The following is a 144,179-nucleotide window of genomic DNA, read 5'->3' as shown; positions in this document are numbered from 1 at the left end:
TTAGCAGTCTACTTGTTTTCTTCTTGCTCATCTTTTCGTCATTTATAAAAAAAACTGAATATTGTGCGCCGCCATTGGAGTGCGCAAACTCTTGGCGCAAAGATGCTACACACAACGCGTGACATTAAAACAATAACTTTGAAAACAGTGGCGAGCACTGATTGGTCAATCAATAGCAGTAACAAATCAATAATTCCTCTTTTTTTATTTTAAGCAATCAAAAGTCTTCCAGTTTGTGCGCTTGAGTGTGTGCACGCATGCCTGCATGCGTGTTTGGCACTTGGCCGGAACGAATTCCCTCCCGTATCCGCAGATTGATCGTCTGCGCGACGTTACATGAAGACAAACAAACCCGATATTATCAGATACCGCGATGACGTTATAGTCGATTATCGATATTTATTTTTAAAGACATCGCCCAGCCCTAGTGTGATGGCCTTGAAATCATGTATTGAATATGGTTAGGATTTTACTTACTGATGTTAAAATACGTTTTTATATAATAATATTTTTATTGGAGTGCATAGTTTTGTATAACAAAATGAGAATGACCCAGTTGCTTTCCAATAACTTGTAATCATCCTTTTTGTCATTTCGTCTCCTTTTAATAGTCAAATTGTAGAAAAATGAGGTACAAAATATCCACTCAGCAGCAACTATCCCCACTGCACTCCTACATTCAGCTCTTACACTTTCATTCCCAATGGCATCACTTGTCATAATGAATTATCCATTAGATGCAGTAATATTTGCCCAATAGTCGTACAACTAGAAGACATCACAGTGATCAAAAGCGACAAATCTGATTTAAAGAGCAGCTGTAATAAGAGTCGTGCACCCTTCCCAATATGCTTGATGAATTATGGATGGCTGTTTTGTAATCATTTTCCAATATCGCTCCTCTTTTCTGAGGCCTGTGTGGGGAGAATGAATTTTTGTAACCTTTCCTCATTCTTTGCAGACATGCGTAGCAAAAGTCTTCTAGTTCTAGTCTCAACCAATCCCTGTCCGGGAGACCTCCCCTTAAAGTCCCCGTGAACCGGTAGTGGTGATGGTTTTAACTTCCGTATTCTGACGTATTTCCGAGTGAAATGGAATTTCGAATGAGAAAAATAGTGTCCGTGGCTTTTTTCACTGCGATTTTGAAATGGAACTGGCAGCAGACTAACAGTTGAAGGGGAGGAGTTAACGGATGCTCCGCCCGAGCCGCCAAACTTACGTCATTTGAGATGGATAGTCACTAGAGGGCGGAATGTAACTGAAGATTATGAGGGCACATTCATTTTACTGTAGAAACTAAAGGACACACATTGCTAAGCTGTTTACATTTGTTTTGAAAATTGTAATTTTTTGGACATCGACAAATGGATGGATGGATGGATGGATGAATGAAAAGGTGGGTAGATAGACAAGTCATGAGCGTTAACATTCTACAATTTATCCCATGAGTTGTCTCGAATTTTGTGGAAGTATGCTACAGTATTCCAAATATGACCAAAATTGCAGGTGCCATGACACCGCAGCCAAAAATGTTGACATAAATCTCACAATAAAACATCTCACTCTCCTATAAAAACAGATCATGAGTCACCAGCCCATGCAACCGGCCGCTCACTCTGAATGAGAGAAAGAATCAAATCTAGAGGCACATCTTCTCAAAAGCAGTGCACCTCTGAGCCCGCTCAAAAGAAGCTTGAGCGCTCAAAGAAACGCTGCGCTAATCCCCTTTCCTAGTGAACTAGACGCCAAGCGGGGATGACTAACCCGCCGTGGCTCTATGCCTCACTCTAACCGTTGCTTTATCACATGCCCGCAGAGCACATAAGTCATGCAAATCCCGGTGTTTCTGACACCCCATGACTGTCACGGCCCTGACGCTCGGCGCAGGTAAGCCGGCCCTGCCGGATGAATGTCTGCAGGTGCGTGTTGTGGCAGTAGGTGAGCGCTGGTATTAATCATCCGTCTTCATACTCCACACTCTCAATTATAGCCCTGCACCTTTGTCAAGATTGATTTTTAATTGGTTTGGCTGCTCACGTATAGATCATGTTTGGATGTGGATCATGATGGTGAAGGCGTCCGGCGCTCTCGAACAGAACGTAAAACGTCATGTGCAGTTGACTTGATGTCAGCTACTAATGTGGCCTTCACGCCTCATGAACACCGGCCATCAGTCAGTCACCCGATCATCACCAACGCGGCCGTAAATATTGACACAGTTTCATTCAGTGTCTGTGAGTATTCAGCGTTGTTTGTTTATTTGACCGGCTTGAATATTTGACATTTGATTCAACAGAAGCTAAATAGAAACATCCAGTACAAATAACTGTATTTATTATTGTAGATCATTTATAAAGCTTTTAATCTGCCTCACGTCCAATCCTGTCTGTCTCATGTCCTTGATGATGACGGTATATGTAAAATCAACAAATCTGAATAATATATTGATGAGTCATCTTGTCTGCAGTGGTCTATATTATTTTTGATCGGAAAAAATATGTATTTTCAACGAGAAAGCCACTTGGCAGCAAGAAGAAAATGGTCAGCAAGGCTATGACGTGAACTGACACAAGCCCATCAATGCCCACTCCAATCTCCTTGTTTCAACAGGAAAAATGAAATGTATTTCTTAAGGCATGTTACGAGGTTTAAAGTCCCCATGAAATCAAAATTCAAGGGTTTAGTATGAATATGTTTGCCTTAAACATATAAACTAGTGGGCTCCAAAACACTGATGGTATACTGCACAAGGTATTTGCATAGGTCTGTCGCGGTAAAGGAATTTCCCATGTGGTGATTTTGTGTTCCTCATTAGCACAGTGTGCAATATTACCGCATTCATCCTGATTTTAGTGGCAAATAAATAAGCTATGTTTTTGGGCTTTTATTGTGTAGCATATTGGTGTTTTAACTAACAAAGACGATTAATGTAAATGAAAGGTAGGCACGCCTTTTTAACTTTATAAAAGAGAAGACTCAAAACCAACCAGATTACGATAAAAAACGAATGCATTACAAATGGCACCTGGATATTACGGCATGCTATATTAGGCCAATTGTATTATTCACACAAGCCTGACCCCCAGTTAACTACCGGTTTGTGTTTTTCTAGTGTCTAATAATATAACTATTTATATTTTATTTCATTTATGTTCATATTTATTTATATTGTTATTTTATAGTATAATAATTGCATTAAATAAACGATTTGCTGAATTTAGTTGTATTTTCTTTTTATTAAATAAACAATTTGTTGAACGGGTCCTGTAGTTCGGTCGCATTTAAAGAAACCGTATGGTACACTGACATCTAGCGGTTGAGCTTGGGATCGCAGTCTAAATTCAAAATATTGGAGAGACAAGTTTAGCCAAGTAACACTTCTTTAAATTGTTATAATAAATAATCTACCAGCAATCTATTGTTTTTGAAAGTGTACCGGAAGTTAATTTAGGGCCACAAAAATGCGCACTAGATTTTTCTGGTTATAGACGGTGTCATCTTAACAACATATACAAACGGTTCTCAGTAAAGCCTGTGGCTGCAGATCTCACTTCCTTCTCCACATGTGTTACGCAAGTGCTGCAGGTATACACAGACAAAGACACGTTTCTAAAGTTTATTGACCTTATTTCAGCAGTTTTTGTTTTGCATTTACGGTATTTGTAAGCAATTTCCAAGTTAACACCGCATTTAGAAGCAGACGATGCCATTCTCTCAGCTCCATTTCAGTTTGGGTGATCAGAACATTCTTATTTCCTGGAAACATTAACTATCACTTTTAATTATAATATAGATGTACGATTTCAATAGACTCAGAGAGATGGTATGTGTTTTTAAATATAAACCCTTATAGAACATAACATTGTCAATGACTTTAACAGCAAAACAAACAATCTGAGAGAAATGTGAAGCACACATTATTGATGATTCATTCTTTTGGAAAATATTATACACTTACATTATTGTTGTTTTAAGAACTTAAACTCCTGCAGTTGTATCCATAAATGTAATGTTATGTAAATAATATAATAGAATAGAATAGAATAGAATAGAATAGAATAGAATATAATAGAATATAATAGAATAGAATAGAATAGAATAGAATAAATATAATATAATATCCTACATAAAATATTTTTACGGTTAATATTTATTAGCTATCAGAGAAAATGTGCAATAATTTACATTTAACTTTATTTATTGAGTAGATGCTTTTATCTAAAAGGAGTTACAAATAAGTGAGCTTGATTATAAAAATGCTATGTTTTCTTTCTATTCGTATAATCTTTTTTTATTATTGCAGTTTTCTTTTTTTCTATGCTGATATTTTCTCATGTCTCTTCTGTTTTTATGTTTTATATAAAGCTGTTTTGCAACCATGCACAATCGTGAGAAGCAATAGAAACTGATTTTCTTTACATACAGAAGGATATATTAACATGAACACACCCTTCTCAGAGTCATACAGTATGTATATATGTATGTGTGTGGGGGGCTACAGAGGTGATATAGATCATTAGGACACTGCAAAGTGCACTTTGAACCAATTCTACATTACAGTACACAGCCATAAACAGTCGGGATTGAGTTACAGACATCAGAGTTGCATCCAACTTTGAAGCAGCTTGACAGAAGGTAGACCGAGCAACTGCTTCGTATTTCGATTACATATAGAATAATCAAAGTAGATAAATACTACATTGTGAAGGCATGCGTTCCTCCCTGAGCCTTCGTCTCTTTGAATAAAAGTTTCTGAGGGGTATACATACGTCTCTCACAAACAAACAAGGTATTGAATATTCTAGTTTTGGAACAGCAAGTTAAACAAAGACACACATTGGTGGTTACACAACAAACCAAACCCACAGAATCTTCCAGAGACAAAGCATCACAGCTCGTGACCTGAGAGACATGTTTACCCCTCGCAACATACACGTTCTACAGCATCTGTGAGGGTAGTGCACTTAGACATCAAAGTCCTGCCCCTTACTGTAGCCTACTACTGTAATAGAGTCAAATTCATCAAAGTACCACTGTGGGTTCAATGAAAAACAACTACATGCACAGGAATGTTTGTACATGTATTTTCATATAGGCTATTTCTGAGACAACAAACTCTCTGTTTTCCCATTCATGCTTTCTAACAATTCTTAAATGATGAATTGCGTTCTGTAAAGTCATTGAAAGAAATCTAAATATTACTTGACAACACTATGCAACATTTCTACATGATCTCACACCAACACAAACATTGTCAAATACAAATGGTTCCATCAGCATACACCCTCACTTTTACAACACGCTTTAAAAGAAACCCTCTCGGGTCAGACATCGGCTGCAAAGCTACCCAGAAAGAAATAAAACACAGGTGACCCACCAGTCTCACAACTTTTGTCTGTCTCCTGGTTGTATTTTCCGCGTTCCCTCGCTCTTTATCTCTCTTCCTCACCCACGCTGGCAAGTTCCTCCGGTCTCCTGTGTGCCAATCATTCTTCACGGGGTTAAAGGAAGACGGCGCACGGGAAGGATGGAGAGAAACGCACAGACAGCCAGAGAATGAGATAATGGTTAAAGCCAGCGACCAATGGGCCTGGAGCTGAGAAAGAGAGCGAGCGAGCGAAAGAGAGAGAGAGAGATGAAAAAAGGGAGGTGTGAGATGGGGGTAGCACCAATGAGGCGGAGCAAAGGGATGCGAGGATGCGGCCGCCTTACTGAAGACGACAGCGTGGATGAAAAAAAAACGGTTTGTGAGTCAGAGAGGCTCTTACCCTCAGCGTGACGCTCACATCTTCAGCTCCTCGCGCAGACCTCCACCCAGACACGCAGGGAAACAATAAAAGCAGAAGCACAGCGCAGAGCACCAGGACGTGTGAGCGTGTGTGTGCGTGAGCGAGCATGTGTGTGCGCGCGAAGGAGCTTGGAGGCTGGGCTATCGAGGGCTTGAGGAGGTAGGATTCTGTGGTGCTTTTGGCTTCTCAGTATTCTGGAGTTAGTTTGTACTCTCTCTCTCTTTCTCTCTCTCTCTTACACTACCTCTTTTGAGACACGCAGTGTGCGTGTGTATGTGTGTGTGTTCATGTGTTTGTGAGGTGTGTGCTGTATTTCACCCAGGGGATCATAAACATACATACATCACATCTCCAGAGGAAGGCAGGGACTTGGTCTGAGGCGTGTACGGTGCAGTCTGTCTCTTAACCCGTCTCATTAATGTGGTCCCTCCGCCACGGCCCTGAGCTCTGGCACAGCACCAGAACCATGGAGTGGTGAGATAACTGGCTTAAGACGCAGCCAATTCACACAGCCAGCCAACGTACCCCCGCTAGAGCAGATATAACCCTCTCCTCCCAGACAAAAGCAGTGGTGTCTGTCTACACACACACACACATTCACTCAGTGCTATGTGATGTGATATTTCGCTGTTTTATTTTAAGGGTGGCATTTCTGGTTTTCGGACACATTTTGTACACATAGAAAGATGCTGGTGATTTGCATATATTCTTTCAAATGTGCATTTTTTGCTCTCTATTTAGTGGATGAAATAAATTGCATAACAGCACCGATTTTTAACCAACCATGTTTTGGGAGAGAAAACTATTAATATTTTGATTATTTAGCAACATCCCAATTCGCCTATTTATACTATGCCCTAAAAGTGTGTACTGTTTTTGTTATGGAAAAGTATCTCAATTTGAGTGCATAGCAAAACAGTTTGCATGCATTGGGACATAATAATCCAAAACAAATAAGGGGCCATTGGCAACATTGTGATCACTACCAGTCACACACATTGAAAGGGAGCTCTTTGCATTTACGCATTTATTTCTTATGTAACATTTACTGTATACTTTGTTCATTAATTCAGTGACGCATTACCTATTCATATTAACACGTTTTCACGTTTCACGTGAGTTGTGATTAATACATTCTTTTGAACATACTATGATTTGGTAATTGGAACATACTAATTCTAACTTTAAATACTATGTATCCATAGCAACACACAGTACAGATATGAGCAGTAAGTTCAAATACAGTGGCATGCCGATAACTTCAAATCTTATTGGTGCTCGTGTGCCTTGTGATTGGTTCACAAATTCATTGGAGATGCAAGGATCACTGAGCTTCAACGTCATTGGCATGCCGCCATAATTAAACTGACAGTGCTGGTCTACACGGCATATTTCACAATAAAAACATTGTTTCACTTCAGAAGACATTTATTAGCCCACTTTTGATATTTTAATAGCTTAAATGATGGAATGGAATGATGGCTTTTTGGAGCTTGAGCATTTTGAGCCTGCAGCATTTTAATATAAAATTGATTGTTTGTGATCTGAAGATTTTCAAATATGAAAATTCGAGGTTAATTGAACCCATTAGTCCAACACATGAACCAACCAATGCATTTTTCATCCGTTGTCATATCAGTTGTGTTGGTGCAATGTCCAATGTTTGTCCATTGATGGAGTGGACAGTTCCTGGTGCTGAAAGCTACAAAGTCTCATGCAGAGACACAAGCAGCTCTACATCACTTATATTTACCGACATCTCTTTGATAAACATCTGAAAGTTTTTGGGAGAAACCATTGTACATTGCTTTGTGGTTTGAAAGCATGTAGCATTCCGGCTTTTATCCGAGGGGGCGATACAGCTGCGATCGGCTGCAGTGCAGGAATATTTGAAGAAGTAGGTCAGGTTTAATAGCCCACCACACAACAGACGGCAGCAAAAATAGACATTTAGTTCACATGACATTTGCACGGCTTACTGCTGAAATCAAACAGTGCTCCCAAAGACGAGTAAGTCTGAGATAACCAGAACCCAAATTTACCATCGAAAGACGACTAAATGATTTCACACTCACAGTAGCTGGAGAACATCTAAATTGAAAAACTAGTCATACTGCACTGGGTAGTTGAAGGAAAACCTGAATATTTCTCAGAATTCTGAATATTTTGGGAGTTTTGTTAAGCAAGAATTTGGCTCCCTGTTTTGGGTTTGAATGAATAATGCAAATATATTACAATTCATACAGTATACGCTTTTGGTGCAAACATGTCTGATTAAATATGGAGCAGTGTTTTACCACGGTGAAATGCATTGGAGTCAATTTCCCCCCTCCAGCTCTCTTACTAAACGCTGCGAGATACCTGACAGAAAAACAAAACACACATATTTTCTCCTCATCAGACCATCTTGCGTACACACACACGCAGACAGTGTTGGGTGCGAGACAGGAACTCACCAAAATAAACATCTGCGCTAATAATTTTTCACACCCCTTCTTGTCCAGCCCACTAAACAAACACACACACACAACCTCTCCGTCTCTCTCCTCCAAACTCGTGGCATATGACCTTCTGTTAAACAGATAAAGAATGCGCTTATCAGTCATGCAAATGAGGCTGAATTCATTTTGCACAACAGATGGTCTCATAGATAATGATGATGGAGGAGAGAAAATTAAATGTCTCTTGCGCGGTGGTCATGGCAACGGAGCTCAGAGTAATATCAATAAGAAGCACGGAGCATAATAAGGTTGTCAGTCCTGCGAATCAAAGTCTGGGCTAAACCGAACCGGGGAAGACCTCCGAAATTTACCACGGATGTTTACATCCCAGATCAAATTAACTTTGTGTCTCAAAAAATGTTAGCTTAGCTAGTTATCGCATATCATTTCCCGTTATCATATTGCTATATATACAAAATACATAAAGAATAGTCCATGTATGACCTTAAAGACGTGCATTGAGGAATCTTGCTATACATGATTATTAGATAGATAGATACCCTCATCCTCTCCTTCTGTCTTTAAATACAATTGATACAAAGAGCAAGACCCTACTGCCCTCTATCTGCTCATGTGTGTCCTTCTGTGACGGGTCCTGAGAGCACTTTCTGTGAGATGAGACACTGAGATGTTCAGATGAAGCTGATGGACTGAAGCATCAGTCTGCCAGCATTACGTTATCAGCTGAGACACACAGAGACAGAGCAGACATGATGCACAGATGAATGGGGAAATGGTTCAGTGTGAAATGGATTAGTGTTGTATACAGTGTGTAGAATTGAGAACATATGCCATAGTGGGCTTAGTAATGGAGAAATGAAATATACAGCCGTGGAAAAATTAAGAGACCATTTCAGAGATTGTTTTTAAATGTACTATTTACAGGTGTGTGTTTAGGTAAAATTATAATTTTTGTTTTAAAACGAACAATAGTTTTACCAAATTTTAAATCCGAATATTGTTTATGTGCAGAAAATGAAAACTGTATGAAATGTCAAAAATAATAGAAAATATTCTCTTTGAAGCAATAGAACAGTCATATTTATACATGTATTTAGGAAACGTGTGAAAAGTTGATAAGCTTGGTTTTTCACACAGTTTTCATGTGTCTTGTCATGCTGTCAGTCTTTCAAATTGCTGTTGGATGACTTTGTCACTCCTGAGATTTGATTTTGTTGAAATTCAACAAACACTGGACTGGAATGACCACAATACACCTAATCCAGAAATGCTGTGGCTGTATATATAAAGGCTGATCGATTATGACAAGAATCATAATTGCCATTATTTTGGCCGCATTATTTAACACGATTACTCATTAACCTTTGAAACAACATAGAAAATAAAAAAACTTTCCTTTTAAACTGTATAACATATCAGTTTCTTTCATTAGAAAGAAATATTATTGAAATCGATGACTTGGGCCAAGTAATGAAGAAAAAGGTAATAATCAGATTCTCTAAACTCTTTTAAGCTTCTCTCTCAAAAGCTTCTCCGGGTGAGACCTCAAGAAGCTGAATGATTTTTTTCACAACATTATTTTCACGGCTACGATTGTCCTCTGTTTTGCAGAGTCAAATCTGTAAAGGTAAATTAAATGAAATCATATTTCTATCAGAATATTAAACAACATTTGATCATACTTTTATAAGTGCCATCATCTTTAACACCTGAGACATGTACAGTCCATCTCTTCTTCTTGAAAAAACTGTCGTGTATTTTGCGTCATATTTTTTTGACAAGCGTCAATGTCATGATCTTCAATGATGGATTCATGAGCTAAATTTTTTTTTCAGTAAAGTGACTGATGTTATGTTCATGTTTTCATTTCTATTACAACCGACACACATATGAAACTTTTAATGGATGTAATAACATGCACGAGGAGTGAACTATGTACTGGAGATGTTTAAAAGGTTTTTCATGTATTTAATTATACTTATTTTACAGAATTGTGTTTATTTCATGTTTTACATGAATGACTTTATGCAAAGACTGACATGCTTGACTTGTCAAAAATATGACATTCTGCTAAAGCAAATTAATTGATACGTTTTTAACCAGGAACGGAATAGCTTTGATGCATTCAGTGAAGTGACTGAATCGCTTTGTATAAAAGCATCTGTTAAATGACTAACTGCAAATGTAAATGCATCTTCTGTCTCTTGTATATACTGTACACATATAACAACGTGAAAAACATATCCGCTATGAAAGCACAGTACACGAACTGCCAACTCCTCTGTGAGAAGGTCTCTCTCTCTCTCTCTCTCTCTCTCTCTCTCTCTCTCTCTCTCTCTCTCTCTCTCTCTCTCTCTCTCTCTCTCTCTCTCTCTCTCTCTCTCTCTCTCTCTCTCTCTCTCTCTCTCTCTCTCTCTCTCTCTCTCTCTCTCTCTCTCTCTCTCTCTCTCTCTCTCTCTCTCTCTCTCTCTCTCTCTCTCTCTCTCTCTCTCTCTCCCAGAGCCAGCAATTACACATCATGAGCAACCTCAGAATGCTTGCAGAGTACAGAGCGTGTTAGATGTGTGTGTCAGAAAACACCTGCCATCTGCACCCACTCAGACGGGCATCTATGAAGACACCCCTGTCCTACTTTAACCGCTTCTGTAAATAACGCAGTTACTCTTTGATTGAGGGATGAATAGAGAGAGATAAACACCCATAATACTTTGCTGCCCGATGCATCTGCCAGGACACCAAGTAAACGCTTTGAATGTTGTCTTAAAGCTGCAGATACACAAGTCTGAAAAAACAAAAAATAAAATTACAGAGAGAAAAATGAGAGAATGTGACATGTGATGAATGAAGGTGTTCAAAACAAAACAAGCTGCGAAATGTAAATATGTGATGTCAGCAAACAGGATCCGCACACAATGGTCCCTTGCATCTAAAATGTTTAAGTGAAAATGTTACCATATTTAAATCTGCTGTGTGAATTTTTTTGACAGAAATGCATGTCTTCAGAGGTGTATAAAAACCATAATGAAGCGTAATGTGTTTATTAGCTTAGAATGAGCTATTTCAATCTAAACACACAGCGGGTCCCCTGCATGGAATTCACCAACTGCGCTACACAATAAACGTTATCTCCTTCGGCAAAAAAGCAAAAACGTGATGACATCTTCGTCCTGTGCAGCCACCGTAGTGCTTCGAAAGGGAGGGATGGAGTGAGCCGTTGGCTACAATTCACAACCTCACCTCTAGATGCCGCCAAAGTTCATACACTGGACCTTTATGGCTATTTCTCACTGCAGTGCTTTTGATGCCTCCACGGGTTAGATAAAATCATCCAAAATATTTTTATTTTGTGCAATATTTTGAAGTCATTCTCATGGGTCTTGTTTCAATAAAATTTGCTCGTGTTGTGTGTGGTCTTGACAAACCTCATAACACATGTTCAATAATGTATTTGAATAAAAGGAAAACTTAATTTTCTCAAAGTTGGACACCATTTCCGGCCTCTACCGTAGAGGTAGTGGGTGACAAATGACATCATATTCTTATTTTATGCCATCTTAAAAAGATTTGTATTTGCATTGTTTTCTTATCAATGTGGGAAAGCACTCAAATTTTTTCAGTGACATCACAAAGCGATGAATATACAGGCTCTTTTCTGCAGCACGAATGTGTTTACATTACAGGTGATGATCATATGTATCATTGTTACAACAAAACATTGTCTTCTGTATTGAAAGTATGTTGTGTTACAGCTGTTCTATGATCACGCTGCTAATGACGTCTTTGCTGCCTCTGTCAAATTTATACAAAAGCAAGGGCTGAGAGAGAGAGAGAGAGAGAGAGAGAGAGAGAGAGAGAGAGAGAGAGAGAGAGAGAGAGAGAGAGAGAGAGAGAGAGAGAAACTAATTCTTTTTTACGCCTCTGAGCTGTCTGAATCTGTGTGTGTATGCATGTCACATCCCATTACATGACCACATCTGTTTGGATGGAGGTTGGATAAGCTAAGGAACATCTCCAGGTGATGTGAACCACAGACATATGAAAACGCCAACTGTCAGCATGAATCACAGATGCTCATCTCGTTTTTTTCTGTTGAAATACATTTAGTATCTTATTAAAGTGCATATAACAATATCATACGGCCACGTTTCGATCAAACTACATTTGTCAATGCCCAATTTCATGTTACGCTTTTCAACAACCATTGAACAGAAATCCTTTGGAAACGAAAGATTCTACGCCAGCTTTTTTTATCACGCCCCGCGTGAATCCTCCATCTATGTTTTAAACGAATCTATGACTGGCGTTGGCTGCAGATATTCCCTTTGATCTAACGGTGAAGAAAAGATATGCTTTATGGGATCCGTGATTGAGCGGTATGGTAATTTGTTCGGGATGAATCATTTCCTGAACTGGTGATTCATTGGGGTTTGACTGGAATCACAACATCTAACGTTTGAGATGGAAATCATCCTTTAATCGTTCGGTATTGGTTCTCTTGACTTATAGCTGAAAACTGTTGTAAACTGGAACATCTCCATTATATACCCATCAGCGTCAGATGAATGGTCATGATCATCCATCCTCAAAAGCTGTGACCCAGGATTTCCAACTGGATGATTGGTTAACGTGTGTCGCGAAGGCAGGACGTCCATCATGCCATTCACACACAGGTCAAGGTCGATACATTCTGTTGACCATCACTTAAGCCTGCACTGAGCCTAAGCCAGATCCAAGGTCATCTCTATGTTGAAGCTCAGAACAGTTATGTTGTTATGTCAGTTTTCTGTTTCTTTCTGATGCGCCAATTTTAAGAATGAATTATTTACTTTCGAAATGTAGCTAGTAGACCTATAGGAAATCTCTGGGCAGTGTCCCAACAGCTTGGTCCTCCCCATAATCTTTCATTCACCAGTTGCTTGTTCGAATCCAGAACAGGATATAGACAGCATAACGGTAGTTCCTTGTCACCCCTCTGGGAGCAAAAACACCATCTATTCTAGCTTTCATTCACTGGCCATGGTATAAAGATGGCAAAGAGTTTGAAATGTGCCAGTCTACGACTCCCTGATTCCATTTGCAAGTCATGCCATCAGGACACATTGAAATGGGTCTCTTAGGACTGTTGCCAAAGATTCCAAGGTAACAAAGATACTGGTTATCCTGGACAATGTCCCAAGACTTTTTGTGTTTTCTGGGGATGGCTGGTTCTAATCATTCCTCTCTATAATTCATCTTTTCACCTCACATGCCAAAAATATCCAGTCGTTCACAGAAGCTCTCCAACACCGAAGACATCATTGACATCTGAGCCGGTTCTGAGGCATACAACTGACACTCAAGAGTCAATCTGATTCACTGAATTTACAGCATACCTTAGAGGTACAGAATGTCTGTAAAATACCCAGTACATGGTCTTTTAGAATTGATGATTGTTTGTCCATTTAAATGTGGAAAGTTTGGTTGGCAAAGATCGCGTATAGGTCTCATATCTAACACTCTCCCAATGACATTACATTTCACGCAACAGATGTGGATGGAATGGTTATATGAACCCAATCCGTTGCATTTCTAAGATTCTTTAGCTCAACTGCAGCCAGTTGAGCCTTGGGTAGAGAATGTTCAGCACCCATCTTTACCTAACTGATCCTGGGGTTTACAAGATGAAGGTCGTATGGAAAGGTCACATCAGGAGATGAAGGCAGAAATGCAGTTTTTCACTGGTTTCAGGAACCTAGACACCAGTTCAGTTGGATCGAACATGAAACAAACTGACAACTTTCCCGGAGTTCAAAACCCAGAATTCTTAAAAAATCTTTCCATTGCAATTGAAAATTCAAAAGGCTTAGAAAACCTGGAAACACTGCAGTGATATGCTATAATTGTAAACTATATCTTTAAAGCTGACGTGAATAAAAAAATATAAATTTTTAAGCTAAATGTGCGCTACCTGTGAAAAGAAAAACACAGAAATTAAATGTTGCTTTGAACACAAAATGAAAGGGTCTAGATAAAACAATCAAACAATATTACTATACTGACATCAAACACATAGAGTGGACTGAGAATAAAGACATTGCCTATTCACTGTAAAAAAGCTTTCAATCTTTGCCAAAACTGCCAAAAATGTATTAAATAAAAAACAGCAAGTCATGCAAACAACAATTTGTAACCTGTACGCATGTTAATACTAATACAAAATGATACTGTAGTCAATAAATATTATACAAATGATAGTTGTATTCTATGATAAAGCTTGTATGGGAAGGTTGTGGATGGATCGGTTTTCGGTTGCCACATCGTTTGGTTGGCCTGCATTTGTTTGTTTGTTTGCTCCGATGCAGCCGAGTAAACAAACAGCACTTTGCAGCACCGTCCAATTAAAGCATTTCGTCAGGCAGAACAGGAAAATGAATGGTTACAGCGGAGGGCTGGAACTTAGTCCATGGGCAAAACGCACCGAGATGCCACGAACAACTATATTCTGCTCAAATTCAGCAATAAATGGAAATAAATACGATTGATTTGTTGACAAACAGGACCCCTAGTGTGTCCTGAAAATGGCGTCGGCGATGAGATGTGTGGCACGGCTCAGTGACCCCCGCTGAACACAGAACTCTAATGAACCCGAACTTGACACGAGTGTCAGAAGAGCAGTCAAAGTTGGACCAGATCTCTTTCCACAGCTCCTCATTTACCGCTCCAAAAACGGGCTGAAGTCGTATACTTCACACAAACCAGGTTGGGAAAAAACAAGACAAAGGTTTTGTAAATATAAAGTCTGTTGACTATGTAAAATGACGGGAACGCATAATTTTGTCACAAACTTTGAAAACTTTTTGTGTTAGTGTCTGTAATTACTTTGATTGCGGTTAATGATGATAATGATGATGAAGAAGATGATTAAGATGAAAATGAAATGGATGATGATGACAGATACTCTTTTGTGAAAGGTGATAATCTGTTTAAGAGTCTGGAATTGCCTATGCTAATTTGAGAAATGAATGATAAAAAAATAACAGAAAGAAGGAGAAGGACTCTATTACTGCGTGTCCCTATATGGTTGCTAACAAACTCTCCAGCCTAATGCTCAATGCACATGTTAAATATGGCTTTTAAAATTTTACAAAATAACTTTAATTACACTTATCTCTGAAACACTTCATTCTGATTGGTTAGCTGCAATACTTTGAGGTATATTATTCTATACTATTATGATGTACGTCCAACCGGTAGTTATTGCAAACCACTTTGGGGCGATATAAGACCAATCACCTGTCCAGGTTACTTGGCAATAACAATCGGCTGGACATGCATTACCTCATAGTTGATATAGGCTATTAGTGGTTTAAGAATGCTATAAGAATTATAATCCACATAAAGTCTTCATAAAAAGCATAGAAAACATCCTTTTTATTTTCACTTCTTTTGCAAATTCCCAATTCATTGGTGAAGAACACGTTGGATGTTGCGCTGGGACGTTTTCAGGGAATATAAAAAAGTATTTTTTATCCAAATTGGGTTTTCTTTAAATTATTATTCTACAACATCTTGTCTATCATCTCTGAAATTAGTACGAATGTATCCATTGATAACTGACATCTGGCCTTTCCTGATTTTAAAAAGCACTAAAGGACATCGATGTAAACAGATGGGTTGTGTTCAGTAGACATTGCCTTGTAAATGACAAAAGATATAAGGAAAGTGAGACTGTGTTGTTAGGTCACAATAATAAAGTGAAGAATGTGTTGGACTAAGCACGTCTACATCTTTTCCTGTCTGCATTGGTCTGTGATCATCTCTTGATGGAGAGACCACTGACTGTCCAATATCAGAATAAATCAGGTCAGACAGAGATACATTCAGGGTTACAAGAGTGAAAGGGTGGCGAATCCCAGTATTCCTACAGACAGCTGGAATGCCACACTGTGAGAAAGAGGGAAATTATTCCAACTGCAGGGATGAATCAATAGATCTCACCTCCATCAGTCACTCCAACAATCTCCTGCTCACCACGGACACCTCCATAAAGCCCTCTCTGTCCTAGTCATCTGTGAAAGCGAAAACCTTATGCTGCATTACTGCAATATCTATAGAAGCTTCAACCGTGTGTTTGCATCGTGTAGATTAAACAAGCATCCAAAATACAATTTTAACTTAATATATTTTTTTTATACATTACAAGAATTACAAAAATAATTCCTTGCAAAAAGCACAGAGATGTCAAGCTTCTGTTAAATCCATGCGGTCTTCCACCTGAAGTCTTTAAAAATTAATTTTGTCTGCAGTGACCCTTTGGCCTTTTGCGGTTCAGGCAATACAGCTTTTTCTTCCCACACAACATCAGTGTGCTCCTGCTTTCAGCCCCCTGTCCACATCTGATCGGTCAAAGACACAGAATTTAACTGGACCTTTATTTGAATTTTTTTATTTCAAACAGAGATATAGTAATGAATGAACACAGGAAACTAGAACACAGAACAAAATCCCACATTCACAACCAACTCAATTCTTCTTCCATAAATGTTTTATTATTTTAGAGGTGTAATTCTTCTATTTAACTGAGCAGAACTGTAATCTGCATTGGATTTTCAGCAGAATGAATAACAATGTCAAATATTTTGCGTAAAACCTTAACAGAAAGTCCTGCAATTGCCAACATGATGGAATATTCAACATACTGTTAATCCCTTAATAACATTAATACAGCTAATTTAACACCACAAATATCATTCATGTACTGTTGACTAAATAAATTGACTTTAATTGTAACTTATTTATTTTATTACTTGTATAAAGTAATTTAAGAACAATTGGTTACTCGTTACATGTGTTTACTAAAGTATTTACTAAAAGATTTTATTTATATGATAGATTTTTTGTTTAGTATTTAGTCATATGGCGTGAATACGTGTTTTTCTGTGTCTTTGGTGTGTTATAAATTGCCTGTGCATGTATTAGACACGTACAATTGCAAAAGTTAAAGTGACGGAAACAAAAGATGCATTCTATCTTAAAGCAAAAGCTCACCCAGAACAGCTTGAAACGCCCCGTGTAACCACAACCCCACAAATTTTGTGGTATGATTTGACTCAGACCGCCCCAATGTTTACCCAAGTAGGGTGGGCGTCAATGTCAGTACAATCGCTTTGGAACCTGATGTTCCAATTATGGTAAGAGGCATAACATTTCTGTCACACGCTTCCAGTATTCGACCAATCACTACACACAGGTTAACTGGCCAATCATAGCACACCTCGCTTTTCAGAGCGATGACCTTTGTAAAACATCCATGTGTTTCAGAGAGGCGGGACTAAGAGGAGATACAAACATATGCATGTGACCCCTTTAAAAAGGAAATGAGCTTGTTATCAAATTGATTGATATCTTAGGAAAATCTTATTGATGTAGGGAGTTTGCAAATACATGTCACCATCAATTATTTTGATTGCAGATGAAAAAAAACACAGATTTCTGTACATTCAATTCAAATTGAATTCAAATATATATTATAGAGCTTTTCACACTTTTGCGTTGCAAACCAGATTAACATTTAAAGGCGGAATGTCAGATTTCCGAATTACATTTGTTAAGACAAAGTCGGGCAGAGTACCAAAACAACCTTGTAGCCAATCAGCAGTAAGGTGCACAGTTCGGGCTAAAGATCGGGGTAGAGGTGTGTTTGTTTTGGTGAGTTGAGCATCAACAAAGGATAAAATAAATCGGCCACCTCGCCTTTAAAAACACATCAATGGAGATAGCAAAGACAAATAGCATTAATGTTGTTTTTAATATTTTATAAAATGTTGTTTGCGTTACAACCTTTGAAAAGAAAAGTCAGTAAGATTATTATCATTTTATAAAAAAGCAAGAGGAAATGACATATAATCAAAATCGCCTAATAGGACTAGGTGTTATAATCCCACTATTTCAGCACAGTTGAATTGCCCAAAATGACATTTCCCATGCCTTATACGTGACAGGGGGAGCAATCAAGAATATTAATAGAGGAAAGGAGGTCTGAGGTTTCAGTGGGTTCTTCGGGTAGTCATCCTCTGTGTTTGGGGGATAAATGAGTCTTACCTTTTCTTGCTATTATCAGATACACATCTCATGAGTTGAGTGTCCAATCACATCCATTATCCTGGGTGAAAGATGCCTTTGGTATGGTACCCATAAATGCGACAAATCATCAGTTGTGCACCTCAGCCTCATTGTGTGTTTTTCACCCTTTATCACAAGACACCCTCAGCCAAAGGAGGCCCACCGCAGGTTGATCAGAGCTGGGTGTGTGTCGCATTGTTATAAGGTCATCTGGCAGCCCAAACTGTGTCCATTCGCCTCAACCACAGCCATTGGCGTCTTCTTTCCGCACCACTGGCCAGTTCTTGATTATCTTCCACTGAACCTGTCCTCTGAACCCCACTTCCTGTGTCAATTAGCTCATCCAGGTTAGTGGCTGCAAGCTCAACAATGCTTGCTTTGATTGTAGCTCGGTGGAATCACACCTCAATGCAACCATATGCGCCAATCCGTTGGCTAAGTCTGTTTTAGCCTCACTTGCTCAATTGTTGGGTTCCATTTCCTCCCTGTCGTTACTGTTGGAGCAGCATTTCTTACTCAGGGATCACACGATTCTTTGAGCCTCACCTCTAAATGATGTTTTATTAACAAAGTTCTGGAGGAGCACTTGCACATAATTTCCGGCTGGCTTTCAATCATACACCCAGCTGGTTTTCAATCACAGCAATCACCTAACCAGCATTATAAATACCAATGCAGCCTTACCTTCAGTCTCTCGATTATCTCACAACATCCCTCCTGCACCCTGACTCCTCACCTTCTTACCCCTTTTAACACCTCAGCACCAGGGATAAGCTCGGGTTCGGGCCACTCTGGACCTGGGGCCCTCTCCCTGGTCAACACGCCAAATACACTTACCAGCCGTCCCACCAATAATCAGCTAAGGCAAACTCGTGAACCTTGTTTTGCAGCATTTATATTCCTCCACCAGGCTTGAAATGGGAAGAGAGCTCCATTCCCGTACAGCCCTATGTTGCTAATACATCTTGGTAGCCTAAACCATTTACTCACTTGGGTACTCACCAATCTCTCCGGGTTCTTGGCGTGAGACACCGTGAGCTCATACATTGAAATTGGCCACATCAGGCGTGGCAGCGAGCCAAATTGGAAGCACCAGAGTTTCAGTTTCCCAGGAAAAACTGTAGTATTGATTATCTTGAGTCCACTGACTGTCTCTTGCCTGAGTTGTTCCACCTGTTCAGCTTCTTTAAGGTCTGCGGTGTACCAGCGTCCAAGGCTTTTGATGGGCTTTTCCATGACCGTTGGTATGGGCTCGACCTTTATACAGTACCTGTCATTGGTAAGCCCGACCTTGACAATAGAAATGCTGCAGGATTTGCTGGGTTTAACCTCCATTTGTGCCCATCTAATGATCTCCTGGAGTTAACCAGCAGCCGCTTCGTACATGCCTTGGTTGTTGTGATGGTTGTCATGTCATCCACATGTACACTGATTGGAGGTAGGCGCAACCCAATTTTACATCGTTCTTCTCCAACCACTCAACACGATGCCTGGATTATTATTTTCCTTGCCATTGTGAAAGCCAATGGTGAAATTGTGCAACCTGCCATTATGCCAACCTCCATCTGTTGCCATTTGGTACTATCCTGTGTGGTAATACAGAATTGGAGATCATGAAAATATGCCTTAATCAGTGTTTTTACCTGCTCTGGAACGTGGAAGAAGTAAACGGCGGTCCATAGCAGCGTATGTGGCATTGATCCAAAGGCATTGGCAAGATCTAGAAAAACCACAAGCAGGTATTTCTTCTCCTTCTTTGCCATTTGCAACCTGTGCCAGAGAAACCGCCTATGCCTGCCCTCTGCACTGAAGCTTCAATTAAGTTTTTATTCTTCAGAAATGCTGAGAGTCTATTGGCCACAATGCTGAAGAAAATCTAACCTTCCACATTCAAGATGCTAATTTGGCGAAACTGGTCAATAGTTTTTCTCCTTGGGGATCAGTCTGCCTCCTGCCCTTCTCGAGACCTTTGGTATCACCTGCTCAAATGTACCTCAACACTCCAGGCGCTTTCTTATTATACCGTTGGGTCCAGGAGCTGAAGCTGATCTTGCCTGTTTTCCTGCACTCTCAACTTCGCTCCATTTAGGGGGCACTGTGTCCATCTGGTGTTCTGGTAGCTGAATTGGTGGCATGTCCTCTGGAATGCAGATTGGCTCATGCCTCTGGTTGTCGGAATACCTTTTCCGTAGGTGTTCCTCAAGATCTGTTATAGGTACTTTAAGGGTCCCTGTTTTCTCCATGCTAAAAATGCTACTGACGAACTTGTAAGAATCTTTGTAGAAAGTGGTGCTGGTTCGCACATTTTTCTTATGTTGCTTTCTCAAGCTCTCTGCTCTTCGCCGCGAGGCCAGGCAACTTTAATGTTGATTTGTAGTGCCTCAAGGCCCTTTCTTTCCTCTTCTGTTGCCTTCTTCCACTGTTTCCTCAGGCTCCTCCTTTGTCTCAAAAGTCTGTAAATTAATTTTTGTCTCCTGGAGTTAGGTCGTCTCGTAATCAAATAAACATTTTAAAGAAAAAATGGACGGGCATCAGAAATCCCTGAGAACAGCACTGAGAACAAACATAATGACTGTGTCTTACGTTTAATGTTTGGTAAAAAGTGAATAAGACGTAATCAACTGTCTATGGGAGCTGAAGTGTTTCCATCAGTAAATGATGCATTCAAGTTTCAACATATAAACACAACATATGAAATGAAATAAAGAAAATTGTTCTCGCTAATAGATTTGGGAAAAGTGCCTGTATTCTTTTGTATTTTGACAAATATTTGACATATGGCAAACTTTGCAACAAGCAATGCAAATAAGCTTTCATTTTAGCTGTACCTTGATTTTATCACTAAATGATAAATGTTTTTATGGCATGATGTGATGAGCTCTCAATCTACAGTAAACACCTGCATTTTAATCAAAGTGAAGAGAGACATTAAGCAGAAAATCCAATTGTCATCCTCTGCAGTCTGTAATGCGTTCTGTTATTGTTTGGTTCCTGTCATATTTACAAAATCAAAACAATGAATGCATAAATAAACAACTACGTGTTTCAGAAATTAGGGCTATGAGAAAATGAGAGTTTATGGCTAAAGTGTCTTTGTGGAACATGTGATTTTAAACTTATATGCCCGGTGCTTTTACCTTTCAGTAAATGTAAAAACATTTATCTTTTGTTAAAAATTTTCAGAGATATTTTTAGAAGTATATTTTTATAGGCTTATAATTAACTTTGTTGATTAAAAAACAGACTCATCAAACCTTGTTAATGGCTTTTTTATCTCTATAGAACCGCATCTGTTTGCATTCCTCATGGATTTATTACATTGATTTAAATTTCTTGTGTTACACTAAACAGATGTTTGTCTTTTTCTTTACTATAGGAATGGCTTTAATTATCTCTTACTAGTTTATTGTATCTGTCGGATGGCTTATCGTGTCTTTATTTTGTATTACGCAATTTCCTGTTGTAGTTCACGCATTTATATTTGTAGTTCTGTTGCTCTTAGTGTATTCTGGTGTTCCCTGTTTTCACTGATTACTGAGTGTATACCCCAGTATTTCTGCTTGGGTATTGTTAACATGCTTTACATCCGATTATATTTCATGTTTGGATGTTAATATAGATTTTATCGTTCCATTAAACTGTACTTTATATTTATCTCTACTTTGGCTGAAATTAGTATGTGTTTTTCCTCTGATTCCACAACCAGAACCTATGGACATGACAATCACATATAATAAAACCAGTTAAAAATAAACCAGCATTAAAGAAAATAAACCAGCATTAAAAAAGTTTACATCCATACATGACACGTGTGTACTCATGTGCACTTTGACACAAACACACACACGCGTGCACAATGACAGGTGTGTTTACCTTCCTCTTTTCTTTAATTAAAGCACGCTGTAGGTGTGAAATTAACTCTCTCCTGACCCGCGCCTCGATCACTTTCCATTGTCTCTCACATCATTATCACATATTGTAATGAGGGCGCCGCACGCGGCCACCGGCAGCCGGGTGAAACTGTAAAAACATATAAAGAGGGGGAAGAGAGTGGGGTGGGGTTGAGGAAAAGAAGGGATGGTTATTAGCACCTCTACGAAAGAGGCCGGCTCGTCGAGTCCCTTGATAATTTAACAATCCTCTGACATTCTGTCACCCCGTTAAAGAAGCCGAGGAAAGGGGAGCGGGGTGATAGATGGCACGAATTGGAGGGGGAGAGAGCATTAGAGTCTCATGAGCTGTAGGAGTCTTGAAGACGGAACGGTTCCTTAGTCTTCCGTAATAACGTGTAGATTCATCCTGATTAGTTCAGCGTGTACTCTGTTATCAAAGCGCTTCTGTTCTTTGTCTACAGCACCTACCAGCTGTCCCCTCTGGCTCAGACACATAACTTATATTCTTCTTATGAAACAAAGATATTTCACTCTGATTTTAGCATGGGGAAAGTTATACGGTATTGTTGAAGCAAAAACGTTTTATGCTCAAAATAATTGCACGAATTACCTCTCGCATGCTCTGCTCAGGGCTGGGTTTATAAATACTTACTAAATACTTATTTGTATGATCTATTTAATAATGATCTGTCAATTTAATTAATTGAATAACAGAAAAATGAAAAAATGATGCATGCAATGAACTTTGATGAAATGTCCGCCCATTCAGAATATACTGTGTCATTCCATACAAGTTGAGCCCAAAGCAAAAGTGATTATATTTGGTTGTATATCATTTTTTGGTTAGTTGTTTGAAAATATATACAGTAAATACATATCTATCCATACTGTAGATATATTATACAGTATGGATATGCGTCAATACATTGCAGTATTGGTTTTATCAGTTATTCATATTTTGCTGTTGTTTTTTTCTACAGCAGTCATTTTCAATTCCCTCGACTGAATAAGCTTTGCACATGTGTGTTATTTTTGTCTTCTTTCAGAAATTCTTCAGCTGGTGTGAGGTGTTTTGGAAAGAAGTAAAGCATCTATCCTCTAAAACACTCACACAGTCAGCCTCAGTCTGATTCTCCACCAACCAAATATGCACTGCAGGCGCAAAGTGCAGTCCATTCCCACTGCTGTCTGTCAGATAAAACAATTAAAGTCCTCCGAAGAGCCCCGCGGAGAGCACACAACACTCCCGCACTCCCTCCCTCTCCAAACTGACAAACAGTGAGTGAACCAACAGTTTATGGCTTTTCAGAGCTCTGCTGGAATAACCACAGGTCATTACAGTTGGCACAATTGCTCCACGGGTGGTAAGAGTGAGAAATTACATTAAATGTTGAAATTTATTTATCAAAAACATGGCTAACTGTACAATGAACTCTCGAATAAAATCACACAGCACAAATTAGGAATTTAGTGAGCAATATAATCAGTAGATCGATTATTTTAGTTTACTAAAATTCTAACTTTGCAAACGTTCCTGTTTATTGAAATGAAATAAAATTTTGACCTAAAAATTATTAGAAAAAGTTAAAACAAAAAAAAGTTTAAATTAAATTTAAAAATAAACTGAAGTAAGTTTAAAGCAGTAAAATTATAATAATAAAAAACGAAAATAAAAACGTATCTATCTTATATAGCAACATTATTACAAATAAATTATGAAATAACAAAAACTTAAAACTTAAAAATGAACTAATAATCTAAAAATAAAATCTAAATAATACAACTAAATAAAACTAAAATCTAAACAATAATAACGCTGGATCGCACCTACGATCAAGTGATGGGAATTACTCTAAGTATATTGGTTCATTTTGTTTATATTATAAGCAAATGTGTTACTTGGCTGACTGCTAGGAAATGAATGACAAACCTGAAAACTTAGTTCTGATTGATTTTTACTTTATTGGAATGGTACAAAGCATTTAGGCTTAGTGGTAGTTCCTATGTGAACACAAAAATCAGATATGGGTGTTATTTAAAAAGACTAAAAAGTCATGTTTTACTCCTTACTGCCATAAATATTTATTTTGATGAAACAAATGATCATAATAAATGAATAAATGTGACATAAACCCATGAACATCCTAAAAACTGAAATATTAAACAAAATTACTATCCAAAATATGACATTTATATGACATAAAAAACTGAGATTTTAGGCGTTTGGACACTTTTGACACCTACACATGGAGCACTGTGGGTTAAAAACCTGCATATCAACACACACACCAAAACAATCTCACCGGTAAAAAGTTTTTACACCTCTTGAGGAATCATTTTACTTAAACATTGGTGGTTGTGCAATGTTGTCTTAGAAAACTGTTGTTTTGCTGTGAAATGTGGAATCTTCCAAGATGGCGGACACCTTGACATGTCTGGAGCGGTTGAATGTGGCATCTACAAACACATATCTATGGATGGCTGCCCCCCAAAAGACCAACCCAGTTGTCTTTGCATTTCTGCCGCAAAATGCTGCTCTAGTATAAAATCCCTCAGAAACGTGCATTTTTAATATTAAGTCCAGTCACTAGCTAAGCAATAAGTTTTGGAACAATCTTTGCAACACTGTCACCCGCTCGACACGCCATCCGACAGAAATATCTCATCTCAGATATGCTACAGTATGAATAAATGTAATGCGTTTTAAACTTTGGTGATGGACTACAATGTTTCGAGAGTTGCTTTTTAGATTAATGCTCCTGAAATATGTGAGCGATACTCGACTGAGACTTTCCGCTCATATCCCAAAACCATTTACAGGAGTAGCGCATACGTTCCGCTCATCTGGAATATAAAGCGAGGCGGTACGGTACACGTCAAGGATCTGAAAAATGATTCCATTAAGCCGCTCGTCTCAAGTGCGCGTGCTTGAGAGAGAAAAACTGTCACCCACAAACATTAACATGATGATCATTTCCAGTTTGTTATGTGGAATTAACACAACGCCGATCAGTTCCACAACCTACATAAGCTCGCATTCATTTCTGTGGATCTCCAATTAAAATGTATGAGAATTATTTTTAGTTAGTTGAGTCTAAGCTAATTTACTCAACAGAACCCATAATAATCCTCGGCAAGGTGTGCATGGAAATGCAAACAATATGCAGATTCATTCACGGGGATAAAGATGAAGAAGAGGCTGTTGTTAGGAGCGCACAGGATTAAAGGATGGTGTCCTTGCAGTGGTTTATGGGATTGTTTTGAGAGTCTTCGACCTGTGTTCAAAGCTTTTATTAACAGTGAAACACTATCAAATAAGAGTTGTCTGATGTACCGTAGGATAAAATCTTTGGTTTTGTAAGAGAACCCTCCGCACCGTCCGAAAAAAAATAGTACATCCATTGTTGTTTTTCAATATCTCCTGTCTAGATTGTGAAATGATCACCTTATTCCCATAACCTGGGATATTCTATTTCCACAAATCTGAAATCTGTTAAATATATCTCTAAATAACAGCTGACAAAAAGCAACCACAGCAGAACCCTGAAAGCATCTAACCTCAAAACATCGTAGCCTTTATAGAACGCACTCGTTATTCACCCACCCTCGCCTGAAATGCAAACTACAGCAGTATAACAGCGACGTGGCGGCTATGTAGGTCACTTCCTCCGTCTTGGAGGAAAAAGGGACTCCACGCAGGAGCAAAGAACAGCGAGGCGTGGGACAGCTTCTTATTATAGCTCACACACACAGGCGATAAACCAGCTTCAGCCTGTGAAGGCTTTTACTAATTCTCGAATCATGGAGCCAGTGGCTTAGACGGAGGTAATAACAAACCTCAGAGTGAGAGGGGAATGATGGGGGCTGAAATAAACTCGCTGATGTTGGAAGAGTGGGAGGAACATTCATATGCGGCCGAGACTGAATGTGTTTGAATAATTACTGCATCAATTACATTTGGATGTGCAAGACGCTTTCTACAACAACGTGAATACACACTCCAGTAATTGCTGTATAAACACCAAATGCAACTAAAATGCAAATGAGAGCATATGTTAAATGAAGCCTGCATGGCAGTAATGTGAGTTTTAAATCGACAAACTGCATACATGTATGCAGGCGCGGATTAACGCACAGACGTGCCTAGGCTGCAGTCTAAGGGCCCCACCTGTTTAGGGGCCTCTGGTTGGCAAGATTTTTTATTTTAAATTTACTTCAGCGGGAACAAAAATAGACCCTCGATGGCCCATAGAACAACACAGTGATTGGATAGATGTGACATTTTGGCGTTTGTCGTTGCAAAGTAACTAGGAATGTAGAGGAAACACTGTAGTTTTTGATGTGTGTGTATTACTATCCGAGTGCGATTGTTCCGACGCCCTTCGCAGCGTTGGTTAGTGTCTCAGCTTGATTCTATCGAACCCTGGTGCGTTTGCATTCATCTTACGTCATCACGAACATGCACGACACATGATAGTAAACAGAACATGTTCGGAGTTCTTGTGGCAGCGTTTACATTTGCGATTTTTCATGCAAACTGTGCTCCGTTCCGAACTAAACTGCAGGCTTAAAAAACACATGAAAGCCACCTAAGGGGGGCCTCACCCAAAGAGGACCCTCGGGGCCACAGACCAACTTAATCCACCCCTCCATGCATGTTGTGATAACCCTGCGTGCCAGAAGTTTAGCGCACGGATTAACATCCACCTCATAGAAAATACAGCTGACATTGTGTTAGATAAATCTATTTGTGTACACAACGACTTTACATGAAAATAAAAAAGGGAATTTTGCTTATATTAATTCAACACATTTTTTTAAAAAGGTTATCACAACATGATTTTTTGAAAATTTTAAAGAAAAAATATTTGAGTTGATAACTTTGATAACTTGAGCATAGATAAATTATGGTGAGGAAACGTATATCTCATTATTTTCAGTGTGTATCGTCATAATGCAGTGTGTATCGAAACAAACTGCAAAAAAGGCGCCCAGCTACCAGAAAATTTACGTTTTTTAACAGTGTAACATTCCTTATTCTGAACACTGGAGGTGTGCTACTCCCTGTATTCATGATATAACTACTAACAATAAGACTACAGTCATGTGTGCATCTGAGCAAACCTTATGTACTTGTCAAAGGTCATAAAGTGCTACTGAGAACCAGCCTATGAGTGTTGAGAACCAATTTTTGCGTATTCAATTTACAAATTGAGGATGCATTTGGGAAATTTCATATGGTTTTATTTTTTTCACTTACCGAGGGAGACGGGAAACTGTCTTAGCATAAACCTTTGCCATTCATTCGGTTGTATTTGCACTGTGGTGGTAATTGATGGGAAATTGATCTGGGTTTTTTTTCATTCTTGAGCTGTGGCAGAGAATATTGGGAAGACTGACGAACGAAGCAACGTAATGAAAAGTGTTTTCCGTCAACCTTGATTGTTTTATCAACAGTACACAAAACGCATACCTAATAAACTGTTTATTAAGACCGATTGCAGCTGGTGTGATTGAAGCAACACAGTAGATCCTAGCAGTACCTTCAAAAATATATATACAATCCCAAACGCTGCCCTGGTTCTTCTTGCCTTATTACTGAAGGTTACGAATGAATTCTTTATTTTTGGGTGAACTATTCCTTTAAAACAGAACAATAATAAACAACAAAGACAGTTTTTGTCTAACAAAGGTAATGCACTTTAAGCTTTGCTCGGAGACAAGATCACACAGTTTGTAATAGCTGAAGCCATTATGTTATAGTAATAGACAAAGCTGAGGATTGATCAGCACACTCTATTGTCTTTATCGCAGGAGAACACACAGGACTGAACGTGAAGCTTACGTTATCTCTCTCTCTCTCTCTCTCTCAATCTGTGTATCATTTGTCACTCAATGGTTCTGTCGGCATTCACAGCAAATAACCAGCGAATGCTGTGCATCCTACATGAATACTGATGTGTGATATCTACTACATGAAACTGTTTCTTTTAACTAGGAAACACTGACACAATTTTTATGTTACTTGCCTCTGCTCAGATTGCTTAGAGTTTAGAACAGATAAAAACTCTCATAGCAAACAATAAGTGAGAGAAGGTGGTTAACTCGTGTCTGAATATAATGACAATGAATATTAAAGCTACAATCTGTAAGTTTTAGTTTGGTTGAAAATAAGCAGAACTATTTTAGTACAGAAACAGTTTTTACCCCAATTCACATTAGTAAGTTTAATGATTTATAGTTTTATCTGTTGGGTACAATTTCTCAGGAAATTTACTTTTACGTCATTTGACTTGAACTCTTTTAAAGATAAAGTACCCTGCCATGTTATGTTTCATGGCGACACAACCCTTTTTGAAGACGAAAGCAATGCTAGTACAGAAGAACTTCCTGTTTCAGTTTTTTTCAGTTACACAAACGTTAAACAAAATACAACCAACAGAAAATCTATATGCCAATCAAAATGTTAAACAAATATCTTAAAGATTTTATTACCTAAGATTAAATAAATAAAAACTCAACCCGGAAGTGCTTCTGGACGGGTGGTGTATCTTGCAAAGAAGTAGAAGCAAACGTTACATACTGCAGCTTTAAGACATTAAAGTCCACATGAAATAAAAATGTAAAAAAACACTCTCTGGGGACGTCGGTTTCAGAGTTGGGGCAGAACATCCCCGACAGTGGGCTCTCCATTTTTATCACTCGATATTCTGCTTCACTCGGAAAATAATAGACCCTTCATTTCTTTGTATGCAGGCAAACTTTCGAAATCAGCAGGGGATGAAATAATAATTTCCCTCAATGGATGTTGTTTTATTGTGACCTTAGTCAATTATTTTACTAAGCATCTGTCTTCCGCAATTCAGGACTTGGTTTCTTTGACTGAAAAGGCTGCCCGGAGGTGATTTTGCTATTATTCATAAACAGGAGGAGACGACACTAAGTAGTAGACTACACTTTAACACACTATGCTTTGCAAACGCTAATGATCTTCATCACTGTAAGAACATAAGCGGACAAACAGTCATGAAGCGAGAGGCTTATTAAAACTAACGCTGATAGGAAAACAAACGTTTCCTCACGAACCTTTTCTATATTTACGCTCTCAAGACCAGTACCCTGGCCTCTTGTATCCTCGGTTTCCTCGGTTCATTCTTTTCTTACTGGGGGTGTTATTTATAAATGCTGTTCAGTGCTCGTGTGAAGGTAATCATCACCTGAGCTTCCCAAGAGCCGCTCTCCTGCAGAAGAGACGTACATAAATTATGAAATCTCATCTAATCTCATTTCATTCATCTGCCAGCCGCCGAATCCAATTTGGCCTTGGCCTGTTGGGAACTGCCCAACGGTGACCCTGCGGTTTTAATATTCAATATATTCAATAGATTTAAAACTATTTAAATACCACAGATACACATATACATGACTGGAGGCACAGTCGGACAGAGATTATGCCCTCATAATTCAATCCAAAAACTGCTTCACAGTCAATGGACACAAGCAGGACCCTGTACTGTATGTGTCCTATAACCTTATTAAAGGCCATGTTTAGAAAGCAGTGAAGACTTCATAAACATGCAAGTTCAGTAATGACACAATGATTTATGTAGTATCTATAACAAATATCTGGGTTTGAAACTATATCAAGACATGTAAATTCACAACTGTGCTGTTATATAGAATAATTTTTTTCTTATGGAATCAGTTTTTTCCCAAACTCGTAGGAATCTCCAAGGAGCAAAAGACCATGTGTTAACATCTTCGCTGTCACAGAGACCTGTCGGAGGGTTATCTTGCACGCAAATCTCTCCATATCCACTCCACCGGAAAAATGGGTCGAGAAAGAGGCTTGTGATGTGTTGACAGACCCGTTCAGAGTAAAAGAGGTGCGAGAGTCCCTAAACTCCAAACCCGACATCAAACGGTGGCGCATGAAGGGCCTGCCGCTGACATTTCTGCATTGAGAGCATCATTCCTGCGGCCCTGCTATTGATGGATCGGACCGCAGCCGTCCCCCGGCAGCCTGAGATGCGGTGAGTCAAGCTGCAATTAAAACGGACTGTCGCTGGAGACCGCTTTAATGAACACTCGCCCACAACCCTCAGACAAGCCGGAGCTCAGAGAGCGATAAGACCAGAACGAGAGGAAGGACATCAAAATGAAGCGGGAGATGTCTGGCTCTTTAATTAAAGCTGTTTTGTAGGAAACATACAGGGGTAATTAGGAGCTTTTTGACAGCTCCGCGGAGCATTGCTTTTGTTAAAGCATATATGATAAGACACGTCGTCATAATTCATCTTCAGCCTTCTGATTTCCCACAGCACCAGACAGCACAATAAATCATAACATGACATAAATATATAGAGTATTGACAGATATTTGACACTGTGGAGAATCAGTCCTGTATGAAGTCTCTCTTCTTCGTGTCTACGGACCACATCCAAAACAAGAGTGTTTATTCTGTAAAGAAAAGCAAATGAGAGGTGAGAGAGGAGAGAGAAGTGGAAGGAGAGATAAACACATGTTTCTTGATGCCCGAGTTATGACATCAGTTCAAGGCTATTAGTTCTGGATTAGCAAATTTGTGGAACTTTTTAAAGTTCATTTTGATATTTATTTATTTTAGCCTTTAATTAATCTTAATGTTACATTTTAAATGAATAAACGTTTTTGAGAAAAACACTTTCATAATAAACATAATAAAATGCAACAGTATTATGAAGTAAAAATAGTCAGACCTCTTTTACATCTCAATAATAAAAAAGAACATATATATATATATATATATATATATATATATATATACATATAAAGCGAAAGATCTATTCACATACGGTATCTACATACATAATAAAAATAAATAAATGTTTGTTTTTGTCATATTTAAATTCGAAATCTGACTTTTTGTCAGTTTCAGCAAGGATTTTGTCACAGTGTTATTTTCTCAGGAAAATAAGCATGAATTTATTTAAAAATATTGAATTAGTTATTAATCAAAAATATTTGAGTTGAGATCTGGTGACTGTGGGGGCCATTTTAGTACAGTGAACTCATTGTCATGTTCAAGAAACCAATTTGAAATGATTCGAGCTTTGTGACATGGTGCATTATCCTGCTGGAAGTAGCCATCAGAGGATGGGTACATGGTGGTCATAAAGGGATGGACATGGTCAGAAACAATGCTCAAGTAGGCCGTGGCATTTAAACGAGTGTGTGATTTAAAGTGTACCAAGAAAACAACATCCCCCACATCATTACACCACCACCACCAGCCTGCACAGATGAGTGATACCCGGTGGGGTCTTCTGCTGTTGTAGCTCATCCGCCTAAAGGTTGTGCGTGTTGTGGCTTCACAAATACTTTGCTGCGTACCTCGGTTGTAACGAGTGGATATTTCAGTCAAAGTTGCTCTTCTATCAGCTTGAATCAGTCGGCCCATTCTCCTCTGACCTCTAGCATCAACAAGGCATTGTCGCCCACAGGACTGCCGCATACTGGATGATTTTCCCTTTTCACACCATTCTTTGTAAACCCTAGAAATGGTTGTGCGTGAAAATCCCAGTAACTGAGCAGATTGTGAAATACTCAGACCGGCCCGTCTGGCACCAACAACCATGCCACGCTCACAATAGCTTAAATCACCTTTCTTTCCCATTCTGACATTCAGTCTGGAGTTCAGGAGATTGTCTTGACCAGGACCACACCCCTAAATGCATTGAACCAACTGCCATGTGATTGGTTGATTAGATAATTGCATTAATGAGAAATTGAAGCAACTGCCATGTGATTGGTTGATTAGCTAATTGCATTAATGAGAAATTGAACAGGTGTTCCTAATAATCCTTTAGGTGAGTGTATATATATATATATATTAAAGCCTTTATGTAAAATAAAAATATTACATTTCAAATGAACATAAACATTTTAGCTCTTTTTAAAACTTTTTTTTAACACTTATTTATTTACATTTTTATCTTTTAAAAACATTTAACAGACAAGGCTTAAGCCTAATCCCAGGCTAAAATACAAGTTTGAGCTGTCTTGACTGAAAATAACTTTTGATGACAGATCCTAAAACATGTCAGTGCTGTGTTTTGTGATTCACACTAGCATTTTTATAAAAGCTACTTAAAAATGCTAATTTAACTAAGGCCTAGTCCTTGCTTAAACTAAGCCCTGTCTGTGAAACCGAGCCTAAGTCTATATGTTAAGCCTCGTTGTAAACATTGACTTTAACACTGATGTATCAGCAATTTTTAGATTGTAGATCTATTTCCCTCAAACTTTCCCTCCATGTTTCTTCTCTCTGTGTGTTGCGTTTAAATTCTATATAATATGTCTAAAGACTTAAATTTAGATTGTCAGCATAATGTACCTCTGTTTGAGTTGATAGATAAAGTTGGTAAGCAGCGCATTGGCATCATTCAACCCTAATGAAACTGTATTTGGGTGGAATCTTGGGTTTCTAAAGCTTTCTTCATGGTTTCGTCTGTTTCTGAGAATGACACACTCTTGGCGTAAGTAAAAGAGCCCGCAGCGTGTGCTCTCAGTCAGGGTGAGGAATGACTCTATAGGAGAGCTGGTGCAGAAAGCCTTTACATGGAGATGGATTGGGTGTGTATTATGCCAATTACCAACAGTGAACACACGTCCCTCCAGATTCATCAACATCAATACTGAATAAGAACTGATTTATGTGTGTAAACAACATCTTTTTTGCACACTCAATATTTCCTTGTGCTTTGTATTTTGGAGATGACTAGTTAGTTGTATTGAACCTTTGCTGTTTTAATATGAACAGTTTTTTTGTGTTTTTCAGCTCACCTGTTCTACAGTAAGATTCTGTATTTGATGGCTCGAGGAACTCTGTTGATCACTAGCCGACCGTCGTAACTGAGGGATGCGAACAGCCAGGGGTCTGCCGCAGACCACTCTACCGCATACACGCTGTCCTCGTGCTCCTCATATGTGGCAATAATGCTGTCCTTAAGAGGCTCTTTAACCCTATACACACAACACAAATGTACAGAACATGACCTTTTATATTCATACTCATAACAACTGTAATTACAAATGTATTAGAACGCTGTAAACAATCCAACTTGCAAAATGTTCTCCCTACAAAGATAAGTAACTTGAACATAAAATTCTGATTATTGCTTTGCATATACCAAGCAAAATGCGTCAGAAAGTTTACCCAACAACACAGTATTCTGAACAAACAATATTGCAAGAGTTTGAAAGTTCCCAAGATGCATTGCAGCATGTTCAGTTCTGTGTTTCTTATTGTAAAGATTAGTGTTTTAGTTCTTGCTGTCTTAATATATGCTTTAATATCGTTGTAACTGTTAGTTATCTGCGTTTTCTTTATGAATGATGGTTTTTGATTGTTACCATGGTTGAGGTTTGTGTGTTCGATGTTGAGGTGTAAGAGCATGACAAGACCGTACAACCAGGTGAAATGCACTCGACACAAAATGTTACACAGTTATTTGATCAAAGTTTATGGAAGAACATTTTTATGATTATAGTAAAAGACTAATTGTTTATTTTTAAATAACCATTCTCTATTTATGGTGAGAAAAGAAATACATTTTGTTCTGTTGTTCATTAGGTAACCTTGACTATGTTGTGACAACTAATGACTAGACTAGACTAGACTTCAGTCTGTTTGTTGAGTTAACTCAAAAACGTGCTTGTGATAGGTCGCCTTATTATTTTAAGTTGACTCAACAATAATCTGAATCAAATGTCTTGTAATGAATCAAACTAAACTGAATTCAATGTACAACTAAATTGAAGTGAACTGAACTTGATTAGAATGAACAGAATTTTGTATTGTATTGAGTTGAATGAAATTGGGTTAAACTGAACGGTTCTACCCTAAATTACTTTGAACTGTACTAGACTGTAATAAGCTACATTGTATTGCATTAAACAGGACTGAAATTGAACCTAATTCAATAGAAAATTGAGCTAAACCACATTTATTTGTATTAAACTATAAACTGAATTCAATTGAACCGAACTGCATTGCACAGAACATTATACTGAATTGAATTCAGCTCTGCTGTAGTGAAATGAATCATTTCAAAATGGTGCAGTGATCCGCCTTGCAAATTAAACATAACTGAAATTGAACCCAACTGAAATAAATTGGAAAGTGAACTAAATGAAACCAAACTGTATTGTAAATAACTGAACTGAATTGTAAATGTACTGCAGTAATAAACAAATTGAATGAAACTAAATTGACCTCAATTGTAATGAACTGAATTGAGTTGAAATAAGTCGTGTTGAAGAGGCCTGTTCTGAATCGCATCACACTAAAACTAAGAATCGATTTGAACTGAACTTCCCCGCACCGAATTAACCTGAAATGAGTTCAGCTGTACTAAAATAAATCATTTTGAATCGATCTATACAGTGATGGTACAGGCATTGACAGACGAAGAAAGAAAGATGTCTGAAAGTGATGTGTACTTGTCATCCTGCTGCGCCTCCTCATTGTCGCTGAGGTCATCGTCATCCACCAGTTGTCCGAACGGTTCAGAGGAGATGGACACCATGTTGGACAGAATGAGTCTGCTGTCGCTGCTGCCCGTGAGCACGAGCTGATCGTGAGAATGATTGTACCTCACACTCCACACCCTGCAACCAACAACACCACAACATCATCTTCAAACACATCAGCTTTTGTGTTTCCTCCCTCTCCATCTATATACGCCTCGGGCGAGGCTCAGAAAAGGATGGGGGATTGTGGGAGGATAACTCAGCTGTCAGCAGTAAAATCTGGCTCAGTCAAGACTGCTTAACTAATCTGTTTCTATCCCGAAATATTCCCTAATACCTCACACCCCTAGGCTCAGCCGAACTCCTGTCGCTGCCGACACGAATGAGAAACACGCTGTTGCTGTGGGTCTTCCTATCTGAATGGGATCAAAACAGCGGTGATTCATACGGAAGCTCTATCTTTGAGAGATTGCATCCCGTGGATGATATTTTAACGGGTTACGATTGGTGTGCGTTGTCTGTAAGCCGCACGTCCGTGGAGAAAGCCATACGTGTGATTGTGAGGCAATTATATACAGTGAATCACACTGATAAAGACACAAACACAGAAACAGAGCTCCACTAACACAGCCTTGAGCATTATAACGCACACGAGTCACGACTATGAGATAAAACACGCGCGCTGACACTTATTAAAATACTATCGTTAATATTTAAAGATAATCCTCACACACATACAGATAAGACAGACCTTGATTTAGTCTGAATTGAGCTGAATTACATGTATCTCACACTGCACCTTGAGTTTTTGAGGCACGTAGAACTATTCCTACTAAATGTGGTGAGCTTCAAAAAAGATTTAAGTCAGGTCTGACCACTACCAGTGGTTGTGTGTGATGGGGAAATAAGTCACTAATTTATTACTGTAGTAAACCGTAGTCTATGCGAGTTTGGCTTCAAATCTGTTCATTTAGTTTAAATTAAAAGTGCAGTGTATGAATTTTAGCATCATCTAGTGGTGAGGTTGTAAATTGCAAGCAATGGCTCCCTTCACAAAAACGTGACGACATATTTGTCCTGTGACGTTTCGTATGTCGTGACAGTGTAAGCATTGCGTCATTTAAATACAATGTTGATGATGTATTAACTAATTGGTAATGAATTGCTTTTACTCGCAACAGATTTATGTTAGAGCTGAACAATGTCATTACAAAACTGTTAAAATGTCACTAATGGGCTTATAGCAAAATGCAAACCGTAATGGTTTGCAATAACAGAATGATTTTAATACTTCAATAAGTTAAGTGGATGGAAATAGCAGGTAGACTGGCAAAAGTCATGTTTTCCTCTGAGAATGAAAGACAAACTGTTCGCAACATTGTTTGTACTGTATGTTGTTCACATATTTTTTGAGTAAGTTTCATAATCACTTAACATTAGTTAGTTAGTTAGTGTGCATTATCACATATTGCACATCACATTAATTAGCAAGTATTCCCATTTTTCTCCACCATTGTGCAGCTCTGGTTTACATTGAGAAAAAAAGTGTTTGTACAATGATTTACTACCGATTTATTTAAATGGACGTTGATGTAGTGTGCTATGCAAATATAAAACTGTCTGACACCCCAAATGAGAAATACTAGTACTGTGTGTTTGGCTGCATTTTCTGATGTATTGTTATTAATGTAATGAATATATGTTTAAGGGAGCACTATTAATACATCTGTAATTAATGCATCTGTTTTATTAATACAACATTCAATTCATGTCTTGCCACGATAAGCATGGCTAAAATACAATTTCTCCTTTTTTTCTATATCTTGATATTCTGACCTTTGGTTTGATATTTTGGCTGTTTGCTACATATCCTATATTCTTCACATCATTTTTATGCCCGGACTTCGCTTCTTGTATTTACTGTTATTGACACAATGCAATGTTGTGAAAAGCAAAATACATTTCTAATTTAATATACACGACCTAAAATATATTTGCACAAAGAGTCTCCAATGCGTATAAAGTGTGTCAGAGTTTAACAGTTGTCTCGCCAGTTTGTGCGTGTCTAACCAATGAGAATGCTCCTCCAGGCATTTGACCGGTTCGCTGATGTGTCGCACGTCCCAGAACTTCACTTTGCAGTCATCGCCGCAGCTGGCCAGGTAGTACTGCTTGTTGGGGTTGAAGTCCAAGTCACGTACCAGCTGCCCGTGAGCGTTTTCGATGCAGTACATCTGACTGTGAACGACAAAGCCATCAGATCAAACCCTTCACTCAATGCAAATGAGAAAACGGACCGTACGTAGTGATAAAACTAAAAAGACAAACAGACAAAATCATACAGAGAGAGACTTTGTCGGGAATTAAAAGCAGTCTGGACGTTTGGGTCTGAAGGTCAGACCTCCTTCAAGCGTCGTATAAAAGTATGGCAGGCCATAAATTCGGCTCCTGTCCTCCGCAAGGTGACGGGATCCCTTGTAAAAGGTGGTGCTTGTGTACGGATGGCTGTGTATTAGGGGTCTCGTAAGGCTTAAAGGACCTGAGGCTCATCTGTATGGACACCATTTCTCCAGGCTTTCTCTACTCTCATTAACTGGCTATCTGGTCACACGCTCATTATACAATTAACACGCTCATTAAAAATCTCATTAAAACAGGAGGTGAAAAATGTGCTCTTCAATAACGTCTCTACCCGAGTCACATCCAGCGGCGACGCTGGAAAGAAACATGTGGTTATATGGAGCGGTGAGGAAAGTGGATGTATTAATCCTCAACTATTCTGATAACCGATTAATCTAACAATAATTGAATGATTTCATGTGTGCTGCCACATTAATCTGTAATACCATTAATGTGTAATAACAGTAATGATCTTGGACACTTTATAATGTGTTCATAATTTATTATTTTTCATCACTTTATTGTCTTATTATCTTGTACATATTTGGCATGTCTGTATATTGTTGTGTACATAACAGTGATGCCTTTTGTATTCTGTGTTTGTGCAAAGCATTTCCCATCCAAAAAATTTTCATTTAAGTCTTAAAGTCCCCGTGAACTAGTTTTTACTTCCGTATTTTGATGCATTTCCGGGTGAAATGGGATTTCGAAAGAGACAAATAGTGACCTTCTCTGCGATTTGATTGGATGTATAAAAACAGACGTTGCATTTTGAAATGGAACTGGCAGCAGACTGACAGCTGAAGGGGAGGAGTTAAAGGATGCTCCGCCCTAACATACGTCATTTAAGATGGAAAGTGTTTTTAAGTGCATTTTCAGATTTAACTGAGATTATGAAGGCACATGAATTTTAAAAAGAAAATGACCCACATTGATAAAATATTAACAAAAAACGCTGCAATATTTCATGAAAAAAACTATTACTAATAACTAATAAAATATAATTATTTCACTGGGACTTTAAATGCACGCAACACCAAAACAGATTTTTTCAGAGCGTGATGTAAAAAAATGTTCTAAAAACAATGTATCACATCAACCCGTTTTTAAATTCAATTAGATACTGGTTAAAAATTAACACAAATATATAAATATATATATATATAAACGTAAATTAAAATTAAAACCTAAATTTAACGCTGGTCATTTTATTTAAACTAAAATTATTTTGTCAAAATTGTCTCACAAAATACATTTAGAAATGTTTGTGTCTGTAGCTTTTTTGTAGAATTTGTTTTAAGGGATTTTTGTAACTAATTTGAGCTAACTGGTGAAGTTTCTCTGTTCCACAGAGGCAACATTCAATAATAAATTATTTTTTAAATATTTGTACTTAACATTTTAAAGCACCTTTTGCCATCAAATGTGGAACAAAAGAAATGACATGCATCTATGGAGCCCTAGCTGGCCTTCCCAAACAGAGGAGACCAAACTCGCTCTCTCTCCCGGTTATGAAACAAGGTGCACCAGCCCAGCCAAGGAAATGGAGCAAGAAATGAGGTTAACCGCACTGCTCCTAAGTCCTTCATGCTTGTAAATGCGAAATTGGGATCCGATCAGGCAAAGCCCGGGCGAGCACACGCCACAAAAATGTACCAGATTAGTTAGCGTTGATCCACACGCCCGAGGACACAGCATGAAGCAATCTGCATCCCCGCGTTCCTTTTTCTGCCGGCAGAAGTCATTATGAAGCGCTGTTCCGCACTGCAGCGAGCCGGGACCCGCTGATAAATGGATGTGGCTCAGCGGATCGGGCACATTCGTGAAGTCGGACCTTTGTTTCCATGGCAACAGCGAGGCGCTGAACGGAGAGGTTGGAGGCCTTGGTGTCTGCCTCTGTCCAGAAGACAGTTTTAAAGAATGTGGACTTCAATCAGAAACATATGGGAAATTATGGAGTCTAAAGGCTATGCGTTATTAGATGGTTTTGAAGATATTTTGAAAGGTCAAGAGGAAATTTGTGGTTGTGTGCAGATGAAGACACAGCTGTACAACAACACTGAAAGGATACAGTAAAATATAATTTGACATTTTAACATAATAGATCATAATTCTTATTTGAACACATTTTCAAACAAGATTGGACAATTCACATGGTAACATGAAAAGAATGAGTTTAAAAGTGAGTTTTTTTACGTCTTAAAGACCCTTCAAATGTCAATGCCCTGAATCCCACAAACATTTGCACATCCAGTGCCAAGCATTTATTTGGAGGCACACTAGTAGTTCCTAGATGGGAGTTTTCTATGCTTTTCACATCGAATCATACGAAATACTTCCGAGTCTGCAAGAATGATTTGTGGTTTTGTAGATTTTTGCATGTCGTTTATGAAGAAACTTGAAGCAGGTATTATCTACCTTCTCACCCAGAATATTCAGAAGTAAATCAGTCTCATCCTCAGCAGGATATTTCCAGTTGGCATTTATCATAAGAGCACTAACATGACCACGATCAATCACACGCTATTCTTTCTACTGTAAGGCTCTATATCAGAGCTATACAGAGACATAAAGATCAAATTAAAGGTTGGTTTACTACATACTCCGCAATAATAAACTGCATTACAGAAATATGAAACATGTCTTTCTTTTACATTAATCATGAGAATTACAGTATGTATATATTTTTTCTTTCCCAGCTTACTATAATATTTAGATTTACACACAGTGTCTACACCAGACGAGAGAGCAGCGCGACACAACAAATGCCTTTTTAATGGGTTTGTCGTGTCGCATCCAGACAAAGTTTCTAATTAGTATTAGTATTGTAATTGTATGTTTTAAGGGGCCATGCCCAAAGGGCTAATTAGGGGTCAAGCCCAAAGGGCTATAGGGCTATGTTAAGCTCAGTGGTAAGAGCATTGCGTTAACAACGCAAGGTTGTGGGTTCAAACCCAGGGGATTGCAGATACCTATGTATAAATGTATAGGATAATGCAATGTAAGTCGCTTTGGATAAAAGCATCTGCCAAATGCCTAACATGTAAATGTAAAAATGAACACAAATATATATATATATAAATAAAAGTAAATCAAAATTTAATGCTGGTACCTAATCATTTTATTTAAACTAATATTATTTTGTCAGACATTGCGGGTTTGATTCTCATGTGATACAACTTCAGATGATTGTGTAATGTTCTACCTTTAACAACTGAAGTCTCCATAAAATTAAAACAAACCACTGTGTATGACTGGCATGCTGTGTTAAAAAGGCTATAGCTTTGAAGGTTTTCTAATAATTCAATATGTAGCAACTGTTTAACAATAGGAATTTGCAAAGTTGAATAAGTTTCCAAATTAAATCGAAATATGTCAAACATGGCCAAAAGGGGCTTGGCCCAGGTAATCGCTGCTCGCAGCTATATTTGGTTGTATTGTCTTTTGTCATGTCGCGTCCGGTGTAGACACTGTGTAAACGCAAACATTTTATATGTTGATTTCCCATGTAAATTATGGGAACAGTGTCAAGTGTTTTTATGGTGCTATGAAATCACTGACACAGTCTGACACAGTAATACTGGCTAAAGCAATATCTCAAGTTTAACTAAAAACCACAATGTTTCTATTAAATCAGCTTTCAGCATCTATTGTGCTATGTTAAAAAAGATTAAGATTTAATTAAGAATTAAAGATTGACTCAAAATAATATAAAAGTTTGGCACTCTTTGGAAGAAAGCTGGCACTACAATAATGCCAAACATAAAAATATGCATCATTTTGTAATATTATGTAAAATAAAGAATACTTTTACCCTATCCTACTTCTTTCCTCCTGTCGTTATAAACAAGAGTTCTATATGAATATCAGCTCCCCCCTCCCAGCATCGGTAAGCACATATGGTTTTCCTCTATGCCACCGTAACACCACACAATCTCTGTTTTGAGCATCTCAATCGTCATCATCTGATGTTTATTTATCCTGTCTGCTCGTTCTCTCTCTCTTGTCTCATTTAATTCCATCAGGCCTGATGCTGTATTATTCAGGGATCAATAGCGCTGTGATTATTAATCTTCCAGCAGAGCTCACGTGAGCAGTCATTGCGACTCCACACAACAAATCATGAGGAGAATACAAACTACAAAACCTCTTCTTAAAGGGTTTTTTGATTTTAGTCCTCTGTATTTACATTTACACAGAAAATGTACTGTGTGGTTGCTAGGGTTTTACTAAACTGTTGTTAATGTGGTCCAAGGATGTTAAATGCTTATCATTCTAATGGGTTGCCCGACATTAACTGTGTGTTTGCTAAGGTGTGGCCAAGGTTGCAAGGCATTGTTTAGCCAGTTGCTAGGGTGTTGCTGGGTGGTTTATTTTTTAAACAAAAAGGCTAATCCTAGAGAGACTGACACTGTTACTACCTAACATGCATTTGGTGCACTGACAGGTTAGAATTTATTCTAAAGAACCGTCCACACCGTACAAAAATTATGATGTTCCCTCAAGTCGTACCTCATGCTGCGCAGATCCCAGCCTCGGATGGACGTGTCGTTGGCTGTGGCCAGCTGGGTGCAGTTGTGATGTGGGCTCCACTTGCCCGTAGTGAACTTCAGCTGCCCTTTGCCCTCCAGGGTGGTGCTGCTGGAGATCTGGGGAAAAGATAATCGATAGACATGCAACTCAATGCCTGAATATTAAACAGAAAACTGACTAAAGCCCACTCGCAACAACAGAACACACCACGTTCTGCCAACACATCGGTGCATAAGGGCCGAAAGGACTGAATATTGACATGAGTGGAGGACAGAGGGCTCTTTTTGGAGAATAGTCTACTGTTAAGGCTGGATATTTAATGGAAAAATGTCTCTGAGGCTAGACTGACCTTGCAGCGGTTCTTTATGGATTCTTCGAGAATGTGAGGCGTATTATTTGTGTCTACAGAATTTTATGTGCAGTCAGCTATGCAAGTGACTGACATATCTGTCTTTGTATGATTTTAATTGTATTTGTTCATTTATTCATTGAAGTGACACACAGAGAATGTTAGAAGGTCATTTCAAAATCGTCTGATCTGCTTCCTCTTTACTGGTCGACTATGCAACGCACCCCATGTTTGGTTTAGCAGGTTTGTCATTGTAGCTGCATGCAGATGAGAGAAGGGCCAATGTTTCTTGCTCAGTTTTTTAGCGAATAAAACGCTGACAGACAGAGAAAGCGTGTGATAAACACATCAACCAGAGCTCTTGTGAAGAACAGAGGGTTGAGCGGATGAGGGAGGCTGTTGATGACTGTGTGTTGTGATGGTGGGGGCGGTGTGAAAGTAGATTAGCATTCTTCACAACACCACTGGAATCGAGCATTGCCCAGAGCTTCCCCGACATCCTTTCTCTAGCTTTCTCTTTTTCTTTGCCTCCCCCTCCTCTCCCTCTCTCTCTCTCTCTCTCTCTCTCATTTTTAATGGGCGTGCTGCACTCAGCAGGCCTTGCCACTCGATAACCTCCTCTCGCTCTGCATGCAAAGCTGACATTAGAGGGGGCTCACGGAGCCGCTCGACGTGATGTCAATCCCAGGTCTTTTCTCCAGTGTCCACTGAGAGTTGGAGTGTTTTTGCACATGGCGGTTAGAAGAATGTCGAGTCAAGGTTATGTTCTCAGAGGCTCGTGACACTCACGAGTGGCAGTCTGAGAGGCGTTCATTAGTAATGACTGCAGCTGATTATTCATGTACAAAGCCTTTTCTTACAGATGAAACCTTTAATGATTTAGTAAAACAAGCTAATGCATGGAAAATGGCAAGACCACACTTAAGTCTTTAGTTTTTAATTCAAATTAATGCCGAGTAATTTTTGGGATGTTTGATAACATTTCTCTGGGTCACTATTTACGTTCTTTATTTACTTTAGATTACGAAATCCCTTTGTAAATATTTACCTATATGTTAAAACTGTCAATTCTTTTTCAGAGTAAGTAATCGATTATCCAATCTATGATCAAAGTAATCCAAACAACATCAGTATGTTTGTGAGAAATCGAAATTTACAAGTACACATTTTTATCGTATTATTTATTTTTGCCGTTTTTACAGGGTACAGTAGGAGAGAAGACGGGAAGCGATATGGGAGAGACTCAGGTCGGAAAAAACTTGCCCACAAGGCTCCGACATGAGTGCTAACTTAAAATATGAAAATGTTGATAGCTTCAAATCTTTTTTTGGTTCTTGCATGTCCTGGGAAAATAAATCTAATAATGTATTATATCGCGCAAGAACCAATGACACATGAAGTTGATGAGTTTCACTGCTGTGTGCGAGTGTTACGCCTCCCGTAGCCACAGCAATTATAAAATAATGAATCTCACCGTGGCTTTGCAGGAGCTCTCCTGAAGGTCCCAGAGCAGCACATGGTTTTCCGCCAGAGAGATCACACGCTTGCCGTCACCCATGGGCTCCCATAATACACTACAGGAGACAGGTGACAGGTGATTGACCAAGGCAGGAACTGTGTAAAGGCTCCGTTCTTTAATCTGATAAGTTAAACATTCAAATATTCATGGAAGAAAATAATGTAGGGACCATCAAAGAATGCATAACTGGACGTAACTGACTTTCTATATTGGGAATAAAATGTACTATGGTCAAGTCAATTGGGACAGTTTTGGGTGACTTTTCCTAAATATATAAACACTAAATATATCAAACTTACCAGAAAGATATTTGATAGTAGGATTTGAAGGTTTAAAGACTGAGAGATGAAGAGGAGAGGTGTCGGTGGGGCTCTCATGTGGAGCAAATGAACAAAAAACAGGAGGTGTGTGTGCATCGACTGGCCACTACTGAGATTACTCCATCATTACCGAAAGTATTGACTGACCTATATAACGCAGTTTGCTTTGGTTTCTTCTCGCACTTCCATTGATCTCGCGGCGGTGGCTCTGATAACCCATCACGCGGCCATTAGCCCGTATCACGCTGCCTTCGCTAGACGCTCAGCACAGCCCGTGCACAAATTCTCACAAACGCTCCGTTGGCCACAAAGTGCTCAATTGCCATTGATTAAGAGTCGTCTGCTCGCTTTCCAAATAAAGCAATAATTCTAAAAACCATAGAACATAAATTCTAAAGGTGACAACTAAAAATCTTTCCAAGACAGTGTTGTTCTACGGAACCTAAAATGCGACGAGAAACCACAGGGAATCTCAGAAAAGACTGCAACATTTACTATATTGCACTTGTCTCAGACTTTTTCCTGTTTGACCAACATGTAAATGGGCCATTAACAGTTAGTTGTGTGATGTTTGCAGCCAAATACATCTGATCTAGAACATCAGAATATGCTAAGGGATAAAAAAGGAACAATAGAGTTTTGACAATATACAAGTAATTAGGATCTGGATTTCATGGGTTTTGTTGTGAGAGAAAATTAAAAAAACCTGGTTAAATAAAAGTTCATGAGTTTACGTCAGCTGAAGGTAAAATTTCTGACAAACATGTCAGTCTCTCCATAACATGTCATTTTTTAAGCAAAATAAACAAAATTAAATAAACATTCAGTTTTTTCACTTGACCCTAACCTACCTAACAAGTATAATAAACTATGCAAAAGCATTTCAAACAAAACAAATACAAGAAATTATTAATTTGATATGTTTTGTTACATTTAACTACCCCTTAGCAGATTTTCACTCAGGTGCCCTGTCGATATCTTTATCTTGTTCTAGAACGCACAGTGTTGCAGTCTGGGAACTTATCAACACGACTTTGAACATTAAACAAAATCTTATGCACCTTGACTGATGGAAACTGTATAAAGTCACTTTCAGAATTTTTGTTAAGGTGGTCCAACATCTGTCACACAATCATTTTGGGAGGATCTGTTTTCCCAGTTAACAGAAGATGGAGGTTGTGGAAACCTGTCTTGAGGAAAAGTGTTTGGAAACCTGTCTGAAAACATGCTTTCATATACTTCCTGTACAACCGGTTCAACTTTCTTGGTCGTTGAAAGCCAGAGAAATGTAAAATGTGATTCTTAAATATCCTCGTAAGAGTTGTTTACATAATACCTTTGTGCACTTTCTTGAAAGAGAGAAAGTATCTAGGGGCACGGATGTGATATAAGCTTGCTGGCCCTTTAATACACAGATACAGAAAGACAGAAAAATAGAGAAAGATATTATGAAGAAAGCTTATAACCAAACGTTTGTTGCCCACCATTGACTCCCATAGTAGGAAAGAATACAATGGTAGTCAAAAGTGCCCCAGAACTGTTTGCTGTCCTACATTCTTCAAAATATCTTCTTTTGTGTTCAACAGAACAGATAAATGATAAAAGTAACTTTTCCTACTATGGGAGTCAATGGGGGGCAACATATATTTGATTATAAGCATTCTTACAGATATCTTTCTCTGTGTTCATCAGATCAAAGACATTTATACAGATTTGGAACAACTCGAAGATGAGTAAATGATGACAGAATGTTAATTTTTGGGTGAACTATCCCTTTGATAAGATTTAATATTTAAGCTTTAACACTTTTTAAAGCTTTAACATTTTATCTGCAGTACCACAGCAATACTGATCAGGTCTGAACGCGTAATATCTAATGGAAATAACATTAGCACGTGCAAGTCTTTCATACTGTATGACAGATGTGGGTACGAGGGCTGCCACTTCCCAAATCCTTCAAAACACACATACTTTTGTATTCTGTGTTGTGAATTATGGTGCATGAAATAAACTGCGCAGCTGAGACAAAAGAAATAGGCAGCTGGAGAAACCAAACAGACGGATGGGTGAAATACAGAATACGCTTCTGTAACAAATTTCTGTAACATCTAGAAAAGAACAGAACAATAGATTGAATAGAGGAGGTGAAGCAAAAAGCTGTGTGAGACGGAGCACAAAAGAGAGTGATGGAAATAAAAGCCAGGAGCAATGGAAGAATAACAAGAAGAATAGGAAAGCTATGAAGGAGAGAAAGAGAGAGAGAGAGAGAGACGGGGATGCTGTAGGGTTCAATCGATAGTGTGCGGCATACCAGGCCACGCTGCCATGGGCCGTGTTGTCAAGGTGACAGAGAAGCTCCAAGGTCTGCAGGTTGTTTGATGAATCATCGGGGGACTCGTGGCTGCCTGATTCCCATTCCTGGGGCATCCTCCATACCGCCGCACATGTGAGAACCCGACTCTCAGACGCTGCCCGACACACAACACATATGTGCAAAACAGCTTAGCTCTGGATTCAACTTAATGGTGAAAGGCATTAAAACAAAGATTGAGAGTGTGACGTAAAGTACATTTTGATGTAAAGATAAATATTATCAAACACACTGTAGCAAACTGATATATTTAAGATATTCATTATTGGGTAATGCAAGACAAAGGTTGTCTGCTAGAAGCATATACTGTGCCATTTGATCACTGCAGGATAATGTTTATTTTAACTTCCGAGCAGAGTATACTGCCTCTAAAGTCCACAAGTATTCACATTACATTTGATTAAGATCAAATAAATAATGATTTTCCATTATGAAAATAGATTACATTTTGGGACAATTAGGATTTTTTATATATACCGACTTATATTTATGACATATATTTTATGTCACGAAAAAACAATATGAGCAATATCATTGTCTTTTGTTAATGTTAATGTTAGTTGATGTCCTGTTGTAGTTCATTGTGCCTTAACTAATATTAACAGTTACAACATTTGATTTTAAAAATGTATTTGTAAAAAAAAATATTTGAAGAAATTATTTATTGAACTAAATTCAACATGTGCATGTCATGGGCCCCCTGCAGTTTCCTTTAACCAGGAGAATCACGAGCATCCAGAAGGCGTACAACATAACCGTGACACACTACTAAGCTTCGAGTCTTCAGATTTGATATTGCGCTAAAAAGCTGTGTGAATTCCATCCGCTTTTGCTATGGAGCACAAGCGCACAACGGCAACAGGATAAGAGCTGCTCTCAGATCAGGGTGGGCAGGGTGATGGTGGGGGCAGACTTCGAGCCGCCCGGCTACTCCATTAGCTTGAATGTCACGGTAATTACATTTCTCTTTTGAACTCCACTATGACATCTCGCACATTGGCCTTGTCGTAATGAAGATAGAAGGAGACATGAAAAAAGTCACATACCGGAGAGGAGAATCGCTTGCTGCTATCAGAACTGTCTATAACCGGCCGGAGCCACAGGCCTTACTCATATAAACATGGGATTTAATTAAATTTTTCAATTTCAATTGTCCCTTCATGTTTGTGCAAGTTTGGAAATTGCCTCGAGGCATGTGCTAAAATGTGTCAAATTTTCCATTAACGGCGGTTTGTGTAACATAACTGTAAGAGCAGACTCACAGCATATACAGTATAAAGCCACACTGCATCTTCTAAACTACGACCTATGACCTTAGATGTACGAATGAATAAAAATGTTGAAACGTAAAAGCAAAGCTTGTGAGGGGACCGGCAGTGAGCATTATTCAGTATCGGAGATGCTTCTTTACAAAGCATTTTCTATTTTTTTGGGCCACAGATGTTGAAATATGCATTTTTATTTGCATATGTCAAGGACTGGTTGCCCGATTAGAACATTTCAGAACCTATGTGCATACAAAACCTGATGATGTCATCTAGGCAGGCAGCTCGGTATGTTCTGAAATGTTATGAAAGGAAGATATAAAGGAAGTTATGAAGGGAGGTGATAAACTCACTTTTGTTGTAGCATGTGGTCAACACTCCCTTATCTGCGGGGCTGGTGCTGATTTGCCATATCTCACCAGCATTGTGCAGGAGGACATTCTTATTAATCATGTTATTCTCATCATCAAAGTCAATTATGTGAATCTGTGGATGAGAGGAGAGCACACAGCTGAAGAAAGAGTCCTGACGGCAGATCTAAGAGCTTCACTCACAGATATTGACTTTAATATCACCATAAATGAACTCTCAAACGCTTGTTAACTTCACATGCTCGCCTTTTATTTAAAACTTTGAGGATACTGTCACTTTTAAACTGGAGTTAGATACATAAAAGGCATTTGAAAGAGGCAGAATGCATTTTGGGTAATATTTTATATATCCACTCTAGGGTTTTCATGACAGTGACTCCAAATTCTGTCATCATTTATTCACTCTCATGTCATTTTACACCTGTATGTGACTCTTTCTTCTGTAAAAGACAAAAGAAGATACTTTGAGAAATGTCTCAGTTGTTTTGTGTTTATACAATGGAAGTCAATCAATGGGGTCCAATATTGTTTGGTTCCAAACATTCTTCAAAAAAAGTTTATTTTGTGTTCTGAAGAAGAAAGAAAGTTATACTGGTTTGCTACGGTCCAGTTGGTTCTGGTCATAGCAAAATGTAAAAATAATGTAAAAGTAAAATACCCCCAAACATGCATGAAGTCTATTTATAGAACAACTGGATCAATAAGATTATTTTCTTTTGCAAAATCATTTCAAAGGCAAGCACATTTTATCTCAAATTTTCTTTTTGTTGTAGCAATTATTTGTGACAAATCCAAATAATACGATACTTGTAATAACCAACGCATAATATCTAATCATTCTCTTGACATAAAACCAATGCAAATTGTAAGGATTCTACAAACAGGCTTCATTTTATTTGTGCAAAACATTATTTCTTATTTCTTCTTTTCAGATTGTATTTCTTCTTTCTATCAAATGCTAAATGCTCTTGACAGGCTTCATAAGATTCCCAAAACAGATCACTCGCCACCTATACAGTCAGAAATATACTGTACATACAGACAATAGCTGAAAATTACTGATAGCCACGGTCGTATGCCTGGAGAAAATTCAGGAAACAAATGATTTCCAAATGACACTGGCTTTAGGAAATGAACCGAATTATTAACTAGCTATACCCAAAAATAGCCCAGCAAGAGAGGGTGCACGTAAATACGTGAGGGTAACCCTGCGGTTCAGGCTGCGGAAAGTTGAAGAAGAAACCATTAACCTTGGATGGTGCGCATTGGAGGAGAATTATTAGGCAACGTTATAATTTTATGGAGGGAAGCAATACAAATAATTCAGATGACCGGACAGGATAATTGGAGGCGTTGGAAGGTTCAGTAATGAGCGGCAGAGAAAAACACGCTCTTGATTTATCAGCCTTCTCTTGTACTGAAGGAGGGTTTAGGAGCTCAGGTGGAAGGGTTTGAGACGTTGACCTCCACTTCTTAAAGTAAGTAAGACGATGCCAGTGAAGTATCTCTATCATATCTTTTTATTTGATCTTATAAAAACAGGGGTGCGGGAACTCTATATTCAAAGAGTTTGACCATGAGGAAAGAAAGCTGAAGATGTGTAATGGTTTCTTCATCACTGGACTATTATTATTGCTATAATCATTATAATATCTGTCTAAAAAAATCCCAAGATTAGAAATGTGTAGCTGTTTAAGGGCTCATCGGATGAACATAATACACAAGTAGGCAGAATTTATTAGGGTTTTCATGAACTGTCTTTAACATATTTAGATCAAAAACACTCAATGGCTGTGTAAAAGACACCCGTATTTGCCATGTCAAAAAACACTTATGCTCACAGCAACCTGTTTTGGTGTGTCTATTTCAATGCTAATGAGTTACTGCGCACTCCACCCTATACCGGCCAGGTAGTTGACACAACGCACATGTAGCACAGTGTTTACGAATGGTGGTCCTCGGGGCACACCTCCCAGAATGTTCAAGATTCAACCTGATTCTACTCATCAGCTTGTCGTGTTCATTAGGGGGAAATTTCAAACATTCTGGGAGTTGTGCCCCGAGGACCAGGGTTGGGACACACTGGTGTAGTGTATGCCATGACCATGCTGGGGGTGTAAACGTGATGAAACAGATGAATGGGCGGTAATGTTTTAATAAGAACCCCTTCCTACGTCACAGGGGGAGTGAACTCTGATCGGCTCGACCAAAACAAAGTTACTTGGTACTTATTTTTCACCTTTTTAGAGTTGGTAGATGCAACAGGGACCCGATTTTACAAAAAGTTGGATATTTATCCAAAGACCCCTAAAAGGTCACTTTTAACAAGACAACATTTCAGTTTTCAGAGTGAAAACACATTTTAACGCCTAAGATGACTGTAATCAATGTTTGATTTCTTAACTGTTAGTTTTTTTAATGCAATTTATGTAGCATTAAAAAACATATTTCCGGATACAATGTGTTTTGCATGATCAGTCTCAAGTTAACTTCACTTAACCAAGTTGCAAGTAACCAAGTTCCATTTTGTATCATACTCATGCCCCTTCATATTCTGATTAAAATCAGATAAAAATCAGCACTTGCATTAGATATATAAAGCATAAATATTTAAAACAGAAATACTGTGAATGTGTCAATCATTGCCCAGCTGCCAATTATCCATGCATATTTTTATTCATGTGTGTGACACACTCTGTGAAAACCCAACAAAGTCATTTCGGGTGATTTGCCGCTTTCCACGTAAAATCATCGTACGTAATGTAAATGTCGTACGCTTTCACAGACTGGGTCACATACTGTATAGATGGTTTCAGCGGCAACGACACAAACAAATATTTGCACACAAACACAAGCATCAAACTCATACATGCAACATTACTGCTTAAACTATTCTGGTAAACCAGCAAATATGAGGTTTTCAGATCAAATCTAATTACGCGGGTTATGTGAAATATTTCAGCCTTGCTTTTCAGTTTGAGTGCAGATCTACTGTGCATATTGCTTTCACAGTATAACATTTCGATAGAAAATACATTCCCATGCGTTCATATATTCACTCACCTGGTTATCAAATTTCAGTGACTGTGTTCCCACTAAAAACCTGATGGCATCTGTCTCGGCTGTCTGGGCTGTGAGAGCACGTGCCTGACACATGCAAAGAAGATGATATCAGGTGAGGCATTATTAGAACAAAGAGAAATACTACAACATTTATCATGACTGAGTTTTGGTGAAAACTCAACACTGCATTATGGGAAGATCTCATCGCCATGTCTACATGGACCGCTCATTCAAGATTTATCATGACTGAGTTTTGGTGAAAACTCAACACTGCATTATGGGAAGATCTCATCGCCATGTCTACATGGACCGCTCATTCAAGATTTATCATGACTGAGTTTTGGTGAAAACTCAACACTGCATTATGGGAAGATCTCATTGCCATGTCTACATGGGCCGCTCATTCAAGATTTATCATGACTGAGTTTTGGTGAAAACTCAACACTGCATTACGGGAAGATCTCATCGCCATGTCTACATGGGCCGCTCATTCAAGATTTATCATGACTGAGTTTTGGTGAAAACTCAACACTGCATTACGGGAAGATCTCATCGCCATGTCTACATGGGCCGCTCATTCAAGATTTATCATGACTGAGTTTTGGTGAAAACTCAACACTGCATTATGGGAAGATCTCATCGCCATGTCTACATGGGCCGCTCATTCAAGATTTATCATGACTGAGTTTTGGTGAAAACTCAACACTGCATTACGGGAAGATCTCATCGCCATGTCTACATGGGCCGCTCATTCAAGATTTATCATGACTGAGTTTTGGTGAAAACTCAACACTGCATTACGGGAAGATCTCATCGCCATGTCTACATGGACCGCTCATTCAAGATTTATCATGACTGAGTTTTGGTGAAAACTCAACACTGCATTATGGGAAGATCTCATCGCCATGTCTACATGGGCCGCTCATTCAAGATTTATCATGACTGAGTTTTGGTGAAAACTCAACACTGCATTACGGGAAGATCTCATCGCCATGTCTACATGGGCCGCTCATTCAAGATTTATCATGACTGAGTTTTGGTGAAAACTCAACACTGCATTATGGGAAGATCTCATCGCCATGTCTACATGGGCCGCTCATTCAAGATTTATCATGACTGAGTTTTGGTGAAAACTCAACACTGCATTATGGGAAGATCTCATCACCATGTCTACATGGGCCGCTCATTCAAGATTTATCATGACTGAGTTTTGGTGAAAACTCAACACTGCATTATGGGAAGATCTCATCACCATGTCTACATGGGCCGCTCATTCAAGATTTATCATGACTGAGTTTTGGTGAAAACTCAACACTGCATTATGGGAATATCTCATCGCCATGTCTACATGGGCCGCTCATTCAAGATTTATCATGACTGAGTTTTGGTGAAAACTCAACACTGCATTATGGGAAGATCTCATCGCCATGTCTACATGGGCCGCTCATTCAAGATTTATCATGACTGAGTTTTGGTGAAAACTCAACACTGCATTATGGGAAGATCTCATCACCATGTCTACATGGGCCGCTCATTCAAGATTTATCATGACTGAGTTTTGGTGAAAACTCAACACTGCATTATGGGAAGATCTCATCGCCATGTCTACATGGGCCGCTCATTCAAGATTTATCATGACTGAGTTTTGGTGAGAACTCAACACTGCATTATGGGAAGATCTCATCGCCATGTCTACATGGGCCGCTCATTCAAGATTTATCATGACTGAGTTTTGGTGAAAACTCAACACTGCATTATCGGGAAGATCTCATCGCATGTCTACATGGGCCGCTCATTCAAGATTTATCATGACTGAGTCTTTGGTGAAAACTCAACACTGCATTATGGGAAGATCTCATCGCCATGTCTACATGGGCCGCTCATTCAAGATTTATCATGACTGAGTTTTGGTGAAAACTCAACACTGCATTATGGGAAGATCTCATCGCCATGTCTACATGGGCCGCTCATTCAAGATTTATCATGACTGAGTTTTGGTGAAAACTCAACACTGCATTATGGGAAGATCTCATCGCCATGTCTACATGGGCCGCTCATTCAAGATTTATCATGACTGAGTTTTGGTGAAACTCAACACTGCATTATGGGAAGATCTCATCGCCATGTCTACATGGGCCGCTCATTCAAGATTTATCATGACTGAGTTTTGGTGAAAACTCAACACTGCATTATGGGAAGATCTCATCGCCATGTCTACATGGCCGCTCATTCAAGATTTATCATGACTGAGTTTTGGTGAAAACTCAACACTGCATTATGGGAAGATCTCATCGCCATGTCTACATGGGCCGCTCATTCAAGATTTATCATGACTGAGTTTTGGTGAAAACTCAACACTGCATTATGGGAAGATCTCATCGCCATGTCTACATGGGCCGCTCATTCAAGATTTATCATGACTGAGTTTTGGTGAAAACTCAACACTGCATTATGGGAATATCTCATCGCCATGTCTACATGGGCCGCTCATTCAAGATTTATCATGACTGAGTTTTGGTGAAAACTCAACACTGCATTATGGAAGATCTCATCACCATGTCTACATGGGCCGCTCATTCAAGATTAATCATGACTGAGTTTTGGTGAAAACTCAACACTGCATTATGGGAAGATCTCATCACCATGTCTACATGGGCCGCTCATTCAAGATTTATCATGACTGAGTTTTGGTGAAAACTCAACACTGCATTATGGGAAGATCTCATCGCCATGTCTACATGGGCCGCTCATTCAAGATTTAATCATGACTGAGTTTTGGTGAAAACTCAACACTGCATTATGGAAGATCTCATCGCCATGTTTACATGGGCCGCTCATTCAAGATTTATCCATGACTGAGTTTTGGTGAAAACTCAACACTGCATTATGGGAAGATCTCATCGCCATGTCTACATGGGCCGCTCATTCAAGATTTATCATGACTGAGTTTTGGTGAAAACTCAACACTGCATTATGGGAAGATCTCATCGCCATGTCTACATGGGCCGCTCATTCAAGATTTATCATGACTGAGTTTTGGTGAAAACTCAACACTGCATTATGGGAAGATCTCATCGCCATGTCTACATGGGCCGCTCATTCAAGATTTATCATGACTGAGTTTTGGTGAAAACTCAACACTGCATTATGGGAAGATCTCATCGCCATGTCTACATGGGCCGCTCATTCAAGATTTATCATGACTGAGTTTTGGTGAAACTCAACACTGCATTATGGGAAGATCTCATCGCCATGTCTACATGGGCCGCTCATTCAAGATTTATCATGACTGAGTTTTGGTGAAAACTCAACACTGCATTATGGGAAGATCTCATCGCCATGTCTACATGGGCCGCTCATTCAAGATTTATCATGACTGAGTTTTGGTGAAAACTCAACACTGCATTATGGGAAGATCTCATCGCCATGTCTACATGGGCCGCTCATTCAAGATTTATCATGACTGAGTTTTGGTGAAAACTCAACACTGCATTATGGGAAGATCTCATCGCCATGTCTACATGGGCCGCTCATTCAAGATTTATCATGACTGAGTTTTGGTTGAAAACTCAACACTGCATTATGGGAAGATCTCATCGCCATGTCTACATGGGCCGCTCATTCAAGATTTATCATGACTGAGTTTTGGTGAAAACTCAACACTGCATTATGGGAAGATCTCATCACCCTGTCTACATGGGCCGCTCATTCAAGATTTATCATGACTGAGTTTTGGTGAAAACTCAACACTGCATTATGGGAAGATCTCATCGCCATGTCTACATGGGCCGCTCATTCAAGATTAATCATGACTGAGTTTTGGTGAAACTCAACACTGCATTACGGGAAGATATCATCGCCATGTCTACATGGGCCGCTCATTCAAGATTTATCATGACTGAGTTTTGGTGAAAACTCAACACTGCATTATGGGAAGATCTCATCGCCATGTTTACATGGGCCGCTCATTCAAGATTTATCATGACTGAGTTTTGGTGAAAACTCAACACTGCATTATGGGAAGATCTCATCGCCATGTCTACATGGGCCGCTCATTCAAGATTTATCATGACTGAGTTTTGGTGAAAACTCAACACTGCATTATGGGAAGATCTCATCGCCATGTCTACATGGGCCGCTCATTCAAGATTTATCATGACTGAGTTTTGGTGAAAACTCAACACTGCATTATGGGAAGATCTCATCGCCATGTCTACATGGGCCGCTCATTCAAGATTTATCATGACTGAGTTTTGGTGAAAACTCAACACTGCATTATGGGAAGATCTCATCGCCATGTCTACATGGGCCGCTCATTCAAGATTTATCATGACTGAGTTTTGGTGAAAACTCAACACTGCATTATGGGAAGATCTCATCGCCATGTCTACATGGGCCGCTCATTCAAGATTTATCATGACTGAGTTTTGGTGAAAACTCAACACTGCATTATGGGAAGATCTCATCGCCATGTCTACATGGGCCGCTCATTCAAGATTTATCATGACTGAGTTTTGGTGAAAACTCAACACTGCATTATGGGAAGATCTCATCGCCATGTCTACATGGGCCGCTCATTCAAGATTTATCATGACTGAGTTTTGGTGAAAACTCAACACTGCATTATGGAAGATCTCATCGCCATGTCTACATGGGCCGCTCATTCAAGATTTATCATGACTGAGTTTTGGTGAAAACTCAACACTGCATTATGGGAAGATCTCATCGCCATGTCTACATGGGCCGCTCATTCAAGATTTATCATGACTGAGTTTTGGTGAAAACTCAACACTGCATTATGGGAAGATCTCATCGCCATGTCTACATGGGCCGCTCATTCAAGATTAATCATGACTGAGTTTTGGTGAAAACTCAACACTGCATTATGGGAAGATCTCATCGCCATGTCTACATGGGCCGCTCATTCAAGATTAATCATGACTGAGTTTTGGTGAAAACTCAACACTGCATTACGGGAAGATCTCATCGCCATGTCTACATGGGCCGCTCATTCAAGATTTATCATGCTGAGTTTTGGTGAAAACTCAACACTGCATTATGGGAAGATCTCATCACCCTGTCTACATGGACCACACATTAAATGCCTAAAAAAGTCATATTAATGTAACGTTAATTCACATGCAGTTACATGCAGCTCAGTTAGATTTGTATGTGTGTTTATGTGTGCAGCTCACTATGAATGCCAAAAAGTGCAGACCTATGCTGCTGCCTAGGTAGGCAGCTTAGTGGACACCTAAATGCTAACAATGTTTTAGGTAGATGCTATTTAGGCAGGTAACTCACTAGGCACAATGCACATTAATACACATTAGTCCTATAGTAAAACTACCATATTAACAGTCTCTGACATATTTGACATGTTAGATATGATACATTAAAATCTCAATGTTAAATAAACGCTGAGTTTTAAGCCATAACTAGCATTACCAGTGAAACACGACCAGTTTAACTGCCCACATATCTTCCTTAAATGTACATGTTGTACGCCTTAAATTAAACGGTAAAAAGAGACAACGTACCTGAAACTCGAGGCCATAAATAACCGGTGCGTCGTCCTCCATTTTATTCATTCATTTATTTATAATTCAGTGTAAAAACATCCTCCTGTCTGTCAACGTCCCACAGTTCCGCGAGACTGAATTGAGGATTTACGCAAACAGCGCATGAACGCGGACGTAACGCGCGTCCCTGTCAAAGTGTGTTTAGGGTTTTTTGCACGCAAGTGTTGTTCGAGAATACAGAGCTCTGCCGTAGCGAGAATGTTTGACACCGCTCGGCTACCGTAGGGCTTCTAGTTGACGTCAGTGCGCATGCGCGTGTTTACACCGCTGTCATCTCAGCTTTCTTTTCACCAAAGGTAAATTCTTATTCTTGCTTGAGTTATATATATATATATATATACTACTGATATTTTATTCTTACTTAATGTTATATTTGCTCTGTACATGAGTGTTGCGAAACATGGACATGGTCTGAAATGTACATTCGGTAAAGGGTAGAAAGAACTCGTGTTTTTGTGTTCTTATATTGATCACCATTTGTATCATCAGGTTTGCTACAAATATAATGCTTAAGCCTGCAGTGACACCACAATATATTTGTGGTAACAATGGTTTTTCAAATAACATAGTTCGACTATTACTGTAGGAGAACCATGGCTTATTTTCGTAAGGGTACTTATTTGTATTTAAATCGCTGAGCTGTGAGTTTTTCCCAGACCAGTAGAATGTCTTTGTTGTTGTATTTGATATATATTTATATTTTTCAATTATCATTACAATTGAAATGAATCTTACTTCATTTTTTCATAAACAGTGTTTAGATTTGTGGAATTAGTAATGTAGGAAATGAAAGAGGCTTCACAATCTCTCTTATCTAAATTTAATAAGTTATGTTTTACTGCACAAAACTGAAAGTTTTGTTTTGTTGTTGTTTGTCCTCTAATGTCCACACGCTCACGTTGCCCTCGTACCCTTATTAAAAATAAATGAATAATACGCTTTAATCATGAGCTGTACATCTTGTTGATTTGTTTTTTCAGTAATGTTCTGCAACGCATTCTTGATCTTTGTCAATCTATCAGCATCATCACTATCTACCCACCTACTCTATCTACCTATCAGTCTACCTACCAGTCTTACTTAATTGTCTACCTGCCTGTCTGTCCATTTATCTATTCATTCTGCCATTGACTTCTGTTCTGTTCGACTTGAATCATAGGGAACAGTGAGGCTGGAGTCATGGACAACAGTGATGCCCCGGTACAGAGACCTGTTACTCTGGAAATAGATGGAGCAGATGAGCCTAAAGGTCTTGAGGCCCAAACCGATCTTTTAGGCCCGTCCATCACTCCAGAAGTTCCCTTCCAAGAAGAGAGCATCGACCTGGACGCTGAAGCGTTCACTTCACTGCAGGATGACAGCGTTAACTCTGAGAGCATAATAGACAAGCTGAACGACCAGATGATGGAGAGCGTGATGATTTCCGATTCCCCCAACAGTGAGGAAGAGGATGTTGTTCCCGTTGACACACTGTTGGGACAGAATGAAGATGATGAGGCACTTGAGTCCAAAGGACCTAAAAGAGATGCAGGAAAAGAGGAGGATGACACCAACACTGCCTCCTCTGTCAATGCTGCGGACCTGAGGAGGCTTCTGTGTCTTTATTTGAAGAGGAGGTGGCTAAAACAGGGGATAATATAGAAACCGTTGCCCAGGCGACACTTGACACTCCCCAGCCCTGAGGGTTCCAATGCTCAGGATACCTGTACACCCCCCAAAGATGAGCTAGTTCCAGTCTGTACCATCTTCAGCCAGGGTGTACAGCCCAAAGCTCAAGCCCTGATACCTGATGGCTTCCAGCCCATCCTAGTGAAGTCTCCAAGCTTCACCATCGGCAACACAGAAACCCCCAACAGACTCGTCCCGCAGGTGTGCCAGCCGAGCCCCAGCCTCAGTAAGTTCTTTACAGATAACGGAGCGGGCAACCCAGCCTCGGATTTCTTCGATTCATTTACCACCTCCTTCATATCCATCAGTAACCCGAATGCGGACTCGCCTAAGGCGACAGTCCCTCCAGAGCCCCAGCTTTTTGTCTGGCCCTGGCAGCATGCCCGCCCCAGGGCCGCAGGAGGCTGTACCCACCAGCATGTACTTTAGCCCGGCTCCTCAGGGCGGTGTTTTAAAACCTCAGGCTGGTTCAGTGGAGCCTGCGGCATCTATGAGCAAGCTCCAGGCTGTGTTCTCGGGCGGAGACGACCCGTTCGCCAGCGCTCTAGCATCAGTGAGGTAGATAAGCGCTACGACGCATGGCTTCCCTCAGAGGAGACAAGGAGAGTGTTGATATCGGTGGCCACGCACCAGGTCAATCCCGTCCAGTTAGACAGAGAGCATCTGGCCATGCCAGGACTCAAGTTTGACAATCTGCAGGTCAGTCCAGTTTCGCATGTGACATTTACAAAATATGAATGGAGTTAAAATAAATGCTTTCATTCAGCTAACCAAGGTTATTTTAGTTTACTTAAATAAAAACTTTGAGAAAGTCTCTGTTCATTGAAACAAAAATTGGCCTAAAAATTATAGGTCAAACTTAAATTAAACAAAATATAGAAATGTTGTCTCAAAAATAAACTGCAATAGGTTTAAAGCCTAAAAAATTATAATAATAAACAAATAATAAAATGACAAAAGCATATATAAAAATTGCTAAAACTTTACAAAACTTAACATAAAAAATAAAAATAAATATGAATCAAACTAAAAACAAACTAAACGAAACTAAATAACCCTGCAACTATCAAAATTGTTGCCATTAGTTAATGTCTGTTAGGTTTGAGTTTATCCAAAAGCTGTCAACAGGTTTTAGCAGATATTCACATTTGGACTGTAAAAATACTGTATATTGAAACGATATGGAGCCAAATAAGTCTCAAAAATATTCACACGGTTTTTGTTCCTTACAGGGTGATGCCGTGAAGGATCTGATGCATCGCTTTCTTGGTGAGCAGGCAGCTATGAAGAGACAGGTGCTCTCAGCCAACTCAGTCGAACAGAACTTTCTGGGTCTCAAGCGACTAATAGTAAGTCACAGTTAATCTTTTATCCACCAATGAAATTCTTCTCATGTTCTTCTCATTTTGTTCTCATGGTCACGATGCAGACAGACCGTGTGCCCTTGATCTGTAGGATCGTATGTTGCCATGTGGTGATCTTGTCTGTATTATAGTTTGACAGCATTCCAAGCAGCTGAGTGTTGTATAGTTGAGTCAAAATTAGCCTGTTGTATAAGCCTGTGATCTCAGTCTTGTTATTTCATGCTGTTGTATGTCATGCTTTTTAGTTTTAGTTTTTGGTCCTGGAACTTCTGTTTATTTTCTTGATTCCTGCAGGTTGTGCTACATCACATCTTGTGGGTTGTTTCGGTTGGTGGATGGTTGTGTTTTCACACAATTGATTCACTGCTTATTTGTCTTGTTTGTTCAGTGGTCACCGGTTAGAAGTCTTGTTCACCTGTGTTTACATATATACTGTATATTCACACAGCTATGTTGTTCAATTGCTGGTTGATTTAGGCTTTCGGTTCCCCTGCCTTTGTGGTTGTTGTTTTTTGAGTTCTGCATTTTGTTTGTAAAAAAAGCTACATTCCAGATCAAACAAATAGAAATCGAATTATTGAGAAAGTCATCTTTAAAGTTGTCCATTAGAGGCTAGGGCTGGGAAGATATATATTGCTATCCACACTTATTATATCTGTTTAAGGCGATTATGAAATCACAAAAAGGTGTTGATTCTGTGTTTTATGCAAAGCTCTTCCGTGAACTACGGCTCTTTGATCAGGAAGTACTGCTCAAACTCAAATCAGTTTTTAGATTGAGTCGTTTATAATGTGCATTTGAAAAATCAACACTCGTCAAACATATAAATATACTTTATTATCTTGAAAATACCTAAACGTAAAAGAACAGCGATATAATATGACCATTGGCATTCCCAATTCGCCAACTAATACTATGCCCTTAAATTATGTACTGTGTTTGCTATGGAAAAGTATATACCTTTTGATGCGTAACTAAACTGTATGCACGCACTGGGACATACTAACGCGAAGCAGAAGTGGCAGTTGTTGCCTAGACGACACTGTGATCCTTACCTGGCACAAAGATCAAAATACAGCTCTTCCTTGCATTTAAGTATTTATTACTTTATATGTAATATTTACTGTATACTTATATTTATAATTTTTTTATTAATGCAGTATAGCATCACTAGTCTCCGCACTTTAGCTGTGAGTTCTGGGTAATATCAGCCGTTAAAGGCGGTGTAGGCAATCCTGTCCAGAAACGTTTGTTGTCATTCTGGTTGGAAGTCTCTTAACATCCTGATAGCAATCAGTAGGTAAAGCGAAAACATTGGTATTTTTATTATTACATATCGTCTGCAAAAATTGTTGGACCAATTACTGCCCTCGGTCCGAGGGCAATCATACGTCATGTACGTTGTCAGTCACACTATTTTGTATCTCACTGCGCACCCTGTTCACGCAGACATCATACGTCGTCAGCACGCTCATGTGCGATGTGCAGGCAGGGGCACAATGGCGGACAGAGAGCAGTTACCTGGAGATGTTCGTTATTGTAGTAATGTAATTCACTTTGTACTGTAATGTTTTCTCACCGGTGAATGTGAACAGGAACCAGTCTAACAGCTTCTGGTCTGTGCGCGCTCATGTTTTGGAGGAGGCGTGGCTTTGATGATGATTCGCGAGAGGGAGGGATCGTATGATTGCACCGCTTGCAGGCAAACGTTAGCATTTTCCAAATGATCAACTCTGCCTTTAAGTGTCCATGGATTCAGACTTCTGGACCATCCGGGTACCAGAATACTAATTTCAGCATACTATGATTTGGGAAATACTAATTCTATTTTCAAATACTATTTAGGGCCGGATAGTTTGCGAATTGGTACTTGTATGTAAATGGTACTTCTTTTGTGTCCCATATGCTGAGCCCTCTGGCTTTCGGATGTGGTGGCATTTAACAGCTATGCATTGAGAAACTGAGCATAAGAATTACACGATATATCGTCCCGGCCCTAACTGAGGCCCTGTGCAGGCCGTTGCTAAGAAGGAACTGTTTTAACGCTCTCAATGGGCACACTGCTATAAGGATGTTGGGGAGATTAGATGAACCCGAAAGCAGAAATTCTAAGCTTTACATAGATACCAAACGTGAGAGGGCAATTCCCACAAAGCGGGCAGCAGCAAGTGAATTTGTAGGCGTGTTTCTGCCCATTTTTGTTGAAAGAAATACCTTAATGGTTTTTGACATAAAAGATAAATAAAAAATGTTGACCCATACAATGTATTTTGGCTATTGCTAAAAAAACACCTGTGCTTCTTATGACTGGTTTTGTGGTCCATGGTCACGTATGTTAGATTATAGAGAGTACAACAAAACGACATCAAGCGGTAACGTAAGAAAGGCTATAATATGTTTTTCAGCAGCTACAGTTATTATATATACATGTAATCAATACAAAATAAATCATTTTCTCTTGTCTTTTGTGAATTGTCAAAACGTATGTCTTTAATGTTACTAGACAATATGATCATAATTAATAACAGCTAAAAAAAACCTTGTCATTATGGTTATGTCATGCATATATTGAAGGGAGACTTCAATGGAAAACTTAAATTGTATCAGGACTAGAGGATCTAATTCTAATACTGTTATTGCAGAACACCAGTCGATGTTTTATGCTGGTAAGGAGGTGGTAGTTTATCTTTATGACTCTGACTCTGTGCCAGCTGTAACCTCAGGGGTTCAAAATGACCGGCTGACTGCTCTCCCTCGGAGTACAAACATCAGATTCACGCAGACAGCTCTGTGATATACAGCCTTTCCTGCTGTGCCCACGTCCTTCAATAAAAGACAAGGATACACAGACAAGTGTATGTGAGAGAGCTGTAGTGTGTGTGTGCATTAAGAATGATGGCGCTGCTCGTGAAACCATGCGCTCTAATCCCACAGATCCTGAACTTCACGGCACAGCTGTGTGTAAAAGAGAGACTATAGACACAGATTACACTCTGTATGCAGTGAGGCAGTCAGAACCATATATAAATCCATTGTTTTGAGAACTGATATAAACATTAAGCGCTTTTCCACCATCGCGCCTAATCGTTCTCGTTGCTTAATCGCTCCACGTCGTGCCGATCCACCCCAGCCGGTGAGTAAATGGTTTAATTTTTTCCACCGCAGGGCTGATAACGAAATTTTTAGAATGTAAACACAAACGCGCCACGCGCTGCCTTGGTAATAACAAGAGACTGAGCTATAACGCCCCTGCGCAAATTCATTGGCAAGATTATACGGTTATACAACCATGCTGAAAATTCAGAGCCAAGAACAGTTTGTTGTCAAACCAGGCTCACGTTTAAACATAACTCTTTAACCCTTTCAGAGTTAGAAAGGTTTGGCACGATGGTGGAAAAGCTCTCATTGTCTCTGTCCAAATCTTATTGCATAGCACTATATAAATATTATACAGACTAATTCTATTGACAATGACAATGCTTTGTCTGGTTTGTTTTGGCTTGAGTTGTGTCGTTTGAATGGTGTTTGACTGTAGAGCATCAGCTTCACCACGTACAGCATCCGTCTGATTGCAGATGAGTTTCTATAAATGCTTTCACAGAGGTCACTTTGATTCAGAGTGCTCAGAATACAGATGGCCTTTTCTTGCAGCGTAAATTCATGCATTTATAGATTTATTAAACATGGCTATTCTTCTTTTTTCATGAAATATTGCAGTTTATTGTAAATCACTTATCAATGTAGGTCATTCTCTTTTTCAAATCCACGTACCCTCATAATCTTCAATTCAAATCTGAAAATGCACTTCCGCCCTGAAATGACCATCCATCTCAAACGATGTAAGTTAGACGGCTTGGGCGGAGCATCCGTTAACTCCTCCCCTTCAACTGTCAGTCTGCTGCCCATTTCATTGCAAAATTAATGCAACAGCTGTTTTTACATATAGAATTAATTCTCAGTGAAAAACGCAAGCCACGGCCATTCGTTTTCTCCTTTTCACTCGGAAATTGATCAGAACACGGAAGTAAAAACGATCGCCACTTCCGGTTCACAGGATTTTAAGGTGGCGTCCTACTGGCTAACTCCACGAACAAAGGATGGGTGAGGGACTACACAACAGTCTCTGAAATATTATTATCAGCAGTATAAGAATATGATATCCCATAAGAATACATATCCCATGGGGATGAGTTCATTTTTGGGTGAACTATTCCTTTAACAAGATCACTCCTGCCTTCCGCAGAAGAAAGATTTCATATATTGTGAGGGTGAATAAATGATCGCAGAAATATTGCTATCGTGAGAACCTTGGCTTCAACTGTGTTTTGTATTGGCATGTCCTTAAAAAGTGCGAACAGGAATCCCTGATCTGTTTTGTGGGGACGTTTGTGGAGTCCCCAAACGGGCAGTAGATCAGAAAGAGCCTCATTTCCCCTGCCATTGACTTGTGTTATGTCTGATCTCACTGGCGGATAGCCCTCGCGCGCATTTCCCTGCCAGTGGTTTTCGGCTTCATTTCCTGCTCTAATGAAGATTTAAAGTCTCCGGGGTCTCGGATGGAAGAGAGAGTGCGGGGTAAAGAGTGAGCGAGGGACTGAAACAGAGAAGCGAGACTGAAAAGGCTTCATATATGAGGAAGATGGACACATGTGACGGAGATACTAATAAACACACGTATGAGACAACGTGAAATATCATTGTTACAGTAAATGTGAAGTAATAAACAACAGCGATATATGTCATCGTTACAGCTGGGGGTCTCCATCACGAGATGTTTGTTTTACACGTTCATCTTCTCTCATCAGAGCACTAAGAACTGGAGGGCGGCCGTGGACCTGACGGGCAGACTGCTGACGGCTCACGGCCAGGGATACGGCAAGAGCGGACAGCCCAGCAACCACACCACAGACTCTTTACAGGTCAGCAAAACACCATCTGTATTGTAGTTTTAGGACATGAGAGGGGATGATTGGCATTTTGTTGTTGTAAAACAGAGCATATTTGGGTTCAGCAGCATTGTCATTATGTAACAGTAGAGTAATCTTGAGGTCACCCTGTAATATTTGACACTACGGGTGTTAAATACAATCAATTAAAATTCTATGCATTCATAATGAAATTAACAAAGTGCAAAAGGCCATACTGTGACTTTAGTTACAAAACAAATTGCTTCATTGCTCTTACAAAGTTAAAATCATTACCGTATAACTACGCTTGATGCTTAAACATGGGAATGTCGACTGGGTTCAGTTTGGTTCAGTGATCCTAACGCGTGAAGGGTCCTGCAACAGTACACAGCCGTCAGTGTCGTAGCTCTCGGCCCGACACCCACTCAGGGTCCGCAGGAACCCATCGGCGTCCCAGCGGCTCTGGAGTCAGCCGTATCAAAGCATCTGCTCGCTTTCATGTGCCAACCCCGTGTGGCTCGCCACATTCTGCTGCAAAGACGATTCTCTGTTTGCACACTTACATACAAACAGCATTTAAACACTAAACTTAATGCACATGTTGTTTTTTTCTTTTTCCGTCTGCAGCTGTGGTTTGTACGTCTCGCTCTTCTGTTTAAGTTGAACCTTTTCCAGAACGCTGAACTGGAGTTTGAGCCCTTTGGAAATCTGGAACATCCGGACCTCTATTATGAGTATTACCCCACCGTATACCCAGGACGAAGAGGTGAAAGTTATAAAATATAAAGATGTTGGGAAAAACCTATTTAGATTTGTGCATTTTAATGAAACATGGTTTAGTGTGAGTTGTGTTTTCTGACACATCGTGTTAAAGCGTGCAATTTGTATTGTATTGAAATGTATTAAAACCTAAGGTCATATGGGCACGTCCACCCTGAGATTTTTGATGCGAGTTCTGTCTAGTGACCTCTTTAAGCACTTCACACTGACCTTTAATCACGCGTCTCAGGAACCGTGATTAAATCAAAGGACCACCTGATCAAAGCCGAGCTCGAAGCCGTGAAGTCCGAACATGGAGTCTGTGTAGTTTTAACAGAAAGATGGAAATTAAGAATATAACCTGTTCTACATTTTAGCATCATTTCTGTTTATCTTGGATGTTGTAGGATCGATGGTGCCGTTCTCCATGCGCGTTCTGCACGCCGAGCTTCCTCAGTACCTGCAGAAGCCACAGGAGACTCTGGACCGCCTGCATGGAATCAAGAGCGTCTGTCAGAAGGTGAACGCGACCGAGTCGTGAACTTTCCACCCCGCCGGCTGTAGCTTCTCTGCAGCGCTCTGAAATGTCATTAGCGCAGCTGTGATTAGTGTTATAAAACTTGTGTTGTGGTCCCGTCACAGATCCTCAGTAACCTGCAGGAGGGTTTCGCTGAGGACGGGAGTATGATCAACCTCACTCAAGAAAACAGACAAGGTACAGAGCGCACAAATGAACTTCAGACTGTCTTTCAAAGCACACTTACATGTACAGTATAAAATACTTAACTTGTAACTTGTATAAATGTCTTTGTTCTGATTTCAATCTTAAATTAACATAAACACGGGTATTATTAGTCTTAACTCACAGGAAAAAAGGTTAATAAATGCTGTTAGTTCATTTTAACTAAAGCATTTACTAATGTTAACAAATTATTAAGAAAATAACATTTAATGGGATAGTTTATCCAAAAATGAAATTTCTGTCATCATTTACTCACGCTCATGTAATTTCAAACCTGTATAAATAACTTTGTTCTTATGAACATAGAGAAAGATATTTGGAAGAATGTTAGCAATTTTCAGTTTCGGGGATATCATCCGCTACCATAGAAAGTCAAAGGTGCCTGAGAACTCTTTGTTTTCCTGAATTCTTCAAAATATCTGTTCATGTGTTCAGCAGAACAAATAAATTAAATAAAAAATGTCCTACTATGGTAGCGGATGATGTCCCCGAACTGAAAATTGCTAACATTCTTCCAAATATCTTTCTTTGTGTTCATAAGAACAAATACATTTATACGGGTTTGAAACAACCTGAGGGTTAGTAAAGGATGACAGAAATTTCATTTTTGGATGAACTAGCCCTTTAAGGCACAGAGTGAAAATACGTGAGTGAATTCAGATTGTAAATTTGGATTGGTAACATCTCAGGATTTTGGATTGACATGAAGTTGAATGTACAGGATTAAAATTCTATTTAACTAACTTTCTGTGAACTTTCATATTTCTATAGGGTACCATTTTCAACAGATTCATCTTTCACGTTGTCTATTTGTAAGGCCTTATGAAAGATTTCAGGACTTCAAAGCTTCACACTTCTCTTTTGGAAAAACAGAGCAGAAATATTTGACTCACTACGATGCTGTTTTTAACATCGCAAGAGGTCACCTATGATTCGGGGCCAACATTTCTGTAGCCGCTTTTTTGGGGATGCTCTTAGATAGCAGCATGTGATCTTGGTTTGAGTTATCCATCAGAGTTGTACATGCTAGATCGACTTCCTCGCGTGTACAGTAGACAGAGATAAATGCATGCTCGAGTGTAGCTGAGAGGAGCACGTGGGATTTCATGAGCCCCCCACCTGAGAGCCTGATGTGGTACAGCAGGACAGACTCCCTCTGTTAGGGGCTCACATATCTGAGAGAGCTTCCAAACGCTGAGAGCCGGGCGGCTCGGTGACGTGTCCTGATGCTCCCAGAACCCCACACTCACTCTGTGCTTGCCGGTGCCCCCATAGTGGCAATAGGACCGTGTGTTTGGTGAGGTTAATCAGAACAGGGTAGATTTAGAATAGATTTAGATGCTGGTTTGCTAAAACTACGCTTTAATCTCTATTTGGTCATTTATAATGTTATTTTCACCTTCAGACCTTGCTGATGTCACTCAGAAGGCAAAGTTGTTTTGGAGGCGGAGCAAGCAGCCACCGAGAGAGAATTTTAGATGGTAGTTACGGAAGGGGATCACGGCCTCATTGAGGTGTCTGAGTAGAGGAGGACAAGGAAATGTAATGACATGTTCAATCTGCTCTGTCTTTACACACCATTGCTAGTCTGACATTAGCTGAAGAAGTTTGTTAAAGCGCAAACAGACGCGAGATCAGAGCCAGTCTACAGTGAGCCAAAGGGCAACAAGAAATGTGATTGTACTGTTTTCTGCTCTATAATTCTCTCCCACAGACAAATAATTGAGGGGTTGGAAGCGGTGAAAAGACGGAAAACACTGCAATTTCCAATTCTTTTCTATTTACTCATTGTCTCGCTCTCTTCTCCAGCCTCCATCCAGCTGTGGAGGTCACGTCTGAGTCGGGTGATGTACTCCATGGCAAACTGTCTGCTGATGATGAAGGTGTGTGCACGTCATACATACGCCTCCTAAAGAGAAAACTACCACTGATACCCAGTTACACATGAATTACATGTGCATGTGTACATTCTCCTGATGATTTGATTCTAGGGTGATGATAGGATTGTGTTACCTCAAGACTGTTGGAATAACTGTCTTTTAATGGATAAAGGTTTCGGATCATTGTTGTGTTGGTATAACGTACATGGAGTATTTGGTTAGATTTGAGTGGTTGGCAGAAATGAAAGCTTGTCGTATTCCGTTATAATGATACACAGTGCCATCTGCTGGCTAAAGACTGAAAGACAAACATACAGACGATTAACCAGACAAAACAAAGAAACCATAGAAACATTCACCTGAATAACAGCTGTTGGGTTGTACCTTACTTGTTTTAAATATATCTACATTAGATTCGCTGCAAACATTACTTATTTATATATATATATATATATATGAAGAGTTTGGTTCCACAATGAGACAACTCATAACATGTTTTTTTATTGTGCATTCCAATTCATATCAATTTGAATTGATTTATTTAAGCCATAATAACTCCCAAAAACTTTTTTAACACCATAAAAACACGATAACATAATAAAAAACATGATTTTCCAAATGATTTCTCATTATCTCATTTTGGAGCCAAACTCTAGTTTCATGCTTAAAACACGAAGTTTGTTTGTCCTTTTGATTTATCTCATTGGCAAACTCATTTTTCTCAAATGATATTCTCAAATATCTCATTTTTCAATGACATTTTATTAAATGAATCTAGACGCAATATATATGTATCAATTTACTTATTAAGTAAGACAATATGTATTTTCAGGGATGTTTAAAAATAAAAACAAACTGAGCAATCATTTATTTTTTTGCAGTGTTCCCAGCAACTAAATCCTTTGTGGTAAAAGCTGTTATAAAGAACTCTTTGTACATTTATCTCTATTTATGCTGTTACAAATATCACATCTTTTATTTTCTTCATATATCTAGTCCATAGTCTTTTGAAGCCATAAGAGCCATAAATCAAGTCTCCATTCGTTATGACCATCATACAGCATATTAGCTATTTTTATTATTATTATTTCATTCTAAACACAGATTCAAATAGGATTTCAAGGGATCATTCTCCCAAAAATCATTTACTCACCCTCAGGTTGTTTCAAACCTGTATAGCAATGATGGAAACTGTGTTTATCAGAACAAAGTCATTCATACAGGTATGAGATTACATGAGGTTGAGCAAACGTGGAAAGAATTTTCATTTTCGGGTGAACTGTCCCTTTAAGAACTACAGCAGATAGGGAAGATATTCACACAAAGCCATCGCATGACATCAGAACACATGGAATATAGGCTTTACATAGTTACAGGACGTATTGACATATTTTCATGTTTAGATGAACTGTGTCTTTAAAGGTGCTGTTTTACAGACCGTGACATGATTTCTCTTTGTATCACATGAAGGACTATGTACTCGCAGTGGATGTGTATCAGTCCATTATCGAATACGAGCCGGAGCAGAAAGTCCAGCTCCTCAGCGGAATCGGACGCATATTCTTACAGGTGAGATCTTTTTAGGACTACTGAACTTCTGGAGATTTAGCACTTACCTTAATCCAACACACCTAAAGAAGTTCATCAAAGTCTTCAGGATCATAGACATACACCGATATCAGGATGCCATGTTGGACAGGGCAAGACTGCTTGATATAAATGAGCAAGGGAGCTGCTTTGCTGTATAAAAAACATAGTAATGTTTGTGTTTCTCAAAGGTTTTCAATGCTTTATGATGGAAAGAGAACGGAAACATTCTAATCATTGACAGATGAGTATTTATTGTCATAAGGAACTCTTAGGAAGGAAGTTATGCTTATGTTTCATTTATAAATAATGCAGCTCCAGTCTTGGTCTCCCCGCAATTCCTTTTTTAAGAATTTTTTAATAAAAAGAGTCTTTCGAGGGACTACGGTGGCTGCACATGACTTTCGATGTCGTCACATTTTCGCCTCTTTTCCGAAGATGTGGTTTTTACAAAACACGCTCCGTAGAGCAATTTGTCCATTTAGGGATACTGCAGAAACATGCCGAAATCCATGCAAGGGGACCTCGGTGTATGTAGATAGAAATAGCTCATTCTGAGGTCATAAAAACGATCTTCATACAACCCTGAAGGCATAGTTATGTATATTATATTACATTTCTGTCAATATATCCTCCTAAAAATACACACTGGACCTTTAAGACTGTTATTGACATTTTGTTTGTTCATAACGTTAGATTGGGGACATCAGAACAGCGGAGAGGTTTTTCCAGGAAGTTGAAAAAGCCTGTAAGTTAAAGGGAAAATCACCTAATGAAGACACCTCCGTCCTGATGAACAGGTACGACATGTTTGATGATGTTGGTAGTGAAATCCTTGGTTTATTAACCGTGTTTGTGTTTTATGTGGATGTGCTTTGACTTGGAAATGTTCTGTTGTCACCAGTGCCTTCGTTCATCTGAGTCAGAATAATTACACGGATGCGCACGAGTGTTTTACCAGTGTCTTGAAAATTGATCCCAAGAACCCAGTGGTAAGCACTCGCTCTTTTTTTTGTGATCCAGACAATCTGTTTTATATTTTAGTCACAAGCCAAAACTTGAGTGTATGTCAATATTCAGTAGATCCTGAATTGTGGATAAAAATTATTGGTATAACGATTTAATGCTTCAAAACAGCATTTCAAACAAATGGGGCTCTGGATGTGCCTTACTCTTTCGAAAGATGCGTAACAGCGCCCCTACCGTATAACAAGTGTAACAACTTCTTGTAAGAAGTTGATCAAAGGTGCTGTTACTATTGTTGCTATTACATTGTTCCGTTTTTACTTTCCAGGCAAACAACAACGCTGCCGTGTGTCTGCTGTATTTGGGGAGGCTGAAGGAGTCCCTGGGTCAGCTGGAGAGCCTGGTGCACAATGACCCGGCGCTTTACTTAAACGAGAGCGTGCTTTTCAACCTCACCACCATGTACGAGCTGGAGTCCTCGCGCAGCACGCAAAAGAAACAGGCTCTGCTCGAAGCCGCAGCCTGCCGAGAAGGAGACAGCTTTAACATCCAGTGCCTCAAGCTAGTATGAGACACCACAGACACGATCCACAATCCAACGTTGCGTAATAAAGAATGAACAGACGTGAACGAACAAGCTGTGGCTGAAAATGTTGTTTTACTATAGAAGCTTCTAGAGGAGCACGTATGTACATCCTACTCTGTACAGACACGACCAAAGGTAACTTGATAACAGGCATACATTTGCTGTGAAAAAATGTAATTAGGATATTAAAATATGTTTGAAATGTGTTATTGTTTTTAAAGATTGTAGGCTATTTTCAGTTGTATCGTTCATAAATGTATAAAGCAATTCCAGATTTTAAAGTATAATTTATAAGGGAAAGTTATGTAATGAAATGTGAAAAATGATGATGCCCTGTGGTGTAATCTAAAACTGTTTTTAATATCATTTTGCCAATACTTTTATTTTGTGCAAATATTTTAATCAATTCATTAAATACTGTATTATCATTATACATTTTCTATTATTTAAATTGATTAAAAAACGGTCAGTAAATATTGGCAGCATACTTTATATGAAGAGTTTGGTTCCAAAATGAAATAATCCAGTTTTTTTATTGTGCTTTCCAATTAATATCAATCAAGCTGGTTTGTTTTTATTAGAGCCATAATAACTCAAATACAGATAACTAACACAATACAAACATGATAACATAATAATGTCAAATGAATACATGTGAAAAACGTTTTGAAATATTTTGACATTTTCTGTAATAAACTCGCACTGAAATTAGTAAATATACTGAGAAATTGACCAGAGAAAAAAATAACCTCTTCCGTATGGATGCGTCTGTAATATACAGTATAACAGTGACATTACTCGCTCTGAAATGAGTAAATATCTGGATTTTGACCAGAGAAAAAAATAAAACATTCATGAAGTACAGGTGTTTCTCAAGATCTTTTAATTACTGAATGAATGCTGAAAATGTCAGAGTATATGACACGATCACCTTCCACACAATGAACCCCACTGAAATGTAAAAAATCATTAAAGAATCTGTTAAAGTCAGGACTGTGAATGACACTATCCTTCCTAAATGTTTTGGGAGCCCTTCAGAGAGTTCACATAGGCCTCGCGGATGTCAAAGTCATCAGCCGGGCGGTTATAAGCCTTCCACACTGGTTCACCCACAAACAGACGCATTGCCTTGGTGTAGTTCTACAGAGAATGTAAAACAAGAAACATGGGTAAATTTGATCGTAAACATATGTTTCAACGGGTTATGTGGGGTACTTTAACCATTCCTTAAAGCACAGCCTGTTTCTCATGTTTAATGTGATTTATTGTCAATGAGAAATGTAAGCCAGGACTTGATTTTAACCATCAGACTAGTAAACTGTCTCGCAGGCAGCAGGAACAAAAGCATGTCAAATCCTATAGTGCTCTAAAGTCTTACGCTTTCATCAACAGTGAATCTGTGGTAAATTCCCGCTGGTAGTGTGATGAGGTCGCCCTTGGATACAGCTATCCGAATCCATCGGTCATTTTTATCCCTCACGTCGAAGTAAGACTGCCCGTCCAGAATGTAGCGGATCTCATCATCCAGGTGAAGGTGTTCTTCATAAAACATCTTCACCTGCAATGAAGAAATGATACATTCAGACATCAAACTTAAGATTTCATTCAAGATGCATGAATATGGCTTACTTTGGTCTCGTAATCGGGAAGTTTGTCAGAGTGAATAGTTATGATGTCCGTGTAGGAATAACCTCTTTCCTCACGGATCTTCTGCAGCTCAGGGTCATTTTCATAAATATCAGCATTCAACTAAACAGAAGAGTGAAACGATAGAAAAGATTTATCTTTCTGTAAGATAATCAAATGGAAAGTATTGCGAGAAACATATTGTGTCTGCTAGGTTGATAAACATTTGTATGGTTCGGCGGTCACAGCAAATGTTCGTTTTCGGTTTCTTTTTGGTTCCACCTGGGAAGCAACAATTGTTAGCTGCGAATCTGACAAAAATCATTACTTATAACGTTATAACTAAACTCTTGTTGTAAATAAACCATGGTTACTGCACTTGCATTGCAATGAGCCCATGTTTATTAAGCTCTTAAATTATTGTTAAAGGTACAAAGCGTGAAACAAAAACCTGAAACTTTCGTAGCAGACTTCGATTTTGATTTCATGACATGATGTTGTGGTATTTTGGTAACCATATTCCCAACGTCTATTTCATTAGCTATTTGACTTTCTTTGAAATCACCCTGATAGCGCACTTTAATACACAGATGCCGGTTGTGTCAGGTGACCTAGACTAACCGTGTTCCGCACGTCAACGACCCCTACCGAGATGTTGATAGACGGACAAGCGCGTTAGTGTGACATTCTTCGATGGATGTCTTTTGGACCGATAGTTTTTAAGAAAAGTGTGGAAAAGTGACTCCTCCGCGCGTGTACGGAAGATGAAAAGGGCTTAAAACGTGTCAATTTATTAATACAACGTAAACATATTAGCTGGACGCAGAATGACGGTAAAGCGTGATAACCGTCTCAGGCTGAGAGTGGATCCGAGCATCGCCCGCATATTCCCGTTTCAAAACATCTATTCAACAAAAGGTCATATATTTAACGATCTGTGATTTGATAAAGATTGTAACACTACGAGACGCATCGATTTGTCTCCCCGCCGTCCGCAAACTTATTGAAATATCACTGTAACACATGTCGGGAGGGTCTCCGTGTTGGTCGGGGGCGACAGATGGAGAAATGAGGATAACGCGTGTAATTCGGTGTTTGTATGACACTGAAGTATTTATTCAATGATAAGCGGTCAAAGGTCATACGTACGGAACACAGTTAGTCTGCGTTAACGTCACGTGTCGCGCGTGTTTTCTGACGCTCGAACCTTCCAGTAATAGACTCCGATGTCTTCGAGCTGTTTGAGGGACACGGGCTGGTTCGGGTTTAATCTGTGAGGAAGTTTCTGGTCCTCTTCAGACTCCTCCATGTACCACGCTTCAATCCCGCTCATGTTTACAGTTGACATTCCATGCGTGAAGTGGGGAAGTAAGAAAGTGCTTCAAAATAAAAGCGTCTTGTAAATTTAAACGGTCACTGTCGCCCTCCTCGAGGAAAGAAAAACAGTAGTTGTGTAACTATTTATTAGTGTGTTTTAGACCGTTGCCCATTAGGATTTACTGATGTTCCCGTTTCATTATAAATTAAATGGTGTGGTAACCATGTGTATTTTTGGTTTCAATACAAATCTACAATATGTTAAATCTATAGCGACAAGACTTTTATTTTAAAATTTACAGCTACGACCTTTATGTCGCGCTCATCGCGGCTGGCTTCACGGTATCGGGGTTGGTCGGTGTGAATCAAGACTCAAGGTTTGTCTTACATTCACCTCTATGTGATGTTAATAGTCATTTTACATTTAATGGCATTGATGCGCGTGAATGTACCATTCTTCGTTTTAATGTAAATACCCTATAACTCATTTCTTTAATTTATCTTGACTCACAGAGATGTCCGGGCGGCTAACTAGCCGAAAGCTGCTTTGTTATCAATCTGTTAAACTCTTCTCGTTTATTTAATGATCAACTTTTCTTAACAAACATACATTGAACTTGACTTCACCCAGTTTTATATTATTTTATTTCCATTGCAGTCAGATCGGCGCAAAGCATTTTTCTTTGTAAAACCATGTTTTTTTCGGGCATGGTGCAATAGTCTTTATACGGGGCTGAATCCAGCTTCTTATTCGCAGCGATCCACTTTAAAGACGCGACGCTTCTGTTCGCCTTCTGTTATTCGCGCTTTTGTGTCTAGAAAATAGAAAATATGAATAAACTGTTTCTAATTATTATTAACACTGTGCGCGTGTACAGAGGAGAGGTTTCTCTGCTGGCTGCTTGAGCTCAATGCCCCTTGAGATGATAGTGGACAATGACCATTTGAACTATATCGTGATATATGCCAACTTCATTGGTCCATAACTTTAAAAGGGTACAGTAAAACGTCTGCTTTTTTGCATGGTGGTAGACAAGGACACTGGGTATAACCCACCTTTGACACACCCTTAAAGGGACACACCGTTCAAAATGGCCCATTCAACTGTATTGTGAATGTCCCAAATTCGTGGGTCCATAACTCCAAAATATGTTATAGTAAAATGGTCTGTATTTTGCATGGTGATAGTCTATAATAGTTGGTGTAACTCTGCAGTAAACATTTCAACTCACCTTCAAAGCCAGCTGAGATAAAGCTCCGCAAATTGCCAATATTTCAGTGTCTCATTCAAATTGCTGGACGAAGGAAGTGACGTCCCTACAAAACTTCAGCCACTATTAGATTATTAATGATAATTTTAAATCTAATTTTTTTTATTTTCGCCTTGTTGTGCAAGCACTGTTGAGCTTGTGCAGAGGCTGCAGTTTTTGCCAGAGGGGAACTGGAATCCCCTGGTTAGGCCTGGTTTCCCTCCGAGGTTTTTTTTCTCCTCCAATGGAGTTTTGGGTTCCTCGCCACCGTTTGCATACTGTTTTGCACTGTTTTGCCTGGCCGGGGGGGGCTGCTAGAATTTGGTCTTATTTAATTAACACTGCATATAGGAATTTATTGTGTGTCTGATATTTGACCTGTGTTTTGAATTCCATAACCTTTTATGTTTTACTTATAGTCATTTTTTTATTCTTGTACAGCTGCTTTGTAACAATGAAAATTGTAAAAAGCGCTATATAAATAAAGCTGACTTGACTTGACTTGACTCATTCATATGTCTTGTCACATATGTCAACTTCGTGGATCCAGAAATTAAAAATGCCACATTAGAAATGTCAACACGTCTTGGCATGTGATTAGCCAAGAGCACCGTATGTAGTCATTATATTTTCGTATAACTATGAATCAGAACGAGCTTTATGTGGCACACAGGAAATATAAACAAACATCATTGAATTGCCAGATATGCATAGTAAAACTGTTCATACTGTGCATTTTACAAACATAAACATAATTTAAACTGTTCTGCCAAAGTGATATTGAGAATAGTAAAATATATATATTACTTTAGTAAAACCATGGTTATATTTTCTGCTTTGCTGCTTTTTTTTGCAATGTGTATTCAGTTTATTCGCAGGCTTTAATGTTGATTTCTGTTGTGTTCTCAGTTCTGACAGATCCAGAGCTCCTGCTGTTTCTATGATTGTAGAGTGCCTACACTTCACCCATGGCTGATAGTGTGGAGAATGCAGTTAATAATGTGGTAAGTATGGATGCATGTTGTATGACTTACTGTGATGGGAGAAGTTTATTTCAAGAGGGAAAAAAATCTGAGAACGTCTACCCTTTTTTCTGCCTGAGTTGTAGCACAGGGTCGTTCCTGTAGCTCATTGGCATTCCTGTAACTCGGTTGTGTTCCTGTAGCCCAGTGATGTTCCTGTAGCTCTGTGCCATTCCTGTTGTGCAAGGAGTGTTCCTGTGGCCCAATGGCATTCATATGGCTTATAGCCCGGTGATGTTCCTGTAGATCTATGCTCTTCCTGTAGTTCAGAGGTGTTTTTAAAATGTAAAGCCCAGTGGCATTGCTTTAGCTCAGTGGCGTTCCTGTAGCTCTGTGCCATTACTGTAGCTTAGATGAGTTCCTGTAGCTTTTAGCCAAGAGGTGTAGCCCAGTGGCATTCCTGTAGCTTATAGCCCAGTGATGTTCCTGAAACTATATGGAATTCCTGTAGCCCAGAGACAATCCTGTAGCCTCTAGCAGAGAGGTGTTTCTGATGCTTAGAGCAGCATAAAGGTCATGGTTTTGATTCTCAAGGAACACAGTCATGTTGAACTGTATAGCTTAAATGCACTGCGTTCCTGTAGCTCTGTCCCATTCTTGTAACTTAAACGAGTTTCTGTAGCTTTTAGCCCAGTGTGAACATTCCTGTATCGTATGGGCCAATGACGTTACTGTAGCTATGTAGGATTGCTGTAGCTCATTGGGGTTTCTGTAGCCCAGAGGTGTCCCTGTAGCTTATAGCCCTGAGGCGTTCATGTAGCACAGAGGCGTTCATGTAGCACAGAGGCGTTCCTGTAGCACAATGGGTAGAGCAGCACAAAGGTCATGGGTTTGATACCTGGGGAACACTGTATTTTTTAGCTGTGAAGCTTGAATGCACTGTAAGTCGCTTTAGATAAAAGTGTCTTTCAAATGCGTAAATGTAAATATTTTGATGTTTTCTGTCAATTGTTATGTGTTAATGGAAATCTACATAAGGAAAATGTCCTAGCGGAGATTCCTTTGCTAGTTTATGAACAAATTGAGAAAAAGTTGTTGAAAAAGGCCATGTAAAAAGCACAGGCACATCTGACCGCACCCATGATCAGGTGGGGCATGTAAAATACAGTATTCATCACAGCTTGTTGCTGGAGGCTGATCCGCTCGATCATATCTCACTTCATGAAGCGTACCTGCAATAATCACAGCTGTAAAACTTGAAAAATGCTTTCGGTTTCCTGATCTCTTCTTAGACGATAGAGGACTTTGACCCTTGCTCTTGTGTATATATTTTTAATCAGAAAGGGAATTTTATTTCCTCATTTGAATGCTAAATACTTCAGTTTAAAAGGCAGTTATAAGTAACACAGTTGTTGTGTAAATGTAAACACTGACCCATGGCACATCAATAAAAGTGTAAATAGTGCTTTAAAGCCCCTTAAAACACAAGCACACACTTTTACTTTTGGGTTTCTCTCTGTGCAGTCAAACAATGGACCGGAGACTAATCAGCACGCTGAGACGGGTGGCGCAGGGGGTCCAGGCCGGGGTGAGGTGGAGCTGAACGGACAGCCGCCGACCCCACGGCCACCTCAGGTGGTCAATGACAGTGAAGAAGATGAAGATGAGGAACTGACTCTCAAATACGGAGCTAAACATGTTATTATGCTGTTTGTCCCCGTGACGCTGTGTATGGTGGTTGTCGTGGCAACGATCAAATCGGTTAGTTTCTACACGCAGAAGGACGGACAACAGCTGTGAGTATCATCACTGGGATTACACGGACGGTGCAAGATATGCATTATGACATATTTTGATCGAATATAGTATATGAAAGTTTTACACATTTTCATCAAATATTAAAAAAAGCGAATCCTCTGCGTTGTGAGAAGATATATTATGTAAAAATATTATTTAAATTATATACAAATTAAATTAGACTTCTCTTTGTTTTGTGCCGTTATCTTAATAAACACGATATCATGTTCGACATGGGTGAAACAATATATTGTAGCATGATATATAGCATTACAAAAATAAATCGTATCTAGTTTTGTTCAAAATATAATATTTCTTAATTATTTATTGTATTGAATCATGAACTGAGGGTATCAGTACATTTGAAAACCTTCACAATGGGGTCATTACCAATCTACATCTAAGAACAGAACTGTCCATTTTTTATGTATTAAAGATATAATATATATTTCGTTTTTCTTTTCTTTTGGCTAACAGAGGATATGCTTTGTACATCAGACATTGAACGCATCTGTCACTGTTCTGTATTCTGCAACCGTGGTTTTAAGACTCTACCCTTAAGGGTTATACCTGACAGAGATGGGTTGCTCGTGCCCATTCAATCCAAACACACAATGTTAATCGGTCACGTCCTGACTTGATCCAGATGTGTTGGTTAAGGATAAGTCTTCCAAGGAATTCTTAATGCTGAGCAAGATGTATTATTAGTAAGAGTGTAACAATACCCTTATATGGATGGATACCTGTACATCAATGAAATGACCAACTATACCGAAAATTGACTGTATTCTCCAATGCCAAATATTGTGGTAATGATATTGTAATTTGTCATTAATATTTTTATCTGGACTAAAGCATGTCAGCCCAAAACATGTTTAAAAATGTCCTGATTGTTTATTATGTTTCTGTTTTTGAATACTTGATCATTGTGTTTTAATAATTAAATAAATGTTTTTGAATGAGCGAATGATACTTTAAATGACGTGGCCATTTAGTTGATACTCTCTTAACCAGACACAGCGCCACATGAGCGTTTAAGAGAAAACTTTAAATAAAGAATTTACTGTTGCGTGTTGCGATAAAAAAACATGGATACTGTTCCCTTTATAAATTGTTTCAACGTTACATTTTATCTTGTTAGATTGCTAAGAAACATTGTGTTAGTTCCTCTGTGTTTATTGAGTCACTTTTGTTTTGCTTTTATTCAGGATCTATACTCCATTCCGTGAGGACACGGAGACCGTGGGTCAGCGTGCTCTTAACTCCATGCTCAACGCCATCATCATGATCAGTGTTATAGTGGTCATGACCCTCGTGCTGGTAGTGCTCTACAAGTACAGATGCTACAAGGTCTGTTCACTTGGCATGTTGACCTCTCATTGATTCCTCTTGAATGCAGATTTATCATCTGTGGTGTTTCGCAGGTGATTCAAGGCTGGCTGTTCTTCTCCAACCTTCTCCTCCTGTTCTTCTTCTCCTTTATTTATATGGGGTGAGTTGCATCGTTTCTCGCTCTAGGCTTGTTCAATGTTCTGTGTCATCATTAAATATGAACTAATGTCATCATCTATTTATCATTTTGTCGTGGCAGCCCTACGGTTATGTGAGTATCGGTTCACCTCTGTTTCTCACATCAGGGAAGTGTTTAAGACTTACAACGTGGCCTTGGATTACTTCACGCTGGCGTTGATCGTCTGGAACTTCGGTGTGGTGGGAATGATCTGTATCCACTGGAAAGGTCCGCTGCGGCTCCAGCAGGCGTATCTCATCATGATCAGCGCTCTCATGGCTTTGGTCTTCATCAAATATCTCCCTGAATGGACCGCCTGGCTCATCCTGGCTGCTATTTCTGTCTATGGTCAGTTACGTTACTCATGAAAGTTACAAAACCGTTTTAATGATTGAAAAATATATAGTTGAATTTCTGTATTTTTGCTCATGAGCCAATCCCTAGACTGATCAAAGGGTTTATTCACCCAAAAATGAAAATTCCTTCATCGTTTATTTCACTTCAAGCCATCCCAAAGCTGTATGATAGGAGAGAAGATATTATTGGTAACCAAACAACATTGGACCCCATTGACTTCCATTGTATGGAAACAAAACCTTTCTCAAAATATCTTCTTTTGTGACCACAGAAGAAAGAGTCATATACAGGTTTTCGACCACATGAGGTTTTTTTTGGAGTAGACTATCACTTCAAATTAGCAATTATTAGGCGTATCCGACGTACAGATTATCATACATCTGGTAGTTAAGAATTATATAAATGTATTATTAACCTATCTCGGATTTTATGTACAACAGCACAATTCTTTTTCTATTTTCTGTAGATCTTTTGGCAGTGCTGTGTCCAAAAGGACCTTTGCGTATTCTTGTCGAAACGGCTCAAGAGAGGAACGAACCAATTTTCCCAGCCCTCATCTATTCCTGTAAGATACAACCATCCACCCTTCTCTCTTCTTAACCGTCGTTGCATTTTAACATTGCATATTGATCAATTGCTTTTGATTCATTTGTACTCAATTGTTTGTGATTAGCTACCATGGTGTGGTTGTTTAATATGGCGGACACTGCAGATAGCAGGAATAACTCCAGCCATCCAGTTCCTCAACAGGAGAGCCAAGGTGAGTCCAGAATATCCAAAAATAAGTCCAGACGTGAGAGTGATTTGTTGCGTGTTTTAGAAGATCCAGCAATGAAGAGGGTCTTCATCTGTTCATCGGATGACAAATAAAACGCTCATATCGGTTCTATTGTACTCGAAAGTCCTCTATCTGTCCCCTGTAGTCGGCATGGCACCCACAGCCCAGCCCGAAGATGACGGCGGTTTCACGCCTTCATGGGTCGATCAACAGCAGCATCAGCTTGGACCGATCCAGTCAACCGAGGAGAGCAGACAAGAGATCCAGCAGATGCCCTCCGCACGTCCTCCACCTGCGGACGATGATGAAGAAAGTGAGTATCTGTTGAGTGCGTGTTTGGTGCCCACACAACAGCTCAAATGTGCAAACATCCTTTTGCCATACACAAAATTGTGCCAACAATATTTTATCCATTCTTTAATTTGTTTCTTTTTAAGCAGAATTTGTATGCGTTTGTGTGTTTTACAGGGGGTGTGAAACTGGGCTTGGGAGATTTCATCTTTTACAGTATGCTGGTGGGTAAAGCGTCAGCCACAGCAAGCGGTGACTGGAACACAACCCTAGCCTGCTTTGTGGCCATTCTCATCGTAAGTTATCCCCTATAGTTCAGAGTGTCTGAAATCAACTACTTCCATTTTATACACATGAGAATAAACACAGTACGCACACACACGCGATTTCAGACAAGCCAATTGATTGTTTTAACATGTTCTGTTGTGCTCCTCAGGGTTTATGTCTAACTCTCCTGCTCCTCGCCATCTTTAAAAAGGCCCTTCCGGCCCTGCCCATCTCCATAACCTTCGGCCTGGTGTTTTACTTCGCCACTGATAACCTGGTTCGTCCGTTCATGGATCAGCTGGCTGTTCATCAGTTCTATATTTAGTCCAGAGAGATGCACTCCACACTGCAGCAAATTCCCACAATTCCCAGCAGGGAAAGTTCACCCTGTAGACACCTTCATTTCTTCTGGACATTTGACTGGATGTGCCGATTTGGCATCGAATAACTTTTTATAATTGCAGTGCCTCTCCAGTGACTCGACCGATCTGGACATTTGCTTTGAATAAGCAAAGACCATCCGATGGTCATCTGACATGTATGAATGCTTGACGATGATTAGGACATTATCGCTTTATTATGAGTTTGACGAACTCTGGTATTTGGAATGGGACCAGCTTGCTTTCTTCACTCCCTAGGCATTATGTTAATTCGGGCTGTGATGTAATGAGCGTTAACCCACAGCTCGATGAATGTTTCAGGTTTTCAAAAACACAGGTAGATTGCTTTTGCTTCCTTTGAAACAATCCAGTCATGTTTTTAGGAAAGCTATCTCACATAACTGTTCTGGTTAAGCTAGTATTAAATGACATGCTGTTAAAAGCTGCTGTTTTTCTCTTCGAGAACGTGCCGGAGAGTCAATTTGGAATGTACCATAAAAGTCCCTTCATGTTTAACGTCTGTGCACGATAGGAGACACAAGTCTGTGCAAGAACTGCTTGTTTGTTAATTTTTTTGGTATTTCTTTTTTTATTTACCATGGAAACGGTTGATGTTTAATTTCATAGCACCCTCGTCGTTTGTCATGCAAGAGATTGCAAACATTTTGTTACTAAATCAATTAATTCACAAATAAAGAAGTTGCTCGTTTTGAGCAATTGTGACATTTCGTTACCTTTTCTTTGTTTTCCCATTGGTCCATTTATACCTTGTACTGACAACATCTTGGATTGTCCAATCATAACTGGGCGGTGGTAAATACAGGGTGTTTAAAGAACAGTTAAGAAAGGTTTGTAAAAGTGATGCTTTACTTGACAACTTAAAGTTGAGAAACTTTTGTGGCAACTCATTTTGAAATCAACCGGTACTTCATGTAAATTTCAGGAAAGTGAAATCAACTTTTGCGATGCAATAACAGATGTTTTTTTTTCACCCGTAAACTTTAAAAATGCCCTGTTACTTTTATTCTCACTGCTTGGCCACAGTTATATTTTGTCATGAGAGACACAAGATGAGATTTTAAGTTATCAAAATAACATTGACACATATTATATTTAGTGGTCACTCAAAGAATATCCTGTGTGTCTAGGAACCGTTGTTTTCTATCTATTCTTTGTTCTTTCTGTCCTCTGATGTAGGAACATTTCAGGGATTATTTTTGGATGTCTATCAACTGGACAATCGCCCCTCTTACAGGTCCCCAGGAATGTGCAATTACAACTAATAGTAGTGATTTCTAAAGCGACTTCATCGCATGGCGATGAATGTTGGCACGGAGATTCTCCTTTGTGATTGAATCTTAGCATTTAGCGTCAGGCTGAGCTCTCACATTCCCCTTCAGGGTCTTGCCTGCTGTCGATTATCCCGTAATGCCATGGGTAAAATCAACAGAGATTGCCACAAAAACCAGTTTAAACGAGGTGAAGTACCTTTCTGTAGATTTTTTTTCTACCGCCATGGCTCATGAAATCTGGATGCATCACACGCACTGAAGTAGAATCTTCACTGACGTAAATCTCAAACCTGCTCACATTACAAGAGTTGAAAATGTTCAAGATGTGTGACGCGTTACACAGTACAAGATAACCGTTTCGTTGTCTCTTGGTGAAGCTGATGTTAACAAATAGACATTGTGACGCACTTACTGTAATTATTGTTTACATTTGCTAGATAGTGCGCTAGCAACTTTCCTGCTCACAACTTTCGGTTTTGCAAAAAGGAGGAGTAAGCCTCAGTTAAATAAGCAGTTTTGAACTAACTTGCCCTACAAAAAACATTAGGCTACTTGTGTGCATTGAGACCAAATAATGGCGCTGATGTATTTTAACATTATGTCAGTGCAACTGACATCTCTAACATTTATTTTAGTCTAGGACAAGTATTAAACCCTGTCCGTAAAACCACATGTCTCTCATTGGCTACTGTGAAAATACGTAGTAATCGTCCTAGTCTAAAATCTTAAGTATCAAACATATTTAATATGATCAAGGTGACCCCGATGTTTGTTCAATAGTTGCATGATTGGATCTGTAAATGCTTTCCATTTCCAAATAATCTGAGCCGAACTTTGGAACCAGTTTGTGGACTTTGGTTTATTTTTCTGTGGTTACCGGCAAGGAAAAATTGGGCCGAAAATCCTTAAGTCTGATCCAGGCTTAAGTTAACAATCGCTAATGTTATATTATTTGAAACCATGGTACCATTTAAAGTTTTAGTTTCAAAACTCGGGTGATAACTTTGTGTGTGCTAGGGTCGTAAATGGTACCAAATCATGTTGTACTATCGTTTCAAGAAAAAAAGTAGATCAGATGAGTGTGCATTGATGATAGGAGTGTCGCAATATAACGCCACAATAACCGTGATTTAAACAACCACAATTCTCGATATCATTTGCATTTTACACATGAAAACATCGTAAATATTTCAGCACTTGTTTAAGACAGTCTGCCCCAATACACTCGGATTTTAAATTCATTTGATATACCAAAAACAGAGAAAACGCTAAATAAACAAAATTAAAGAAGAATGAGCTAGTTGTTCAAGATAGCGCCGGTGAGCTATTTGCAGGGTTATAACACTATCAAGTTTTTTGGCTACGCAATGTAGAGAGGATGTTGACAAAATCTCAACTCTGAGCAGAATAGCGTGACGTCATGTGCGTTTTTCCCCATTGTCCAATCGAATGAAGGACAGGCCTTCCAATGTGTTGCTTGAAACGTCTGGAGACTGCAATGATGAAGGAGAAACTTGTATCGGCTGTCGCGGGTTAACCGAGAAAGATCAGAGGTTAACCGATCAAGGTCAGAGCAAGCGCCCTCAGCTTGGACCTTTATAAAGTTTCTGATAATATGACCGTTAACAGCAACTGGAGCGTTAGAGCCAAAAGTGTTGTTTATTTCTTTTTCAATAGATGTCGTGTTATATCGGTGCCTCAAATTCTTATGAGCACGATAACCGTGTAGGGAAACCATGACAGCCCTAACTGAAAGTCTTATAAATATCAATACTGTACATCAGTTCTCTTTATAAATGCTCGTTGTGGCTTAGTTGTGGCGTGAGGACACGGAGCTAAATTTGATCACTCCTCTCTTTGATAGCTCGCATTTCACCTCAGTTCTATTCAATTCCCGGTAAGCTATTTTACGTCATGCTAATCTGTAGAGGTAAGCCTTGACACCACCAATACTATAGTAGATGTAGCTAAGGATAGCTCCTCTAAGGGGCTTAGCGGGAGTGTCCTGCGACTTGTAAAGATTAGACTGTAGTGAGTCGGGACACATCCTCCGTCACACCGCAGAGGACAGAAACACTCTCAGCGGACACTCCGGCGACATTGACCAGCAGCTATGTCGAAGGAGAAACTGGAAGGTCTGGTAAAACGTATGGAGGTGACCCTCAGCGAGATGGAGCAGCTGAAGCTTCACTGCGGCCGACAGAGCGGGGAGCTGAGCCAACTGGTGGTGGAGCTCCGCAGGGAGAACCAGGAGCTCGCTGAAAAATACAACCGACTAGCCCAAGACATGAAAGAGGCCAAGGAAATTATCGAGCAGTTGCAGGACACCAAGTACGCTTTCGATGCGAAGGAGCGGCAGGCCCAGAAACTCAGCCGACACCTCTGAAAGACAGATGTGGGTTGCATGCAGATGTTTTGGACTGGGTTTGGGGAGTTTTGCTATTCTTTGTGGTTTCTCTCTCTGTATTTTAGACCGAGATTAAAGTATAAAATTGTGATAGCGATGTTTAACTTGACTATGTGACATGTTCTGGAAATCACATTTGAAGCACTTTCATTTATCAAATTGTGTGATTCATGTCTGAAGATGGCACACAAAGTTTATCCGATTAGGCCTAAGTCTTCCATCTTCGACTGTGCATGTGATGTCGATAACTTTGATTTTGGAGAACGCTTTATTGTTCTTCAAAGAAAGGTTTAGCTCCAGCGTCAATTTTTAAGATGGATTTCAAACTTGATCAACATTTGACCCTTACTCTCTATATCAGGTGTGTTCGCTTCTCTATTAAAGTGACTTTGGTGTCCTGAGACTGTTGATTTATAGTAGACCACAGTACAATAATGTATCTTAAAAGGTACGACATTTCATGCGTGGTGTACTCGTAAAGGTTCAAACAACCCCAATACAATTTTTGGGAGAGTGTATAAAGGACCTTAAAATGTCTACTGTACACAAAACACCAGCGGGAAGTCCATTCAAACTGTCTTATCTACTTAGGATTCAAAGCTGGGTTATCCAGGGGTAAATCTGAGACATTACCCCAAGAAAACTTAATGGATGTCAAGTGTCATTTAGATCAACATGTGTGAATAGACCAAATAAAACACAACTTCGGGAAACGGGGAATTTTTTTTATTATATAGACGCTGATGTGTTCCAAGAAGAGTCAAACTGAAACTCATACATTTTCTGTCTTGGTCTCATTGACTATGAATGAGAAGAGAGATCAGACAGACTGCTGGAATTTGATGATTAAATGCCATGAAATTATTTCTGTCAACACGCTATTGAAGCTGTGTGTGTGTGTGTGTGTGTGTGTGGGGGGGGGGGGGGGGGGACACATTGACTGACCCCGTGAGGAAAACTGCTTATTATTAAAAGGATTTTGAAACGTTTTCTGTCAGGGTTAGTTTAAGTTTGCAAAGTATTAAAGTCATTGTGTCCGTGGAAACCCCCATAAAACTTGGAAACAACGAGGGGAGAGAGCGCGAGACAGACAGGCGGACGTACGCACGCACGCACGCACGCACAGAGAGAGAGAGAGAGAGAGAGAGAGAGAGAGAGAGAGAGAGAGAGAGAGAGAGAGAGAGAGAGAGAGAGAGAGAGAGAGAGAGAGAGAGAGAGAGAGAGACAGAGAGAGAGACAGAGAGAGAGACAGAGAGAGAGAGAGAGAGAGAGAGAGAGAGAGAGAGAGAGAGAGAGAGAGAGACGGCCACTTCTTCATCAGTGTGAGAAACAAACTGTCGTCAGTCGGATCAAGTGAAGTGAGTATAAATGATTATTGTGTATTAATCTTAATTTAGTTTCTAAAGTCCGAACTGTGTCGTTTAGTTTATTAGCGGAGTTGTTGAGTTGAATCGCTCTCTGTGGTCGTCATTGATGTGTTGTTTTCACAAAAAACATTAATATCAAACGCCGGACAAATGAATGATTTTTGTATGACGTATTAATAGTTTATTTTAAGAGGAGACAAGTTTCAACTTTGGTCTTCGCGCGTGAAGTTATAGCCAACATTACGCTATACATTCAGCAAATTCACTCTTATAATCTAGATGTTATTACGCTTCATTCGTGGTGGAACAAGGCTGATGTTCACGTATTTGAATATTTATGTCATTTTTTAAATGTAATACTTTAATACACACATGTGTGTCTGCTCGCAGGGCTTTGGATGTTCGAGCATTCCGTTGAGAGAAGACAGGTACTGTATATTTTTCATGTCACGTGAACAGATGTTCCCGTCAGGGTTGTGTTGTGAGCTTGTCTGTTGTGTGCAGTGAGAGATCTCTACAGACATCAGGATGATGTTGACTGTGGCCTGTCTACAGCTGTTTTTGGCTCCTGTTTTTATGGTAAGCAGAATTCAATATAAGATATCCAGCCGATGAGTTATGCTTGCAACATGTGTTGAAAAACATGACATTTCCTGCAAAATCAGATTTGGCAGCTCAAAGTATAAATCATTATGACGGTCAGGGTATGTAATATTGGGTAACGTAAGGAGACAACATTCAACACGGGTTCATTTTCGACTGAAAATCTTGGATGTGTTTAACTGTTTGCAGCAAGCCACTGGTGATTACTGGGATGACTGGGGTCCATACGGCGAGTGCAGCCGGACGTGTGGCGGTGGGTTGACCGTGAGGTGGAGGCGATGTGTAACCCAGCGGTGAGTAGCAGACACTCCATCCAAATGTACACTAAAAATTGTTTTCGTTGAGACATCCATCCTTAAATGAACCCAGTGGGTTAATAAATGTCTTCTGAAGAAAAACGATAGTTTTGTGAAACAAATATTTCGATTTTGAGCTTGTCCATGTCGCATAACCATAGATTAGTCCAGTGAATTTAAAGGGGTCATATGACACGGCTTAAACGAATATCATCGTTTGTTTTAGATGTAATGCAATGTGTATGTCGATATGCTGCAATGTATAAATGTATTACACTGATCTGTGTGTTGTCATGGATACGTGATGTATCGATTGCTAAATAAGCAGATATATTGTTTGAGAGGATTCTCATATTTGGACAAAATGACGTACTTCATTTATAAGTCTCTTTGGATAAATGTGTCTCCAAAACTTTATACTTATCATGTCTGTCCTTTAGGTATTTAACTGAAGCATTTCTCGAGATTTCTCTTTATTTATTTTTCCAAGGTAAAATGCAGCGTTTCTTTGTCACACTGGTTGACTGAAGGTGAAGGTCAAGTATGCACTTTCATTGGAACATGTTACGTTGTGTAATTGTGTGTTTGAGTGATGGGATTTGGCTGGGAAGAGTGTGCACCAGGACACTGAGAGCTTTGGCCGTAAATCTGGGCGTTGGAATCTGGCCTGCGTGTTCTGTCTTGTATTTTACTTCATGAACGCCACTTATGAAAAATACACTATCAACTCCCGTACCACTCCTTTTTAAATGAGCTGCCCAAATGAGACTCGTGGGTGAACACAATTGTCTGAAAGAAACTGTATAATTCAGATCAATAAGGCAGTCATGTCGTTCCACAGGTTTCAAACTCAGTTCCTTGAGGGTTCACTGTCCTTCAGATCGATTGTCAGTGTCTTCCGATAACTAAACTTCCAGTCAGGTGCAGGTCAGTGGCCTTACAGGAAGTGAGTTTGACACCCCTGAATCATACCATGGGTTTCAAAAGAGATCATCATTGCAAAACCCGATGATCTTTGATGTTATTCCAAAATGTTTTAACAAAGAATGTCGTATGTGATTTATGGAAAGCAATGAAATCAGACCTTGCTTACAAAGTAGTTCACTATAAAATGACAATTTCATGATTACTTAACTCACCCACATGTCTGTGTGTTTATTTCTTATGAGGAAAGCTTTCCAGGGTTCTTCTCCATATAATGAACTTTAACGGGGGGCTGTCCGTATTACGCAAGGACATTGGAAAGGTTACCTGTGACGTAGATTTCGAAACATTTAAACATTCCTGGTATGCACACGAACTGACCATTTTAATCAATAGTCTTGCACAAAGACAATTGGAAAATTACTTTTCGTTTCGCTACACAACACCCTTATTCATCGGCTGATGTTGTGTAGAACCTTGTATGACATGGGGGTGAGTAAATTATGTCATGATATTTTAATTTTGTAGCGAACTACTCCTTTAACAGTTACACATTTTATAAAAATGTATAAAGAAATAAGGCGCTTAAAAGGTTCTTCACAGCGATGTCATAGAAGAATATCTATTTTTGGATCCACAAAGAACCATTCAGTCAAAGGTTCTTTAAAGAACAATCTCTTTCTTACCATTTTATTATCTTCTGTGGCATCGTGAAGCCGTAATCTGCTTCTAGTTTGCCTCTCTATCGCCATCTTTGTTTGAATGTATTTGCATGTTTAATCTGTAAAAATAGTGCAAAATCTTTATTATAATCTTTTTTTACTAAAACAAAAATACATTTCTAAATAAAAAAAAAATTTAATTTAGAAAACTAAATGAAAATAAGAAATGTTACCTAAGGAATACACTGAAATTAGTTGAGGCACATAACTTATTAACTAAAAATAAAAGATAAAGATATAAAAAATGGAAAATATGAATAGTATAAAACTGAAAACAAAAAGGTCTCAGACCTTTGAAGCCCACGGAATGATTTGTTTTGTTTGGATGGGTTATTCAGGTGACAGTGTGGACACTTTTGTGAAGAATTACTGTATTATATCCTTAATGCCATGTGAGCCGATGCATTGTGTTGTGTAAGTGTTAATGTGTGTCAGACCTCTTCAGAAAGTTTCATTTTGAGAATGATATGACTCACAAACTTGATGGAAAGAAAAAGAAACTTGATCTTGTACTGTAAATACGTCTCTCATGACAGGAACGTCTCCCCTGAGGCAAGCTTTCAAATATTCTCTCCAGACGTTTCTCTGGTGTGCGTATTTACCTGTGGATTCTGACGCTGTCTCGCCCGATAAATGAATCAGGCACCGCACCCGACTGCAATATACAGTCAGTCGTGTTTAGCAGCGCTTGAACTCCGGCAGCTGGATCTGTTCATTGCTTCTGTTATTGAGGTTTGGGGATGAACGGGGTGACGCCCTATTGGACCGGACGTGTTGATGTGTACGAGTATTGCAGAACTTGTTGGAACTTCTCTGATGTTTATCACCGGTGTGCCTCAGAAAAGACAGAGGAACTAGCCCTCACCAAACCCATAACCACAATTGTGTTCTTTCCTGTTAAGATCCATGTGGATTTGTGTGTCTATGCGTGTATATTTCACAATTGCAAACGCTCATTCCCAACCTATAGTATCATTTGTGGCAGGATTGCATTTTCTAATATACACATCTTCACAATGCCCATGGGATGTGTTGGACCAACATGTCAGAAAGAACTCTTCATCATCATCATAAAAATACAGTAAATAGTAAATGTGTGGTACAACCTTTGCCTCTTTAACCATGAAATGTTAAACATCCGTTATTTTAGTTACCACAGCATTATCGATCAACCGAACGCTCTTGTTATTGTCTGCTCCGCTCTCACTGTAGGACTGATGGAGGTCACAGCTGCATCGGACCAGAGAAGTCCTATCGCTCATGTAATATTCAGGTACATAAAGAAAGCTTTTTTAAAACTTTTGTTCAGAGTTCACGAAGACTTGTGATATGCATTATCATCTTATATAAGCAAATAATTGAGTGATGTTTCAGGACTGTCCTGAAGGCTCCAGAGATTTCAGAGAGGAGCAGTGCTCTCAGTATGATGGCACAGATTTCCAAGGGAAGCGCTACAAATGGCTTCCATACTATAGTGGTGTGTACAATTTTTTATGTTTGGCATGTACTGTAAATGTTGCTGCAGATTGTTGGTTAAAATGACGTTTTGTTTGATATTTTCTGTTCTGTACAGCAGAGAACCCCTGTGAGTTAAACTGCATCCCCAAAGAAGAAAATTTCTACTTTCGGCATAAGTCTGCTGTGGTGGACGGGACTCCCTGCCACCCGGGGGGAAAGGACATCTGTGTGGAGGGACTGTGTAAGGTCGGCACAACTCTCCTCTCTAAAATCCAACAACTCGTCTTAATGCTGAATAAAGCTTGTTATCACATTATTTTGGAATTTTTGTAAGCGTCATAGTGCCAACATACCATACACTCTTTGATTTGTACAAGCAGGTACCTTCTTGTCTAGCTTGTTAGACGAGTGCTTTGAAGTTCAATATTTAAGTTTTTCTTTGAATGCTTTTTATGTTGTGCTATTTCAAGCTCAAAAAGAACATTTGACGCCAAGTCGTAGAAAAAATAAGTGCATAAAGTAACCTGCAATTTTGTGTGTCAAACAGAGATGGCGATAGTGACCTCAAAAGTTACAGATCCACATTTTGGATGCGAGTTACTTTAAAGTATTAAAACATTTCTGATAATTGGAAAAATTGGCCTGTATATTATTTGAAAAACGAATAATTAAATACGTATGCAAATAATATGATAAACAAATAATAATAAAATACATTCAACTTCTAAAGCAACATAAAAATGATAAAAAAACAAATAATACAAGTCAAAGCTAATCTGAAATATTAACAAAACTGCAGTCATACTGGAAACAAATATAATTAATGAAAATACACAATGAAAATATATAATAGTAGTCCAAGTTTGAAATTAGTAGTAAAGAAATATAAAAAATTTCATAGCAATAAACAATCTTATGGATGTGTCGTTTAACAAGAGGATGCTTGTTAAACAGTGTCATCCTAGAAGTCTTCTCTGTGTTGTCAATGGTCTTCTCTCAGCGTCTGGGCTGTGATAACATGCTGGAGTCGACCCAGGAGGAAGACCCGTGCCTGCAGTGTGGAGGAAACGGACAGTCCTGCGAGCAAGTGAAAAACAACTTTTCAATGCGTACCCTAGCTAAAGGTAACACTCACCCAGACCTACGTTCAGCATCAGGTGGTTCAGTACTCCTGAAATAACTAGGGTTACCCGTTTTTATATAGGTTACAATCAAATGTTCATCATTCCTGTTGGAGCTACAACAATCAGCATCAGAGAGACCATACAGACACGCAATTACCTCGGTGGGTATAAGAACTAAAATCTTATCGTCGGTTGTCTTTACGACAATAACTGATGCTTTTGGCTTATTGGATCTAACAGCAATCAAAAACCTGCGGGGTGAGTATTATCTTAATGGACATTGGGTGATTGACTTCTCTCGTGCCGCGCCCATCGCCGGTACCATGTTATATTACCAGAGGGGAACGGAGGGGGAAAAGACCCCTGAGGTCATCACCGGCCGGGGTCCCACAACCGAGCCTCTAGTGATCGAGGTGAGAGCACATTTATAAAAAATAACTTTGTTAAAGATAGAATTTGTAATTTGGCAGACATCTTTAAGTGTTGATGCTGGTCTATAGCTGATCACTCAGGAGGCCAATGAGGGTGTGGAGTATGAATACTATCTGCCTAAAGGACGCTCTACAGAGGGATACTACTGGAGCTATGGCTCTTGGTCGGCCTGCAGTAAAGAGTGTGGCTCAGGTCAGTCTCAGAACCCAAGTAAACACTTTTTCTCATCAAGCTTTGGCCGTAGCTTCTGAGGTGAGCTACTTACGTAGCCGTGGTTCTGTACCTTTAGGATTTCTGTTAGCCATGCAACCATCCTTCACACAACCAAGGTCTTTGATTCCCTGGGCACACACACATGGAATGGATTGGAAACGCTTACGTGTATTTGTATTAAAGAGATATTTTATCTGTTTCATTTCAGGTTATCAGTCGCGTCTGGTCTTCTGTACCATCGATAATGAAGCGTACCCAGATTACCTGTGTTCCTCTATCCCCCGACCCCTCACCAACCGCAGCTGCAATGAACAGCAATGCCCACAAACCCGCCGGTAAGTGTTTTTTGAACACTTTTCTAGCCAGACAGCTAAAGCTGAATGTGATGACCAGGTGGGATTTGTTCCATTGGTGCAAGTGGGATTTCAATGTACAGTGTTTAATACTGTGAATCCCATAGTTGTCTGATACACAGTGTTCCAGATATGTGTCCATAACTTGTTGTTGAATGACATGTGGAGAGCCATCGGGTCTCACGGCTTTGGCTGTAATGTTCCCGTTCTGTAAGGATGGCGTATGTGTACGAGCCGCAGTTGTGGAGACCCATGGAAACAACTCGAGTCTTAGCACAGGTGTACAGGTAACAGAGGATTACGTATGACCTCAAACACACATCTGTGTACATCCAGAGGAAGCTTGGGTGCTCTTTCATAGCTCACAGTTTCATTTATGTCTCAGATGTTTCTCTTTAAATAAATATAAAAACAGAAACCATTGTTAAAGGACATGAATAGTATGGAGGTGTAAAATGAATGTAGATTGTAGAGGTAAAATAATCTGGATTTGGCTAAATTTGATGAGAAATGTTTGAGTTCATTTTGAGATCTTTAATAATATTGACTTTTGATTGCAGACTTGACCAATCTGAGCTCAGTTTGAGACAATGTTGAGATCTCTTCTGAAACTCAAATGACAGGGACATTTGTCAGATTTCGGCTCCTTTTTCCTCAGGAGACATTTTTGAGACCAAGCAAAAGTCAATTTGTTCTCCATTTCATCTGATTAATGTCTTGGAGAAATAATGGAGAAAGGAAAATCACAGATATTTTGGATTCTAAGGAGAAACATCTGAGCACACAGTTTGATTAAACACAGCGTAGACGTGCATCGCTATGAAAGAGCAGCGAGACATTCCTCTAGAGGTAAAGAGGCTGTTGTGTTTGAGTTCAGGTTAAATGTGTAGTGTGATGTTTGTTCGGGCCGGTTCTCTCACTCGTGAGGACGAAACTGGGCCATGGCAACTGTTCAGCTCAGAGCTTCTCTCTCGGTCGGTTTAAGTCTCTGAACTGAGCCGCTGTTGGACGTCTGCCGAGGGAATTGTTTGCTTTACTGTCTGGGAAGTATAGATGTATCTATTTAACGTATAGATTTTCTATACATTATGTGTATTAGACATGAATGCGTTGTAGAAGTCTTGTGTATGTGGGTTTAGACAGTCTACCGTATGCTGTATGGCAGAAGCCAGCATTCATGTTCTTAAAAAGAAAAAACCTTTTACCTGTCATGGAGGAACCCCAGGGTTTTCCTGTCATACTTTTATGTACAGAAATGTGAAACTTTGATAGTCTCTGAGTGGATCAAGCAGCCGGAGAACATGTGGTTCTGCTTTTATTGCAGGAGAAACCAGATTCCTTCTCATGACTGACGTCTCTGTGGCTCGATTTTTCTCAGCTTTAGGCTTTTGGGACGGCGGCTTTTGACAAGCTAAATGTTTCTGTCGGACGCTTAGCTTGGCTTCGTAAATGTTCTAGAATCCAGACATCTTTCTATGCTAATGTACTGTATGTGCTGTGGTACATTCAACACTCTTAAAAATAAAGGTTCTTCACAATGCCATAGAAGAACATTTTTTGTCTAAATTGTTCCATAAAGAACCTTTAAAATCCGCTTCACAAAAGGTTCTTTGTGGTAAAAAAGGCTCTTCATATTATAAAAAGGTGAGAAGACAAGAGATGGTTCTTTAAAGAACGCTGTGAACCTTTATTTTTAAGAATGAAGGGTACTACTAAAATGGACTTTGTGTATTCAATATAAAAAGTATTCATAGTAGAAAACAAGTGCTGTGGCATGCTGTCAATTACAGCTGAAAAGAATTTAAATATGCAGAAAGATAAGTTGAAAATTATTTTAACAGATATAACATATATTTGTAACCCGTAAATGTTTGGGGATAGTGAGAGCTGGGCGTGGGGCCGAGGAATGAAAGCTCATTGATCTCATTGCATTTTGATGATGTGTGTATATTTGTATGTGACAGCTGGATGACTGGTGAGTGGAACCCATGTCCAGTGACCTGTGGCGGAGGTCTTCAGGTGAGGAGAGTGGAGTGTATGTCTCACGACACGAGTGGATCGCGGTTGGTGGATGATTCTCAGTGTGCCGCATACGCCCCCAGACCCCTGAGCCAACAGAATTGTAACATGCAGAAGTGTGCTCAATATAGAGTTTACACCTGGAGTCAGGTACGGTGACCGTACATGTATGTCATGCTGTCTGGGTGAGTCTCATGAAAGCTGTCCATAACATGTCATAGTTTCACGGGAAAGAAACCTGGAAGAGGTGTTAGTGAGACCAGAAGGGGGTGCTCAGCCTGTGGTCTTGTGTGGGTTCTAATGCCCCAGTATAGTGATGGGGACACTATACTGTAAAAAAGCACCGTCCTTCGGATGAGACATTAAACTGAGGTCCTGACTCTCTGTGGTCATTAGAAAATCCAAGGATGTCTTTCGAATGTGCGTAGGGCACCAAGTGCTGAGGGGGCACAAAAAATAGCCTAATGAATTTTTTTTAGGCTATAGAAATATTTTGAGGCAGGCACATTTTAGCCATGTATATGTAAAAAAAACTTATGGCAACTTATTTGGAAATCATAATGGAATTATGCTTAGGGCACTGGGTGTAACCTGGACAAATTCGCCCATTCGCCTATATACATCATGGCCTCCTAATCATCCCCATACATGTATGTACCAATTGGCTTTGTAACACTGTCTCCTCTCCACCAATAAGCTGGTGTGTGGTGGGCGTTCTGGCGCAAAATGGCTGCCGTCGCATCCTCCAGGTGGATGCTGCACATTGGTGGTGGTTGAGGAGATTGATTTCATCCCACATAAGTGCTTAAAGTTACATGTAATTGTATGACATGGTTATTGGGAGGCAAATTCTCGGGCATACAATCTTAATTCAAAATATACACAAATAAGCACCTTTGGTTGAGCATATCAGCTTCACTTAGTTATTGTAGTATGTGAGCAGGTCATCCCCCACATGGGTGTACACACTATTTTGATATTATATGGCCAGGTGAATGTTTGTTATTCCATATGAAGCTTTGGACAATGTATTATAGTTATTTATACAAACACATAAAAGTAATAAAGCACAAAATACTTTAGACACAACATAAAAAAACGGAACCCAAGTCATACATGTGCAATCCAAAAACCTCGCCATCTCTGCAAGTTTTTCTGTAACTGTAATGACCCACAGCCCGGTAAACAGATGGAAGATAAATGCTGAGCGTGAACACACACCGGTCACAGTCAATGGTGCAGAGAGATGTGAGCGCAGTCCAATGACCCAGCCAGCCTCATAACAGAAACAGCCAATTACTGAGACTAATTCCAAGAATTGTCATGAAGAATGTGTGAATGGGTCGGAAAAAAAACCCAGAGGAAAGCAAAAAAAAACACATTTAGTGAACACTAGCAGTGTCTGTAAAGCTTACACAAGAATTGACAACTCTTACAAAAAGTACATAATCTCTGGCAGGTGAGATCCAATTTCCTGTCGAGTTTTGCCCCAACTCTGACAAAACACACCTGAACTAGCTAATTAAAGTCTTATTAAGGAATAGTTGTGTTCGACTTAAACAGGATCTCACAGGCCATAGTTGAGACAACCCCATTCAATATCTTTGTTTGAAAAAAAGAGCTGTCAGAATTCTTCAAAATTTCCTCTTTCGTGTTGCCATTTTGGTTTGGAGCGACATGGCGATGATGAATGTGTTTTTGTGAGATTCACCCAGCTGTCTGTCTGTGAATTGAAAACATCCTATTTCTAGCTTATTTAAAATTCTAATAAATAGCATGTTCAGTGATTATAGCATGTATTACCAGTGTGTTAATATTGGCGTGTTGTGGCATGTGTAGTGCTCCGTGTCTTGCGGCTCTGGGCAGCAGACGCGAGATGTGGTGTGTATAGGTTCAGATGGAGTACCACTGGGGGACTATGTATGTGGGACCCTGCCAAAGCCCCCGAGAACACAAACCTGTGAGATGCCCGCCTGCAGAAATCCCGTTGGTTGGCATATTGGAGACTGGGGCCTGGTGAGGACTTACAGACAAGATACTGTATGCATGCATTTATAAGTCTCTCCTCTTTTATTATATATCATACATACTCTTTTCCACCCCTCTCAAGTGCTCTAAGAGTTGTGGCTCAGGGCTGCGAGAGAGGCAGGTGATCTGTTCAGACAGACATCGAACCCTCTACAGGGCAGAAGAGTGCCAGGCCAATCCCAAACCTTCAACAGTGGAAATCTGCAACGCTCAGCCGTGTTACAGGCCTCAGGGTACACAACACCTCAACACATCCCACACACGCCTCAACATACTCATTTTAGGACAAACTATGAGGTGTGTCATTTTTATTATGGTAAAATGCTTCTATTATGGTTTAATGTACATTATTTCGTAGCTGCATTTAATAGTGATATTGGCCTACAATTTATACACTTTTATTACCTATACACACAGTAAAAATTTCACAACCATCTTACGTTTGATATAGCTGAAAACATGAATATGACGCAGTTTATTAAAACCTTTTTTTATACTGGTATGAACAGAGGTGCCCAGCATGCCAGACCCAACAGGATATGACAACACAGTTCAGGGTTTCCAGCCGTACTTCAACGATCCATCATTAGGTTTGTTCCTACACCTTTACACATCCTTAAAATTACACAGCTAGATGTCAATATTGTTATGTTTTCATCCAACTCAACAGCAACTCCTCAGTACAAAGCGGTCAACAGTCCTTATGGCACGACTGTCTCCCCTCACTGTAGCCAGACTCGGTACGGCTGCTGTCCTGATGGATTTACCCCTGCTGGAGGACCACAGAGACAAGGCTGTGCCCAGGATGCAGGTCAAGCCTCCTGCGCAAGAAGCAGGTGCACATGAATCACATGGACTAATTGAAAGTCTAAAATTTATGGTGAAGGTAGTCAGTATATTTCATTTGGCGAAAATGTAATACGAAGTTAACGTATGAAAACACTATGCTCAGGTACGGCTGCTGTCGTGATGGTGTGACAGTAGCACAGGGGCCCAACAAAGAAGGCTGTCTGGAGTCCTGGCTGCACTGGCCTCTAACAGTGAGTAACACATTCAACTGTCTCTTCTGTCTGAGTCATGATGGAGCTCACCTGCATGTCATTATCTGGTCTGTGGTCAGTTAGAAGTTCTTAATGTGATCTGTTTTTTCTCAATACCCCTATAAAGACAGATCCTGTACCATCTGCACCCACAGACTGTCACTCATCAAACTTTGGTTGCTGCTATGATGGTGTGACGTCTGCTGTTGGTCCTCGCGGGGAGGGCTGCTCCAACACCCCCAACATTAGTAAGTCGTCTGTGTAAGAGGGTGATCACACAGAACACGTCCGTGCTGCTTTTTCGGGTTGGCTTTTTGAAAAGAGTTTTTTTTATGTTGCTCGCTCTGACCTTGCTCGGTTAACCCACGACAGGCACCACAAGTTTCTTCTCCATCATTGCAGTTATCCGGATGTTTCAAGCAACTGTAAAGTTCCGACACCACAACGGAAGTCCCGCCTCTCCGTTGATTCGATTGGACAATAGTAAAAAAGGCGCTTGATGTCAACCGCTTTTCTGCTCCGAGTTAATTTTTTTTCAACTTCAGGCGCTCAACGCGCTCCGCGAGGCCGCAGCAGGCTGCTGTCCTGATGGAGTCACCCCAATGGAGGACCACAGAGACAAGGCTGTGCCCAGGATGCAGGTCAACAAATTGATATTCTTTCAATGGAAATGAAAGTCTAAAATGTATAGTGAAGGTAGTCAGCTATATTTGTTTGACCAAAATGCAGCAGGTGGTCCGGCGCGCATAAACAGCATGCAAAACGGTCCCTGCTTACTGAAAACAATTCAAAAGAGAAGCGTTTAACAGCAAAGAAAAACGTGTTCTGTCTGATCGGCCCCCTAACTCAGTCATTCATGTCTCATTGAGAATCTTGATGTTCTAGGTTAACTTCAAATATCTGTTCATACTGTATATCTTACCCTTGAAATCTCAGCACAGCGCCCACTGTCCTGTGACCTGCCTGTCACGATCGGCATGTGTGATCAGTGGACCTCCCGTTACTACTATGACCAGTCGGACTCCCGCTGCATGCACTTCTGGTACGGCGGCTGCCACGGCAACAGCAACAACTTCGTCTCGGAGGAGGAGTGTCAGCAGACATGCCTGAAACAGCCGCGTGTTACGCCTTTGCAACTCGCCGAAAGACGTTTTTCTGTGCGTAAGCGTCTCATCTCCGGTGCCGGTAACCACACTCGCCGGCTCCACCGACCCTCAGCCGACACCATGCAGCAGAGTGACCCTGCAGCCAGGTAAGAGTCTCAGTCCCACCCAGGAACGCTCCTCTTTCAAGCCCAAGCCCCTGAAAACTCTTTTCTGCTATTTGCCCTTAATGCACCAAGAGAGGAGCCTGCAGGTAATGCACAGAGACTTACTAGCACAGGGTCAACCATGTTTTCCACGAGCTGTCCTTTGCTCATGCACACTTTTTCCAGGAATACATAAGTCTGTAATGACATCTAATGAAGAGTAAAGATTTTTTACCGTTTTGTTACTATACAGCGATGCCTCACGCTTAAACAATCATTTCAATTCAAATGTGCTTTATCAATCTATTGCATTAGCGTTCACGCGCCCTGTTGACGGTGACACACATTATTGTGACCCCGATGGACATGTGCTTTTGGGACTGGTTTACCTCCCTCTCGGTTGCTTGTAGTGTTGTGTTTAGTTTGGTTTGGACCCCAGCTGCCCCAGGTCTGTGTGTGGTACATTATTTCATTTCAGCGTGACTAATAAAGAACTCTGATGTGGTGTTCCCGATCATGATTGATACATCTTCATGTTTTTCCACACTCCATGAATAAAATTAATTGGTAATAGTTGGCTGCACTATTTCACCATTTCACCAAAAATGATGTTTTGATTTTTATTATGTCGAATCACTGGTTCTGTGTTGTCTTATGTTGGGTTGGTGTGGTTCTTTCGGCTTCCTGTGTTCAAGTTGTAGCCGGGTTAAGGCTGATCTTTATGCTTGCTGTGGTGACTGCACATGATTTGCTGTTCCCAGTAGTACAGCATAAAGTGATGAGTGTTTTCTTTCTCTCCTGCTTTCTTTTGCTTGTGCATGTCTCTTGCATTTGTTCTCCATTGCTCCAGCTGGACATCTGCAGGTGTGAGTATAGACAAGTCAGACCCCTCTTCGGTGGAAGGGCTGGTCGGTCAGCGGGTCGTTCTGCCCTGCCGGGTCAGCCCACGACCTTCCTCCTCTGTACTTGTGGAGTGGAGACGAGATGGTGTTCTTGTAGACCCCATCAGGTGAGGCCCCGCTTTTATCCTGTCTATTTTTAATGTATATGACAGTATCATATACATTAAACTGGACATAACATTTTACAAATTGTCTCTAAAACCTTTACATTTTTTCCTAAAAAATGAAAGACCATGGTGTTTCATTTTCACCCCAAAAATGTAATACTGTATTTAGTTTCATTTTTACCCAAAAATGAAACGGTCTGTTCTACTCACCCTTTTGTTGTTCCAAATATCTAAAACGTCCTGCTGCCCTATTCTGTTTCTACTTCATAATTTAACTTCGGTAAAAGGTTATTTACAAATTAGCACAAAACACAAGCAATTCATTGAAAGCGAGACATTATTATCAGCAGTGCAGCAATACTGAGAGTATTTTACTAACCAAATGTGCAAGAGAATGAAGTACAGAGCCTCATTTTACTAATACACAAATGAAACACTTCATAAAAGTTACAAATTCCTCTGAGATCAGGCTGAAAAGTTTAGTTCTAGCAAAAATGGATATTAAGTTGCAAGTATTAAGTAGGAAGTTCCCAAAATCAGTTCCAAATCACTCTTATTACATAAAAGGGCAACATGAACTTTTTCTTTTCTGTTCTGTTCAACGGAAGAAAGTCGTACAGATTTGGGAGGACATAAGGGTGAGTAAATGATGACAGTTCTTTTTGTTTGGTTATATAAGTGTTTGGTGTAGTCAGATGGTTGTTTGATGAGTGATGTACATGTCAGGCATCCGCAGCAGCCGGACGGCTCTCTGCTGGTGGGTCCCGTCACCTTACAGGACTCCGGCTGGCTTCTGTGTGTGGCCACAAGAGACCGTGAGAGAGACTACCGTTACATCTACCTGTCTGTCTCAGGTAAACACTGTTCACTCTGATTCTTTGCGTAGTCGCAGGTCATTTATACTCTGTTAAAAGTTTCATTCACTCTCAGATGCAAGAACAGAGGCAGATTCTTCACAGTCTTACACGTCACATTCATCCTCCAGGTATGAGCAAATGAAAAATGAAAAAAAACACGCACACTATAGATATGCAGCAGCTTTTCTCACCTGTCCACCATCTCTGATTGGATCAGGTACACCATCGACTATACCTCATTGGTCGAGACTCGAGTTGGTCAGATGGCTAAACTGCAGTGCACAGTACTGCCGGCCTCCGCCATACACGCAGTCACTATTCACTGGAGCAGAGCCGGACAGCCGCTCAACTCACTTAGGTACTGCTGGTTTGATTTTTCGCTCTGCAAGTGGCACGCTGCTTTACAATGCACAGAGTTCATATTAAGGATTCATAAATTGAGCTGTTGAGTCGCATTTCAATTTGATGTCATTTGACTTCAACATTTGCAAAGATAAGAACGAAATTGACCTGCAATTTAAAAAAAAAAAATTATGAAGTCTTAATGTAAGGTTATAATTTTTTGCAGTGTTCAGTTTTCGTTCATTTAACGTGAAAAATGTTGACTTAAATGGTGATTTAAATTTGATTGATGTTTTACTGTGCTGGTGTGAAGACAGCAGCACACAAATGTCAAAGTTCTCTGTCACCTCTGCTCAGGTTTTATTAAGTGTTTAAAAATGTGTTGTGGTATTACATAACAGCTGTTTTGAGACACTTAAATTATTATCTGAAAATAAATAAAGACTAAACCTAGAAATATAGAAAAAGACAGTTAAAGTCCCTGTGAATCGGAAGTTGCGATCGTTTTTACTTTCCGTATTCTGACGCATTTCCGAGTGAAAATGATTTTCAAAGGAGAAAATTGGTGGGCATGGTTTGTTGCATTTTTAAATGAAGAAAATGACCCACGTTGATAAGCTATTTACTAAAAATGCTGCAATATTTCATGAAAAAATAAGAATTGTCATTTTTTATTTCACTGGGACTTTAATATAGCTTTCTTTATTTTCAATGAAATGTCACCTGGGCATACTTTCGTTAAATTGACTTTCTTAATACATTTTGAACAGACACTCTCAACACTCAGATGGCACATTGGTGATAAACCAGGTGACATCAGAAGATTCAGGGATTTATACCTGCACAGTCACAGACAGTCACAAGAGTGAAGAACGTCAGATTCAGCTCAAAGTGTTCGGTACATTAAATTACTTTCCGCTATGTTAATAATATATTAAATGTATTTTTCATAACACTGTTTATAATATTTCACTGTTCATCTAGGCGACCTCAGGATCACTAAAGCACCCACTGACGTCCATGTGGCTCCGGGTGGCATCGCTCAACTGCCCTGCGTGGTGTCTGGAGAAAACGCCAGAGTTGGCTGGTCAAGGTCAGTTTATAGTTTGTAGAAGCGTGAGAAGACTCTTCACAGATTTATTTCAGGAACGGTGTGGTCAAGGTCAGTTCACAGTTTATAGTTTGTAGAAGCGTGAGAAGACTCTTCACAGATCAGTTGCTTTATTTCAGGAACGGTGTGCCCGTGCGACCAGATGGATTTCACGTACATTTGTCGGCGGACGGGACTCTCATGCTTAAAAACGTCCAGCCAACGGATGAGGGGACGTACACATGCAACGCTTACATCGGGACGTACTCCGTCAGTGCAGCGGCTGAAGTGCGACTCGTCAAATCCCCACAACAAGGTTTGTAGAGTGAAGAGAAATCAAGATTAAAGACATGACAGTTGCTCACAGATTTCATCCTTGTTACTCATGTGACTTGAAACAATTATAACCGAAATGAAACATTGCTTGTTATTTAGACATTGTAGTTCCAAAAAAAGTTTTATGATAGACTGTATAAATGATATATCAGTCATTTTGATACTGTATATCGGCTAAAGATGTGCATTGCTGTGGACCTGGTTTGCTCTGTCTGTAGATTTTGATGGGAGTCAGGGGTTGACGCCGGACTGTGTGGATCAGCCTGAACTAGCCAACTGTCGACTGATCGTGTTCGCCCGCCTGTGCACCAATCAGTACTACTTGAGTTTCTGCTGTGCCAGCTGTGCCAAATACACCAGAGACACAGACAGACGAAGACACATCAGATCATCAGGTCATGTGCAGTGAATCCTTCTCTTCAGCATTCACATCATCAGCCGGGACCATTCCATCATTTCACCATCCTGAAGAACAGATAAACACTGACCTAAGATCTGCAGCGAGTGGATTTAATTTATACTGCTAAAGCTTCTGTGTGCAAACTGAGACTGTGTGCTTTCAGGATCCGTCATAGTTTATTTATCATTATGTATTATATTGTCATTGTGAATGAATTTAAATAAATCATCTTTTTACTACAAAAATATTACTGTCCTCATCTGCTTATGCACAGCTCTTTGAACCTGTAAATAAGATTGATGTAATCAGCAATGCAAATAAACAAATAAGATTATTTGCATTGCTGATGTTATGACAGGGGTTATAATGTATATTACTACTATATAGCCGTCTAATGCAGATGTGTTTTGGTCTTGATGAGGAAGTCATAAATACTACCGGCAGGTTGAAGGTCAATCGTTCATCGACTTCATTACTGACATTGAAGAGGACATTATAATTAAAAGCCTGTGAAGGGACAGGCACGAGAAACCAGGTGAGAGAAAATCTGCATCTTTACTGCTTTTGTACATACATGAATGAGTACTGTTAGCTAACTCTGAAATGGCCATGAAAGTTTCTTCTTGAAAAATTCTAAATCTGAAGTCCAAGTATCAGAAAGCAGTCTACTTTAAAAACAATCAAATATGCAGTGGCGAGATGAGCCAGAGATTCTCATGCTGAACCATTATAAAGAAATCCCTCAACAGAAAGAAGATGACACATGACAGGTGGGCCTGTAAAATGGTGGGGGGTCCCGAATAATTCGCATCTCCTTTTCAACCGGAGTAATGTTTAAGAAAAATTGATGTCCCATCGTGGCGCCAATAGCAAATCTCTAAACGGCCAGTCGTTTCCTATTTTTATAACCATAAACTCTGTGTCTGCTCTCAATCTGCGTTGGCCGAGGCCCGCCTGTGGTTTATATCAGGACCAAATTCAATAATGTCATTGTATTGAGGTTGTTCCCTGTATCGGTGTCTAGAGGGCGCTGTCACCTGTAAGAAAGAAGAACAACAATTGAATGTTCACTATAGAGAGAGAGACAGAGAGAGAGAGAGACAGACAGAGAGAGAGAGAGAGAGAGAGAGAGAGAGAGAGAGAGAGAGAGAGAGAGAGAGAGAGAGAGAGAGAGAGAGAGAGACAGACAGACAGACAGAGAGAGAGAGAGAGAGACAGAGAGAGAGAGAGACAGACAGAGAGAGAGACAGACAGAGAGAGAGAGAGACAGACAGAGAGACAGAGACAGACAGAGAGACAGAGACAGACAGAGAGACAGAGACAGACAGAGAGACAGAGACAGACAGAGAGACAGACAGAGACAGACAGAGAGACAGAGAGACAGAGACAGAGAGACACAGAGAGACACAGAGAGACACAGAGAGAGACACAGAGAGAGACACAGAGAGAGACACAGAGAGACACAGAGAGAGACACAGAGAGACAGAGAGACACAGAGAGACAGAGAGACACAGAGAGAGACACAGAGAGACACAGAGAGAGACACAGAGAGAGACAGAGAGACACAGAGAGACACAGAGAGAGACACAGAGAGAGACAGAGACACAGAGACACAGAGAGACACAGAGACACAGAGAGAGAGACAGACAGACAGACAGACAGAGAGAGAGAGAGAGAGAGAGAGAGACAGACAGACAGACAGATAGAGAGACAGAGAGAGAGAGAGAGAGAGAAAGAGCTCAAAGTGTGTGTTCGTCAGTATATTTAGATAAAAGCTGAGATGTATCAGACGATTCTGTTGTCTTTGACAAAAACTTCTCAGCTATTTTTTTCATATTCTAATAACTATCTTTCTTGTTGAGACATTTTAAGTGGTTTATTCTAAAGCTTCTTGATTATTTTTATTACTATTATTATTAAATGTACTATTAGGCCTAATTATTTACTAGAAATAAACACATGTTTTTCATATGTGTTTGCTTGAACATCCAATACTATAAATGTATATGTGAGAAATGTATGTGTGTATCAGTGGTGTGCGTTGGACTTAAAAAATGAGGCGGCAGATTTCTACCCATGTCATTTTTGTTCATCTCTGCACTATTAACAAGTGCGATTGTCAGAAAACCAGTGTCATTTTAGTGTTTATGTGTGAAAAATTCCTTTTAATTACTACAAGTTCATTACAGTATGTACTTCTGATTTTTTTGTTTTTTATTTTCCCTGCTCTGGGAAAAGGTACATCAACACCACCTTCATCTTCTTCTGGAACAGTTGGGATTTCCTATATAAGAATAACATCATTACCAATACCATCAATTTAATTATTAGCAGTCCCAGAAATACTCAAAGCATTTAAGAGATCAAATCAAATAAATGTGACTAACTGTGTGTTCACATAGAGCGCGAATGAGGCGTCAAAAACGCGCTATTCGCGAGTAGTTGGACGCTTATGGAAGGCCAATAGGGTCAAAAACGCGCGAATTTTAACACGTCAACAACACGTAAAGTACGTGTACTTTACGCGTGAAAAATTAAATACACGTCAAGTACACGTAGAATACACGTAAACAACGCGTGATTCAGACGCCGGTTTCCAGTTTAAACGGGTCAATATCATTGGCTGCCTACGAATTGGGTCAAACCATTTCTGCACACCTGGGGGGTCCTATAGACTCTGTGCTACCAACATTAAACATGCTATGGATACTTCTATTTATTTGTCTTTTCTTGTCTCTTACTTATTATTGTTATGTAGATAAACTAATATGATTGCTGTACAAAATTAAAATGATCTGCTTTTACTCCACTCAAGCCTTTTTCTTAAATAAACACAGTAGTAAAAAAAAAATTATATATTTGTGTGGGAAAACAGTACAGCAGAGGTACTTAATTAAGATAGTTATAGGATAAAGGACATATAGGTCTTTGTAAAACAAGGTGAGCTTTTTGTGCCAACAATTATAACCAGCAGGTGGTGATTGTTAAAACATTTCTGTTTCAGAGATTTTGCAATTAAACACATGTGATCTAATTAAAAATTAATTAAAAGACTTTCAGGATTGGCATGAGCGCTTGTACCTAATTTTATGGGTGAATAATAACATGAAAGAGTGACATCTGCGCCCAACAACCAAATAGTATAGTGCTACTGGCAGCTGATAAAGACCAAATATAATTAAAAGTTATTTGAACCTTTATAAGGGTGAAACAAATAAAGAAAATACACTTTCTGTGTGCATTGATAGAAACTTAGAACTTAGAAACTTAGCATGGAGGTAAATGCACAGAGCTTTTCTTTATTGTATTGAATGTGAACATAAATTACTGTCCCCTTCTTGAGGAAACTGAAGCCTCTACATTCAGTTTCTACAAGAGAAATATAAAAAAACATCTTTAATTCCTGTATATAAATTAAAGTCAGTCCTATGCTACGAACGAATGCCACGTTCTCAGAATTAAATGAGGTATCTAAACATTTGTTTGTAAAACTTTGTCAGGGCCTTTTAAGAACCCTGTAACCCTCTCAGTGCCCTTTTAAGGTGCTGGATTGTTAATTAATGAAACAACATTAAGACGTAACAGGTGGAAAACAGATGTCAGTATGTAAACTCATATAATTAAGCAGCCATATGAACACTATACATATGTATTAATGTAGACTTTACTTCCTCTATTTAGCCATTTAACAAACAATATAAAAATTGGAGTGTCATTTTGCATTTAAAGTGACATAGTATATTGATGTCATTGATGGCTGGTCCCAGCTGTATGGTCAGCTGAATCATACAATTTTAATACTTTGGGTCATAACCATCCTGACACTGGTTTGAATGAGGCCACACTAAAGTGGTTCTGTGGTCAAAGCAGAGACCTCTGCAAAAACATCTGCATATGGCTATCTCCCACAAACAGGCCATTAATCGCACTGTCTTAGTGCAAAAAAGGGAAAATTGTATATAGGGTTTCTTTGCCACAATCCAAGTGTTCTGTTTTGTTCCCATACTTTACCTCTCAAGCACTGACAGAACACAGATCCATGCACTGAGCCAGGCAAGTTGACATCCACGCTTAAGTTGGTCAGCTTAATTCAAGGTTTTTTTTCTAATATTTCGGTCAAATGGATTAAATGAGTGCATACAATGTACCTATGAATACAGAGAGAAGCATTTTTTTTTTATTTCTGCTCCTAAAACTGCCAGAGCACACTGAACACTGTGAGTGTGTGTAAGAAATCGGTAATGGTGCAATAACATAGTTCTTGGTATGTTTTTGTCTTTAAACCAAACTTTTAGTTCTTTAACCTGCAAAATTTAAATACTATCAGGCTAATGTAAGTCCCAGAATGTTAATGGCTCTTGATGGAATGATGGAATCATTGGCTCTTGACATCATTATCTCTCATTAATAAAGTGTCACACCATCAAGCTGCCATCCTCAGGATCTCGGTGACAATCGCTAGGAGTTATGTGGAGATGTTATCCTTCTGTCTGTTGGACACTAGTCTGCACTTCATACATAAATCATAGTGGTGATATACATTATTTGCCTAATTCTGTACTTATGGACATTTTGGCAGGGTTAGGATTTAACAGCAGTTTTTCATGTTTGTTTCTGATATTCAACTGAAGCTGACACATATTGTCTTGTCTTTTTTCTTTATAGTTATTCTACATTTGATGTCATTTTTGTCCTGCTTAAACTCGAACTTAATTATCTTACATGTCCTGTTAGGTCAGGGGCGAGCAGGTTGTGCATTCAGCTAAAATTCTTTGCACACACAACCTTCAGGTGGATGCTGTATGCGTAGAAACTAAATTTTGAAGTCCATCTTATTGTATTTTACAGTCTTCCTGTAGCGCTGAATCTCTCCCCTACAAGTTGGTAGCATTATCCCACTGCCACAGTTTATGCAGCTATATATTTTTTTGTAATTTGGAAATAAAACTAAATATTCTTATTGGTTTGTTGACTGTTTTTCTTACAGGTACCACTGTTAAGGTGTTTTTTTTTGTTACAGACTTAACATAACATAGCCTTATATTTATATTTAAGCCTTATCATAACATAGACTATATCTATTTTTAAACCAGTTAATGTATTTATATCATATATTGATCCTTTGTTGTACATTTGGCCACAGTACCATTCCTCAAGAAATAAAAGCATATCTCAGAAATAAGATTACTTGTAAACATATTCTACTGTTAAAACTATACAGTTGAAAACGTGGAGTATAGCTGAGCATTGCAGTTTAATTTATTGCAGTGATATTAGTGTCTTATTAAAGTATGGTATGCCTTAAGATATAAATCATGAGTATGACCTGGGATGGGCTATTACAGAAGAAAACATGTGTCAGTATCTTATTTCATTGATATCTATTGTGATTTGATTTCGATCCTGTAATATGGCACTTCTGTGGTATTTTGGGTGCACCCTACTGGTCATAGCAGCAACTTTATCTCAGTCTTAAAAGTTTGTTGTTTACCAAAAAAATTCGAAATTCATTACAATGGATTGTATCAGAATTATAAAGAACCACATTTGTAACTTTTTGTTAGAAAACTGAATTTCTAGATAACTTTTATCTTATCTTAATAAACTTAATTTTTACTATACGTGTGGGCTTCACAAGAAAATTACAAATAAACAAAAGGATCTTTCATGGTGGTAGCACGTAGCCTATTAGTAGCAGGCAACCCCCCAAGTGTGCAGAAATGGTTTGACCCAATTCGTAGGCAGCCAATGATATTGACCCGTTTAAACTGGAAACAGGCGTCTGAATCACACGTTGTTTACGTGTATTCTACGTGTACTTGACGTGTATTTAACACGTTGAGTACGTGTTAAATACACGTAAAGTACACGTAAATTTTTCACACGTAAAGTACACGTACTTCATTCGTGCGTGAAATTCGCGTCATTCGCGAGTGAAATTCGCTTCACGAAAATGTTTTTACAACTTACCAGATTCTCCGACCTCCTCACTCACTTTCTTCCAAGCAAGATCCTTTTTATTTCTATTTTCATAAAAATATGAACACGTATCATATAGCTCCGGGCGTCCACACACTAGGGCTGTGCAATATGGAAAAAATAATCACATTGCGATTTTTTTAAGCAATATTGCAATTAAGATTTTATTTGCGATTTTGGTAATTGTTTTACTTTTTCAAGCATGTAACATTCTAAATGTACCAGAAGTGCATAACAAAACATCCAACAGTGGAATAACATAGTATTAACAGTAATAGAACTTTAAATAAATGTCTTTAAAACAGACAACATAAAATAAATTCTGGTTAACTTACATAAATTCCTAAAATAAACTTGTCACAAAAGTGTGATCTTCTTGAAAGAATGCTGTTTGCAAGCATCGACTTTCCATTTCAAAGTTGTCATTAATATAATGCACCGTTAAGCTCATATACGGCTCCATCGTTCTGCTGGACCACATATCTGTGGTATTGGCATAATTACCTGCTTAAGTTCGCATTCAACGTCTGCCTTACATTTCTCATACACAATGGCGGTTCTACATTGAATTGCACCCCGGGCGAGAACACCTTTAAGCACCCCAACACCCCCCTCCCCGAAAATTTGATAAATAAAAATAGAACACACACACAAAATTAAGACAAGCCGTCATATTTTTTATAACAACATAGGTGAAAGAGAAAATTATATTTCTCAATTGCACAAATCTGTTTTTTTTGTGCACCTGATGGCTTTGACCTTTTCCTGTCCATCTCTGTTTATTTGGCACTCGACAATCAACAGATTTCCCCCGCCCCAACACTGTCACTCAGGAAACGAGTCACGGCCATAATCGTTTTGTATTACTTATTTTTTATCAGCCATTTCACACAATTCAGAAAAACAAAAATGCGCAGGAACTATATGCCTGTATTCATTGCATTATGGATAAAATGTGCGATATTTGGAAGAAAGTCGAGGTGGTGTGTGACTGACTTTAGCCCACTAATTGAATTTGCGTCATGGGGGGGGGGGGGGCTTCTGCCGCTCGCTAAATCATAATTTCTTACAAATAACGCAAATCTTCGGCGAATACCTGACAGACAAATAAAAAAAATGTTCTCTCAACAGGTAGTGGTCTAGCTTTTGTTGAAACTAGTAACTTTGTATATGCTCTTTGTATGACATAGGCTATCGCTTATTGCTCCCCGAACTCTTTGTAAGTCGCTTTGGATAAAAGCATCTGCTAAATGACTAAATGTAAATGTAAATAATCACGGCAAGCTCCTGATTAGCAAATGTTCAGATTTTTCAACTCGCGCGGAAAACGCAAACGCTCAATTCACCTCATTCGCGCGAATCGCACCGCAAGTAGGTCATCGCGTCTTTGCATTGACTTAACATGTAAATCACTCGCGCTTAACGCTTGTTCAAAACGCTCCAGAGTTTTCTTTTACTGCTCGTGCTGGTGCCGCCCCCCCCATGAAAGAATTCCGCCCGGGCGATTGCCCGGTTCGCACGTGCCTAAAACCGCTACTGCTCATACATTTCGGGAATAACAACTCGTGTGAAATGAGTACGCGAGGGCAGCTGGTATATTTTGTCGAGTGTTTTTTATTTATCTTCGGAAACCGTCTTTACTGACGATGTAGGCATCATGTTTTTGCAAATAAGTGATCGCTTCGGTTATTTCTTTGTGGCGCTTTGAGCCTCTCATAAATCAGCGTTTCTCAAACTGTGGGGCGCGCCCCACAGGTGGGGAATAGAGACGTGACAGGTGGGGCGCGCCGAACGGGAGGAAATGTTCCTTTTTATGCCTTATATGGAAACGTGAGATCAAATCTTCCGGCATTTTGTATTCATGGTTACAAATAAAATTGTAGTGAGGTAGGCGGGGAGAGATCCGGGATTCGAGGCCGGTGCGTGAATGATAACGAGCTGTACGCGCACTGGTCTGGTATTGTGGGAATTTAGATCCGTATATGGATCGATATAAAAATGGATGATTGATGTTGTTTAAATCAGATGTATTTTCCTACATGACATGATTGTGAAAAAAAGCCTGAAGTTGAGAGTTCTTCAGTTGCCAGATGTTGCCAGAGATGGAATGTGGTCAGTAAGTGGGGGGTTGCAGGATCTGCTTGTGTGAATGTGTAACAATAACCACATCTTATTTTTGGGGAAGAAATGTGTACACTCAAGGATCTTATTGTGGTTTAAACGTGCCTTTACATTTAATATGATTTCATTATTGATTACTAACTATGCATAATATGTTGAAAATATAACCAGTGTGTGAGTTGTGTGTAACCAAGCCATAATCGCTGATATTGTGGGGTTTTTCCATAGGATGTTACTATGTGTGTGTGTTGAGATCAGGTTACGCAGAGAGCGTGTTGGGCCTCTATAATTTGTTACAGATGTCGGGTTTGAAAAACAAGGCAGTGAGCTGGTTGGCTGAGACAGGACAAAGGGGAGACGATCTGATTGGACCCAGGCTGAAGAAGAGATTCGGCGTGAAATATAAAACCATGTGTATGTGTTTTCTGGTGGTCGATCCTTTGTTAAGACTGTTCTGAGTCTGAGGATCCACCGAAACAGCTGTTTGTTTGAGACTACTTCTGATCAATAAATTTCAACGTTTTCTGAACTGGCCTCGCTCCAATTTTTGAACGCGCAGAACATTGTTTAAATGTTCCTCAGATGGTGACCCCGAACGCCCTTGGAGACAGAGCCACCAAAAGAGAATTGTAAAACTCGGAGAGTGACCGAAAATTGGGACGAGACAACTTTTAACTTCAACACGCTGTCGACAGAATTAAATAAGGTGAGCAGGGACCTGTTTAAACGAACTTCTGCAGATTGGATATTCCAAATTTATGTGTTGAATTTGAAGTATATCTGTTCCATTGAGAAGAAATTAAAGATCATTGATATTTGTTGATCAGAATAAAAGGCCGTGTCACGATTTTATTTACGTTAACAAGACGCGGTGAAAGGCCCGTCACGAGTTTTATTTACATTAACAAGACGCGGTGAAAGGCCCGTCACGAGTTTTATTTACATTAACAAGACGCGGTGAAAGGCCCGTCACGAGTTTTATTTACATTAACAAGACGCGGTGAAAGGCCCGTCACGAGTTTTATTTACATTAACAAGACGCGGTGAAAGGCCCGTCACGAGTTTTATTTACATTAACAAGACGCGGTGAAAGGCCCGTCACGAGTTTTATTTACATTAACAAGACGCGGTGAAAGGCCCGTCACGAGTTTTATTTACATTAACAAGACGCGGTGAAAGGCCCGTCACGAGTTTTATTTACATTAACAAGACGCGGTGAAAGGCCCGTCACGAGTTTTATTTACATTAACAAGACGCGGTGAAAGGCCCGTCACGAGTTTTATTTACATTAACAAGACGCGGTGAAAGGCCCGTCACGAGTTTTATTTACGTTAACAAGACGCGGTGAAAGGCCCGTCACGAGTTTTATTTACATTAACAAGACGCGGTGAAAGGCCCGTCACGAGTTTTATTTACGTTAACAAGACGCGGTGAAAGGCCCGTCACAAGTTTTATTTACGTTAACAAGACCGGTGAAAGGCTGCGTCACGAGCCATATTTATAAAGGTACACTAAAAGCCGATTAAATTGTGCATATTGTGTATTGTATACTGTACCATTGTTGTGTAAAATGTCTGATTTTGAGAGAAAATGTGCGGAGTATGGCTGTTCCCCTGTAGCTATGCAGTGGGAAAAAATTGTTGATATGTTAATGGCTCAAACAGAACCGAAACATTATAAAAAGGATAGAAAGATTTGGCAAGGCAAATGGAGTCAAATTTGCATGGAAAATGTGTGGAAGGACTCTGAGAAAGTGTTGATTAAGATCACTCCAAAAATCAGGGAAATGGAGGAAAAAGCGCATGCAAGTTTAAACAAACATGTAGAAGGAGGAAAAGATGTGAAGTGGTTAGATAAAAATAAGCATAAAAAGGAGGAAGACAGATTGAGAGAAGAATTACGCCTTTGGACACGGATTGCTCTGACTGCAATTGCTTTGAGTTCCCCTAGGGGGGGCACAGGACATGTGCAATCAGAGGAGTCAGAGAAAGAAATGGTGAGAGAGTCAGGAAGTGCAGGAGCCAGTATCTCGCGTCATACTGAGACCGCCCCCTTATATCCTGATTTGAATAAGCTGTTGCCCCCGCCCTACATACCAGCTTCACAGCAAGTGCAAGTGAATTTGAAAGACTCGATGGTGGAGGTAGACATGCCAGATCTAGATGTTTTAAAGGATCAAATAAACGTGTTGACAGCACAATTAGAACTAATGGTAAATAGACAGGAAACCTTACAAAGAAAGGATAGCATAACAAACCAAAGAGCACAAGTAGTGCACAATGAGGAGGAAGGCAGAGACATGAAGGGACAGGAAGCATGTAATAACAGTGAGGATGGAGGGCCACTGCAGGTATGTAGGGACGTAGTTATTAAAGGAACTATGATGTCTACCCCAGTGTCACAGGGTACTAGGAGTCGTACCAGAGCCTGTCAATCCACTCCAGCCTGTCAATTCACTCCCCCTCAAGAGAGACAATGGGACAGTATGTGTCGCCCAGGTAGTGAGTATGATGAAAGGAATGTTAATGTGCCAAACGCCCAGCTGATGTCAGGAGGGGCAACTAACATGCCTCTGTTACAGGGCAACCGAGGGGTACCAAAGTACCAGCCCTGGAGCCATAGTGACATGACAGCTGTGCTGGCAAAATTGCCCCCCATTACATCTGGTGGAGGCAGATGGCTTATAAAGTTGATGGCATTGTGCCACGGCACCACCTTGGCGGTAGGAGACATAAGATGCCTTTTAGGCCAAGTTTTTACTGTTTCGCAGATGGCAGAGTTTGAGAAGGATGCAAACATTGAAGACGAACCCAATGACGCACAGTATACTACTGTCAGTACAGCGATCGCCAGGGCCCTCAGAGCAAAATTTCCAACACCCCCAACCGTATACCAAAACATTAAGTTCCGCATTAAGCCTGGTGAGACTGGAGCGAGTTACTATTTTAGATGTGCAGCTGAATGGGAGCAGATGGTAGAAGAAAATTGTCTAAATAATCCAATTACGCGTAATATATTTAGAACTGCCGTAATGACAGGGGCCCCCAATGGTGTCAAGCAGGCAATGGAATGTAATCCTGACACTCCAGTTGCCAGCAACGAAATGTGGGAAAGACATCTAGTGTTCCATATTGACAGATCAGTCGATAAGCAGGATAAAGAACAGGAGGAATTAGAAAAGACAAAGCAACAATTGTTAAAACTACAATTAGAAATGGCTAAGTCAGATACCAAAAAATCCAAACAAATGTCACAACGTCCTGTGAGCAGCGGCTTTGACGGGCAGCCCGGGGGGAAGACCCCACCTTTTCCCATAGTCACACCTGAAACTTTTGGCTATGCTCAGGGAGGACATGTCCCTAATTTCCAATTAATAAAACCATGGGGAGGGTATAGGCCACGGGGCAATAGCGGATGGGCTAGGGGGAAGCCGAGTGGGGGAGGGGTGCGCTACAGGGATGCATGTCATCAGTGTGGGGGGACTGATCATTGGAGGAGACATTGTCCCATGACAGGGGACAGCCAGTATATGGGACCACCTGCGGGGGGATGGGATCCTCATTGAGGTGGGCCCAGTGGTCGTGGCAGAGGACCACAAACTCCAAAATACCCGGAGCAACAAGGCCCACCTCCCCACTCGATTCAGGCGCCCTTGAACCCATCTTGGGGCCAGGGGGAAGGCGCGGATTGTTGACGAGGCCAACAGAGAACAATCATGCGAGGTCTGGCTGAGCCTTACATGATTTTAGTGGTTAACAACAGACCACTAACAGCTTTGGTAGATACCGGAGCAACATACTCCACAGTAACGAGGGGCACAATCACTGACAAAGATCTAAGTGATAAGACTGTTGGAGTTATGGGATTCTCTGGAAGGTTCGAACACTGGCATCTTACTGTTCCTCTTACCACGAAAGTGGCAAATCAGTCCCTGTCACACTCATTTCTATATTCCACAAAAGCACCTGTTCCCCTATTGGGCAGAGATCTGTTGATTAAATTGGGTGCAAACATTTTATGCTCACCAGAGGGTGTCACAGTCACGTTCCCGGACGGCACTAAAGTCGACTGTTCACAGGCACACAGTAGAGAGGGCCACCAGCAGGTTTTGCTGGGAGGACCCTTGCAAGAGATGGCAGACATATATTGGGTGGAACTAGATAATTCACAATCGGGAGCCAGAGCACTGTATAAGAGTCAGTGGCCCTGGATCAAAGACTTAGCTGTCTATTTGCCTCCCATCGACCCCCTGCATTGTACACTATTTTATGACCGTAATGACACTGTCACATACCAGGAAATGTTCCATGAAATTGAGGGCCAAATGTGGACACTCACAGGGGAGGGTCTATATGTAGGACAAGAGGGTGTAGTAGTTCCGGTTACACTGACACCAGAACAACAGATATGGTATGAAATGGCAGACACAGCTGAACCTCACATTTCTATGGCACTGCATCCAGGCCATGAAGCTCGAGAGTTAGGAGCTATGACAAAAAGGTTGCGCTTGGTGACCGATTGGGAGCCCTCTGGCATTGTAGGGGTTTTGTATTCGCGTATGACAGATTCATATTGGGTACCACAAAAAACGGCCGATAGGGGCCAATTGACTCACCTCGAAATTACAAGAAGCCATGGTCGCGAACTGACAGACGGTCCCGGAGCTGAGCAGTTAATTAACAGCCAGCCGGACGACCTCTGGTCACAAGGTCCAACGGACGTTGGCCTCTGTAACATTGAGCCAGTCAAATTTCAGTTAAAATCGACAGAACCAGTTTGGGTCCCACAATATCCTAACAAAAGGGAGGCAGAGGAAGGCATTGCGCCCACTGTTCAAGGTTTAGTGGAGAAAGGTGTCATTATTCCATGGCGATCGCCATGGAACACCCCGATTTTTCCTGTAAAAAAACCAGGCACTAACAAATATAGATTAGTCCATGATCTGCGTCGAGTAAACAGCCTGGTGACAACACCAACAATGGCCGTACCAAACCCATATACTGCCATCTCAAATTTGACCCCAGCTCACCAATGGTTCACATGCATTGATTTGGCCAACGCTTTTTTCTGTATACCAATCTCGGAAGAATGTAAATCGTGCCTGACTTTCACTTACCGAAAATGTCAATATTCTTATAACAGACTTCCACAGGGCTTTATTTTATCGCCAGGGATATTCAATCAGGTCCTAAAAAATCAGCTGATAAATTGTGTGTTGCCTGTAGATTGCGTTCTAATAATGTATGTTGATGATCTTTTGCTAGCAGCCACAACCAACGAAGATTGCTTAAAAGCGACGGGCGTCATTCTGAGACAGCTGTATGCGTCTGGGTTCAAGGTTAGTAAAGAAAAACTGCAGGTCAGCAGGCCATCTGTTACTTTCATGGGCCGTTTAATCACAGGCCAAGGCACAACATTGTCTGATCGCCAACGTGATGGCATTTTGTCACACCCGAAGCCACACAATGTGAAGGACATGCTTTCCTTTCTGGGATTGACAGGTTTCAGCAGAAATTATATCCCTATGTATGTAGCGGTCACCAAGCCATTACGAGACATGGTCAAGGAACAAGGCATGAGAAATGTGCAGGCGAAGTTAACATGGACCCCTGAAGCAGAAACTGCGTTCATTAAATTGAAAGGGGAGCTGTCACATGCAGCATATCTGCATAGCCCTGATTACAGCAAGGCATTTTTCCTAGACGTTTCTGAAACAGGGAATAGCGCACATGGAGTACTTTTTCAGAAGCAGTCTAGTGCTAGACGTGTGCTCATGTATGTCAGTGTCCTAATGGACACCATTGAACAACGCCAGCCGGTTTGTGCCAGGTTTACTGCAGGATTAGCAAAGATTATTGAAAAGACATCACACATTGTGATGGGTCATCAGTTGACGGTCCTGACCACGCACTCTGTCATGTCGTTTGTCAATTCTGCATCATTTACGTTTTCACCGTTGAGGCAGAGAAAACTGTCCAAATGTCTAACGGCGCCAAACATAACATACAAACACGATGGCATTAACATGGCAGATTTGTTCACCAAAGGGGAACCACATGACTGTGCACCAATCACTGACCTGGCATCTCGTGTTCGCCAGGACTTAACTGCAACCCCTATCCCTGAAGCCTCGGACGTGATCACACTTTTCACGGACGGGTGCTGTTTTAGAGCTCAGGATGGCTCTTTGGTCTCAGCTTACTCTGTTGTGCAGCAAACAGACTTAGGTTACACTACTAGGGAAGCAGAGAAAATAGAAGGCAAACAGTCGGCACAGAGAGCAGAACTAATTGCGGTCACACAAGCACTTAAACTTGCAGGGTCTGGCAAAGTCAACATTTATAGTGACTCAGCTTATGTCGTGGGTGCTGTTCATGTCGAACTCGCAGTTTGGCAAAGGAGTGGGTTCGTCACTACGTCTGGTAAGCCTATAGCACATGATGCAGAAGTACGTGCACTGTTGGACGCATTGAAAATTCCAGCAGCTGTTGCTGTCATAAAATGTCAGGGCCACTGTAAAACAGACAGTGCTGTAGCACGGGGAAATGAGGCTGCTGACTTGGCTGCCAAAACAGCTGCAGGCTATCAGGTGACCATGATGGTACAGACTGACTGTTCATATGTGAAACTGTTACCATCTTTCAGCAGAGAAACACTTGTGGCCGAACATGGCAAATGTACACCAGAAGAACTGTCAACGTGGACAGAGTATGGGGCCCTGTGTGCACCAGATGGTCTGTGGCAGGCCCCAGATGGCAGACCAGCATTGCCCATGAGCCTGTCACGCTCTATCATGACCCAAGCACACACTATGTCACACGTGAGTTCAAAACAGATGATGAAAACATTGCAATATTGGTGGCATCCTTTTTTGACGGCTATGGTGTCTAACTTTGTACTTTCATGCGACATTTGTCAAAAACATAACATCAAACCAACTTTAAAACAGTTAAAGGGCACATTTTTGCCATTACGAGGCCCAGGAGAGGAAATCGTGATTGACTTTACAGACATGGTAGAGAGGGTGCAAGGGAAACGGTATTTGTTGGTGATAGTTGACCAATTCACAGGTTGGCCTGAGGCTTTTCCTTGTGGGAAAGAAGACAGCACTGCAGTCATTAAGTGTCTCATTAATTTGTACATTCCTCATTACGGTTTCCCCCGGCATATCCGGTCAGATAACGGCTCACACTTCAAAAATGAGCATTTAAAAATCGTAGAGAAATCGCTGGGTCTAACGCATGCGTTTGGGGCCGTCTATCATCCCGAATCGCAAGGTAAGGTCGAACGGATGAACCTAACACTGAAACTTAAATTGGCTAAAATCTGTGCACAGACCAAATTATCATGGCTATCGGCTCTTCCGTTGGCTCTAATGTCTGTACGTTCCTCTGTTAACAGAATCACTGGCTTTACACCTTTTGAATTGCTTACAGGTAGATCTTTTCCAGGACCGTCGACGCCGCTGAAGCCGGACACCTGTGTACCACTTTCACATTGTGTATACTTTGACAAACTGACTGCTATGATTCAACATTTCTCTCAGCAGACTCCCTCTGACATTGCTGGAGAACCTGTCGAGCCCGGTTCGCAGTGGGTTCGCCTGAAGAAGTTTCGAAGGAAGTGGAATGAGCCACGCTGGACGGAGCCTCTGAAAGTGACGGCCAGGACATCACATTGTGTCCGTCTATCTGGCAAGGGCGACACCTGGTATCACTTGTCTTCTTGTGTTAACTGTGATCCACCAAACAGGTCGCTGTCAGAGACTGCTGTGGACCTGAGGGCTCAGGTCCAAGAGGGGGAGGGTATCTCTGGAGCAGAGGGTATCTCTGGAGCAGAAAGTGGAGCAGAAAGTGACATACAAGCATCAACAACAGGGGCATTAAAAATTAAAATCCAGTGCAAAAAAGGTGACATTTTTTCAAGCAGTGACATTTAAAAACAGGTACGGAGTGGAGAACGTGAGACGACAAAATAAAAGAACAGGTGATTGTGCAGTGACTCATGAGGAAGACAGTAGAACTATCTTCCATTTAGTCACAAAAGCAAGGTGCACGGACTATCCGACTTATGATGATTTCACCCAGAGCTTAAAACAAATAAGAAACTGGTGTGTAGACTATATACTCATTATAATCAAGGGTTATCAACATTTTCGTATTTATCTTTATCATAATCTTTATATATTAATTTTCTTTCTAATTCTTTATAATCAATATATATTGTTGTTATTGTGATCCTTCAATTTTAATATTCACATTTTCCATATTTGCTATTTTTCATATTTTATATTCACAGTTTTCATATTTCATATTCAGTATTTCCCATATTTTCTATATTTTTATATTGCTATTGTGATTTTATATTGTCATATTCATTAACGTATAACCATTTATTCCTTACATTTCTATTTTGTGGGATTTTAACCATATATTTTTTCTGAATTTCATATTCCCATTAAGTGTACTGTGTGTTTAACCATTTAAATTTCCAAGAGTGTGTTTATTGTTCCTTTAAAGTCCAAGAGAGGGTAACGAGATGAAGCTGTGGGAAAACTGTAAGCTGTCAGGGATCCTATTAATAATTTCAGGGGTTATAGTAGGAATAATTTTTAGCATAACTGAGGGTCAGGAAAGCAATAACAACATATCGAAACCAAGTTACAAAAGAGCCATAGCCGATACGAGGTTACCATGTGAACAACTCGTAATTAACTATGTTTGGGGTAAGACCACCTCATTTACTTTCGACTTATGCGCTGTCATAAATTGTGGGGGAAAAAATAGCTCATGGAGGGGGTACGAGGTATATGTATGTATGGACTGGAATACGGACAGTGTTTGTAAGGCATACCAGTCTAGGCGAACCCATAGGGGTGAATGGTGTCCGTCATGGAACAACGTGATAGCATACACCGGTGCTTGGACTCCGAAAGAACCTAGCCTTTGGACCCGTACCTCGGCAAAATTTGATTTTAAAATGCAAAGAGATTATAGTGCAAGTCAAAATCCACTCACCCTTTCAATATCCACTAGAACGGGATCAGCCAATTATACAGGGGAGTTTTTCCTTATAATGGGGATGCACAGCCCAGGAACAGATAAAAAAGCAGTAATAAAATTTGTTGTGGACAGTTCACCTGAGGAGGAAAGAAATGGGACAGTAGCTGAGCCATTATCGGTAGGACAAAAGAATGGAGTGGTAGAAATAGATTACACCATGTTAAAACCAGAAGATATGATAGAGAGAGCCACAGGATATGGGGAAAATAATTTGTGGCTGGAATGGATAATTACCACAGCCAGAGAACAGAGCTTAGACGATTGTGTTGGATGTGCTAATGCAAGACCTCATTTATATATTGAACCAGCCCCGTTGTACCAAAACGATACGTGGGGTTATGAGTGTATGCTGGCATTGACACGGATGGCCAGTCCAAAAAATTGTACCACATTGGCAGCAATATTCCCACCAATAACCAACCTTTCACGGGCAGGTCCATTTACACCGAAGAAAGCAAATTATACCTGTTTTGATATTAAACGTCTATCACCAACCAGCAACCTGGGGGAGATAAATAAGGAGTGGTGTGATCAGATCATAGTAGATAATGGGACTGAGATAGGTACGTGGGCTAGAGCAGGTTTGTATTATTATTGTGGAGATCGAAGATTGTTTACTAGGATACCTGAGAAGGCAAAGGGAGTGTGTGCCATGGTGATACTGGGAGCCCCAATAACTCTGATAGGAGACAGAGCAGTCAGAACGGAAACCGTGAATTCAGCAACATTGACTAGAAGACGTAGGAGACACATCATTACAAAGAGAGCAATAGGATCAAGTGTAGATTTATCATTAAATAGTCCGACATACATTGACGCGATCGGGATTCCCAGAGGTGTTCCGGATGAATATAAACTAGCGAACCAAGTGGCAGCAGGTTTTGAGAATATACCCATAATAGCTGCTATTTTTCCAGTCACCCCAAACAAGAATGTAGATAGGATTAATTATGTACATTATAATGTGATGAGGTTAGCAAATATGACAAGGGATGCAGTAGATGGTTTAGCAGAACAGCTAGCACCAACTTCACTTATGGCTATACAGAACCGTATGGCTCTGGACATGTTGTTGGCAGAAAAGGGAGGAGTATGTGTTATGTTTGGTGATCTTTGCTGTACTTACATTCCTAATAATACAGCACCAGACGGATCAGTCACTAGGGCATTGGAAGGTTTGAGAACTTTGTCTATCGAAATGAAGGAACATTCAGGAGTGAATAATCCTATTGGAGATTGGCTAGACAAGGCACTAGGCAAATGGAAATCCGTTTTAATGTCGATTGTGTTATCAATAGCTGTATTTGCAAGTATTTTGGTCTCATGCGGATGCTGTTGTATTCCCTGTATCAGATCACTATGTAACAGAGTGATATTATCGGCAATAGAAAAGACAGACCTAACCCCTCCGAAATATACCATGCCTCTATTGTCTGGCGATCATTTCCTAGATGAAGATGATAATGATGTTTGTGATGATTTGTGACCATTTTTTTAATGGTCAAGAGAGGGATTGTGGGAATTTAGATCCGTATATGGATCGATATAAAAATGGATGATTGATGTTGTTTAAATCAGATGTATTTTCCTACATGACATGATTGTGAAAAAAAGCCTGAAGTTGAGAGTTCTTCAGTTGCCAGATGTTGCCAGAGATGGAATGTGGTCAGTAAGTGGGGGGTTGCAGGATCTGCTTGTGTGAATGTGTAACAATAACCACATCTTATTTTTGGGGAAGAAATGTGTACACTCAAGGATCTTATTGTGGTTTAAACGTGCCTTTACATTTAATATGATTTCATTATTGATTACTAACTATGCATAATATGTTGAAAATATAACCAGTGTGTGAGTTGTGTGTAACCAAGCCATAATCGCTGATATTGTGGGGTTTTTCCATAGGATGTTACTATGTGTGTGTGTTGAGATCAGGTTACGCAGAGAGCGTGTTGGGCCTCTTTAATTTGTTACAGATGTCGGGTTTGAAAAACAAGGCAGTGAGCTGGTTGGCTGAGACAGGACAAAGGGGAGACGATCTGATTGGACCCAGGCTGAAGAAGAGATTCGGCGTGAAATATAAAACCATGTGTATGTGTTTTCTGGTGGTCGATCCTTTGTTAAGACTGTTCTGAGTCTGAGGATCCACCGAAACAGCTGTTTGTTTGAGACTACTTCTGATCAATAAATTTCAACGTTTTCTGAACTGGCCTCGCTCCAATTTTTGAACGCGCAGAACATTGTTTAAATGTTCCTCAGATGGTGACCCCGAACGCCCTTGGAGACAGAGCCACCAAAAGAGAATTGTAAAACTCGGAGAGTGACCGAAAATTGGGACGAGACAACTTTTAACTTCAACACGCTGTCGACAGAATTAAATAAGGTGAGCAGGGACCTGTTTAAACGAACTTCTGCAGATTGGATATTCCAAATTTATGTGTTGAATTTGAAGTATATCTGTTCCATTGAGAAGAAATTAAAGATCATTGATATTTGTTGATCAGAATAAAAGGCCGTGTCACGATTTTATTTACGTTAACAAGACGCGGTGAAAGGCCCGTCACGAGTTTTATTTACATTAACAAGACGCGGTGAAAGGCCCGTCACGAGTTTTATTTACATTAACAAGACGCGGTGAAAGGCCCGTCACGAGTTTTATTTACATTAACAAGACGCGGTGAAAGGCCCGTCACGAGTTTTATTTACATTAACAAGACGCGGTGAAAGGCCCGTCACGAGTTTTATTTACATTAACAAGACGCGGTGAAAGGCCCGTCACGAGTTTTATTTACGTTAACAAGACGCGGTGAAAGGCCCGTCACGAGTTTTATTTACATTAACAAGACGCGGTGAAAGGCCCGTCACGAGTTTTATTTACGTTAACAAGACGCGGTGAAAGGCCCGTCACAAGTTTTATTTACGTTAACAAGACCGGTGAAAGGCTGCGTCACGAGCCATATTTATAAAGGTACACTAAAAGCCGATTAAATTGTGCATATTGTGTATTGTATACTGTACCATTGTTGTGTAAAATGTCTGATTTTGAGAGAAAATGTGCGGAGTATGGCTGTTCCCCTGTAGCTATGCAGTGGGAAAAAATTGTTGATATGTTAATGGCTCAAACAGAACCGAAACATTATAAAAAGGATAGAAAGATTTGGCAAGGCAAATGGAGTCAAATTTGCATGGAAAATGTGTGGAAGGACTCTGAGAAAGTGTTGATTAAGATCACTCCAAAAATCAGGGAAATGGAGGAAAAAGCGCATGCAAGTTTAAACAAACATGTAGAAGGAGGAAAAGATGTGAAGTGGTTAGATAAAAATAAGCATAAAAAGGAGGAAGACAGATTGAGAGAAGAATTACGCCTTTGGACACGGATTGCTCTGACTGCAATTGCTTTGAGTTCCCCTAGGGGGGGCACAGGACATGTGCAATCAGAGGAGTCAGAGAAAGAAATGGTGAGAGAGTCAGGAAGTGCAGGAGCCAGTATCTCGCGTCATACTGAGACCGCCCCCTTATATCCTGATTTGAATAAGCTGTTGCCCCCGCCCTACATACCAGCTTCACAGCAAGTGCAAGTGAATTTGAAAGACTCGATGGTGGAGGTAGACATGCCAGATCTAGATGTTTTAAAGGATCAAATAAACGTGTTGACAGCACAATTAGAACTAATGGTAAATAGACAGGAAACCTTACAAAGAAAGGATAGCATAACAAACCAAAGAGCACAAGTAGTGCACAATGAGGAGGAAGGCAGAGACATGAAGGGACAGGAAGCATGTAATAACAGTGAGGATGGAGGGCCACTGCAGGTATGTAGGGACGTAGTTATTAAAGGAACTATGATGTCTACCCCAGTGTCACAGGGTACTAGGAGTCGTACCAGAGCCTGTCAATCCACTCCAGCCTGTCAATTCACTCCCCCTCAAGAGAGACAATGGGACAGTATGTGTCGCCCAGGTAGTGAGTATGATGAAAGGAATGTTAATGTGCCAAACGCCCAGCTGATGTCAGGAGGGGCAACTAACATGCCTCTGTTACAGGGCAACCGAGGGGTACCAAAGTACCAGCCCTGGAGCCATAGTGACATGACAGCTGTGCTGGCAAAATTGCCCCCCATTACATCTGGTGGAGGCAGATGGCTTATAAAGTTGATGGCATTGTGCCACGGCACCACCTTGGCGGTAGGAGACATAAGATGCCTTTTAGGCCAAGTTTTTACTGTTTCGCAGATGGCAGAGTTTGAGAAGGATGCAAACATTGAAGACGAACCCAATGACGCACAGTATACTACTGTCAGTACAGCGATCGCCAGGGCCCTCAGAGCAAAATTTCCAACACCCCCAACCGTATACCAAAACATTAAGTTCCGCATTAAGCCTGGTGAGACTGGAGCGAGTTACTATTTTAGATGTGCAGCTGAATGGGAGCAGATGGTAGAAGAAAATTGTCTAAATAATCCAATTACGCGTAATATATTTAGAACTGCCGTAATGACAGGGGCCCCCAATGGTGTCAAGCAGGCAATGGAATGTAATCCTGACACTCCAGTTGCCAGCAACGAAATGTGGGAAAGACATCTAGTGTTCCATATTGACAGATCAGTCGATAAGCAGGATAAAGAACAGGAGGAATTAGAAAAGACAAAGCAACAATTGTTAAAACTACAATTAGAAATGGCTAAGTCAGATACCAAAAAATCCAAACAAATGTCACAACGTCCTGTGAGCAGCGGCTTTGACGGGCAGCCCGGGGGGAAGACCCCACCTTTTCCCATAGTCACACCTGAAACTTTTGGCTATGCTCAGGGAGGACATGTCCCTAATTTCCAATTAATAAAACCATGGGGAGGGTATAGGCCACGGGGCAATAGCGGATGGGCTAGGGGGAAGCCGAGTGGGGGAGGGGTGCGCTACAGGGATGCATGTCATCAGTGTGGGGGGACTGATCATTGGAGGAGACATTGTCCCATGACAGGGGACAGCCAGTATATGGGACCACCTGCGGGGGGATGGGATCCTCATTGAGGTGGGCCCAGTGGTCGTGGCAGAGGACCACAAACTCCAAAATACCCGGAGCAACAAGGCCCACCTCCCCACTCGATTCAGGCGCCCTTGAACCCATCTTGGGGCCAGGGGGAAGGCGCGGATTGTTGACGAGGCCAACAGAGAACAATCATGCGAGGTCTGGCTGAGCCTTACATGATTTTAGTGGTTAACAACAGACCACTAACAGCTTTGGTAGATACCGGAGCAACATACTCCACAGTAACGAGGGGCACAATCACTGACAAAGATCTAAGTGATAAGACTGTTGGAGTTATGGGATTCTCTGGAAGGTTCGAACACTGGCATCTTACTGTTCCTCTTACCACGAAAGTGGCAAATCAGTCCCTGTCACACTCATTTCTATATTCCACAAAAGCACCTGTTCCCCTATTGGGCAGAGATCTGTTGATTAAATTGGGTGCAAACATTTTATGCTCACCAGAGGGTGTCACAGTCACGTTCCCGGACGGCACTAAAGTCGACTGTTCACAGGCACACAGTAGAGAGGGCCACCAGCAGGTTTTGCTGGGAGGACCCTTGCAAGAGATGGCAGACATATATTGGGTGGAACTAGATAATTCACAATCGGGAGCCAGAGCACTGTATAAGAGTCAGTGGCCCTGGATCAAAGACTTAGCTGTCTATTTGCCTCCCATCGACCCCCTGCATTGTACACTATTTTATGACCGTAATGACACTGTCACATACCAGGAAATGTTCCATGAAATTGAGGGCCAAATGTGGACACTCACAGGGGAGGGTCTATATGTAGGACAAGAGGGTGTAGTAGTTCCGGTTACACTGACACCAGAACAACAGATATGGTATGAAATGGCAGACACAGCTGAACCTCACATTTCTATGGCACTGCATCCAGGCCATGAAGCTCGAGAGTTAGGAGCTATGACAAAAAGGTTGCGCTTGGTGACCGATTGGGAGCCCTCTGGCATTGTAGGGGTTTTGTATTCGCGTATGACAGATTCATATTGGGTACCACAAAAAACGGCCGATAGGGGCCAATTGACTCACCTCGAAATTACAAGAAGCCATGGTCGCGAACTGACAGACGGTCCCGGAGCTGAGCAGTTAATTAACAGCCAGCCGGACGACCTCTGGTCACAAGGTCCAACGGACGTTGGCCTCTGTAACATTGAGCCAGTCAAATTTCAGTTAAAATCGACAGAACCAGTTTGGGTCCCACAATATCCTAACAAAAGGGAGGCAGAGGAAGGCATTGCGCCCACTGTTCAAGGTTTAGTGGAGAAAGGTGTCATTATTCCATGGCGATCGCCATGGAACACCCCGATTTTTCCTGTAAAAAAACCAGGCACTAACAAATATAGATTAGTCCATGATCTGCGTCGAGTAAACAGCCTGGTGACAACACCAACAATGGCCGTACCAAACCCATATACTGCCATCTCAAATTTGACCCCAGCTCACCAATGGTTCACATGCATTGATTTGGCCAACGCTTTTTTCTGTATACCAATCTCGGAAGAATGTAAATCGTGCCTGACTTTCACTTACCGAAAATGTCAATATTCTTATAACAGACTTCCACAGGGCTTTATTTTATCGCCAGGGATATTCAATCAGGTCCTAAAAAATCAGCTGATAAATTGTGTGTTGCCTGTAGATTGCGTTCTAATAATGTATGTTGATGATCTTTTGCTAGCAGCCACAACCAACGAAGATTGCTTAAAAGCGACGGGCGTCATTCTGAGACAGCTGTATGCGTCTGGGTTCAAGGTTAGTAAAGAAAAACTGCAGGTCAGCAGGCCATCTGTTACTTTCATGGGCCGTTTAATCACAGGCCAAGGCACAACATTGTCTGATCGCCAACGTGATGGCATTTTGTCACACCCGAAGCCACACAATGTGAAGGACATGCTTTCCTTTCTGGGATTGACAGGTTTCAGCAGAAATTATATCCCTATGTATGTAGCGGTCACCAAGCCATTACGAGACATGGTCAAGGAACAAGGCATGAGAAATGTGCAGGCGAAGTTAACATGGACCCCTGAAGCAGAAACTGCGTTCATTAAATTGAAAGGGGAGCTGTCACATGCAGCATATCTGCATAGCCCTGATTACAGCAAGGCATTTTTCCTAGACGTTTCTGAAACAGGGAATAGCGCACATGGAGTACTTTTTCAGAAGCAGTCTAGTGCTAGACGTGTGCTCATGTATGTCAGTGTCCTAATGGACACCATTGAACAACGCCAGCCGGTTTGTGCCAGGTTTACTGCAGGATTAGCAAAGATTATTGAAAAGACATCACACATTGTGATGGGTCATCAGTTGACGGTCCTGACCACGCACTCTGTCATGTCGTTTGTCAATTCTGCATCATTTACGTTTTCACCGTTGAGGCAGAGAAAACTGTCCAAATGTCTAACGGCGCCAAACATAACATACAAACACGATGGCATTAACATGGCAGATTTGTTCACCAAAGGGGAACCACATGACTGTGCACCAATCACTGACCTGGCATCTCGTGTTCGCCAGGACTTAACTGCAACCCCTATCCCTGAAGCCTCGGACGTGATCACACTTTTCACGGACGGGTGCTGTTTTAGAGCTCAGGATGGCTCTTTGGTCTCAGCTTACTCTGTTGTGCAGCAAACAGACTTAGGTTACACTACTAGGGAAGCAGAGAAAATAGAAGGCAAACAGTCGGCACAGAGAGCAGAACTAATTGCGGTCACACAAGCACTTAAACTTGCAGGGTCTGGCAAAGTCAACATTTATAGTGACTCAGCTTATGTCGTGGGTGCTGTTCATGTCGAACTCGCAGTTTGGCAAAGGAGTGGGTTCGTCACTACGTCTGGTAAGCCTATAGCACATGATGCAGAAGTACGTGCACTGTTGGACGCATTGAAAATTCCAGCAGCTGTTGCTGTCATAAAATGTCAGGGCCACTGTAAAACAGACAGTGCTGTAGCACGGGGAAATGAGGCTGCTGACTTGGCTGCCAAAACAGCTGCAGGCTATCAGGTGACCATGATGGTACAGACTGACTGTTCATATGTGAAACTGTTACCATCTTTCAGCAGAGAAACACTTGTGGCCGAACATGGCAAATGTACACCAGAAGAACTGTCAACGTGGACAGAGTATGGGGCCCTGTGTGCACCAGATGGTCTGTGGCAGGCCCCAGATGGCAGACCAGCATTGCCCATGAGCCTGTCACGCTCTATCATGACCCAAGCACACACTATGTCACACGTGAGTTCAAAACAGATGATGAAAACATTGCAATATTGGTGGCATCCTTTTTTGACGGCTATGGTGTCTAACTTTGTACTTTCATGCGACATTTGTCAAAAACATAACATCAAACCAACTTTAAAACAGTTAAAGGGCACATTTTTGCCATTACGAGGCCCAGGAGAGGAAATCGTGATTGACTTTACAGACATGGTAGAGAGGGTGCAAGGGAAACGGTATTTGTTGGTGATAGTTGACCAATTCACAGGTTGGCCTGAGGCTTTTCCTTGTGGGAAAGAAGACAGCACTGCAGTCATTAAGTGTCTCATTAATTTGTACATTCCTCATTACGGTTTCCCCCGGCATATCCGGTCAGATAACGGCTCACACTTCAAAAATGAGCATTTAAAAATCGTAGAGAAATCGCTGGGTCTAACGCATGCGTTTGGGGCCGTCTATCATCCCGAATCGCAAGGTAAGGTCGAACGGATGAACCTAACACTGAAACTTAAATTGGCTAAAATCTGTGCACAGACCAAATTATCATGGCTATCGGCTCTTCCGTTGGCTCTAATGTCTGTACGTTCCTCTGTTAACAGAATCACTGGCTTTACACCTTTTGAATTGCTTACAGGTAGATCTTTTCCAGGACCGTCGACGCCGCTGAAGCCGGACACCTGTGTACCACTTTCACATTGTGTATACTTTGACAAACTGACTGCTATGATTCAACATTTCTCTCAGCAGACTCCCTCTGACATTGCTGGAGAACCTGTCGAGCCCGGTTCGCAGTGGGTTCGCCTGAAGAAGTTTCGAAGGAAGTGGAATGAGCCACGCTGGACGGAGCCTCTGAAAGTGACGGCCAGGACATCACATTGTGTCCGTCTATCTGGCAAGGGCGACACCTGGTATCACTTGTCTTCTTGTGTTAACTGTGATCCACCAAACAGGTCGCTGTCAGAGACTGCTGTGGACCTGAGGGCTCAGGTCCAAGAGGGGGAGGGTATCTCTGGAGCAGAGGGTATCTCTGGAGCAGAAAGTGGAGCAGAAAGTGACATACAAGCATCAACAACAGGGGCATTAAAAATTAAAATCCAGTGCAAAAAAGGTGACATTTTTTCAAGCAGTGACATTTAAAAACAGGTACGGAGTGGAGAACGTGAGACGACAAAATAAAAGAACAGGTGATTGTGCAGTGACTCATGAGGAAGACAGTAGAACTATCTTCCATTTAGTCACAAAAGCAAGGTGCACGGACTATCCGACTTATGATGATTTCACCCAGAGCTTAAAACAAATAAGAAACTGGTGTGTAGACTATATACTCATTATAATCAAGGGTTATCAACATTTTCGTATTTATCTTTATCATAATCTTTATATATTAATTTTCTTTCTAATTCTTTATAATCAATATATATTGTTGTTATTGTGATCCTTCAATTTTAATATTCACATTTTCCATATTTGCTATTTTTCATATTTTATATTCACAGTTTTCATATTTCATATTCAGTATTTCCCATATTTTCTATATTTTTATATTGCTATTGTGATTTTATATTGTCATATTCATTAACGTATAACCATTTATTCCTTACATTTCTATTTTGTGGGATTTTAACCATATATTTTTTCTGAATTTCATATTCCCATTAAGTGTACTGTGTGTTTAACCATTTAAATTTCCAAGAGTGTGTTTATTGTTCCTTTAAAGTCCAAGAGAGGGTAACGAGATGAAGCTGTGGGAAAACTGTAAGCTGTCAGGGATCCTATTAATAATTTCAGGGGTTATAGTAGGAATAATTTTTAGCATAACTGAGGGTCAGGAAAGCAATAACAACATATCGAAACCAAGTTACAAAAGAGCCATAGCCGATACGAGGTTACCATGTGAACAACTCGTAATTAACTATGTTTGGGGTAAGACCACCTCATTTACTTTCGACTTATGCGCTGTCATAAATTGTGGGGGAAAAAATAGCTCATGGAGGGGGTACGAGGTATATGTATGTATGGACTGGAATACGGACAGTGTTTGTAAGGCATACCAGTCTAGGCGAACCCATAGGGGTGAATGGTGTCCGTCATGGAACAACGTGATAGCATACACCGGTGCTTGGACTCCGAAAGAACCTAGCCTTTGGACCCGTACCTCGGCAAAATTTGATTTTAAAATGCAAAGAGATTATAGTGCAAGTCAAAATCCACTCACCCTTTCAATATCCACTAGAACGGGATCAGCCAATTATACAGGGGAGTTTTTCCTTATAATGGGGATGCACAGCCCAGGAACAGATAAAAAAGCAGTAATAAAATTTGTTGTGGACAGTTCACCTGAGGAGGAAAGAAATGGGACAGTAGCTGAGCCATTATCGGTAGGACAAAAGAATGGAGTGGTAGAAATAGATTACACCATGTTAAAACCAGAAGATATGATAGAGAGAGCCACAGGATATGGGGAAAATAATTTGTGGCTGGAATGGATAATTACCACAGCCAGAGAACAGAGCTTAGACGATTGTGTTGGATGTGCTAATGCAAGACCTCATTTATATATTGAACCAGCCCCGTTGTACCAAAACGATACGTGGGGTTATGAGTGTATGCTGGCATTGACACGGATGGCCAGTCCAAAAAATTGTACCACATTGGCAGCAATATTCCCACCAATAACCAACCTTTCACGGGCAGGTCCATTTACACCGAAGAAAGCAAATTATACCTGTTTTGATATTAAACGTCTATCACCAACCAGCAACCTGGGGGAGATAAATAAGGAGTGGTGTGATCAGATCATAGTAGATAATGGGACTGAGATAGGTACGTGGGCTAGAGCAGGTTTGTATTATTATTGTGGAGATCGAAGATTGTTTACTAGGATACCTGAGAAGGCAAAGGGAGTGTGTGCCATGGTGATACTGGGAGCCCCAATAACTCTGATAGGAGACAGAGCAGTCAGAACGGAAACCGTGAATTCAGCAACATTGACTAGAAGACGTAGGAGACACATCATTACAAAGAGAGCAATAGGATCAAGTGTAGATTTATCATTAAATAGTCCGACATACATTGACGCGATCGGGATTCCCAGAGGTGTTCCGGATGAATATAAACTAGCGAACCAAGTGGCAGCAGGTTTTGAGAATATACCCATAATAGCTGCTATTTTTCCAGTCACCCCAAACAAGAATGTAGATAGGATTAATTATGTACATTATAATGTGATGAGGTTAGCAAATATGACAAGGGATGCAGTAGATGGTTTAGCAGAACAGCTAGCACCAACTTCACTTATGGCTATACAGAACCGTATGGCTCTGGACATGTTGTTGGCAGAAAAGGGAGGAGTATGTGTTATGTTTGGTGATCTTTGCTGTACTTACATTCCTAATAATACAGCACCAGACGGATCAGTCACTAGGGCATTGGAAGGTTTGAGAACTTTGTCTATCGAAATGAAGGAACATTCAGGAGTGAATAATCCTATTGGAGATTGGCTAGACAAGGCACTAGGCAAATGGAAATCCGTTTTAATGTCGATTGTGTTATCAATAGCTGTATTTGCAAGTATTTTGGTCTCATGCGGATGCTGTTGTATTCCCTGTATCAGATCACTATGTAACAGAGTGATATTATCGGCAATAGAAAAGACAGACCTAACCCCTCCGAAATATACCATGCCTCTATTGTCTGGCGATCATTTCCTAGATGAAGATGATAATGATGTTTGTGATGATTTGTGACCATTTTTTTAATGGTCAAGAGAGGGATTGTGGGAATTTAGATCCGTATATGGATCGATTTAAAAATGGATGATTGATGTTGTTTAAATCAGATGTATTTTCCTACATGACATGATTGTGAACAAAAGCTTGAAGTTGAGAGTTCTTCAGTTGCCAGATGTTGCCAGAGATGGAATGTGGTCAGTAAGTGGGGGGTTGCAGGATCTGCTTGTGTGAATGTGTAACAATAACCACATCTTATTTTTGGGGAAGAAATGTGTACACTCAAGGATCTTATTGTGGTTTAAACGTGCCTTTACATTTAATATGATTTCATTATTGATTACTAACTATGCATAATATGTTGAAAATATAACCAGTGTGTGAGTTGTGTGTAACCAAGCCATAATCGCTGATATTGTGGGGTTTTTCCATAGGATGTTACTATGTGTGTGTGTTGAGATCAGGTTACGCAGAGAGCGTGTTGGGCCTCTATAATTTGTTACAGATGTCGGGTTTGAAAAACAAGGCAGTGAGCTGGTTGGCTGAGACAGGACAAAGGGGAGACGATCTGATTGGACCCAGGCTGAAGAAGAGATTCGGCGTGAAATATAAAACCATGTGTATGTGTTTTCTGGTGGTCGATCCTTTGTTAAGACTGTTCTGAGTCTGAGGATCCACCGAAACAGCTGTTTGTTTGAGACTACTTCTGATCAATAAATTTCAACGTTTTCTGAACTGGCCTCGCTCCAATTTTTGAACGCGCAGAACATTGTTTAAATGTTCTTCAGTATCACGGAGGAGATTGTGAAGCATAAGTGGACGAGCGACCGGACCCGTCAGTGAGAGAGGACCGGGCCCGGAAATTGTGTTTGTGTTTGTCTTTTACGTCCTTGTTTATTTGATTTGATTAAAGATGTTAAATGTTCGCCGGTTCCCGCCTCCTTCCTTCCCTTCATGGAACTTTGTTACACTGGTGCCGCAAACCAATAGTAGGGTGCGCGTACAGCTGACGCTCGTTATCATTCACGCAGCCGCCTCGAATCCCGGCTCTCGTCCCGCCTACCTCGCTACAGAAATTGTTAACCTTTTGAGCGGTATCCGGTTTGGTCCCATATACGGGATATTATTTCCGTGGCCCTGAGAATACGGTCCCAGATATGAGATTTAGAATGTTCAGTGACTGCCTGATTCAAATTGTGCTTTCGCGCGTTGGTTTGCGCTGAGCCAGAGACGGACGAGCTCAGCGCTGTCATATACCAAAACTATTCAGTGTTTTCAACCTAATAATGTTTATTTTAGGTTTCAGCCATTTAAATACACATAAGCACAAGTAAAACAATACATTTGGAGTTTGTAAAATTCACACTCGTGTCTGTGGAAGCAGCAATAACAATCTATTCAAATATAATTTGACGACGTGTGTTATTCACATCAGACAGACATAGTGAAAGTAACTATAAAGTTTACAAGAGTTAAAGTTCTCGGAGTTCACCGGCCACTTTCTTGCATGTATTTCGGGAGAAACTGATGATAGACAAAACTCTCTGAACTGCGTCGTAAAGAAACATGGTTGCACCCGTCTCACGTAGATCAAGATTATTTATAAATGACCAAACACACTCACTTACACATTTTTGAGAATCGGAATATCAGATAGTTGATGACGTGGTAAGCAAGTTTGTGAATATTTTGAAATAAAAAAGAAACTAAGGCGATCTGTCATAAGGTGTGGCTGCGGTGTGTCACGTGACAAATATGACGCGTCGCCATGGAAACATTAAAGGGGTAATCATTACTAGTCTACATGGAGTCTATATTAAAAGAACATTAGATATGAGACCCCCTGAAAAACGTAACCTGGAACCGAAGTACCAAAATAACGTGACATCGGCATATTAATTGTAACGGAACAAACTTTCGCAGCCATATTTAAATGTTTTTTTTACAGATTTCAAAATGGCACTTTTATATCTTTTCTATTTTTGAAATTAGTAGTGCACAGCTGCACTTTTATTTTCTCTATTTTTTTATTTCATGAAAGTTATTATGACACAGCTGCACTTTTATTTTCTTTATTTTAGAACTTTCTGTTATTTGATGTGTATAGTTTGTATTTTAGATACAACTTGTTACTCTGATTTGTTAGTTCAATAAATTGGAACATGTTAAGCTTGTTGCGCATTTCATTAGCATTGTGTTGGGGCGATGGGGGCAGGTGGGGCTTGAAAATTCCCCCTTGTCTAAAGTGGGGAATGACCAAAAAAGTTTGAGAACCACTGTCATAAGGCTTTACGCCTGCAAATGCTTCAACGAACATCTTCTCTCCTAAATCCAAAATACTCCCATAGGACTGATGTTGAATTTCTTTTTGACAGCAAATCATTTTTATTCTGACCTGCATCCATATTTTATATCGATTCCTCCCGTTCGCCTATTCTGTTCTTGTCCCTCTCAGCTTTTTTCGTATTTTGCACAGTTCGCAGAGTGAGCTCTGATAGATTAACATCTTAAACATGCGCACAACACAGTTTTAGTATTATGAGTTATAAATTAATTAATAAAATCGAAGCTTTGTGCGGTTTAGAAATCGCATGTGCTCAAATCGCAATTTTTTTGCGATTGCGATTAATTGCACAGCCCTACCACACACTGAGATGATTAGCTTGTCCTCCATTTTGTATTTCTGCCTCTGCTCGCTAAGTCGTCTACGTCACTACTAGAGCAGGCTCCTGATTGGTTAACGCGGCGCGAATTTTCGCCAAAGTTCAGATTTTTCAACTCTAATTAACGTTCCATCTAATTTAGCGCCCGCAGTTTAAAATGTATGAGGAAGACGAGCAGGAAGGCGGGATCTCGCTAATGAGTTAATCAAATCATAGCCCGTTGGAGGCATTGCCTCCTCTCACGTGACTTTTCTCCATTCTTTTCAATTACCCCCACTCAAACTCACGGCACGCTTTAGCGGGTATATGTAAAGTCAATGAGCTTAGAGGAACACATGGAGGGATATTTCAGTCACAATATACACTAAAAGTCTAAAACTGAATGTTTTAAACCTAAACTAAAAGTCAAAATTTGAAACTAAAAGTCCAATTGAAAATGGATTTGGTATATGGAATTGGGCATTTGGTATATAGGATTGGGAATTTTGTATGTAGGATTGGGCATTTAATCATTTAGGTTTGAGGTTTTGGGGATTTAGGATTGGGCATTTGAGGATTGAGGAGTGTATGCAAATTAGGAGGCGTGGCCCACATACTGGAGGGTGCTAAAGAGCGCACTGTAATGAAACCAGAGCGAGTGAGTGGCTGGAGCGAGGATATGAGGCGCCGTATAGAGTTTGAATCAAACTGCGATGATGAATACATATATAAAAGCATGCATACACACATATACATTGCTCACATATACATGTATAGTAGGCTATTGGATGTTCAAGCAAACACATATGAAAAACATGTGCGCACTAATGTGAAATCCATACCAATACATATTATGTTAGTAATGCATGCATATAAACTCGATGCGTGCAAAAAACATATATAAAACACTCACACATACATATAAACTCTGCACACACACAAGTCTATAAAACTCTCGCACATACATATACACTCGATGCGCGCAAAACACTGAGAGCTATAATAGCATTGACGTTCATTAGTCCTTTACTTGCTTGTGCAAGTTGCAATGAAGATGATATAGCCGATTTCTTTAATAGCGTTTTACACTGCCTTACACGTATACAGCAGGATCCCAGGGAGACACTATAGAGATTTAGAACAATTGCCAGAACATTGACAGTCTTTTGTCCGTGGTTCGTTGTCAAAATGTCGAAACCAGAGAACTCGTTGTTGTTCTCGAGACGTTGTACCACGCTGCGCCAAGCTTGATGGTGGGAGAGCTGCTGGACAACTAGTCCCGACATCTAGAATAGGCCATAGAGGTAAATGAGTAAATGTGCCAGTTAAACAGAAGCCGGAGACAATGGCACATTTCCCCAAACCTGTATACGTGTGGCAGTGTAAAACGCTATTAAATAAATCTGCTATATCATCTTCATTGCAACTTGCACAAGCAAGTAAAGGACTAATGGACGTCAATGCTATTATCGCTCTCAGTGTTAGATGTTTTGCGCGCATCGAGTTTATATGTATGTGCGAGAGTTTTATAGACGTGTGTGTGCGGAGTTTGTTTGTATGTGCGAGTGTTGTTTAGGTTTCTTTCTTTTCTCTGATCCTGACTCCTAATGTCTTTTCGGGGCCATTTCCAAATAAGTTGCCTAGACTACCGTCTGTCACACTGCGTCAGGCGGACGCGCCATCAACTGGCGCTGCCGCGCGGACCGTACATGGGCGGTTGGTGGTGTTATGGGATTGTTCGGCCGTGTTTTTTTTACATATACATGGCTAAAATGTGCCCGCCTAATCATTTTTCTATAGCCTAATGAAATAATATTAGATTTGAAAAAATGTTTTTCATTATGCTATTTTGGTGTCGCCTCAGCACGTAACTTGGCGTTAAGTTAACGTCACACGTCACTCAAAATGCAAACGTAATAGCTCATTTGCATAGCCCGTCCTTTTCTAGGTTGCGGGCTCTACGGCAAGTTAATGGTTAATTTGACTGCAGTGAATGATGTTTAATACTTTAGGGGAAAATCTTGGTATTAAAAAATGAACAATACATTTCTGACGTTATAATTAGCTATTAATGTTACCTGTCTACAATACTTTGTTCTCCATGCTCTGGTGATGCTTCCAACAAACAATCAAGTTGTGAATTTATGCGATCCCTTATTGCAGATAGGCGTCTTCTAAAATGATGACTAGGTTCTGTAGACATAATAAGAATGAATTTAACTCCTAACTTTATTTTAAATCAATCCCTTTGACCCGCGCTTTTGCAAAACTGGATGCTCCGACTTGCCGTAGAGCCCGCAACCTAGAAAAGGACGGGCTATGCAAATGAGCTATTACGTTTGCATTTTGAGTGACGTGTGACGTTAACTTAACGCCAATCGGCGTTATTTAAACGCGTGGCGGCGTGTGACGTTAGTTTAGCGTCAAGCGGCGTTTATTTAACGCCTGGCGGCGTTAAGAAATCGGCGTTTCAATATTAATACGGCGATTAAAAGCACGCGTTTTCTGACCCTGTTGGCTTTCCATAACAGCGCGTGGTAGCGGCGGCGCTGGCCACACCCATGACAGAAAACATATTTACAATCCAAAAGAACGTCTCGGTTACTTTCGTAACCTCGGTTCCCTGAGAAGCGGGAACGAGACATTGCGGAGACCGCATATGAAACTCCTCCTCTTTTTCACTTTTCCTGAAGTCCTATAGGATAACGCCAGTTAAAAAACTGGCCAATTGTCGCAAGACATGCACAGTATGCAAATACTGACGAATCTAGACAGTATAAATACAGTGCATGAGACGACAATACCTCAGAATCTACGATAGAACGCTTGACCAGAGATAAGCAGCGAACACGGCGTTCTCCGCAATGTCTCGTTCCCGCTTCTCAGGGAACCGAGGTTACGAAAGTAACCGAGACGTTCCCTTTCGAGAGCGGTCACTTCGACATTGCGGAGACCGCATATGGAACGGTAGTACAATCCCGCCGTGAGAGCTAGCAAAAACAGCCCGATAACTGGGATAACACGTACACAGTATGCGGAGCAGACAAACCAACCATTCGCGAGGTTGCCCCAAGCGTTAACCGCTGATTGGCTGAAACCGGCCTATGAGCTGCTAGATCACTGAGCACGCCAATGAACTGCTAGATTGGTCTTTTGTCGAATTTGCATATCCAAACCCAACGAATGCAGCGGGCTGCGCTGAACAGGGCAGACACCACAGCAGTAGAACCAGCACGGAAACCCGGGCGATATAATAACGAACATAAGTACACCAAGCACAGTGTAAACAGCAATGCGGCAACAACTGTGTAGCACAATACATTACAAGGTAGAAGATAAGCTTAATCAGCACTCACCGAGAGGACTTGAGAAGCCAACGAGGACACATCCAATCTGTAGAACCTGGCGAAAGTATTCTGAGAAGACCAGCCAGCTGCACAGCATATGTCCTGAATAGATGTGCCCCTAGACCAGGCCCACGAAGAGGCGATAGCCCTAGTCGAATGAGCTCTGATACCGAAGGGGCAGTTCTGACCCTGGCTTTCGTACGCCAAGGTAATAGCGTCCACTACCCAGTGAGAGAGCCTCTGTTTTGAGACAGCCCGGCCTTTAGTACCCCCACCAAAACAAATAAAGAGCTGCTCCGACTGCCGAAACCCGGCCGTGCGATCTATGTAAGCCCGCAATACCCTTACCGGGCATACCGCTCTCTGAGCGTCAGCATCCTGTGAGTCTGACGACTCGGAAGACAAGGCGGGCAAGGAAATGACCTGAGCTCTAAAAGGGGTAGACATGGACTTTGGCACATCACCCGATTTTGGCCGCAGAGTGACGCTGCAGTCGCCTGGCCCAAAACGAATGAAATCAGCGCCGACTGAGAGCGCTTGCAAATCCCCTATGCGCTTAGCCGAAGCAAGGGCGAGAAGGAGAACGGTTTTTAGAGTGAGCTCTCTAACCGAAGCCGCGTCCAAAGGCTCAAAGGGGGGAGAAGAGAGAGCCTTCAACACCAGTGCTAAGTCCCAAGGTGGCACCGAAGGGGTTCGCGGGGGGAAAAGTCTCCTCGCTCCTCTGAGGAATCTGACCACCAGCATGTGCCTACCAATCGATTGCCCATCAACCGGGGAACGAAACGAGGCGATGGCCGCTACGTAAACCTTCAGCGTTGACGGGAGGCCGCCGCTGTCCAGCCTGTGCTGCAGGAAAGACAAAATATCAGACACGGGGCAAGACGCCGGGTCGATATTGTTGCTGCTGCACCATTTAGCTGCTCTGATAGAGAGTATATGCCGATCCGCCCACAGTAGGAGATCCGCCGCCTGTTTGAAAAGAGCTCCGGAACGGATCCCTCCCTGGCGATTTATGTACGAAACCACGGACATGTTGTCGGTGCGAATCAGAACATGTTTCTGCTCCAGCCTCGACTGGAAAGTATGAAGAGCTAGAGACACCGCCTTTAGTTCCAAGCGATTTATGTGCCATTTCCTCAGAGACTGTGACCAAAGGCCGGATGACGGCATGCCCTCGCACACCGCGCCCCATCCCGAGGACGATGCATCCGTCGTAACGACTGTGCGTCTCGTCACCAGCCCCAGGGGAACTCCCTGACTGAACATGCTCGGGTCGCGCCATGGACTCAGGGCGTCGAGGCAGCGGCGTGTAACCGGGACTCGCGCCTGGCCCGAGGACCATGCTCTCCATGGAACCCGAGCCTTCAGCCAGAACTGAAGCGGTCGCATGTGCAGAAGACCTAGGTGTCAGACCGCCGACGCCGATGCCATGAGACCCAAAAGCCTCTGGAACTCCCTCAGGGGAACAGACCGGCCCAGCCTGAGCAAATGTAGAGCTGAAGAGATGGACTCCGTCCTCTCTAGGGAGAGACGAGCGCGCATCTCCACTGAGTCGAAACATACCCCCAGATACGTTATAGACTGACTCGGCGTGAGTTTGCTCTTCTGCATGTTCACGCGCAGCCCCAGGGATGCCAAGTGACCAAGCAGCATCTGCGTGTGACCGATTAGCGCCTTCCGAGAGTGGGCTAAAATCAGCCAATCGTCCAGATAATTGAGAATGCGCATTCCGCTCGCTCTGAGAGGGGAAAGCGCCGCGTCCACGCACTTCGAGAATGTGCGCGGAGCTAATGCCAGCCCGAATGGGAGGACGGCAAATTGGTACGCTGAATCCTCGAATGCGAATCGCAGGAACCTTCGGTGGCGCTTGTTTATCTGAACATGGAAGTACGCATCCTTCAGATCTACGGAAACAAACCAGTCCCCGGGACGCACTTGTGCCAGGATCTGTTTTAGAGTTGTCATTCTGAACGCTCGCTTGTGAAGCGCTCGGTTGACGGGTCTCAAGTCCAGAATCGGACGCAGACCACCATCTCTCTTGGGCACTACAAAATACCGGCTGTAAAACCCGCTTTCCAGCTCGTTCGGGGGGACACGCTCGATCGCTCCCTTCGCGAGCAGGCTGCGGATTTCCTGCCTTAGCACAGGTGCGTTTTGCGCTGACGTAAGCGACGGGACCACACCGCTGAAGCGGGGAGGTCTGCGCCTGAACTGCAGGGAGTACCCGTGTTCTATCACGTTTAGCAGCCAAAGAGAGATGCCTGGGATGGCTTTCCACGCGTCCAGAAACAGACATAACGGCCGAATCTGATCGGGGGTTACCGTCATCGGACCGTTTAGGGTAGCGCGCTGGCCCAGCGAGGCTAAATGCACTGGCGGGAAAATATCTCGCGCGTGAGACTCCAGCGGTCCCTCGTCCACGGGAGCGTCCGTGGACGAGGGAATGCTGGTTATAGTTGTGACTAGCTGCGGCTTCGCGCTGCACCGTGGCAGGGCAAGGGACGCAGCATTGTGTGTGTGAGGGGGAAAAAGCTCCTTCTGTGAACAGGTATGTGTTTTTATTGCATTCACACAAACAACACTTACAACATTGCAATAATCGCCCGCAACCCCGGGGGAAAACTGTTGCAAACAGCGGCGCTTTGGGTCCGCCGGCACGCTCACAGACTCTCTCCTCCTCTTCCCAGGTCCGTCAGGACGACGGCTTGGCAGCCGATGACGCTCCGCCGTCGTGGCGTGGACCTCTCTTCGGCCCGTACCTCTTCTTTGCTGGGCCCGCCCATTGTTTAGGACGGACGTCCGGTTCGCGACCTCGACTAGCCGGTGCGGGAGCCGCGTGCTGTTTGGCAGGTCTCTGCGAGGAGTGAGGCGCGGATGAAGAGCGGGCTCTCGGAGACGGTTGGTAAGAGCGTCGAGGCAGCACGTGACTCATGGCCTTGGCGCGCTTTTGCGCCTCACCAAAACGCTCTACTACCGACTCCACGACGTCACCAAAGAGGCCGGAGGGAGTGATCGGCGCGTTGAGCAGGGACTTACGATCGGCGTCCTTTAGATCCGCCAGCGTAAGCCACAGATGACGGTGGAGGACGACCATAAACCCCATAGATCTGCCGATAGCCTGGGCGGTGCGTTTCGTAGCCATCAGCGCGAAGTCGGTCGCTGCCCTCAGATCCCGTGTAGCGTCCGTCTCCAGGCTGCCGCTATCCAGCGACTGAAGGATCTTTGCCTGAAACACCTGCAGCACCGCCATAGTGTGCAAGGCGGAGGCGGCCTCGCCAGCGGACGCGTATGCCTTACCAGCGAGATGGGCGGTAAACCTGCACGGCTTCGAGGGCAGGCCTGGGTCCGAGCCCAGCGAGGTGGCGGAAGGGCACAAATGAGCGGCGAGGGTCTCCTCGACGGGTGGCATGCGCACGTAACCGTGGGCCTCGGCCCCGACCACGTGGGCAAACATGGCCGGCGTAGCAGCGTGGACGCGCGCCGACTGAGGTGCTGACCACGTCTTCACCACGTGCTCGTGGACATCTGGGAAGAACGGCGAACTCCTTTTCGACGTGGCCTGGCGGCGACTCGCCTGAAAGTACCAGGAGTCGAGCTTACTCTTCGCCGGCATCTCAGGTGGATCCCAGGTGATGTCGAGCTCGCTTACAGCTTTTTCGAGAACCCTGACGAACTCCTCGTGGAGGTCCGGGGTGCTCTCCGGATCGGGACGATCACGCTCCGATCCTGCCCAGTCCTTGTCCGAAGCTGATATGGACATGGAGTCATCGTCCTCCTCGACGCCGAAGGAAACGGCGTCCGCGATGGAAGGCGGAGGACGAAGGACCTCGTCGACTGGGGAATGAGGTGACGGCAGAGGACGGGGGCCCGGAGCCGGGTCGTCGCCGCCACCTCGTGGAGTGGGTGGACTCACCAGCGGCTCGTTGGCGGCGGTGAGCCTCGACCCTAAGAGTCCACGAGCAATGTTCCTGCGAGTCCTCAAAACACGCGCCGGCAGGTCCGCACAGTGCGCGCAATCGGACTTGCAGAGTGCATCCTCCGCGTGGGCAAGGCCCAGGCAGGCAATGCAGTGCTCGTGAGTATCCTGCGGGCCAATGGGGCCCGCGCAGAGACGACAGAAAGAAGCCATCGGATGCGGTGAAGAAGTATCCAGTTGCGTCTTCAACGATGGCAGCGTGAAAAAGAAGATTCTGAGGTATTGTCGTCTCATGCACTGTATTTATACTGTCTAGATTCGTCAGTATTTGCATACTGTGCATGTCTTGCGACAATTGGCCAGTTTTTTAACTGGCGTTATCCTATAGGACTTCAGGAAAAGTGAAAAAGAGGAGGAGTTTCATATGCGGTCTCCGCAATGTCGAAGTGACCGCTCTCGAAAGGGAACTACGCGTGTATGATTTAAATTGAGGCTGTCTTGGTTTCTCGGCTGGGCAATGGATTAAATCCCCAGTTAAATCCTCTCCGCCGTCAGGATTCCCACCATCTGTGCCCGCTGTAGCGCTCGATGAGGCGCCATTTCTTTCCATCTGCTCACCTGTCTCTTCCGCCCTTTTTTAGGTATGACAAAACGATCCATTTTTAGCTTCAAGAAAAGTGCGTAGCAGCTCTTGCGGTCGCGCGACAGCGCCTTGAACGCAATGACGCAGCGGCAGCAACGTTCATAGGGCGTCGCATTGATTCTGATGTTTATATTTTTATATGTCGATTAAATTATTAATTATTATTGCTCTGCGTAGTTTGAAGAGAACGATTTTTAAATCTTTATCCCGGATATATATTTTAATATATATCAAATATTTTTTAATCAGGAAGGGGTGGGGGGTCTAATGGGGGGTCAAGGCGTTTTTTGGAAGGGTCTTGAGACCCCCCAAGACCCCCCCTGGCGCCGCCACTGTATGTGAGCAATGTATATGTGTATGGACGCTTTTATATATGTATTCATAAGCGCAGTTTGCTTTAAACCCTATACGGCGCCTCATATCCTCGGTCCAGCCAATCACTCGCGTAGCACTGGGAGCTGCTGTCCATAAAGTGCCTCTGCGTGTCAGCCATTTCAAGCCCATCCTCCAGTATTTGGGCCACGCCTTCTAATTTGCATACACTCCTCAATCCAAAAAAAATGCCCAATCCTAAATCCCCAAAACCTCAAACCTAAATGGCTAAATGATTAAATGCCCAATCCTACATACAAAATACCCAACCCTATATACCAAATGCCCAATCCTATATACCAAATGCCCAATCCTATATACCAAATGCCCAATCCTATATACCAAATTAATTTTCAACTTGGACTTTTAGTTTCAAATTTAGACTTTTAGTTTTGGTTTAAAACTTTCAGTTTTAGACTTTTAGTTTATATTGTGACTGAAAAATCCCTCCATAGATTTCATGTTAGGCTGATATTTGCATGTTTTGGTCATGCTGGAGGACACTGTGGCTTTGGTGTAAGTCAGTCAGTTGGTGTAAGTCACGTGGGTCAGCTCATGACTGAAGGGCCCTTGAGCAAGGCACCTTACCCGTGATTGCTTTGCAGTAATGTGCCATTGTATAAAACTACTTGTAAGTTGCTTTGGATAAAAGCGTCTGCCAAATGAATAAATGTAAATGTAAAAAAATGTGTAGGGGAGAGCGGGGACGATAATAACGCCGGATGAAAGTAACAGCGATTTACTCAGAGCCCGGACTACATTTATATTACAAGCTTTGACGTGACGTTCTGCACGCAACCTTTGACGTTGCTGCCGAATGTCACGTGATTTCTTCATCGTTTTCCAAGTGTGAAAATTAAAATAATATATAATTAAATATTTCTCCATATTTAACATACCAAGATCATAGTCAGTTAAATTAATATAAACCAGAGTAACACAAAAACCTAAAGCTTATATTGGTGTGTTACTTTTGACCCACCTGTGTTGTTGCTTTCGTCCCTACTGACTTATCTTCAAAG

At 40.8% G+C, this 144,179-nt stretch overlaps 5 protein-coding genes across 9 annotated transcripts; 3 read left to right on the top strand and 2 right to left on the bottom strand.

Annotated features, from left to right (window-relative positions):
* Positions 1-29,829: 29,829 nt before the first annotated feature.
* On the bottom strand, positions 29,830-56,670 carry eipr1 (EARP complex and GARP complex interacting protein 1). Of its 2 annotated transcripts, none has more exons than XM_079458574.1 (10): positions 56,490-56,670; positions 50,950-51,033; positions 47,869-48,001; positions 46,191-46,347; positions 43,515-43,614; positions 41,671-41,807; positions 36,829-36,996; positions 34,729-34,896; positions 33,070-33,249; positions 29,830-30,705 (listed from the first exon to the last, which is right to left on the bottom strand). In XM_079458574.1, the coding sequence occupies exons 1-9, from the start codon at positions 56,538-56,540 to the stop codon at positions 33,075-33,077; spliced, it is 1,173 nt and encodes a 390-aa protein (XP_079314700.1). In that variant the 5' UTR covers positions 56,541-56,670; the 3' UTR covers positions 29,830-30,705; positions 33,070-33,074. The 2 variants fall into 2 exon arrangements, with proteins under 2 accessions (XP_079314700.1, XP_079314699.1); XM_079458573.1 differs by lacking the exon at positions 29,830-30,705 and adding an exon at positions 31,760-31,778.
* Positions 56,671-56,780: 110 nt separating this feature from the next.
* Positions 56,781-71,853, top strand: trappc12 (trafficking protein particle complex subunit 12). The gene is given in 16 exon segments (XM_079458687.1): positions 56,781-56,827; positions 57,691-58,107; positions 58,110-58,201; positions 58,203-58,559; positions 58,561-58,747; positions 58,750-58,898; positions 59,432-59,548; positions 64,369-64,482; positions 65,098-65,236; positions 65,637-65,749; positions 65,872-65,944; positions 67,781-67,854; positions 69,322-69,420; positions 70,135-70,238; positions 70,343-70,430; positions 70,733-71,853. Coding segments are annotated over 15 exon segments (2,346 nt in total). The 5' UTR covers positions 56,781-56,827; positions 57,691-57,710; the 3' UTR covers positions 70,976-71,853.
* Positions 71,045-73,972, bottom strand: adi1 (acireductone dioxygenase 1). Its single transcript, XM_079458691.1, has 4 exons — positions 73,824-73,972; positions 72,620-72,739; positions 72,369-72,548; positions 71,045-72,130 (listed from the first exon to the last, which is right to left on the bottom strand). The coding sequence occupies exons 1-4, from the start codon at positions 73,962-73,964 to the stop codon at positions 72,005-72,007; spliced, it is 567 nt and encodes a 188-aa protein (XP_079314817.1). The 5' UTR covers positions 73,965-73,972; the 3' UTR covers positions 71,045-72,004.
* psen1 (presenilin 1) lies at positions 73,263-82,248 on the top strand. 3 transcript variants are annotated; one of them, XM_079458690.1, is made up of 12 exons: positions 73,263-73,534; positions 74,236-74,310; positions 76,093-76,187; positions 77,670-77,941; positions 79,151-79,292; positions 79,367-79,434; positions 79,580-79,800; positions 80,276-80,374; positions 80,483-80,569; positions 80,733-80,900; positions 81,056-81,174; positions 81,315-82,248. In XM_079458690.1, exons 3-12 carry the CDS (start codon positions 76,152-76,154, stop codon positions 81,468-81,470), a joined length of 1,368 nt encoding a protein of 455 aa, XP_079314816.1. In that variant the 5' UTR covers positions 73,263-73,534; positions 74,236-74,310; positions 76,093-76,151; the 3' UTR covers positions 81,471-82,248. The 3 variants fall into 3 exon arrangements, with proteins under 3 accessions (XP_079314816.1, XP_079314814.1, XP_079314815.1); XM_079458688.1 differs by having other exon boundaries at positions 73,266-74,146; XM_079458689.1 differs by lacking the exon at positions 73,263-73,534 and adding an exon at positions 73,760-73,984.
* A 4,255-nt stretch (positions 82,249-86,503) lies between these two features.
* Positions 86,504-103,326, top strand: paplna (papilin a, proteoglycan-like sulfated glycoprotein). Of its 2 annotated transcripts, XM_079457938.1 has the most exons (29): positions 86,504-86,582; positions 86,982-87,019; positions 87,096-87,170; positions 87,384-87,487; positions 90,349-90,409; positions 90,511-90,613; positions 90,710-90,840; positions 91,595-91,718; positions 91,799-91,879; positions 91,959-92,131; positions 92,219-92,342; positions 92,572-92,698; positions 92,932-93,003; positions 94,681-94,885; positions 96,575-96,751; positions 96,846-96,996; positions 97,273-97,353; positions 97,434-97,599; positions 97,716-97,803; positions 97,931-98,051; positions 98,740-99,055; positions 99,903-100,061; positions 100,788-100,915; positions 100,992-101,046; positions 101,136-101,276; positions 102,031-102,158; positions 102,245-102,353; positions 102,491-102,666; positions 102,905-103,326. In XM_079457938.1, exons 3-29 carry the CDS (start codon positions 87,120-87,122, stop codon positions 103,093-103,095), a joined length of 3,543 nt encoding a protein of 1,180 aa, XP_079314064.1. In that variant the 5' UTR covers positions 86,504-86,582; positions 86,982-87,019; positions 87,096-87,119; the 3' UTR covers positions 103,096-103,326. The 2 variants fall into 2 exon arrangements, with proteins under 2 accessions (XP_079314064.1, XP_079314065.1); XM_079457939.1 differs by lacking the exon at positions 92,932-93,003 and having other exon boundaries at positions 86,512-86,582.
* The last annotated feature ends 40,853 nt before the right edge of the window (positions 103,327-144,179 follow it).

This window comes from Barbatula barbatula (genome assembly GCF_947034865.1).
Source record: "Barbatula barbatula genome assembly, chromosome: 6".
NCBI lineage: Eukaryota > Metazoa > Chordata > Actinopteri > Cypriniformes > Nemacheilidae > Barbatula > Barbatula barbatula.
This window is presented reverse-complemented; position numbering and strand designations above follow the sequence as displayed.

Bases quoted from the DNA above. Each gene is read 5' to 3' on its own strand.
- eipr1 (XM_079458574.1), bottom strand. From the start codon at position 56,540: ATGAATAAAATGGAGGACGACGCACCGGTTATTTATGGCCTCGAGTTT. The intron at 46,348-47,868 runs GTGAGTTTATCA...TGTGTCGGGCAG, and splicing joins GACCACATGCTACAACAAAA to CGTCTGAGAGTCGGGTTCTC. The intron at 41,808-43,514 runs GTGAGATTCATT...TCTTTTCCCCAG, and splicing joins AGAGCTCCTGCAAAGCCACG to ATCTCCAGCAGCACCACCCT.
- adi1 (XM_079458691.1), bottom strand. From the start codon at position 73,964: ATGTCAACTGTAAACATGAGCGGGATTGAAGCGTGGTACATGGAGGAG. The intron at 72,740-73,823 runs GTTCGAGCGTCA...TCTTCTGTTTAG, and splicing joins TCGGAGTCTATTACTGGAAG to TTGAATGCTGATATTTATGA. The intron at 72,549-72,619 runs GTAAGCCATATT...TCTTCATTGCAG, and splicing joins TTCCCGATTACGAGACCAAA to GTGAAGATGTTTTATGAAGA.
- psen1 (XM_079458690.1), top strand. From the start codon at position 76,152: ATGGCTGATAGTGTGGAGAATGCAGTTAATAATGTG. The intron at 77,942-79,150 runs GTGAGTATCATC...GCTTTTATTCAG, and splicing joins CAGAAGGACGGACAACAGCT to GATCTATACTCCATTCCGTG. The intron at 79,435-79,579 runs GTGAGTTGCATC...TTCTCACATCAG, and splicing joins TTCTCCTTTATTTATATGGG to GGAAGTGTTTAAGACTTACA.
- paplna (XM_079457938.1), top strand. From the start codon at position 87,120: ATGATGTTGACTGTGGCCTGTCTACAGCTGTTTTTGGCTCCTGTTTTT. The intron at 87,171-87,383 runs GTAAGCAGAATT...AACTGTTTGCAG, and splicing joins TTTTGGCTCCTGTTTTTATG to CAAGCCACTGGTGATTACTG. The intron at 92,699-92,931 runs GTAAGTGTTTTT...CCGTTCTGTAAG, and splicing joins CAATGCCCACAAACCCGCCG to GATGGCGTATGTGTACGAGC.